Genomic DNA, 144,179 nt, shown 5'->3' on the forward strand with positions numbered 1-144,179 from the left:
TCCCGCGCTTTTATATTGTGCATTTGAATATTATGGAAATGTCGACGCTCTCGTGGACGCGCGGAATCGTATTGCCGTGCCTCTGCCATCCGAACGGTAGTCCCGCGAGAAGCTGCGGGGGGAAAAGGGGCCGCCGAGAGGAACCGTCCGAGCGCGGGAGCTCGAACTGCGAAGGAAGATAGCCTTCTCTCTCCCTCCCTTCCTCTTCCAAGCATCCTCTCCGACGAATATATATTGTAGGAGGCATGCGGCTACTATCTGCCGCCGCATCTATCATATCCCCTAATGAGGTCGCGCACCGGCATCCGGGGAAGAGCGTATTCAGAAGCGCGTTATTATACGCCACTCAGTCGGGGCCCGTGCCATTTTCGGGTCGTCGAGACTGCCGTTGCCGCCGCGTCGACGCGCTGCTCTTTCCAGGGATCCGCTACCTGCCCTATTCGTGCAACAGGTGAAACGCATCCCGGTCTTTTTAGCCGGCGGACGGCACCGGAAAGACGTCGCGACCAACATCTAAATGAATTGCGGCCGGATACTTTTTTTTCTTTTTCCTAAAAATTAATATTTTTTATCTTTGTTCCTAACATCTAGATACCCGATAAGAGGAATTTGAGAATTCCGTTCGCAAATATATTTCCTCTGATCTTTTCATTAATTTTGGATAATTCCGATGCATCTGATAAAAAATGAATATCCGTTAAATTCAAGAATTCTTATATTTACCATAGTCTGACAATTTAAGAGAACTTGTTTCGAAAATGCAATTGCACGATCAATTCAGCGATATCGAATCACGCGTTTTTATCCTCTAAGGAGATAGGAAAATTTAAATAATTAATCAATTTATCTCCCTCTCTAGGAGAATTAAATTATTTTTCACAACTAGTTGCGTTTCTCGAAGCATACAATAATGCCTCGATTTGAGATATCGATTTCGAGAGCTCGACCATCGAATTTCGAATTTTGTATACGTATACTGCCTGAGCAAAACATGATCGAGGGAATCAACTCGCGCCAATCCATCGCGAACGGTCCATCGCCCTTGGGCGAACGGAATAACAGGCCGCTCTCGAAAAACCGCGACGAATCGAATAATACGCGAAAGAGGAAGAGAGGGAAAGAGAGCAAGCGAGATGAGACGCGCTCAGAGTTCGGTGTTGAATTCACGTAGAGCGGCCCCGGCGCTACGAAAACGCGAGGGAGGACGGTTACACGATCGTTCGGTCTGTTGGTATGGGCCTTTGGTTACCGATCGGTCGGTTGTTTTCACTCTGTTATGCAGCAATAGAAGCACCGTCGCACGCCGGAGTATGTAGTCGGTTTATACACTAGACATCTCCTCTCCTCCTCCCCCGCGCCACCGCCGCCGCCGTCGCACTACTACTATCCGCGTTATATGCCCACACGCCAATCGAGGCGATAGGTCCAGCATGCACGGGCATGCTGTTGCACGGCCGTGGCGTGGACCGGGTTGGACCCGGCCGGGCCAGCGCGGATTCGACGCGGAGATGATTGTAGTTGCAAATGGGCAGTTTGCATCAAGAAGCGGTCTCTTCCCCCTAGTCGACAGAACATGCACAGGCCAATGCAAACAAAGTTGACCCGAGCGTCCCGCTACCGGCGTGGCCCCGACATCCCCTTCCTCCCCCTCAGCTCCCCCTCATCCCATCCTAACCCATGGTCCCTCCTCCCCTGGGTCCATAGAACTCGACTCACTAGCCACGGCAAGTACACACGGGCCAAAGTATACAAATACCCATCTTTGACGTACCGGAATCAGCGCGCCCCTCGCCCGTACGGCGTTGCCCGTAGTAATTGTCGCTCGGCCATGGACCGCTGGTCCCTCTCCTCCCCTCCCCTCCCACCCCCTTACGCTTCGGAGGAGGTTTAACAAAAATTCGATTAAACGCGCGCTCGAATTAGTCGCGCGGTTCACACTGGTTTATATACATTTCGCTTTTGTTTTTGGCATTTTTATATATATATATATATATCGTAATAGTAATTAAAGAGAGGTATATAATGAAGTAATTGAAAAAAATTGCGACTAGAGATATATTAAATTTCTCGAATCATATAGGGAGCAAAAAACATACCGTATGAATCGCAAGGGGAAATATCTTAATTTGATTTTACGATAAATTTGCAAATATTCAGCTGATTATATCGATTTATATCGAGTGTTAATTGTACAAAGCGATATTTATTTAACAGAAAAACGCGTGGAGAGTTAAAGGCAGAAAGAGAGAGAGAGAACAAGAGCGAAAAGGGGAAAGAGAGAACGCTCTCCGACGAGAACAAAGTCCAACGAGTTCGATATTTATTCGGTAGATCGCGGATAATTCTACTTCGCTTGCCCAATCTGGTTTGGAGAGCATAGGCATTCGCGGTCGAATTGAAGTAATATATATACGATGTATATATAAATAAAACGACCGCGGCGCGGGGTCCGTATACACCGATGCAACTCTCGACGGACGAAAATCTCTCCCCCTCGTCACCTTCCTCTCCTCCTCTCCCCCAACGTCGCGCAGCATCCTTGGCGGCGAGTGCACGCTCTCCGCGCGCTGTCCTAAGAGAGGTGGGAGAGAGAACAAGGCCGGGGTGCCGATACAGAGCTTTGGTCAGTTAAACATGCGCATATTGCATGAAACTGGTAGTAGGCGACTCTCCCAGAGATCGACCACTGTATTAACACCTTCCGTTACGGAGCGACGGAAAGCCCGTCCTATCCCGGCTCCCTCCTTGTCCTCCGTCCCGCCGTTTCTCCCTTTTACTTTCCCTCTTGGCGCGCGCGATGCGCCTCTCTGTGTGCCCTATCGAATAGTTAAACCATTATTTTCAGTCCGGACAGCCGGACAAAAGGAATCGAGCTGTTTGCGGTTGCTCGTAAACCCCCGTGTATCGCAGCCCGGCGACTCTCATGACTATGTTATTCAACTCGGACGAGGCTTACATTTCGGAAAGACCAAAGCCCAGCGAAAAGAACGTTTATTGGGATTTTTTTTTTTTTTTTTTTTTTTAAAGACCGTAATTATCGAATTGGCGATTTTATTTCTATTTATAAAATCATCAATCATTATAGATATATTTTTAAGCGACACGACGTGCCGCGACGCAAACAAATTTACAACCGTCATTCTTTTTCCCATCGAATTCTTTCCTCGTGCGAACGATATAGATCCTCTCCGTATGTATTCAAGCGCAGCTACTCGGCGAATGTACACGTACATGTACTCATGCATACCCACGCTAGCTCATACCAATCGCGAGGACATGCCGCATCATTACGTCCCGCTAATTAATTGTGATTTATCGATCGTAAAATGTCCGATCACAGGGGTACGTCTAGATAATACAATGCCGAAGCCCTTACCGCGGGGAAGGCTGGTAACGCGTTTCGCGCGTTCTTTCGGCGCATCTTGTATATGAACAATTGAAAATTCCGTTAAATTTCTTTTGCCATTATATCATTGCAACGAATAATATACAATGTAATCGACAAACAATATGCATTGTTTATTCAGCTCGCCAAGCTACTTATTAAAAACAATATATCCATCTACATTCTTTTAATAAACTTTAATTATGTCGTATGCTTATAATGTTATGAACTTATTTGAAGATATTGAGAGGAAAATCTTGTGATTTCGAAAAAAAAAATGAAACGTACAGGTAGTACTTTTTACAGCTACTTAAAATAATTTGTAAGAGATCGTCCTCCCCCCCTCCCTACGCCACTCCTTCCCCAATAACGGAGCGCTATTCAGCGAAGATGATTCAGCGTGGATAGAGGAAAGCGACCGGATTTACTCGCGTTCTTTCAAGTGCAAGCTTTGACAAACGCGACAAATATTATGAGCGAATCATCGATCCGTGAATAAACGGTTTAAAGAACTCCGGGTTTTTAGTGTTCGGGACGGCTCCTTGTGCCCCCTTCGTCTAGTTCGCGGTCCGCGTATTAAGATCCCGCGTGCTAAAGCTTTGTGATGTGTTTTCTGGAGAGAAAGAAAAAAAAATAGACAGAGAAAGAGATAAAGAGAGAGAGAGAGAGAGAGAGAGAGAGAGAGAGTCAGGGGGGGGGGAACTGGCAACTTGTCGCACGACAAAAATTCATGCCTGACAAAGTTCGGCGAATGACGAGCACGAAGATGTCCCGCATAATTGTCGTAGCCGCTGTCGCAACGGATCATCCGCAGCTGCCACAGGGATAATAAGGACGCTTCTGTGATATTCCGCAAAATAATCCCTGAAACGAGACTCGGGGTGGCCCCTTCGATATTCGTCGTTTCACGCTTCGTCGTTTCACCTTCGATGATGAATCCGAAAATTCATCTTCGAAGAGAGAAAGAGAATACCTCGCTCGAAACGCACAGTTTTCTATACGCTCAATTTAATGTCATTTTTTATGAATAAATATACAAATATATATGAACTTGAACCCCTAAACTTTTGTTCATTTAAAGTCTCCGTCGAGAGGCGTTTCATTCTCCTAAAGATTTGCTAAAGAGTTTGTAAGGAATATCTTTGAATTCTTGTCGAGTTTTTTTTTTTTCCAGCATCTGCCTCTCTGCGGATGCTGGTGCAAATATATACTTCGTCTAAATGAAGAAATTTTTCCTTAATATATACAAGTTCCTTATACGCATATTCTATTCTATGAGATAATCGAGAAATTCAGAATACATGTATATGTGAAATTCTATTTATATTTATCACGATAAATGATCGCGTCTCTTTTACGCTGAAGACATTACTCTAACTCTGTGCCTTCGGATAAATAGTGTATCCCTCCGACTTTTCTTTATCCCGTTACAATTATCAGAGAATTGCAGTCAATTCCCATTTTCTGGCGAATCGATATCCCCGATATGGCGCGCCCTATTTCTTAACGGAATCATTGTTATTGGCACTAATGGCCTGACTGGAGACTTAATGCGCACACGCCTACGACGACGTATTATTCGAGATAGTAATTTCTATCGAAGACGAAGACAACGCACTAAAGTAGACCCTGCTATATCCTCTAAATGTATGTGTGCGTGTGTATGTATATTTTTTAAAATACAATATATTAGATAAATTTTTTTTTCTAAAAGATCTTGACTGTCTCAAACAATATCTTCTCTATTAAATTCTTGCTTTAATTTGACAATTTATCTCTGATGTCGTGTCAAAATTTAAGCACATTTCGTTCGTTGTTGTAAGACTACGTCGATGAATGAGACGCGATGAATTCGCTTGTGAAGAGCGCGTCACCTAAATTCGGGATAGACGGAAAATACGCTTCATCGTTCCCTGCTATATAATCCGGGATAGACGTGTACGTATGTTCGATCGCGATATGTGTGTTGTTTGAGCGGAATCAACATAGTCGCGGCCATCGAATGGACTTGGCCGTTCGCCAAGATTCCCTAAACGGCGTTTGGATTTCTTCTGAAAAATCGACGCGAAGATTGAACCCGCGAACGGTCGTCGAATGGAGAGCTCCCGCGAAAGATCGAAAGAAAGAAAGATAGACAGAGAGAAAGGAAAGAGAAAAGAGAGAGAGAGAGAGAGAGAGAGAGAAAGAGATGGGAGGCAGAGTATAAGCTCGCGCTTCGCTTTTTGCGCTGCCTCACCTCGCCTCACCTTGTTCATTCGGCATATATAACGTTATAGCAAAGGATGAGAGATGGAAAAAGGATATAAAAGACGCCGAGAAAGAAAGACGAGAGAGAGAGAGAGAGAGAAAATCGTGCAAAAGGGGGCGAGAAACTCTATGAGTTGCCGTAAACTAAGCCGATCCAGCAGACCCCATAGAGAGAAGAGCGTTCTCCGTCAGTTTCTTTCCTGCTGTTTCCATCGAAAAGATTTTTCTACATTCTGTCTAGGGAAGAAACGGATATTCCTGATCGGCGACACGTGCGCGCGGTCGACGTTCGTGGAAAAATACATTGCACCCGCGACGAGAGTATTCTTTGAAGATCACGATCGATCTCAATTAGGAAACAAGTAACGCCAACATTCTCGTATTTCCTCTTAATTCATTTATATTACCTTTTTATTTTATTTTATTAACAAATATTGCATTTTTTCGGGCAAAAAAATTACGTTTAACGGGAATGTATATTCAATTTTAATTGGCATATTAAAACAGTAAAAATAGGAGCTCTTAGACGTTGCAAAGTCAAACAAAAGATTGACAAGAATCAAAGCTCAATGACGGAATTGACGACGCGTAATAATTATACGTTTTTCAAAAATCAATGCTGAATTTCTCGCGTGTGTCGCACATATTTACGAGGTAATAAAAAGATTTCGACGTTTCTAGCGGAGAATGTGAACTTAAGAGATATGTGCACGGTACGCGTATAAGAAATTCCAAATTGATTTGCTGGCGAAGAACGTTCAATTATTAAGCCGTGTCAGCGCCGTGCGCCTTGGCTCTTACGAATTCAAGTATATTTAACATGTGAGAAGGCTAGAAACCGGGAAATTTTATCGCGGACGTAGAGAATCAATCTCGCGAGATCGTCGGCGACGTGTCCGGCGTCCGAGATCGACCGACGCCCGGCGTCGAAGCCAAATTTGCGCGCGTTCGCACAATAGGCGATTGTACGAGCGAGGAAGCGACCCGTTCGCAAGCAGAAGCCCCCGCCAACGTTCTCTCCGACAATTCCAAATATTATGACGTGCAAAACGCGCCAGACATGTGCGGTGATGGTACATCATACGCTTTCGCGACGTATATATATAAATATATATACAATATATGAATGTACGTGTCTTGTAATCGCTGGGTCACTGCTTGCACGTGCCACGAAAACGAGCATCTTCCGAGCACGCATATTTGTCGATCGTTTGTCTGTTCAAACAACGTCTATACGGACACACAGCGATCCTTTTTACGTCTTTACTGTCTTTCAGGAAAGAAGTGAAACGCGAAATCGTATTAATTTATTTTTAATTATAATTAAAATTCGTAATTAAATGAATTATGAATTCACAATTTTATGGCTTCCAATAAGATCGATTGGTCGCGTGTATAACGTCGCGCCGAATATTTGATTGGTTGATGATGAAAAACAGATATTCTAGAAATCGATACAAAGGCATAAATTCCAAGAAACGAGGACAAGTTGAATAAAATCGTACGTGACGCGCGAAGATATTTTATGCCTCGATGCATCAATGTGTTAGATATCGGATTGCAGTTTTCCAGATATGCGCGAACACAGATCGCCTCCATCGTGTTTAAACAGTCTACGCGCTCGATGCACTCGCGCAAATGCTCTCTGTTTATTATCTTTCGCCGGAAGGAATCTCCCAGTGACGACAGACGATGGTTTACCGCCGAACTTAATGAATAATCTGCGGTTTCACGGTCTTGCCTCGAATTAGCATCCAACTTTAATCTCTAAATGTTATCTTGGCAAGTTCGTAATATGATTTTGCATTATCGCGACAAACATTTACGTTTTGATAATCTTATCTATCGATGTTGTGCGTATATAATATATTGTTTATGCGTGTAAGAGAGAGATTCTTTTTGGATAAATTTTAAATAAAATAAATATATTTATCGTACGCGAGACACAATTGTGAGAAATCGTCCTGTTGCACGCGATGATTTTCGAATTGGATAAATCCGAAATATTCGCGCAATGCATAGAGATGATAAATCGCAAGAAAGATCACACAATGAAAATGCGATGTTTATCAACTGTTCGCGGAGAAACTTTTGAACTTTCATACAAACTGGTTCACCAGTCCAACGCCTATAAAAGCCCAGGAACAACACAGCAGGGTCGAGGTCCATGACACCCTTTATGCTCTCGAATCTTTATCTTTATCGTTATACGTCGTTGTTTCAAGCTCTTTATGCCTGACACGGGGTTCCCATTAACATTTGATTTACAACTTTCTACAAATCTATAAATGTGCCTTCACTCTCTCTCTCTCTCTCTCTCTCTCTCACTCTCTCTGTCGAGGTATAGATTTCCTTCGAACAGATACGACGCGACGCACACACACACGTGTGCGCGCATCTAACATCAGTATCTTTGCATTTGTAATACATTTGTACATTCGACCGTGTAAGAGTTTGGATGCTGCACACGCGGAGTCGACGTTCCCGTCATCGTCTTATAAGAGACTCCGTCTGGATGGGACAATATCTGGCTCGGCTTTGGCGCGGCCAGATCGGCAGGCACGATAAAATTATACACACTAGGCCCATAAACGGCCCCGAAACTCGGCTGTTAAAATTAAAATCTGCCGCGAGACGTCGTCCGCCGATGAATTACAGTCGGGGCGGCCGCCGATGCACCTTACGCGACCAAAGATCCCGCTGGCGATCGGGAGACCACCTCCGGGGATTTCTTACTTCGTCGCTTTATGTACCACTCTGTGGTGGAAAGAGAAAGAGAAAAGTTACACGCGCGGTTTAATATTAGCCATTTCGTATGCATCTCCTGGCACATCACGGTGATTTTCCCGTCGTTCGCGGTTACAATGTAAAGATGCGGCGAGAGAATCAACCGAATCCCGCCATCATATCGTCATATGTGTGTGTGTGTGTGCATCTTCCTCTTGCCGCATATCTATTTTTGTCATTAAATATTCTCCTTATGTCAAACAGAATGAGCTTATCCTGAACATATACGCTTCCGTACGCATAATTACCGTAATTTATTTACAGCTCGCTCTTTATTTATCTAATTCACTATTATTATATGATATCCTGTCTAACTCTAATTTATGCTCAGATATCTGATTAATATTCATGAGAGGTAATAAGCATTGGAAATGTAGTAACAGAAGTTGTGAACTCTTTTAATTTGCATACGATTCCATTTTGCAACCTTGTAATCGTTTGGTTGCTCACAATGTTGTTGTTTTTTCTACAATATGGTAAATAAATATGCATATTGTATAATGTATATACTAAATTTTCTTATATTTGAAATTATAATGTAAGTTTATCAATTGCAAATTAAATAATTCGACGAAACTAACCACGATACAGCACATTTGATTTAAATTAAAGTACGTGACGTCCCTAGATATTGCGTAATAAGAAACATCTATATGTAACAGAAATTGTGAAGTCTTTCAATTTACATACTTTCATTTCTCATGATGGTTTCGATGGCCCACAATATCGTATACTACTTTGTTAAATTGCGATACGTGCCACATTCGGATCGGTTTTATACTTTGACAAACTTATGTATCTTCTTTTCTTTTCTTTTTCAATCGAATATCTGTGTGCGTGCGTGGCATCGCTCATTCAATTTTCAGCGATAAATAATTCACTTTCTGACAGAGATTTTTTGAGAGAGGGACCCCAAAGTGTTGCGGTACAAAGTAGCGGCGAGTATAACAGGCAACTTTATCATGAAATACCGCCGAAGAAGCGCCGCATACCATAAATGATAAACTCGACTCTATCTTATTTTTAACTCGCTGTATTCTTTATCGGTCATAAAGCCGTAGAAAATGTCGAGCGGAGGGACGACGTTACGAATAAAGGCTTCATGTCTCAAGCTCATAAAATCAGCGCCGATGTATTGTAGCCTCTCGCTTGCATATAATATGGCAGCGTGTAATAAACTCCCTGCGGCGTGTCCGCGAGACGATTGGGTATTACTTTTCGTTTTATTATCACTTTATTATTACCGCGATGTCGTGCCTTTATGGCCATATTAAGACGGCCAGGCCTCCTGTACGTGTGCGCGCACAGAGTGTGATTCACCCTAACATCGCGCGCGCGCGATTCTTCCATTTTACCACTCTATCAATTATAAGCCGAGGAGACGGACCCCCTTCCCCCTCCTCTGAACGCTTTCTCGAAGAATGAGAGTAATGGACGGTAACGTATCCATACATTATAAAGTCGGTTGTCTCGTGGCGCAGCAAGTATATACCGTGGATGCTGTGTAATATAAAGATCCGCGATGCCCGGTGAAAATTTTACGATCCGAGATATTAAGCTTAATCCGGCTCTTGAAATAGTTAGTTGCGCTAAACTCAATAACACGCGGTCTCTCTCTTTAGAATATATACATTAGACCGCTGCCTTAGCGACGTTTACAGCGCACGCGAACTGTTTAATACCGACGTTACTTCCTAGTCATGAACATCGTTTAGCTATAAATCCGTATATGCGCGAGTAAAATTATCATTCGTATCGACGAGATTATTCTCATTTGAAGTTTATAAATATCATCGCGAACTATCTAGCCTATTTTCGTTCCTCTCATTGTCTTATATTCATTAATGCGCAGCGTGTTAAAATAATAAATAATTAAAATATTTTATATTCTTGTAAAGAAATTTTGAGAAAAAAGTTATAAGAGGACACGTACACAGGAATAGGAACACGATATGCAAAACTACCTATATGACAGTATCGAACAAAGACGTGATCGCAACAACGACGGAGACGTGGGACTAACAGAACAACAGAAGAAGAACGAAGGACTGGCAGAGTGGCGGAGGGCAGGCGAAAGAAAAGAAGAGAAAGAACAAGAGGGTCAAAGGTGAAAGCCAGCCTCTCGCCCTCGCTGGGCGGAGAGATCCAATCGGAATCCTCGCTGGTACTCGGACTCCTTCATCTGCCAACTCGACTCGCATCATGCTCTCATTATACTCGTATCATGAGATGCGATTAGAGGTGCAAATTTGTTGGAGTCCTTGTTACGATCCGAGAGTTCAACTGCGTGAAAAAAAATCTCGCGTACCTTCTTATTTCCCAATATTCTTCCCGTAGAGCGTGTTTTTAGAATTATTATAATCCGTTAATGTGAGATCTCTCGAGCAAGATAAAAATGCAACATAAAACCACGTAAAACAAACCAAATCCAGTAAATTTTAATAATATAAAATTCAATATTTCGATCTTATAGACATAGAAAAATATATTAAATACATTTAGGTGTAATCATAAAAATTACTACAAAATATATTTTGAAGGGAGTAATCCACACCTGAGATAAAAAAGAATTGTGACTATTAAATATGATTATTTATCGTTACATTTAATACGTGAGAATATCCAGGAAAAGGAAACGTATATGCTGATGAAAATGTAAAAGGGACCGAAAATATCTCTACGACATTCTTCCAGAAAACTTTCGAAAATTACCTAGGAGCGGGTTGCTTATCGTCGTCAAACTTTCGGGGTTTCGGGAAAAATAACCGATCGGATAAAGATCTTTATGTGAAATGGGGAGCTGAAATATTACACCCGTTAGAATCCGAATTTGGCTCTTTTAACACGCCCTGCAAGCTGTAGGGTATTTACAATTTCAACTTGGTTTTGACGTACCGAATATTACACGGCGAGGCTGTTCCCATCGCGCGAAACGCGCATTTATAAATATGATATTTTATTCCACCGACAGCACAGATACGATTTTATGACGATATACGCAACGAATTTTTACAGATTTTAAAAGACGATAATTTGATCGGCGTGATAACGTATTTTATTACACGGCGTACCGATCTTGATGATGCGCACCTCTAATATGTTTTATGCCACCATATATATTCAATCAGAGATTTTTATATCATACGTACATTTTTTTAAGAAAGATAAAAATCATACAATCTATACTGTAATCGCGGAAAATAATCTTTCGAAAAAGAGCCGTTACTGTACTTTGTCATATAGCGGTGAATTTTATTTTACTTTGCTTCTTATTGTGATTTCTTTTAGGCTTGGTATATATATTGTATACAGATAATTTCATGCTAGTTAAAAACTATAAGCATGACTTTTTAAATAAAACTGTACCTAGAGAGTGTCACGCACAAAATCTATGTCTTTTATCAATTTTATATATTACTATACTATATACTTTTATAATTGACATATACGATAGAAAATAAAAAAGTATAATACATGTTTAAATTATAACAAATTATTTAAATATAATCGCTTGTGACAAAAATTGAAAAAAATTAATATACAACACGTACACGAGCCAATTTGAAACGAGAAAGCGCTGATCTAGAACGTAACGTTCGAAGTGATTGTTCCGAGCCTTATCGATCGGTTGGTATTAACGATCGATATCCATCGTCAAAGTCGAACGATGCTTCCTAGACCGAAAGCGATCGCGGGCAATGCCACCAGGACCACCAGCATCGACGGCGTCCACGAAACAAATGCATACGTTAAAGGGACGAGGGAAGGGCTGTTGTTGTTTTTAATTATGTTTATAATCAACGCGTGGCATGTCTATGGTAATCGGTACCCGCCTATTCGGTCGGCCAGGCGAGATTTACAGCCCAGTTAGTCTCGCGCTCGCAATGACTCTCAAATCACACCCAACGGATCGACATTAAGCGCGAGCACACGATATCGATCGAAGAACTATGCTTACAAAAACATCAATCAACGATGTATATCCACATTAATTATATAAAAATATCGAAAATTATTTGTAAAATAACCGTACGTAAAGCTACAAAAGGAATTGGAAATTTTTAATATAAAATTTATATATTTTAAATAGCGATAAATATATAAAATTATGTACCAAAAATATATTAATTTATTTTTATCACAAGATCATCGAGTCATCTGATTATCATTTCTTCGTCGCTTTATTTTAATTGTTGATTTTATTCTAACGAGCCATCAACGTTAATAATCGAGCAGGGACACAGAGCGGATATAAATTGAACGTCAGTCGCACGCAGCGAGAGAGTCCTCGGAAAAAAGGGAAAAAAAAAAATGAATTGTGCCCCGGGGTGATCTGGCACCTAAAGTGAGATTCGCTAAAGAGTCTCGGTCATGCGAGGTTACGTACACGCTTGTATATACCAGACAACACAACTGCGCCTGCTAATGACGCGGGCAGAGATATCGCCGATATCTCTAATTAATTCCTTCTATCTTCTCGATATACAAATGCCCAACTGTAATACCGCGACCATCGTCTATAGCGCGAGCGGCATTCTTTCAGCGCCATTGAAAAAGATTTATTGAGCGTTCCGCACGACAGCGGAGAGTAGTTAGTAAAACCGTAAAGAAAGGAAGTACACTATTGTCCGTAAAAGATCAATTACAATGCTAAAACGATAGCTTGCCGAGGACACGGCTCGGCGGTACAAATAAAACTTATTGCAGCGTTGAAGAGTCCCCGATACCGAAGGAAGGATCAGCATCCAGCGTACTCGCGACAGATTTCTTTTTACAAATAGTGAGAAATTTATAAATTGTGTGTGTGTGTGTGTGTAATAATAATCTGCAAAAATAAATGGAGGAATGACAAAATCGATGTATAATTCATCTACCGATGAATACTACAAGTGAATTCCTTTCTTAAAAAACGACGAAAAGCTGCAGCGCGAGTCGCAAATTTATATCGAATATGTCGAAGAAAATACAATCATTATATAACGCGAGTATTATATAGCCCATTATCGCGCGTAACATGGAGCTAACATAGCTGGTTTGGTTGGCCGGAGGCATACCGAATGTGACAACCGCGTGGTCCAGCGAGGTCCGAGAGCTCGTCCGGACACGACAACGTTTGCGGACATTAAAGCATAAAGTATCGCGGGACGGCCGTGTAAACGAGACATCGCTTTGATGCCCGTGACGAGAGGAGAGACGGAGAGAGAGAGAGAGAAGGACGACGGGCGACGAAGGGAGAAGGTTGGATGTGCGACAACCTACGAGCAGCGATCCTCAACCGGTGGCTACCGGGCACGGGGATCGGTCACGCGCGCTTTTGTCGGCGGACAATTTAATCACGACGTTATTGTAGGGTGGGCGTGAACCGTTTGTTTGGCCGTCTATTAGGCAATAATAACCGGGGTGCGCCTCCTCGTCGAGTGCCCACGAGATAATTTATTCCCAACGGAGGCGCCCTGCGGCCTTGCCACGCCCAGATACACCACCGGGCGCGCATCTCGCTTTAGACGGCGGCGTATATGCTCGTCGGGGCTCGTGCCGTTCGCGCAGCTTCTTTATAATGTAACATCCGCAAACAAGCACGTCATAAACACACCCCCGACGACAAATACGCGATCCGTTTATTTTACGCGTCTCTCGCTCCGCGAATCGTGTTTTCGTCGATGCCCGGCTATCACCAGATCCGGATCCAGCCGCTGGCAACGCGCGGGGACGATCGGTTGGATAATTTTCGGGATAACGAAGTAATCGCCGCGTCGTGGTATAATCGCAAGGGATTGCCGTCGCGATAGGTATGCGACGTTAATAACGAGATAAAAATCATCGTTAACAAAATAGAATGACATTTCACAGGCGAACGAAATACTTAATAATTAGAGATTCGATCACGCGGAATTAATTTCAACGACAGATTATAACGTAACAACGGACAAAAAGTATACAGAAGAATGTTGAAATATATTTATCCGACTGACATTGTTTACGAGAGATGCGCACCGGGATATGTTTCGCGCCTTGGTATTAATACTCGGAGGATGACGGATACGACAGTTTGAAACGGGAGCGAGAAGAATCTGGCTCGTATCCGGTGCGGAGGGAGGAGGGGGGGGGGGGAGTCGTCTCTCGAGGGTAGATTTAAAACAAGGAGAGACTCTCTCGTAGAGGAGGACAGGCGCCTCCGGGAGAACTGACTCGGGTGCTTTGATTCGGCTTCGCCTGTGCGATGCATCCAAGGCCGCCACGAATCTGGACGCATAAACATGCCAGGATCGTGGGACGTCACTCCCCACATAATAACAATAAGAATCCGTCGGCTCGCCTCCGTCTCGCGGCGCGTCACATCATGTCCTCTCGCTCCCTCGGCAGAGACAGCGCCGGAGATCCCACGTGATTACAGCCGCGGGAGCGTCTTCACAAATCACTCGGTCGCTGCGGACTCCTCCGGAGAAGAGTTGCGCGCTCCTTCCGCTCCTCTCCCCCCACGTCGCGACGTCCATCGACCTTCCCTCCCTCTCCCATCCCTCGCCGTCTGCCCGATCTCCCTCCCCTCTCTCCGTCCCACTCCCCCGCATTCGTCGCGTACCCCAACGTTGCCCCCTTCCCAGGGGCGCGCGTACACGCCGAGAGAGACTCGCCAGATATTCCGTTCGCGGTAGAGGCTCCGATAGCCTTCCCGCATATGTCTTCAACTTGCTAATAAGTTAAATCCGGTAGTCTCCTTTCGCCTTTATATCGAAACGCGCGCTCACGAATGTCGAAAAACCGTGGGACCCCATTTTATCCGTTCTCGCGAATTGGCACGACCGATATTCCGAGCATTCGTTCGGATCTACAGTCGAGTATTTTACCTCGACGAATATTTCGCGCGCGCACTCGAGTCGTTATACTCTTGTCAATTGTTAATTATCGACGATATCTCGTTGCAACAATTGTCAATATATAATGTCAACGTATAATTATAATTTTCAAAGTACAATATATAAACACGAAAGTCTACAACCGATATAGAATTCAAATTTCCGGCTGATTAGCAACTGAATATTCAATGTAAAGTTAAACGACTCGTTGCGTAACACTGACATTTTAAAATACCGATAAGCAAATTTATGTATAACAGTTCGCAATAATTCTATATACGTACAACGAGCCTAACAAAGAAGATTATGTATCGTATAATCGCCGGATGTTACGTTAAATCGCACAGTTACGCGAATTTTATCGTCCAAGATATCGAGACTTGTTTTTCAATATAAGCCATAATCGTTGAAATCCGTTAAATCCGCCCCTACCCCCCCTCTTCCTATCTCCTTTCCCTTTAACCGTCTTCGATCTTTAGCTCCATCCAGGCTCTTATACTCTCGTTCAAGGTACTCTCGTGGCAAGGTATAAATCTATATCATAGTCCGTACATTAGCTACTATAATCATAGTAGCTGATGCAGAGACATTCACCGTAATATACAACTCGATCAACACATCGGGTCTATATAACATGTGCGAAACTAGTAACGTCTACTGCTCGTAAGATGTCGAAGGAAGTGTAGAATAAAATAAACGTAAAGAACGGTAGAAATCTATTGTGTGTTTAGCGAAAACTAGTAGTATAAATAGTAGATAAATTTTATCGCTACTCGACAGATCGATATTTTTAATGTTTAATCCTTCTATCTTCCTCTCATATTATATCGTAATATTATAATTTTATAAATATCTAAATAGATTATATAAAATTATATATAAAATTAGATTATATAAAATTAAATTGTATTTTATATCTAATTTCGTATATTTAAATATAATAAGTATGAACATACATAATTAATTTTATACGCGTAATTAATTTTTGATTATGTTCAAATCCTGGTAGAAGCTTCCGATTCTGAAGGTTCGGATAATATAACGCGAATCTTCTCTTTCTATAATATTCGAATAGCTTGTCAGCAGGAATCTTTTTTAGTCGATCGAAATATTTCAATAAAGAATGTATGTGGGTGTTGGTACATAATAACGAATCCTTCACTCGTTCGCCTTGTCCTTCTCGAGAATGTTGACCGGGTGGAAAGGAGGAGGGAAGGACTTTCTTTCCGCGTACCACCAAGATCGCTCCCGCGTAACACGACGTTCGTCGGCGAGCAGCCAATTAAATAAATATTCGTTGACATCGCGGCCGCGTCACCTCTACAAACTGCTCTCTTGATATTCGACCGAACGGAGGTAATCATCCCTCCTTATATTTTCTTCTTGACCTCTTGGTGAGACTGACTACCGGTTAGATCGGAGAGTGCGCGATGTTCGAAATTTGCCACTATTCTCCGCAAGTGAATCGTGCACGTGAAGATGCGTATCTCATGTGCGTTTACATTATTCTATTCATGTATTTATGTCGTGCTGAATTTGAACACGATCGATCAATATCGAAGAAAATACGATGCACTCAATGTAAACGTTGTTATAATAATGATATAAAAAATTTATATTTAAATAATTTCTTGGATTATAAATTTCTTTACGAAGAAATACAAATGTTTCCGACAATTTTTCAAAAATTAATCGAACAACTATAGGAATAATATATAATAGAATGACATACGATCAATCAATATCGAAGAAAATACGCGATCCATTTAATGAAAATGTTATTACAATAATGAGATAGAAAAATTATATTACATAATTTCTCTTTCATTAAACTTGCAAAAAATATTTACGATTGTTGCCGAAGATCTTCCAGAAATTAACTAAACAATTAATATAGAACAATTAGTAGGAATGTCAACACAACTAATAGAAATAATAAAGCAATATAACGATCCATAATTAATTATAAATGTACTGCATCGTAATATATCATAATTAAATTAGCAACGCTTTGCTCGTGTCTTTAATATTGAGAGACATTCAAAAGCTATAAAATATCAGAGGTGGCGAAAGAAAAAGAGAAGAGAAAGTAAGGCGCGAGTATGCGGCAAAAACGTGGGCGTGCATTCGCATGTACGCGTCTTCTCATCCGCAGATCTCTATGACGCGTTATCCCCGAGGTGTCGAGGAGGTTCCCTCCGTCGCGGTGTTAGGGACCGAAAGGCAATCCAGCGGAAACAACCGAGATATATCGTTCCGCTGGCTGTTAATAAGACGAGACAATGCTCGCAGAGAAAGAGAGAGAGAGAGAGAGAGAGAGAGAGAGAGAGAGAGAGAGAGAGAGAGACTCCGTCTACGGCCGGAAACTTCGGCGTGTGCGCGCGTGTGCGGACTCGACGATGTGTGCGTCGCGATCTCACGGCCGTGTGCGTTCGGGAGAAGGCACGGGCGTTCATATGTTTATTAGCCGGACCCGGCATAAATAACGCAGCTATAAGGTATAAGAACGAGAAGAAAGGGCGGTAGGAACCGCGGCGCGGGGTACGAAGAGAGCCCGAAGACTGGGCCGATCGAGGGGCTGGTGGGACAGCGTTCGAAAGAGGAACGGGATGGAAAGGAGGAGGGAAGGGGGAGGGGTGGGGGGAAGAGAGAGAAGTCAGCGGGCGAGGACAGGGCGGACGAGAGTCTCGGTCCCCGAAGATCGCCCGAGTAAATTGTCACACGCTCTCTCTGTTCTGAGGAAACGGAGAATTGGGGTGGCGGTGTGTCCGGGTGGATAGTAGCGGCGGGGGAGAGGATGAGAGAGAGAGAGGGGCTGAAGACGACGATCGGTCCGTAAGAAAGAGGTGAAAGAGGTGACAGAGGAGAATCGCGGGTGGAAAGAGATCCTATCCTAAGGTGTAGAGTGTAGACCGTATAGAGGGCAGGAAGGAGTGTGCGCGCGAACACAAGAAAGAGAGATAGAGAGAGAGAGAGAGAGAGAGAGAGAGAGAGAGAGAGAGAGAGAGAGAGAGAGAGAGAGAGAGAGAGAGAGAGAGAGAGAGAGAGCGGATGGCACACTGGCTCTTTTTTTCACCCGCAAAATCGAGATGAGAAGATCGAGAGAGCGGGGGCGGCGGCGCGGGATAGCGCCCGGGGAGTAAGGTGGACGGAGGGAAAGATGGACCGAGAGAGCTGGACCTACCTAATTTACCTCCCAGATAATGCGGCATAATTAAAGCAAAATGTAACGTCGCTGGCAATTAAAACAAATTTATGCGGCCGAGATCCGCGATCGGCCGACCCGAGTCCCTTTCTGCCAACCTTGAGCGCGTTCTTACCTTGTCTCCTCCACGAGATGCATTATTATTGTTATTACGGCTGCCGAATGTCTCCTCTTGGCTCGATTTTATCGAAGACTTTGCTATAGAGAACTTCAATTCTCAAAGTCTCTGAGATCTATTATTTTAGAAAATTGCCATATATCGCATCTATGAAAGGGAGAATAAGTCAGAATCGCGATATTGTATTCAATAAAACATTAACTAATTATCTTTTTATTACTAATAAAGTTTCATGCATTAATTGTGTAAAAACGCGAGATTATGTTGTAAAAAGTTAATCAAGCTGACACAGGGAAACCTAAAAAATACAACAGATATACAATATTTATATACTCGTATTATTAATCTTATTTTTTTGCATAATTATTAGCAAAATATTATATTATATTTTGACATGAATGTAAACGATTAATAATAATTGTTAATAATTAATCTAACGATACTTTACAACTATACACGAATATTTTATTATACCGTATTAAAAAAAGAAAAATTATTTTGCAGTTGACATTGGCTTATTCATTACCTTATCAGTGATCCGGCTTTAAAAGTTATATGCTCTTTTAAAAATTGATATTACAGCAGAAGAGCATTAATGAAGGAAAGAAGATAGAGAACATGATCAGAGAAAAAAAAAAAAAAAATTAATGAAGAATTATTTGCCCGAATTACATATCGACGATACATTTACACAACTAAATAATACAACTCGAGACATGAATCCTCGTTAGTCGACGCAGATGTTCCTTGGCCTTACTGCCTAAGGTCGTCTCTACGAGATACTTTCTTTTCTTCTTGCATAGTACATGTAACGATAACGATAATACTTTAAACGGATAATGATAATATATAAAAAAATCCACAACTTGCATAATATTATGTGCGGGAAGAGAAAGAGCCAAGATATTTATTACAAAAGACATATAAACATGAGAAATTAACACGAGTTTCAAATTGCAAATATTATATATATGCGAGCACATTTACATGAGCTCTGAATTAAATTTCTCGGCAATAAATTTCCATTGTAATTAGCATATAAAATACGGTATATATCGCGATGTAATATATTTCTATATATATATATATATATATATTTTTTTTTTTCTAGAAGTAATAAAAGAGAAAACATAACATCCCACAGAGATAAAAAAAAAGCACATCAATTGCCGAGGCACTAACAACAAGAAGCGTTTGTCACGTAAAAAGAAAAAGGGAGATTCTCTAGCATCCTTTGGGATGCCAAAGATTCAAGTCTGCTGGGTAACTATCGAAAAAGTTCAGAGAAAAGGAAGACGAATAAATCAAAGACGGGTGAGAAACCGTTCGGAATTGCTCGTATCAGCACTTCGCTCGTTATGCCGTTATGACGCGCTCACTCCCCCCGCCCCTGCCCCTGGCCCTGCCCCTCCTCCACCCTCACTGACTTGTTCATCTTTCTCTTATCTACGACTACTCACTCACAATCGTCTTGTCAATCACGTTTGTTGCATATGAAGACTCGGTTGAGGAGAGACGAGGAAGAAAAGGGAAAAGAGGGACACCAGTCTCTCCATATATGTTATAGAGACGGTAACTTCCATATATACGAATATAGGTGTAAAGCTATACATTGTGTGTGTGTGTGTGTGTGTCAACTTGCCGAGAAAAGCGGCTATAGGGAATCCAGAGTTCACTTCCTCTCGTAGCGCACATTTTCACGAGATTAAAAGCCAGATTGCGGATAGAATTGCACCCTTTATTTCTATGTTAATCACAAAGTCAATTAAAGAATTTATTTTTTTTAAATGAGAATCCTAGAATGAGAGAGAGAAAGAGAGAGAGAGAATAATAGCGCTATTAAAAAAAGAGGCAAATATAATTTTAGAATTTTTCTTATTTTCTGTATCGTTCATTCTGTTTCTTGTACCTGCTAAAGATATGGTATCGCACGCACGAATTTGTTATCAACCGCTCTCATCTCGCTCATCCATGTAATTTAAATGAATACCGGCTTTTCCGCCGAGAGAAGCGTTGCGAGGTATCCCTTTTTGTTTCTCATCGATCGGTTCGCGATACCGATCGGGAGAGAAAAGGAGCCGCTCGATATAAATACGGTCCTTAATATTATTTCCAACGCGGACCCTCAGTAACAATATCCGTTACTCCCACCGTCGTCTTATTAGCCGGGACGGGTGGAAGAGAAAAAGGTGATCGGTAGTTTATAAACGAAATTCATGCGCAACGTGCCTTGTGACGGTGAACGCGGATGTCGTGAAAAAAAAGAGGAGAGAAGGGCCCGCGTTCTGGCGATGCCGCCGCGCTGACTGGATATGTCCGTAGATAAATTGACGTCAAATCGGATTTTATTGCGACAGAGGAGGAAGAGGGGGGGGGGGGGAGGGGTGAGGGCGAAGAGGGCGGCGGCAAGGAGGGAAGAAACGGGAATATCCTGGACGCGAAGAGAGGCGAGGAAAGGTGATAGAAAACAGGTCCGGTCTCGCCTCGAGCGAGACGCAACTATTTCGTGTTTTTCTTCGGAGAGATCCGACGCGCCGCTATCGCTATGCCATCTGCCTGACAAACCCGCGCCATCCTCATGAATACGTCATATCTATTCTTTTGCCACCGGAGCCATAAACCTGGATCACATCCCCAGCTCTCCCCCGTATGGGTTCTTCCATCTCTTCCGTTTACCTTCTACCAACGGACCGGACACCGACACCGTCGGGATCTCGAGTATTCCGAGGGACTCGATTCCGCTTCCAGATTCAAGTATAAGCCGCTCCGAATTTTCATGAGAAATTTCAAATCGTCAGTTAGGGTTCTGTTTCAGAGAAAATTAAATTTTTTATATCCACATATACCTTAATTTTGACTCTAAGAATTCAAAATGACCACTACTTTGTCCCTCCCCTTCCCGTTATATTTAAAAAATAATCTTGACTTTTTTTAAACATAACTGACTTTTATTAAAGAAAATTTCTCTCACGAGCTATTCACGCTAGAAGAGACAAAAATATTCGAGAAAAATGATATAAACTGTTCATTCACGATGATAAGATTAAAAAGATTGGGGGGAGGGGGAGGGGGGAAGGGGAGGGGAGAAGGTAGAAGTGGAAAAAGCTACGTGAAAACACTGAACGTATAATGCATATCTAAACAGAGGTGAAAATGTTAATGCAGCGATGCTAGTATAAGAAGCGTATGGTACACCGCGCAGATTAAAACGATCCGGTGATTTTGTTACCGCGCGCGAGATCGGCGAAATCGCTTCATTTCCATCGAAATTAAGAGACGGAAGGAGACCTCGCGCTCGCGCCGCTGCTCCTTTGGAAACGGTCCACCGGCGTACGGCACGTCGCCGGAGAATGAACAAATCTACATGAAACGCGCCGAATGATAAAAGAACATCCGCGAAAGTATACGCGCGTTTTTATTCGGCCGCGCCTCTCCGCAGCCTTAATTGAATGTAGCGCAATCTAAACGGCGTCAATTTGCTGATCCTCCTTCCCATCCTTCCGCCACGAATGACTTTTATGCCCCACGTACGAGCAAAGAGAGAGAGAGAGAGAGAGAGAGAGAGAGAGAGAGAGAGAGAGAGAGAGAGAGAGAGAGAGAGAGAGAGAGAGAGAGAGAGAGAGAGAGAGAGAGAGAGAGAGAGAGAGAGAGAGAGAGAGAGAGAGAGAGAGAGAAGGATTGCCACCTGCTGCGGCGGATTTTCTGCGGTCTTTTAATACTGCGATCTCGTCAGGATTCAGTTTGGTCCACAGTGTTTGACGCAAATCTATCGATGTAGAATGAGATGCAAATGTCGGAAAGCGTACTTATGACGGGTACACGATTGCTCGCGAGAAAGTCGGTACACGTGGTCAAGCGTCATAGTATCGTAACAAAATACCTTTTCCAATTCCTTTCATGTACATATATAATTCCATTCATTAAAGCGGGGAGCGCACACTTTTGCATAAATGCATAATCATAAGCATAAGAAAATTGATTGGTCGGTTTCCTTATGCGCAAGAAAATTGACCAATCAAATTTCTTATGCTTATGATTACGCGCTTATGCAAAAGTGTGTGTTCCCCGCTTAACTGTTTAATGAAAATTGAAAACATTTTATATGTTACACGGATGAAAAATAAAAAGTTCGAGAAAGATCACTTAATTTCTATTTGATGAAATAATAAAAAAAGCTAGAGTTAAAAATACGCATACTTCTCTCTCGTCGATTCAACAGAAATCGTATATTCTTCTGGAAGCATAATTATATTCGTATGCATATCGCTTAGGCTGGCGCGACTAATGGAATGATTTATACGAGCTACTCGGAAGTTTATCTAGCTGTGACGCGGAGGAAGTATCAAGCGTATCCTCTTCTTAGCATAATTAACAAACCTTTATTATATAATCCATTGTGCGCGGCATTGTGTCGAGCAGCGAATTTTGAACAGGCGCGGATGTTTATAAGAACGCACACGGATGCCGGGTGTTCGTGAAAGACGCGCAAAAGAGGAAGAGCAGGTATCTTCGCTAATCCTAGGAGGAAAGATGCGCCACTGCAGGTGTCAGTCCTGGCGCCGGCGCTTGTTCACAACCGACCACCCTTTTCTCGAGCCCTACCCGCACACACATTATAGCCCCCAAAGATCTTTACGCAAAAATTATGAGTCGGGGAGAACAATAAACCTGTTCGAAACACAGGGAGAAAAATGCGTTTTTTAGTTTAACAGGCCCTCGAGAGGGAAACCGCGGTTGTATACAATTTTTCGAAGCGGTGGCATTTTGCGTGCGGATAAAATATAATAACGTACGATGATAATGTAACGCGATTTTACGTTCAAGAATGATCTTTAAGAATGACAATTAAAAAGATGTGGATATATAAAAAAAACGCGAGTATTTATTTATTTTATACACGATATTTATATTACACATATGTGCAATGTTGTTTAATTCATAACAATTTTTACATTTTTCTTTTATCGAGAGAAAGAGAGCAAGAGAGAGATTATTATTTTCATTAAAATATCTCCTTTTACAAAGCGCTTCATTATATTTTCACAATATTTTTCAATTTAACATATCGGAATATAACATATCGCAAAAACTAGAGGGTCACCGTAATGTTTGTTCGATTAAGTAATGATAAAATCACAAAGTAGATTCACAAACACTTGTGTGAACCGTGAATGAAATTCCGCTCATAGAACGGACTGACATTGCATTTGGTTGAGAGACGCGCGCGTTAAGTTTGCAGTAAATGGAATTGGCTTCGGTATACTTTTTATCAAACGTGAAATGCGTCGATGCTTCATAAATACTGCATAAATATAAAGAAACAACAATAATGTAAAACCATTGAAAAATATAAGATTAGCATATGAGAATCCTGAATTGGTAATTAATTAGTACGCTCTTATCGTCCTTTTTTTTTGCAATAAATTACGGCGCTACATTTCTTAATTCCTTAAACGTTATCGTCTTTCAATTATTATAAAAAAAAAAAAAAAAAAAAAATTGCACGACTCAGAATTCTCTCTTACTTTAACGTATCAAAATTATCGTAAAAATATATATTTCAAGCAGTGTCTATATATCTCAATTATTTATTATTCAACGCAGACATTCAAAGCACGATAACTGACGACGCGACAAGAATGGAGAGTCTCGTCGAGGAAAATTGGATGAAATTAACAATAATTAAAATTCCCCATTCGAGAGAGATCCCACGCTCCGCTGCCAGCTTATGGCTGTGTATCCGAGCACAATGGAGGAGCTCGGTGCCAGAAACACCTGAACTATAATCGGCGCTTTATTCATACGCGAGATTCCGTGAGGTATCCAACCGTTGCCGTGCTCCATACACCCCATCCACGGTCTTGATCTTCTCGCCTTACCCCTTATCTTCTCCCTCCTCCCCCTCCCCCACACCTCGTTCGCTTTTCCAGTTGCCGCTTTACCGCAGCCTTCGCTGGTTGTCCACCCCCTTCGTTTTCCCCCCTTCTTTCAATCATCCTGTCGATCCACCTGTTCTCTCGCGTTTCTACCGCCACGCGATATGACAAGATATTATTAAGTGTATCGAAGAAACGTAAAACGATACGCGTTTCGCGCGATTATATTCGACGATGTATTTATAAAGTAATATATATGCTTCTTGTGTTTTTTTTTTAAGTGTGTCTTATTTGCATTATACAGGGTGTCCCCGATTTAAATGGCAAAACTTCAGGAGCGTGTAGGGGACCGAAAAGCTAAGACGGAAAGTCCTTTAGAGGCTTTTGCTCCATTTTGGAGAAAATCACAAAAAAAGAAACAATAAGTTTTCGTTTTTTTTTTATTTATTTATTTACATTTTATTTACGTTATCGTCTGTTTAATGCGGATATTGTTCGAAATGTTGCCCTCTTGCGGCAATGCAAGCATTACATCTAACACTGACCTCATTAATTGCAGCTAAACATTGTTCTAGTGATATTTGGTGCACTGCATCTATGATGCGGTCTCTTAATTGCTCTCTTGAATTGATTGGCATCGTAAAGGATAACATCGAGTGTTTACATGCGTAAGGAATCTTGAAGCAGAAAGTTTATTCGGTGCCAATCGACTCAAGAGAGCAATTGACAATGGGAGATTGAATTTTTGCGATTTTCTCTAAAATGGAGCAAAATCGAGCAAATCTCTAAAGGACTTCTTGTCTTAGTTTTTCGGTCCCCTACACGCTCTTGAAATTTTGCCATTTAAATTCGGGACACTCTGTATAATGCGATTATTGTCGACGATTTTTATATACTGGCGATGAGACAAGTATATAATCTTTATTTCGGTTGATGTCGAAAATATTACCTTATGATAATATCTCGAAACACAAAGGAAAAATTATCTTCGTGTATGTACAAGTTTTTTATATTGTATGATAAAAAAAAATCCAGTTTATATTTTAATTAGATTATAAAATAAGACGTCTCGATACCCGCGATCTGATCGAATGATCAGTCGTCGACTCTTTTTACACGGTTAAACGTGCTACGCGAGCGCGTAACCAATCGAGGACATTTCGCTCGTTGAAATTGAATAGAACGGGCACTTTAAAACCTGCAATCACCAGAGAGCATCACCTAGTTTAAACGTACAACGCGCGTAATCGGTAATTACGTACAATAGTAATCGGTTAAATATACGCGAGTGTAGGAGGTAAATACTTGTTGGCGGGAAAGTGTATTCGGGAAATCTCGATCGCGACGAGAGCGATCTTCGCGGACGACGTCCTCGAAGAAAAATGTCAACGCACCCGTTACGATCTTTTCGATCGTACGTTGTCTCGCATACAATTGCCAGAATCGACGACGGCCAGAGGCCAGATCGAGCGCGACGGTGGAACGAGAAAATAATTGGGCAGCATATAAAACACGATATCGTCGGCGCATCGGACGGGATACGATGCGATGCGGTGCGGTGCGGCGGAATGGGAGGGAGAGGGGAGAGAAAAAGAAAGAGAGAGAGAGAGAGAGAGAGAGAGAGAGAGAGCGGCGTGGAGAAGCGCGCTAGAATATTCACGCTGAAACGCGCGGCATATAAAATCATAGAGACACGAGTGGCTCTCGCTATATAATAATGCATAAGGAGGCGGCCGCTTCTCCGGGACAGGCCACGCCTCGCATTCCCGCGCCGCTAGGTGGCGGGGATATCCAGCATCCGCCGGAAGGGGGAATAAGACAGAGAGAAAGACGGATCGCGCGCGCGGGCAGGTAGGAGAATGAGAGGAGCGCGAGACACGAAGCAAGAGGGGAAACGAACGACCGAGGAGCGACGCGAAAGGATTCCTCTCTCGCGCCCCTTTCGAGGCTCATTCGATCACGCTTCTCGGAACGCGTTTCTTTTCTTTTTTTTTCCCTTTTTTGAATCGGTCTCTTATGACGTTCTCGCGTCATATCGTCGTTGCGATCACGATCGCCGAGAACGACGAGACGAAGATCCTAAAGTGTGTGACGAAGAAAGAGAGAGAGAGAGAGAGAGAGAGAGAGACAGAGAGAGAGAGAGAGAGAAACCATATATCTTACCTTTCTCTAACTTTCTCTACTCATTTAGGTATAAGCCGTCGATAATCGAGGCCCTGGACACGCTCGTAAAAGTAACAGCGGCTGACCGGATGATCGTCCATTTTTCGAAAGAATGCACGCGGAAAAGTGCATGCATGCGACGCGCGCCCGACAATATAACGCGTGGAGATGCTTGACTTGTGCCGTTCGTTTACAAGGGTGGGATCTCTTCGTATCCGCGCGCGGCAGCGACGGTGACGGTGGCGCACGGACGGAGAAGGGAACGCATCGCGAAGGAGGTTGCGCGCGGACAGAGTGGGGGCGCAAGCGCTGCTGGGGGAAGGCTGGGGAGAGCGGCCGCGTTTGGTAGCGGGGAGAGGAGTGGTGGGAAGGGGGAGAGTGGGCAGAGGAGGGGTGGGCAGAGCGCGCGGCGTCGCGTCGATCGCAGTCGGTCGCGGAGCGCGCGATCGGGTGGGGGCGGAAGCGCGCGCAGGGAGGTATCTCTTCTCCTACCACGTCGGACGCGTCTCGCAGACGGTGGAGAGGGGCGTCTGGACGTCAGGCCCAGAGCTGGTCCGTCCGCCGTCCGGCCGACTCGAGGTATCGCAGAGTTGCGGATTTCGCGCGAGATATAGACCCATAAACACGCACGCGTGTACACACGTTCGCGCTCGCGCGCGCGCGCACGCACACACATACATACACATACACACGCACCGTATACGTAACACGCATACACTCACGCGTCCATCGCACATCCCCACACACACATACACACACACACACACACATAACATACACGCACACGGCGCACACGTGTATATTGTATACGGGCAAACAGTGCATGACAGACAGACACCGTCATGCCGTCATATTACGTGTAAATCGCAGTAGACTGAAGTTGTACGCATATACCGGTGTACTTACCAACGTCGCGACGTGAGGGCAGCCGTGAATGCCACCGGTCTGTCTCGCCGCCATACTAACGCGAGTCGTCAAACGAACCGACATTGTCGAGCGGTAATCGAAATAGCGTCGCGAGTACCGGGTGTGCAGTGGTGAACGATCGCGATTTGTGCGCGACAGTTGTGATAAAAAGGACAGCGACACTCGTTTCGTCCGAGCTGTGACAAAGCACAGGCGCGAGACAACAACATTGGTTTCTATCAAACTGTGACAACGACGCTCGTTTCGGAACGTCTACGACTTTTCAAGTGGAAACAGATAAGGAGAAAGAGAGAGAGAGAGAGAGAGAGAAAAAAGAGATACCCGTGGACCACGTGCGAGTCGCATCGAAAGGAAGAAGCGTCGACGAGACTCAAAGTGACGGTAAAAGTTGGTATCTCTTTCCGTTAGTGCGCGGGAAACGACGGCTTCTATCTCGGACTATTTCATAGGTAAAGAGATCGTGCGGGTAGGGAATGGGTTAGGATACCGGAGCGAGTCTCTATGGATTACTGGCCGAGTTGACACGCTCACCGGCCGGCGGGCGAGAGTAACGCATCTTTGTCGACGATCCACGTATGGAACGCTTGGGGAAGCGCGAGAAGCGCTTCGCGCGGGGAGGGTGCGGCTCCTCTAGATAGTTAGCGCCGATAAAGAACGCGGACAGCGGTCGTTGCGTTTTTTCGGTTTCGGACTAAGAGAGAGAGAGAGAGAGAGAGAGAAGGAGGGAAAGAGAGAAAGAGACATGCAGGGCGCCGCGATATTCTCGACATTGCAGCGACGTCGTCAACCGCCGTTTTATCGTCGACGACGTCTGGATTGACCGCGTTTGTCCGCTTTACTTTCTGTCACTTTCCCGAGGGAAAAAGAGGAGAACGTGGATCCACAAGGGCGATCGCTCGCGATCGACGCGATCCCGACCGACGGCGATTGTTTCTTCTTCTTCGTCCAAGTGCGAGGAGAGTGAACTGATTCAATCCGCATCGGAGGGATGTCACGGAGAAAGCAGGCCCGACCGAGTCGTGCCCATCTTGAGGAGGATCTTGTCCAGGGGCCTCTGCTGATCAATGCCGTTAGAACTGTCACGAGCGAAATCCGTAAGTGATTCCTTCATTCTTTCCCGGAGTAAGCACGGATGTAAGGGAGGGATTATCCGTCCCCCTCTCGTTCCGGATGTCACGCGTCGCGGTAGCCTCGTGTTCGCGCGTTCACGCGAACCGGCTCTCGATAATACATCTGTGAGCGAGATGAAGGAAAGATGCGTCTGTAGACTGTTTCGAAAACAATGGAAAAATTCAGATCCCTTTCTACGACAACATTTATCTCGCGAAAAAAAGAATTTTATATTCTGGGAAAATTTTCTACACTCCAATGACTGCGTTTCTCGATCGAGATATTGAGCTGAGAGAGAGAGAGAGAGAGAGAGAGAGAGAGAGAGAGAGAGAGAAACTAAAGTATATTAAATATATATTTATTTTAGCGAAATATATAAATAAACACGAGAATCTTACGCTGCTTCTACAAAAGAAATGTCTTCGGGGGGAAAAAAAAACATGAAATATGATACGATGACATTAGTCAACAGTTTCTTAAATTCTTATAGAATATATAGATCAAGCACGATATACACAATGTGTATAAAATGAAATGAATTTCTAGAGGTCGTAAAGATCACGTTGCGAGTCGAACGTTTACAGCGTACAATGCCGTTTCCACCAAGTTATACCGTCCTCGGACGAGTTTAGAACGAAATGTATCGAGCTCGAGTTACGCGATCTCGGTAGTTGGTGGCGCGATAACGCGATGAGGAAGCGCACTCCGGAGGTGCGGTAACGGTTTACGACATCGTCGGCGCACAAGCGCGAGAAAACTACGTGAGAAGAGCCGGGCGGCCGTGTTGTGACGTTTTATTTATCGGCGGTTTCGCGACCAAATCGACGACGACGACGACAACTACGTGAGATACTCTTGAGATAGACGCGTAGACGCCGGCGATAGCGAGTTGCGTAAATTAACGCCGTCGCGGTAGATGAAATGTGAAATGCGTCGCGAGATTAATCCAGACGGATCCCTCTCTTTCCCCATATCTCTCCCTCCCTCCCTCTCGGGTAATACACTCGATTCGCTAAATGCATTGGAGCCCGATTCACGAGCACTTTCCGTCGGATCGAAGCGCGCCTGCCGTCTCGCGAATCCACTTCGATAAACGGACCGACCTGTCTCGGCGTAACATCAAAGCCAGGCCTAAGAAACGGCCGATAAAACGCTTCCATCTCGCTGCCCGATCCTGACTGTGAGTCTCGTCGCGCTTTCCGTAGGGACGATTAAACAAGTTTCGTACCCGTACGCGAAGTTGGCGTGCGTAATTCGTCTGTAATTCGATTCGGGTAATCTCTCTCCGGATGATTTTTATATACTAGCCAAGAAACGAAATCTTGCGCAGCAATATTTTCGAGCTTCCTTGACACACGTATATATGCTCGTTACAGTGTGTTGAATATTGCAGAGCAAGATATATATATATATATATATATATATATATATATATATATATATATATGTATAATTAGAATCTTTGTCCAACATAATTTTTATGCAACCGTCATATTTTAATATCGATATGTGAGAAAGGGAATTTTTAATTTTTACATAACACTTTAAAAAACAAATGAAAATTACTAATATCCGAAAATATATCTTCTCGAGATTTCCCTCTATGTATCGCGCACGCGCGATCGCCAAATGTGGAGGATTTAAGACGATGATTTCCATCTATAGAAGCATATACTTTATCGGATACATTTACGTCCCCCATCCTCCTCCTCCCTCCTCTGCCATTAAACATAACCAGAACTTGTTCGACCGCGGGCAGATAAGAACTCGTTACTATAAACTACTCGGTTTTACTGAATCCACGTACCTGACATTCGTCTGTGAGTGTGTGTGTTTCACACATTTTTCGCGTACGTGTACCATTCGCGAGAGATCACGTCTAACATTTAATGCCGGACACGCTTAGGCCTCGCCGATATAAAAATGGATATTTCGTGGAGGAGTGGAACATTCGGCGGAAAATATTTTTCAGATACGCGCGGCACACGTGTTATTTTTTTCGCCGTATAGAGATGTATCGATGATCGCGCGAAGGAATGAAATTTCGACGAGGCCTTATTTTCGCGACGATCGGAGAGCAGGCGCCCCGATAAAGGGGATGCTCTTAATTCGCTCAACTTTTTCAATCGCAAGTTCCCGCAGCTCCCGCCCGTTGTGCGAGTTGTATTCTCTCTCCGCGAATAGTTGGAGCATCTCGAAAACAACATAAAGCGCGTCTCATGCCTGAGAGCGCGTATACGTGACGGGCACGGTTTCTCGCTGACTCAGAAGCAAAATCGAAAATGTCTGCGGTTACCGCGGTAACGATTAGTTTAAACTCGCGGACCAAAGTTAAATACAATGCTATGATCATTATTATTACTTCTATCTTTCTGATATCCTTCGTGACTCGTCGAAATACCTCATCAGATGTCGTAGTCTCTTTATTCTATCGCGTCAGTATGTTTTTATACATACCCATTTATGACATTCTAGATCGTATAATGATAAATTGATCTGTTAACACAAACGTGTATATGACATGTGAACATCAAACGAAAATAAGCTATAAAACTATTTATTATCTGTCGACTTCGCCGATCGTTTATATTTTTCTACTTTATGTAATATATGAGATATATAAATGAAAAGTTTTCACACAAATAGATATAGAAATCTATTTCACAATTTACAAAAACATTCGCGATCTGTCTCCCTCTCCGATTTCGATGAAACTCAATTAAAAGATTCTTTAATTCTTTATTCTTTACGTTGAAAACTGTATATTATTTATACTCTTTTTGTATTATTATTATTATAAATAGAATATCTCTCAGAATTATTCTTTTTATTATAAGTAAAGCAATGCAAAGTTAATCGGATTTATTCTTTGTTATATTTTTCTGCAAAAAAAAAAATATATATAGATAGATAGATATTATTAAAATTACGATTAGTCAATGTTTGACGTTTGGCAATTGATAGCTAGCAATACTTATTGTGTAATCTGGCATAAGAAATTTTCTGATCAAGGAAATTAGCTCTTCTTATAATCGGTCTTTCCACTCAAAGAGAGATATAACGAACATATCCATGAATTATAAGTATGAAACGCAGTATTCACAAATCAATTTGCATTTCTCTCTTTCGCTGTTATCTTAATGTTATACATACCACGAAAATATGAGCGACGAGTCGCGGTATCAAGAGACCGTTGTATTATAGATGGAGATAAAGCGATTAATATATTGAAATAAAATTATAACGAGTGTGTGAAAATATTGGTAAAGATTAATTTCGCTGGAAACTTGTTTTTAATTCCTTTTATCGATAACAGAACAAACATGTTGCACGTAATTCTGGAAATTTCTAGGGAATAAGAATAAAAATTTAACACACAAAACACTAGGTATAAATACTCGCCACTCAAAAAATGAAAATAAAAATTCAACATTCGGCAGAAATAGATTTGTAATATATAGGTTTTATCTCAATAAAATGGTATAAAGAATGTCAAAAAAAACCGTCCAATTTTTATTTAAAAATATTCCCAAGGTACCGTTCAAAATTGAACTTTATTAATTATCGTTGCGATAAAGTATGACAGTGTCTTTTTGTGTAAGTAAAAAAAAAAAAAAAAAAAAAAAAAAAAATGGAATTATATTAGGAATAATATTTTATAGCAGAATAACGTATCGTGTAGAAAAGGGGATATTTTTGATCGTAACTTACAATCGTTTGAGAATTGGACGAGGCTTGAGGATACTGCTAGGATTATACATCATTCGCGAATGTATCGAAATCGCAAGTACATATTGTCACTTCCGTTGGAAGATTTTTGTAGATACGTCGTATAATAGTTCGTTCGTCAAGAGCGAGTGTATAGAGAATTTTCAAGGCCCTTTCCTCCCTTAAGTGATCGGTGAACAGTGTAGGAATATGCTGACGTGAAGGAGATCGTTGACAACCGAATAGAGAGAAGTCCCGTCGTGTGTGTCCGTCGTCGGGGACGGGAAGTTGTCTGCCGCGTCGGACGGCGGCTAATATGTGACAAGTAACTAAGAACCGTCCGAGACTTGCATCGACTGCATATTAATAGATCCTAATATGCGGCCGCGCGCGCATTGCTCTTGAGGCCGGCATCATTATGTCAGAGAGAGTCTGTCTCTTCCCCCTTCCCCATTTGTTTCTCCGAAGCTTCAAACTCGCGAAACTCGCGCGACGCGTCGATTTAAGCATCTTTCGAGACGCGAACTCATCTCGACGACGATTTGACGCACGCGGGTCATTCCTCTAAATCTAAAACGTTCAATGAGATACTAATGGAACGATTCACTCTTCTCCCGCCGCGCTCGGTTTGCCACGTGGATTTATCGTCTTCGGGGCAGCAGCCACTTGTCACGCGAACGTGAAATGAGATTATTATTCGCGCTGTAAAGTACGCGTCTTCGTCTCGTGATCCGCGTATAGATTTGACAAATTGCGGCGAGAGCGAGTCTCTCTCTTTCTCTTTTAGTGACGTCCGCCGCCGTCGGTTAATTATCTCACATGTTGCGGGAATACTTTGTCGGTTATCATAATTCGCCATTGTATTTTCTCGATTGAGAGGATGAACGGATATGCAAGGATTGAATCATCACTCTCCTTTTTTGACATAAAAAAAAAAAAAAAATATATTCATTGAAATATGGCAGGATTATATATTATTCGACTATTTATTGCCACGCTGTTTAACATGCATATTTTTAACATAGTATGCAGATGTACTTTACAATGAGGAGGTAGTTTACATATCTGTATGCATTATCGTGTGCAAATAAATATAGATATGTTTAAATATTTAAAATCGTGCGCGTTCGGCGAAAACGTTTTTTACATTTTCAGCGATACGGAAACTCGAATTATCGATAATGCATGCGTGAGTATGATTATTTATTACTACATTTCGGATAATTGATTATTATAAATTGAGTATCGTAAAACAATGGAAGAAATTCGAAATTATATGAACTGGAGCGCTGAGAGATAGCGTGATTGTGAAACGAGGAAAAAGTATATATAAATGACATACAAATATTAAAGATACAAGAAGAATATGAAGGAAAAAAATGTTGCGTTATCGCTTGACCGTTTGTCGCGTATGAATATTTAGACGCGAATATCTACTATGTTACACAATGTATCAGTACAAGGAGACGCATGGTTATCATGTTACAGTTTTGCTTATTATTAATCGCTCGCTGCTTTCATTAACTTGTCCTCAAGCCGATAACACACATAAATCAATTATAATATGTATATCAAAGTTTACAAATAAATGTCGCTCATTCAATGTTCGATGTAAAGGGTCTTAGGTCTTGTAGATTCGAGAATGGATCTCGTAAATTGTCGCATACGTGCCAAATATCGCTTGTAAATATTTGTTTATATTTTCACATTACGTAATCTACACATTTATACATACGCATGGTTCAATAAATGATAATTATCTATTTTCGGCTCTAATTTCTCACGCGACAATAAAATTATGGAGAATCGGGGAAAGATATTCGGAAGAGCGACACGTAATGATTTTTACCTTGTCTCTTCGGTTTCCTCTATGATTATTTTCGATCGGCATCCCGTGTATGCGTGGAATTGCGTGGCCTCGGACGCGTTTATTTAAACGCATGATTTAAAAACAATGTTAATGACGGAAGACATACGATGGCGTAGAAGCGCGTGAATTTTTGTCGCACCTACCAAAATTCCGATACTAATCAACGATTTCGACCGCTACATTCCTCATTACTTTAAAAATATCATTCGAAGGCCGACCGAACACGACAAATATCTCGATTATGTATTTTAAAAAAAAATTAGACGTATAACGTGAAAAGTGTTGGAATATATTGCGTACGGAAATTAAATATAAATACTGACGTGTAATTTGAAAGAAAATTTTCTTTTCTTAATATTTTTTCATATTAACGAATATATTTTACGTATTTGCCGTGCACAACGAAACTCAAGGTTTCTTTCGGAAAATAACAAAGTAATTGGAGCAGTAAGAAGGAGAAGATGGAGAGACGTATGACAAAATAATATGGCTACAGAGAAACACATACCCCATTCTAATAAAATTATCTTCACTGTCGTCGAGTTGAATCACTGTCGTTCTCTTCTTCATTGCTATTATTTACGTATATCGGTATGATTAAGTAGTTTTGGCACACAACTCTAAGTAGCTCGCATCATATCGCTTAAACGTCAGATATGAATTGAAACTCGAACATCTTGCAACATAGTAGCGACTTTCATTTTAAAACGAGGAACAAAAGAAAAAAACGAAAAAAAAGTAGAGAAGAATAGAGGACCTCTGGATAAAAACTAAACGGTTCGGTTTTTTTTCCCTCCTGGTATTTTTTTCAATATAGCAAATTCACGTACTCTTGACTGCTGCGACGACGCGCGCATATCGATAAATTCGAAAGTGAGACAGAATCCGGAAAAAAAAAAGAAAAGCCGTTGAAAGAAGCAAGGAGGTGAAAGAGGGAAGAATCTGGAAAAAAGTATAGTTGCTGACTTACCGGTTTCTTGCCCTTTGTCGTGCGTGAATATTTTTGGTCGACATCGCGTGGATGCGGGGAAACGCGTGGGTGTCTGCGACTGTCCCGTCTGCCAACCCCAATCTATTAGACATCTTAGTGTACGTGTGCGCGTGTTTCTCACGCACGCACGATCCCACATGCACGCGCGTGCATTCGGGGCCGGGCTCCTCTTTTTTGCTCTCCTCGCCTTCTTCTGTCGCCGACGATCGGTAGAAAGGGGAAAAAAAAAAAGAGAGAGAGAAGAAGAGGAGCGTCCACGAGAGAGACAATGCCGATGCTCGTTCTCTCCGCAGAATCTCGAGAAGCGAATGACCGGAGTGTACCTGAAAAATTGATCGCGAGTTAGCCCGACACTGGACATTCGAAATGTCATCTTATTCGCGGACGCGGAGGAAACGATGAAAAAGGTGAGGAAAAAACGTAAGAAAAAAAGTATTACTTAATATGCAGATTGTATCCTTATTATCATGGCGCGATATGATCTCATTGTCTTATATTCCGAAGGAATATCATATGTTATCAAAATATATACGTGACATTAATCTATAATATACGCATTAATAAGATATAACAATAAAATATAAGTTAAAAAAGAAATCCAATCCGCGGCAAAGAATATATTAATAAACAATGCGGAATATTAATGGTCGATAAAATTTTTCTTTTTCAGGCGAAATTTTTTATCTCACGGTCCTGTGGAACGTACAATACTTTGTGGATGATGAAACGCGCGAGCCGAATTCCATGCGGCAGTAAAAGGCGGCATCTTGCATGTTACCCTCGCCTCGCGCTGAACAATTATCCGCGATATTATTTATATCGATGTCCCGTATCGCGTTCCGTCATTCCGTTTCTTCCGTCGCGTTATGTCACGGCCGTGGTACGGGCCGCCGTTCTCGTTTTCCGGCGAGGCCGGTGTCTCTCGGCACGGCGCGACGCGATCCGATCCGATCCGATCCGGTCCGGTCCGCTCCGCTCGGCGAGGCTTCTTCTGCGCGTCCTTCGCGCAAAACCTGGGTGAGCATTCCTTCGCGGAAGAGGCGAAGGTCGAGGCCAATTATCGAGTGGCGAGCCGCGAAGGCGGCTATTTGCGCGCGATCCCCTATGACGGGTCATATTCGGTCTCCCTTCCCCCTTTTTGCTCCTGCCGTTGACGATGTCGGGCGACGATTACACGTTGGCGTCAAAGAGTACCGACCGTTGCGTAAATTCTACCACCGATACGTTCGTCTCTCTCTCTCTCTCTCTCTCTCTCTCTCTCTCTCTCTCTCTCTCTCTCTCCCTCCCTCCCTCCGTCTCCTCGTTTCCATCCAGTGTCCGCGCGCGCCTTCGTCCTCTAGCTCTTCTCTATCTCTTTTCTATCGGATTCTCTTCGGCTCTCTTCTTCTTTTCATCGGGTCATCGTCGTTCTTCTCTCACGGTTCGGTACAGTACGGCACCTCGTGAGATCAGGGAGGTGACCAGCGCGTCCCGTAATTCCTCAAAAAGATTCCGATGCTCGCCTTCCTTCCTCGCGGTTTATTCCTCTCCCGAGTACCTTTCTTTTTCTCTCGCTTTCTTGCTCTTTCCCGGCCTTTCCTTTCGCGTCCTCCTAGCGTTGATACGAACCGTCAGTCTGTGTTCAAGAACTTTAGATGGACAGGTAGATTTTAGCTAACAAATTGATCGGGATGAGACCGGGACGGTATCTGGAGTTTCTCGCCATTCGACGAGCGTCCTCGACGAGGACGCGGACTTTCGAAAAATTCTTACTTTCTTGAACACTCGCGCGCGCAACGATCGAGATCGAATTAGCGATCTCGTAACTGTCAAGCTAATGGATATCTCACATAATGTTGGACCATGTACGACAAATATTTGTCATAAATTTTAAACTTTCGTAAATTTATTGCCCACACAGATAGTAGCGTTAAATTGAAAGACGGAGCCATTTGTTACTACATTATTATATATGAATAAAATTATTATTAGTAAAAACGAATGTCATTTGTATGACATATGATAGGGCGTCCTTAAGTGTATCCTTAAGAAATGGGCGATTTAAGCGAGATTTAGCATATAATATTACAACGTAGCCAGGTTTATGGCTCAAAACAACTCGGATGATTCGAGAACGGGCGCTATAAATCGCGATGTATAATTATTTCGTCGTCATCTCTGTTGAACTGTTGCACAGTGTGACTGAATCGATTGGACGGACGCGCGTATATCGATCGCCACGTCGATTCGCGTCAGAAAATCTCCAAGGACAACGAACGACGGCTGGTTATTAAGAATTATACGCCTGGGTGACGTGAATTATTCATAAAATACGACGAATTCGACGGGTACGGACGAAATTTTAAACGACGCAGGTGAGACATTTCGCCTTGAACTTATGGACAGAAGGAATAATTTCGACGTGACGTTACACAATAACTCGCGCAAATCGAATTAATGCAAATCCGTAATCGTCGCGTAAGTACTTGTTCTTACGTGAAAAGATCTGTGTGCAAAGTATATCCGCTCATTGGCATGATAAAGAGATGGCGGGTAATGTATGATAACAAGGCGTGAATTATTGATATCCAAAACTGATTATCCTTGTAAAAAGTCATGTGTGATCGGGCAAATTTCAATTCTGCTGAATTTATAAAAGTTTAATCCGCTTCAAATATATAATTCGCGGTTTCTAATTAAAAATTATGCGAAGAAATTAAAGGCATCGCGAATTCGATTGTAAAGAAACGTATCGAAGGAGCTCGGAGACAACCGATCGTGAAAAAATTCACGCACGATTTCCTTCTGATTGTATTAATTTTCTTAATTAATTAAAATATTATATTTTTCGTATCCATTAAAATTAAAAAGAACAACGTGTGTTACAACAAGATGCGATCGTATATTTAATTCTTCTTATTTTCCACGAGAATCAAACTATATTTCTCCCTTTACAACGAATTATTCGAATGTATTAAAATTTACGAGTGAGAAATGAAAAATTTTTATCCGATGCGCATGAATAGAAACGTATATTCTCGATTGCATTCGGGTCGATTCTCCGAACGAGCAAAAAGGAACTCTATCCTCGGGGTGAAATATATCGAGATTAGATGATCGGGGCTTGCGGGGAAGTGCCCAAGAATTCGACCAATATTTTAGACGAATTACTCATATACGCCGGTATTCGCGGCCAATCGCGTTTTTGCGTCCCGACGCTCGACGTCGTCGCGTCAATTTCGGCGCGGATTTTCATCACACCCGCTTGTTAATATCGTTACCTCGCTAGTTTAGCCGATAGATTACACCGATTGCTTTAGTCTTTGCCTGGCTCGTTTCGGCCAATTAACCGAGAATCGTCTCGATTGTATTAGAACTGAGAACCACTTATCACGAGCTGGATATTTTTCCTTTTTCTTAAAATGATTCTGTATCTTTTCTTTCTCTCGATATATTATTATTTATTTTTTCGCGAACACGCATAAATTACCAGAAAATACATTTCTCTTTCGGAGGAAATATAAACGTAATCCGTTTCATGTAAGACACAACGTGATGGATAAGACGACGTTATTGAAAAAAATAGTTTACTCGAATAAAAGTTGCGATCACACAGATTTGTAAAGTAAACAGTAATCTCATGTTTTTATACGTAAACGATATTATTCAATAAATTGTTTCTTTCATCAGCGCGTTAATATTACGATATCACTCTAGCATGCGTATTTAATTTAATATAACTATTATATTACGGTAATGAGAGAGAAATGGATAAATATTGTAGATATGAATAAACATGCGCAGAATATGCATAATGTTGCCATAAATTATGGAATCTGCTGCTCCCTCGTCTACAGCCTTAACATTACCTAACCTACCTCAAGACGTAGTATCTTTACGTCTGTGTGGTCGTGCGCGCATCACATTACGGATAAATTACGTCATGCAAAATATTCTTGTATTTAATTGCCATATATCACATAACATCTCGAATCCTTCCGAAGCGGTGTGTTGCCGTAATAAAATATACTTCACGAACAGGACAAGAATTATCGCGCACAATGTTGCAAATTCCAAAACTCTGCGCGCGTACGTAACGAGAAAGCATTCTCGGATCGAAGCTTGAATAGCCCGTGGAACAACTATTCTCGTAAATATCGTAAGTTAAATTAACGACTATAATTTGACGATGCTTTTTACAATGTATATATATATATATATATAAGGCTTTTTTCTATCGGAGAATAGTTCAAATGATCTTCGCAACAACTTAATTTTACAGCGTTTCATCTCGTTAAAATAAAGAGAATATAAATTTGTAGGAATATATCTCTCTCCATTTAATATAGTATTTATTGCGGTGAATTAACATTATTTTATTTGTCAATTAACTTGTTCTTAAATTTTTTTATTATAAACTGAACCGACTGTGCAATGCGTTACATATGTCTAATCTTTTTAGTAATAATAAAATAAACGCAATCGAGAACGTACATACTTTTAAAAAAATAATAATAATAATAATTTAAAAAAAAAATCCTGAGATTGAATTTATTCATACGATTTATATCCTTACAAAATGCGTTATTATCTCGGTTAAATCTACCTACTATGGCATTACTATAATGTCGCGTGTAAGTTGATATGCCTGGGACTATAAAAGAGCTAAGAATTCGCGGTTCTAGTTCACCATTCATTTTTCGTTAAACGCAATGCCCCTCCTTTTCCTCTTGCTCCAATAAGATTCGTAACTATTATTTAAAAATTGTTCAGTAGTAAAAAGAATTTGATATTTATATTTCTAATTGAATGACATTTAATTACTTGTAATTTTTAATATGCTTTTTTTTACCAATATTTCATATATTACACAATATTGCGCGTTAAACTATTCAAACGGACAGAGGAACCAATTTGGTACATCGTTCACTGGCATATGCTGCAAGGGCAAGACGTTCAATTGAATCACTGCCAAATTAAGTTCTGAATGTACAGAAAATAGAACTTTCAATGTTTGAATAGTAAAAAAAAAAAGCCTAGCTGTATTAGTTATTATATTAATTTATATTTATGAAACTTTGACACTCTTTCTCAAATTATTTCATATCGATTTCTCTCTCTCTCTCTCTCTCTCTCTCTCTCTCTCTCTCTTTTTGAGACTTTTACTACATATATATTTTTAGAAAATAAAAGATAAATAAAAAGTAATAAAAGATTGTATGTGACAAAACTAGGATATTAGTCAATTATTTATGAATATATTACAAAAATATACGTATATCGTTAATTATAATCATATTATATATTTTTTGTTGACTCTTGTAATATATCCAGGATATGATAAAAACTTGTTACACAGCGCAATTTTCTAAATACTTAAAATATATACAGGGTGTATCTGAAATGATGCACTAAACTTTAGGATCGTATTCTAGAGGTCAAAATAAGACTTTTTTTTCTTATGAACATGGATCCGCAAATGAACCCCCCTCCAAACTTGGCAAATTAATACTTTCGTAATATACGTTTTTATTTTTTCATTTTAGTGGCTTACTTTATTTCATAATTTACTGGGCTATACCAAATTTCAACCTTTCGCCATTTTTTTTCTTTCTAAAATACAGCCAATTTCTAATTTTTTCCCCAAGCTTTAGGGGTCTCTAGCTCGGAGAAGGGTTCATTTGTGGACCCATGTTCATAGGGAAAAAAAAAATCTTATTTTGATCTCTAGAATATGCTCCTAAAGTTTAGTCATTTCAGGTACATCTTGTATATATATATATGTATATAGCATAATTTTTGAGTGAAGAAACGATCAAGGACACAGTTGATAGGATTTCATCAGGGTATCATGAAAGGCACGAAATGGCGTGAAAAGGAGGGATGATGATTATGACGTCCGCCAGTTGGATTAATTCGGGTCCCGGGAAGGTTGAGTGAGCATCTCCGGGGATAGGAGCAGCGTGAGGGAAAGAGAAAGAGAGAGGGTGGCGTACAATGACACGCACCCGGAGTGTGTGGATGGAGTGGAGCGAAGGCCTGAAATTGGCTGTGTAGACTGTCGTACCATTCGTAAAATGTGCGTCGAAGCGACGACACATCAAAAGCCGTCGTTTAAGAGGGTCATATTATTTGGCGCGCGCGGGAGCGAAAGGGTTATCAGCCGTCATCGCTATCGTCGGCGGGTGACGCCAACCCAGAAATGCGCGCGAAAGAGGATACCACCCTATTTACTTAACAACCAGCACCAGAACCGAAACCTATGCGGCCCCGCGGGCTTATTGCCAACCGACGCCTCCTCTCGTCACTTCTTCCATGTACACACCATGTGCCCATTATGTACAACCGCTATATGTATCTCCTTGGGTGCTCGTGAGAACTTAATCGCCACCGGTGGCACGCGCCGCGCTCTCGCGTCGACGATATCAACGAGAGAAATCCCAGCCCTGTCCCTCCCTTCCTCCGCCGCTATGATAACAATAATAACTTTATTGAAGGTGCGACGAGAAATTACGCATGTCAACGCACACAACGGTATCTAAAAAAAAAATTTATATAGCCACAGCACAAAAGGCGAGACGATATTGCAGCCGAGATGTATTCAGGAATCAAGAGTCCGCGAATAGTCACGCAAAAATATCAAATTAAAGAAGATTAATGAAGAAGTAATAAGTTAATTAAAGTAGTTTCGCCAAATCGAATATTTTTATACGCGAAATATTATTTTTAGCTCCCAAAGGAGCTTAATATCTAAATGTTTTTTTTTTTCCATGAGAAAGTAAAATATTGTCGAATTTTCGCAAAATGGCAAAAAAATTGTTTTATTATTATATTTTCTTATAAATATATTTATACGATTCGGTAAAAAATATGGTTTGTTGTATATATTTTATTGAATATATATAAAATTATACAAGTGGAAAAGCGCAAATTTACAATTCAGTAATATAATAACTGGGAAGTATATAGGAGAAATCTGATATGAATAGTTTGCTCCATTTTCTCTATTATCAGAAAAAAATATCGCAACTGTAGTTTTTTTTTTTTTTCTTTTAAGCTGTATTTTGTACAAAAATCAGTAGTCTCGATTCTAGGAGAACAATGAAAATGTTTCATTTTCCGCTCGAGGTCCATAATCACCCATCACCGGAAGGCGCGGTACGCCCGAGAACTGTGGGAATGATTCCATCGATCGTAACGCTGCCCAACCCGTAATACGCGCATTAAAAAAAAAAAAAAAAAAAGAGAGAGAGAGAGACACGAATCGAGATGGAGGACGCGAGAGACACGAACAGAGGAGATAGAGAGAAAGAGAGAGGAGAGAACAGAACGTATATTGACACAATGCTCGTATTCCAATATGTCCAAATGTTTCCGCTCGGTCGCACCGCGAACGCTATGCGGGGAGTTCGGGAAGCGGATATCGCAAAATAATGACAATCGGCGTCACACACACACACACACACACACACACACACAAAATGACGTAGAGAGACGTGTTGGAGCCGCCGCCGCCACCGCCGCCGCAACAGCGACAACGCCTGGAGGCTGATGAGCGGCTAATGGGGGACTTCCCCTCACCGGTGCTCCACCGATGTGCGATGTGCATCGGTGTTTTGTCATCGGCAATGCCGTTACGTTATGATCGGCTCTGCCGGATCACGCCGCGCTCGTACGTGTGCAGAAGTGAACACGTATATATATATATATATATACACTCGTAGCGCGTAGCATACGCTCACCGTGTGAGGCAGGGGGTTGCAAGATGAGAGGGGGGAAAGAAAGAGAGACGGGACACCATTCCTTGTACGGAGATCAGGGCGGGTGTCCCGTTTTCCGGGTGACTTGACTAAACGGGATCGCATTAGCACATAGTTGCCCCCATCGGCGCGATGGGAGATTAGCATCTCGATTTTTTCCCCCTCTCTTCGGCCCGCGGGATCTCGCTCGTGTTTCGCTTGCGAAAACAGTCTTTCTTTTCTCTCCCTCTCTCTCTCTCTCTCTCTCTCTCTCTCTCACTCATTCTCTCTTTCTTTTTCGGTCGTAGCGGCAAACGGAGCGCGACTCGTTGCACAGCTCAAATGTGCGAGATAAACGAAAAAAAAAAAACCAGATGGCTCTTTCATTTCGACTATTCGTTGATTCGAATGTTAACATGTTTCGCAGACAATTTTCGAAATTTCGCTGCAATATTGTATGATTTAAAGATTTGTTCCAAGGGGGGTAAGTGCAGTTTTGAGTATGTTACTTCAATAAGATATAAACACTGAGGCGCTATTGATTTTAGTGATCTTTCCGAAATTAAATTTGTGGATTGCGCTTATTTTTTGTTATATTAGGTCGATTTTATATTTTTATATTTATATATATTTATATACCTATATTTTTATATAATCGCTTTTATATAATATTAAATTTTAAAACGATAATTCATACATATCTATAATCTTTACAAACGAAATATCTTAAATACATATGCAATCATAATATATCGTTCAAATATTCTTCGATCAATTTTATTTAAATATTTCCTTAATAACAATAATACAGTTTTATTAGCTTTTAATAGTTATATAAAAAAAAAAGAAAAGTATCTCTTTTTTTCTAAAAGAGAGTTTCAATCAATAAAGTTTCAGAATTATAAACAATAATATTTTGCTCATTTTATTTTAAATAAATTGTGTATTTTTTTAATTCTACGATAGGAGCAGCAAACAATTTCTGATTCGTTAAAATATTTTCGGTAATATTCTACGATTATTTTGATACTCGGTATATTCGTATATAAGTTCTATCGCTGAATTATACATTAGATATTTACATAAACCATGTACAGAGCCTTTTTTTTTTTATCCATACCGTACAAAAACTGAAAATTTGTCAGATGGTTCACGCCGGGCTTTTTCTATGCTACGCAAAACGAACGTGACGCATCGCTTTGTGTCACCATGATTCTCTCTGAATTTTTTTCGAACACCAGCAGAGCGTACGTCAGTTTACGTCGGCGTTTTATCGCTCTGGCTCTCGTTGAACAAGCCCCTCTATCCGTTGATCTTCTTTAACGAATCAAAAGTTTTTGTCGGAGCGTTAAGTCGACGGAGGCCAATTATCGATATGATCGAGTACCGTTGCCCTATGAATTGGAAGCCGTCGAAACTATTTCACGAAAATCTATAAAAACGCCGATTTCATCTCGAAAATTAAGTTTCTAATTTCTCAGTCATTGCGGATACTCGTGCGCGGGGCGCGTTGCTCTTTAAACGCTTGTTATCAAGTAAAGGGGAAAGTTTTAGGAGGCTCGTCTGTGCGAATTAGTAAATCCGTTTGAAAGATTTGTCGAAAATTGTGAAAAAATGGTCGAGAAATTTCTGACATAATGCAATATCGATTCTGAGCGACGTTATACCCAGAAAAAATAAATTCGCTTGTTAAAAAATTATTAAAATTTCTACCATCCATGTCATTTGTGATAGATATGAAAAGCTTTCAATTGTCTATTATTCTACTGTTTATATATTAAAAAAGTTTTATTTAATATTTTACAACGGGTTGATGAAAAGATCTTTAATATATGATGAGTTCAAATCAACAAATGCCCATTAAAAATTAAAAGACACGACGAATATATTAAATTATAATGCGCATAGTAAAAGAGTCCAATCACTTTTAAAATATCTTGAAAAATCATGATCTCGAGTATCGTAAAGCATTAATGTCGAATGTAATAGACGCGCGTAATGACAATGAGAGACGTACTATGGGAGACCATAGAAATAGAACGTCGAGTACCGAAACCCAACACTTTCGAAAACCCAGGGATCGTTGGCGAACAAAAAGAGAAAGAGAGAGAGAGAGAGAGAGAAACACACGGATGACGCTGACGAGCCTAGGAGAAATCATTCGCGATAGGGCTTCCACGGGCATTAATGCATCAAGGGATTGGATTTTCGGATACCTATAGGCGCCGGTGACGCGAACGGTCAGCTCCTCTCTCTCCCCCCGTATGACAAGGAGCAGCCAGGCAGCAACCCCTACGCAGGGGTGTCTCCGTCCCTCGATGCGCGCACCGCTGATGTGCTCGTTAGCATATCATATGTGCGGCATACCGTGCCCGTGGTGGGGTTAGAGGGTTAAATCCTCGACCAATAACAATCCATCCCAAGCCTGTAGCCCGGGTCGCGCCCTCGCCGCGCGAACCCTCTCTCGCAGCAAGGCGAGGATCCGGTATTATAATTCGAGGGACCTATCTCTCTCTCTCTCTCTCTCTCTCTCTCTCTTTCTCTTTCTCTTTCCCTTTCCCTTTCCCTCTCCTTTTCCCTCTCTGATGCTAACCACTTAGACCATTTATTTGTCTATCCTGCGATCAGACAGCTCAAAGCGACCATCCACAGTCCTTGCCGCGACTCCATTTTTTCTTCTCGATCCTTTCGCCATATTGGCCGGTTCTCCAATATTGCTTCTCCGATTACAGAAATCCAGCTGTCGATCTTGGACGTGAGATTGCGTGCGAGTGTGATTGCGCCGGTGTCGCAATGATGATTACGAAAATTTTCTTAGGCGTCCTATCGAGCGAGATTCATTGTCTTGCGTTTTTTATCGCGATCTCGACGTTCTTATAATAGGGCAGATATCGATTTTGTTCACACGTGAAGCCGTATAATTGATTCCGTGAGCGGGTGTACGCTATTTATTTCTTTACTGAACACAGTCGATTATTAAAGAATAGATAGAATTTTTAGTTGAAACAAAATTTATTTAAAAAAATTTGTTTAAAATAAAATTTATTTAAAATAAAAATTGCGTTTACGTTTGCGCGTGTCTTAATGATATTGACATTACACAGATAATTTGTCATATATATATTATATATATTTTTCTCTCATTTCGTGTAGAGATTGACGTGTAGTTGACGTCGCCGTAAATTTTAACGAAACCCGGCATCTTTAAATTAGGCACAAGGAGCTGGCATATATCCAAGGTCGGATAAACACGGATATTTCCAGCGTTTGTATTATTGTTAATTACGCTTGTAAATCGTGCTAAGCAATTAGCTTCCGCGCGTCTCTTGCTCCTACCCGCTGGAATAATCATATAATCATTCTAGAGAACACATCGTACACATCGACACGCGCTCACCGAACGCGTAAAATCTTTATCGGCTCCCGTGAAACCATCCTCAAATTTAATGCCCGAACGCTCTCGGCGATTTGGCGGTTTCACGAGCGTAACTTTATACCGGTAACTTATCCGACGCCGTGCTCGCTGCTCGCCCGTGTGTGGATGCCGTTCGGATATACGTATTTCTCGCGAACCAAGATCGACTCGTCTCCTTTTGCGCTTTTTCAGCACGCGCTTAAGTGGAACCGAATTTTGATAGCTGTCATAGTCGCGATGTCTAACACGCATCGTATCGCTATGTTAGGGAAAACTTGGTGCTTTTCTCGACGCGCTCGAATTAACTTTCTATTGCTCTACGTTTTATCTCAACGCGTTCCATTTGAGATAAGCGACATTGTATATTTCTCGAAGAAATGTTATTGCTTAATAAATGCCTCTATTTATTAAATAGAAAAAATATGTTTGAAATGTCAAACTAACAATTTTGACGCGATTTATACAATCTATATAATCGCCTACGGTAGAATTCTCATTTTTTTTTTCTCCCCAAAAACGACCGACGTATTAAAATGCCAATTAAACGATTATTTAATCTTAACGCATTCAAGCGTATCGCGTATCGTATACGCTTCTATAATTATTCCGCTATTTCCGTAATGCGCTTCGGAGCCGAACATACGACTTATCAATCGCGCTATAAATAATCCATGCACAATAAGATACGCGCGGATGACATTTTTCTCAACATGTAGTAATCAAGCACCTCGACCTACTTGAACATAGGTACTCGGTCATCGCGCCGGTGTACTTTAGCGAGCGTGAGCTCGCAACGAAACGACAAGAGGAGAGAGAGAGGGAGAGAGAGAAGCCGTCATTTAAACGAACTTGGAATCCAAACTTCGAATTCCCCGATGAGATTCGTCCGATACTTTCAGATACCGATCGACTGAGGTCGGGATCGACCTCGGCGAGGATTGCACACCGAATCTTTCGGGCGTAACGAGACGTGGCAAGAGGAAGGACATTAACTACTTACCGCGATCAGATAAGAACGCCGTCGATCTCCTTGCCGGTAGTCGCAACTGACAACCGGATGACTCGAGATTGACAGTATGTCGTCGGCGCGGTACCTTGACGCATTCGAGGACAACGGGAACGGGGACCGACCTCCGTGTTTACACGGTGATTTTCGGTAGAGTGCATCGAGTGCCCCCGTGTACATACACACGCGTCCCCGGGACTCGATATTGGATGCGTTCGCAGAGAGAGAGAGAGAGAGAGAGAGAGGAAAAGAATATAACGTGTATATACCCTATATTATCCCATAGATCGGCCCCATTATTAGGCCCGGTCTCCTTTTTGTCATTTTAAAATGTAATACGTTTTTGCCCTGGGGCCAGGACGCCCGCCACGACCGCCGTTTTCCATTCGAGGCTTCTGTGGCGGAAAATTTGTCCCAATGTCACCGCGTTGTTCCATGCTTCGCGTCGTGCGGAGAGGGGGAGGGGGATCCTACGAGGGTAAAAGATGACACAGAGATCGGCAGGACCAGGTCGGCGAGAGAGCTTTTGGTCTCGTTCCGCAGCGCCGCAGGTTTGCGTCTTCTTTCTTTTTCTCCCTCTCTCTCTTCTCGGTACTCCGGTACAGGATTACCTTGGCAAACAACGGACAGGACAATGAAGTCCCGCGTTCTGAATGGACCCGATGCTATAGAGGCGGTACGGGTGGGGTAGGTTTGGTTGAGGTACCCCAAACGAGAAAATTGTCATCCGCAGGATTTGTCGTTTCTCTCTGTCATACACCGCGGGTATCGAATTTTATACATCCTGTCGCGCGGTTCTCATTGGCGAGCGGAAACCGGCTCCGACCTCGGCTTCGCCGTTCGTCCGTCCGCTCGGCACGTCGATAAACGCGGATCTTGGCATGTGCGAAGTTACATATCGCTATATTCTCGGGGACGCGGAGAAGGCCAAAGAGTTAAGGAAAGCAACGTCCTGCGACTCGCTAATTATCGATATTATGATCAGGAATCTCTCTGTACGCAACAGTAAATAAAAATTTTTTCCCAAACTTCATATTTACATTTCGGCTAGATATAAACGGTGGTCAATAGGATCTTTCATATAACATTTATTTACTTATTCATTATTCGTCATTTATTTATTCAGATGCAGTGGATAAATGAAAATATTTGCATAAATTGGTAGATTGTCAGAAAAATTTTAATCTCTCAATTTTCTATCGTATTCTTTTTTCATTAGATTTATTTATCGCGAGTATAACTACCGATATAACTCGGAGCAATCCAAGTAAATCTAAATCCACGTCGCTGTTTAATCTTTTCGACACCGAACGGTTTTCAACTTTCGTAAAGAAAATACAAGATTTTCCTTATTCGAACGCAAAATTATTCCTCCACTGATGCAATATAACCCCCTCCTCCCGCCCCGTTAGTTATATTTCGTCACGAGCTACTCTTTTCTTTCCGCTCTCCTCAGCAAACGCGAGAATGGAGAACGTTTCACCCTCATCAGAATACGCTTTTGCGTAGAATTGCATGCGAGGCAGTCGTAATGCATGTAGATCAAGCTGCTCGTTATTTGCGATACAACATCACAATATTCACCTCTTTCGTTCTTCGTTTCGGCAATTTATTCACTTCGCATAATGATACCTTGAATTTCGACATATCCTTTATTGGTAACCGCTTCCGCGTAACTGCTTATGCAAATTGATTCTGTATATTGCGATTCGCAAGCGGAAATATCTGCAGCGTGAAATTTTACGTACACGGTATCCTTAACAGAAATACGGGACGAAAGTTTGCCGCGATTCGAGTCATCGCCACGAATCACAGGCGTACGTTTCGCCCTACGTGTTCGCTTACCTTTATTCTAATTGCATTGGCAAGCGATTTTTTTAGAATTAGAAGTCGTGAGGAATGAAGCACGGATTTAAACTCCTTTATTAAATAAAATTAAAATATGTGAATAATACGTGGAACGTATACAATACATGCGCCGATGTCTCAATAATGATAACTCTCATGTAATTTCAAAATTAAAGTTATCTTAATCGGGGATAGCTTCGCATCGTGTGCATGCGAAGACTTGATAAAACGTAACGAGCTAAAAATTAACGCAACAATGGTATAGCGTAATGAATTCTCATTAAAGAAAATCTAAACACATGCAATTCAATGAGTGAATGATGTAGCACACAATGCTATAGAACATGTATTTTAAGCGTCAGTAATGCCTTCTGCTTTCGCGCATTTTTATATTGAACGCGTCTAAATATATGTTTGTCGTAATTGATATTTAAAAATTCAAACCTATATATATTTTATCGTATAACTAGTTATTTCTGAAGTTTATACTTGATTTATTTCTTAACTTTATGTTTCATATTTTTTTACACATCTGTCAAACATTGAAAGATGTCAAATTATGAGAAGAATAATTATCAATCACATGTTGTGTCAAAATAAAAATGCTCAATTTTAATGACATCTAATTATATATATTAATTATAAATTTCATCAATGCTTTAGCATTTCCAGTATTCAAAATCATTGTTGTTTTTTTTTTTTTTATGAGGAACATCGAGATATTCGTGTATCGTATCACTGCTGATTAAATATAAATAAAAAAAAAAAACTACATTTTTATCGATTGATTTAATATTGATGTATGAGTATTTTATCCTTCAATCTTATGTTTAATTATGAAATATTACGTTCAATTTTTTGCGCGTGTCTCAGTTTAAATCATCAATCTAAAACGTCTGACTGAAAATGTCTGGTGATCCCAGATGTCGGAAGTGCACTAATAAATACAAGTGTATATGTAAACTCTTTGATAGGGTTGAGTTTTTGCTCGCTCATATGTTTGTAATTCGACCACTTAACGCTTGCATCGATATGCTACATGTAAACTTATGCCGTTCCCGTATTTCAAGTAGCATTCACCGCAACCGCGTCGCGTCGTTTCTCAATCGGAACATTTATATATCTCGTAATAGCAAAGAAATCTCGCGCGGTGCTTCGTCGAAGCGACTCGCCGCTCACCGTTTGTTAGCGCGAGCACAGGATACCATTCCTTTTGAATTTATAATCTCTTATACCCGCGCAACGATTATTTATCTTCGCGTATGTCATTTAATTGAGCTGGCGTGCCTGTTGGACCAACGGGAAAACCGTCTCCGTCGATAGCTATAATTTACGTGTCTCCCATCGATTGACACACGCCAAGCCCCATAATTTATAATTGATTAACACGATTGATCGATGCTGACGTTTGATATTTTACTGGATTTCGACGTAGACGGCCGCTGTTACCTACAGCTAACACTGCGTAATTTTTATCATTATAATTAGGGTTGTAAATATAACGTTATGACACATTTGTTTTTAAAATTGAAATATATCTTGTATCGAAAGACAAATATTGAATTTCGAGTATCGTCAACGTATTTACTTCTTTTTCTAGACTCCCTTATTTACAATACACAATTGATTAAAAATCATATCGTCAAACTGTAGAGTTTATCATCTCTTTTCGTCCGAGATTAATTAATACTTGCTGTTTTTGCTAAATCATAAAATTTTTCAAACTATAATACAAATTATATTACTTACATAATGAATTATACTTCTAAATAATTTATATATTTATATATTTTATTTAGAGTATTATGTATTTATATGTGTAGGATAGGATTGCGGAAAATATTTCCGAGCCACTTTAGTTTATTTGAGATTTGATCGATTAGGTGAAAAATTATTTTATATTGGATTTCTCTCGCGATATACGTAACTTCAATCATACGATTGGTATATAATATCAAGTATTTTATTTTCGTATCAGACTCCCGATATTACTAAATCTGGTGATTCTTGTGCCGCATGAATCGCTTCGTGATATCCGTCGTCATCTAATCCATTCAACCTCGCTAAAGTGAGATATGCGGGGATTGGATGTCTCGAAAAGCTTTCCGATATACGGAAGTTCTCCCGCAGATAAGATTCGAATATCGAAACTAATCTCAATATATTTCGACATAATAATAAGAAAGAGTACGTATACTTTGGTATATAAGAATATATATATATATATAAAATACATTGAATATATATTTAAAAATTGGTCATACATAAGACAAAAAGCATTAAATCTTTATATATTTTTTTACGTCGAGATAATATCATTTTGCCGCAAAATATTTGTTTTTCTCGCACGAGATATAAAGAGCTGTAACAATAAAAATAAAGAATCGTCTTGACGTTGCGCGTATAATGTAGAGATGTCATTTCGCCACGCTGCCAGATTCGTCCTACTGTTATTCGTGTCAAGGGAATTAGATTTACACGCGCGCGCGTAAAGATCGAGCCAACATACTTTCCGTGCACGCACGTGTTTATTATATGTCGCGAGAACGACAGATGGTTCGCTCGCTCGCTCGCTTGCGTGCCGCTGCTTACTCGCTGCGCGATACGACCCCGAAAGTACGTCATTAAAGAAAAAAGAAAAAAGAAACCATGCAACGGCAGTGTTTTGAATATTTGTACAAAATTTAGCGTACGAGGATTAATCGCGTGTAACGAGCCGTGAATGCGTCACTTTTCGTCACGGATTGATATCGGTCAGCGTTACAAATTGTTTGCGGTTATCGGGAATTTAAGTAATTTCCAACTTTACAGAAAATATCTTCACTGCAGCGCTTACATATGCTATATATGATATACATGAATCTGATACATCGCCTTCTTACTTTTTCAACTTTTTATTTTACTAGATAGTCGCATAAAGTGAAAAAATGCGGGTGTTTTAATAGATACTTTCCGTGTGATATATCTTTCCCTCGAGGAAAGGAACCAAACGATGGGGCTGCATCGCTTCTATGGTGTCAGTGAAATTAGCCACGCGCTTGCAAGGTTTACAGTTTTCAACTATCCATCGATATCCTATTTTTAGAAATTATTTATGAATTCGAGAAATCGATTGTCCCCATTAAATCACGAATAATTAAAGATCGTCCAATTATTATTAGTCAGCTATAAAATTCAGATGAACATTTCTTATGAAGTTTATACAATATTTATATTATTTACCAAAGAGAAAACAATTTATTCTCCCGCTCGCATTTGTCGGATGCCAAGTGTATTTTTGGTTATAGAAAATACCCGAACAATTCTGTGAAAGAGCAGGGTCAGAGGTCGGATGTAACGTAAACGACAAACAAATTCTTCGACGCGCGCACTCTGATGAAAATACGCAAATGATTGTGTGGCGCCCGTGTGGTTTGCTCGCACGCACGTGCGTACACGCATCGTGTACGGCGCGTGTTAGAGCGATTCGTACGAGTTTGCTCGGAGAGAAAGAGATACGTCACGATGCTCACATGACAGAGAAAGAGAGAGAGAGAGAGAGAGAGAGAGAGGGGCGGGGGGAGAGGGAAGATTCCGTCCAGAAAGCGAAAGCGAAACGAAGCTTTTTGTTATGCATGGCAATTAGCCACGGCTCGTCGTCTCGTGCTTTGGGCTTTAGCCTGCGACTGTCACGTCGGAGTGATCGACGGTCGGTCCTCCCGGCACGGCGTCGCTTATGCTTGGCGAACGTGTCATCGAAACGAAGAGAAAAGAAAAAAAAAGGAAACAAAGAGCAACGCCCAACGTGTACTAGAAGCTCGTTCCTGTCGATATGAGCGCATTAATGCACTCATTCGAAACCCCCGGGGTTGATGGGACCTTATATACGGTACGCTCGAGTGAAAAATTGATTCGCTTTGACATTGAACGACAACGAATATGAACGTCTTAATGATATTTTCAAGAGGATATCTTTCACACATTTTTAACACGCGAAGCACCGGTTCCGTTATGTGTCCCAAGATTGTGCGATTATAGAGGTAATTTATTCGATCGATATGAATTATTGCCCTTTTCCTCTTTCGCTTGAAACAATAATTGAAGCGATCTTTTTATTGCAACACTGATCAGCCTTAATTTATCTGCCAATGTTTTTCAGAGCGATATCTCATTCGCGTAGGATATTTAAGACTTTAAGCGAGTCGCAAATATTTCTTATATATCGTACTTGCTCTAGTTGTGGTAACGCGTTACCATAATATGCATACAATGCATATTTTTAAACATGCGTTTTGAGTATGGAAAATTACGTATTCATACTGATAAAGCACTTGACAATTCGCGATTCTAGTATAATAAATGCGAAAATATTTAATCTTATCGTTAGCTGTATCAACTAACGTTACTTGTGGGGTGCGCGCTATCTTTTATTTTTCCACCGATAAATAGAGAATTTATCTATTGAATATTATTTACTATATCGAAAATTATACGACACGATATATCTTATTGACATTTAACAAGAGCCTCCGTACTGGAAAAAAAAAGAAAAAATTCTGAATTTTTACGAGACTTTTCGCACTAAATATATTAAAAAAAAAAAAAGAAACCTAATATATATCTTTCACGGAAACAAATCTCAAAAAATTTTTCAATTTTAAAGGAGGTTAAAAAAGATAATTACAGTTTTCGGTAAAAGGGAAAAATTATTTCAATTAAATTATAATTTATCTTCGTTGTATTTAACCGAACGTTGTCGCGTGTCAACAGTTTTGCGCATCCTAATCGAAACGAAGACATTTAGTAATTCTTACAGACGATACGTTAAAGATTCTATCTCCGTTTATCCGTCACTGCGTCGATTCCGCCTACGCTTTAGTATACGGCACTCTCTCGATACGACAGTCGACTGACGGCGGCGACGCGTTATGGAGCCTGGCGCTTCCCAGTCATTCCCCATGGGAAGTATAGAGTGCTATGGGAGAGGTTCTAGCCGAATGAGCCTTCGCACTAGAGCACGCGCCAGCGAAAGTAAGAAAAATAGACGAGCTGGAAAAAGAAAAAGAAAAGAGAGAAAAGGAAAGGGATGACGGATAAAGATGAGAAAGAGAGAAGGGAAAATATCTTTTATTTACATTGAAAATGTCGATAGATTGTCAAGATGTTTGCGTCTCCCATATGTTTCAGACGTTCTCCGATTTTCGGTGTACAATTTAATATACTAGACTTTCATTTCGCTTAAGATCATTCGTATAATTGTACGTAATATATTTAACTTTTTGAAGGATTAACTTTTTTATTAGTGACTCGACGATGATTTTTTGGCGTTATGGAAATTTAGAAATAATTGGTGATTAATTTTTGGATGAGAGACACTTTTGCGAGATTCGGAATCTTGGTTAAAGGAGTAATAAATTAAAAACTTGGAAAATTTAATCCTCCACCTCCAAGAGACATACAAGAGAAATTCTCAAGTGTTACACTTGAAGAAGTTATATGTCGGAAACGAAAAAAATCCGAGAGCCTTCTTAGCGACCGATGTCGCGGAACGAGATAATTCTCAGCTGTTCTACTCGTTGGAGGATGCGGCGCCGAAGGTCAGGCGCCAATTAGCGTAGAGCTCGCGGTCGTCGCCGTCATTTGGAAGGGTGCGCTTCGTAGGATTTATTAAAAGTACGAGATGTAAGTACAAGACTTGGATGATGAAGTGGTCACAAAAATGACATCGAAAAAACGAAGAAAATTCACGCAATGGAGGGGAGGGGGAGGAAAAAACTTTTCGCTCGGTTGGCGTGAATGAAACACACACACACACACACACACATATTAGATTATATATACAATATCGCAGGTTGCTTAATCATTTGATCGCTTCATCAATTTAAAATCGGCGAATCTGTAACTTTTAAATCTCAATATGAAATATATCAAGATTTAAATGACATATTAAATTTTTGTGCCAATACAAAAAGATCGATATGAATTTATTTCAATAGCCAGATATTTCCGCTCAATAACGTTATTGAAGAGTTTCACAGTCGCTTATATAACCTGCCCTTTTTAATTTTTAAAATAAAGCTCTCTAAATACGCGCGCGGGCAAACGAAATTTCGCTAGAAGAGGGGGGGGCGGGGAGAGGGAGCGTCGATGGCGACAAAGAATCGTCGCCGTTAAAAGAATAGGCGGATGAGAATTGGGTTCACCCTGTATACATCGCGGCACGGTACTCGCGGCGGTTCGCGGGGCCTCATCTCGTGCTATTTTCGTTTCGGCGGTTTTCGAGACGCGAAATGAAAATAAAAGAGGCGAGTAACGTCCCCGTGATCTACGCTCGTGGAGCCCCTGCAGCTCGCTGATTTATCGGTTCACCCCTCCGCGCACCCCCTCGGTCGCACAACGCGCCGCGCGCTATCGCCACACCGGAATGGACTAGACGCTTTCGCGTCTGCGGAGCCTCTACGCTGATCGCTATTGTATGCTCGACTATTCGTCTGAAATGCACTTTTATAAATAGAATCCACCGTGGATATCTTTCTGGCTGCCGGACTATTTCGCCCTCGATACGTCTCGACCTTCCAGCACGTGAGAAGCTCTCGCGGCGACGCATGCTATGTCGATCTGGACATTCCATTCGCCGATATATTCTTAGTTAAAAAGAGAAAAATATAGCGGAAAAAAAAGGATAATTATTTCAGAGGATAAAATAAAGGATCGATGTTACTGAGAACGATATTTTAAGAAGTGCTTCTTGCGAAAGAATCAGTTAATTTAATTATACTTTGCCCCCCGTTTGTCGTCTATATCGATGGACAATTTGTGAAAAATCGTTAAGTGTTTATTGAGAAAAATAATCGGAGACCTCGTGTTTTGTACTTTAAATCTGTAATATTAGAAATCTCTAAAATATTATACGGATACGCATAATATTCATTCGGAAAAGATGGCGCTAGTAAAACTTTATTCAGGTTTATCTCACGATACGTGTCGCGATGTAACGTAAAATAAATCTCTATCGAGCGCGTCGCGTGCCTTCTCACTGCGACTGTCAGTGGCATCGATCCGTGTCGCTATCGTGCGCGCGACTATATCCCGGAATTGCACTTTTATAAATGGAATTCGTTTGGATTTCCTTCTTGCTTCATAAATCCTTTATCCGGCGGATTCATCCGTAGCTTGCTCTTAATCGCTATCATTTGACTCTGGCACCGTTAAGCGATGAAAAACCATAGAATCATCGTTCGTATCTACGCTTTAATATTCGGGTTTCTGCAGAAACCTAATAATAATAATTTAAAAAAAAAAAAAACTATTTACTATTATTCCAACACGAGAGCAGTGTATCTCCGTTATACGCGCGCGGAGGAAGATGATATTACTTTCGACGCCGCTCGTGTAATATCTTTTTAGCCGGAAGGTGAAAAACATAGTTAAGGAGGAAGATTGAAAGGGAAGGGAGAGCCAAAGTGTTTGCGGAGTAACGCGAAGCCTCAACGACGCCTATCTGTTTGCCGTAGCACCCCTGATTTTTCAAACCCTTATTGATATAATGTAATATTAATGCTTGCAACGCCAGTCCTGGCACGCTTACGGTCGGTAAATATTGAAAGATATCGCGCAACCGGAGAATACCGGGTGACTCTCGAGTGAGTGCCACTCGCCGAAAATCTCGATACACGCGTAACACGCACGTTTCGTGGAACGAAATGTTGCGATTAATAAAATCTTCGGCGTATCGATAATCGATAATCTTCTGTTTTTAAATTTGGGAAAATAATATAGAGAGCCGTTTAAACGACGTTTCGGTATCCGGTGTTCGTAAACATGCCCGAGCGTTGGATTTCACAGAGGCAGAAGGGCAAAAGCGCGACCCATCCCTAGGTCTCCGTTGCCGGTAAGATTGTTTAGTTCCTTATGCAAAAGCAGATCGTGTTCACCCCCTCTGACTTAATGGCCTGGAAAATTATTATGATGAAATCTGCCGCCCCAACCCTCTCGTGTAACCGAACCTAACTTAACTTCCGACCCTACTCCGGGCATCGCGGGGTTGCTTTTGGAGTCTATGAACTCGGTTTCGTCCTTTCTCTCTCTCTCTCTTTCTCTCTTTCTCTTACGCAAATTCTTCCAATAATTTATAAGCGCGTGCAATTACGCAAATGCGTTTTATAGACTGGAAGCAGCGATAATGGAAGGAGCTGTACACGTACTATGTCTATAGATTTGATTATTTCGAAAATAACATAATTAAAGATAAAACGAATTTAATTAGACGAAAATTTCGAAATGATTGCGCAAGATTCTATATAGTTTGTAATAACTGTCACACGTTCGCGAATATTCTTTCGCCAACTGATTACCGAGAGGAAAGTAACGGGGAACTCGATTTTTTTCAATTTTTATCGACAATATTCGATCGGTCTTTTTCTACCAAACTCACGTGAACTCTCGATCGACGTCTTCTTCGTCGTCGTCGTCGTCGTCGTCGTCGATATAGTTATACGTACCAAGTTATACGTACATTTATATATATAGGGTGAGCCCGGGTTGCGCGATGAATTACGACCGTTGGGCCGACCGACCTAGCTACAGCACTAAAATCCGGACTGATATATTATTACGTATTATTGCTCCTGTTCGGTTATTTATACCTATATAACATAATGCCTCGCGAGATTCCGAGAAGTCGGCGATACGTTACCGTGCAGCTCCCCCGGGATCGAGACCTTATTTTCCGTATCGGTCATAACTTAGGACGCGCTCTTGCTACGTCGAATATTATCTATCGCCTCAACTCTTTCACGACCCGTCGAAGTATATCTCTCATGTGTCATACACGGTAAATAGTTTCTCCCCGAATCTGGATGATATATTTTAATTTTAACGACGCATCCCTTAACCCTCCCCCCGCCGCCATCATGAATTTGCAATTGTTTTCTTAAAATATATTCCCCTCTAAATAGATATGATATCTCTGTTCCAACATTTGTTCTTATATACGAGATACACGATATTTTAATAATAGAATAAAAACAACGAATGTAATATCGCCGACCAAGCGTCTTTTCAGCTAAGAATCAACGAGGGAACAATACGTCGCAGAGAGCTACATCTAGAGCTTCTTACAGTGCGAGAATAGACACGCCCGCAATTTGGCGGGGGACGCACACGTTGATCTCGCGGTTTTTATGAGGAGAGGATCTCCGGCATTGCGAGAGTCAAGATCTTCAAATATTTACTCGTAACGCGGACGTCCTTCCGTCGTCGAGTAGCGCGCCGATAAACGGGGAAGGCCCGCTGCCTCCAGACGGTCCTGCACGACTTCTGGGTTTGTTTTGTGACTTCGTTTTAACCGCACGTGCTACGCACGAGAGAATCTCGTCATCCGGTGTCGGAGTGTTAAAGTTCACCGCGACGAGGGAATTAACCGGGCCCACCGGAATTCTGCATATTGTGTTTCGTATCTCGTATCGAGAATACAAACTTAGCGATATCTTTAACGCGAATGAAAATGAAGTAAAGTTGGAATAAATTTACTATCCGGATTTTGATTAAACTACAAAATTCGTACATCGGAATACTAGGCAATATATCTATATCTATATCAAAATTTTTCTTATTTTTGAAATATTTGACAATTTTTTTTTTTTTTTTTTTTTTTTTTTTTTAAGGGGAAGAATTTTATAAATTGCGATTTAAGTAGAATTCACAATTTGCTAATATGTAATAGTTTATGAATGTCTCGGTTATATTTATCGATTATCCGCATCATACGGGAAAAGTATAAATTTACATATTTCGATAAGCTATAAGACATAGCTGTTAGGAGATATTCATCAATTACATGACTTCTTCGTAACAAACTTGCGCTACAACCATAAAAAAATTATACTGACAAATATATCAGTCATGAGTGCAATGTGATAAGTAAATATAGAAGACAAGCCAAAGGTCATTTTATCGGTTATCTACTTCGATTTATCGCGGTTATGATATTTCATAAAGTAAGTCAGAATTAACAACTCTATATACTTATCTTTTTTCAAGAAGTTTCTAGAAAAAACCAATTACTTCATTCAGAATCAGCGGGCGAAGAGATTACGATTAATTATATGAATATTTTGTTTTTCGATACAAATTAGAATTTCAAGGATAATTTAATTCGCGTATCACGATTATATCGTGTAGCTTTAAATCGTGTGTATGGGCAAAAATAAGTTATCTTTCTATATTTTAAATTAACTTATTTGCAGTATATTTGCATTATATATTGCTTATGTAATATAATGGTAAAATTCGGTAAAATTAAATGTATGGGTATAAACATTTCGGATTTGAAATGCAATTTTAAAGTAAAATTTTTAATTAAAGTCATATATATTTCGTTAATAGTCTACTTCAAAAAAAGTATATACTGCTTTTATAATAGATTTCAAATCAATGTTATTTTTAATATTTCTATCTAGATATAAATCGTACTTCTCTGTCAAGCGCGCAATAAGCCTGACAGAATATTTTAACGTAATTTCTTGGTAACCAGGTTCAGATAGAAAGATAATTAAAACAAGTCGATGGGAAGACTCTTCGAGATAAAATTTAACGCCAATCATTGGCGAACGCTTTCCAACACTCGTAAATACAATTGCACGGTTTAAAATAGAATTTAAAAAAAAGAAAAAAATATGGATAATCCATAAATATCGCGAGTTTAGCCATTTCATTTATCTTTATCGTTTTGTTTCACACACCAAATATTCTCCAAATACCATAGTAATTTTATATTTTATCTCTCTTGCATCGGAGAATATTCGTCCGGACGAAACGCGATCGTAAAATACCCCGACGTGCATCGTAACAATAACGAACGCAACGAGGCGTCCATCACAAATCGCGCGTTAAGCCTATTTTTCGATATCGCGTGTAAAACGAGCGCGTCGGTGGCGGGGGGGGGGGGTGTAAAATTTATTTTTCTACGAAAACAAAAATAAGTCAACGTATCCATAAGGACGGCAACGAGCGATTCTTCGCGCTTCGGTAGATATACGTCGCGCAAGATCAAGGGAGAGGGAGAATATCGTGTGCTCTGCATTTACGCAAGCGGAGTCGAAAAAAGAATCGCGGCTCTTCGCTACACTTCGCGATCTTTATCGTTACGTCCCGTCAAAAGTATCGGCGCGAAAGAGAGCTCTCTCGCGATCGTAAACTCCCGCGGCGATTGTCACAACAAAACGGGACGATGGCGCGGGGGCTGATGGCGCTAATCGCAAATCGCGCGATAATAAGCCGTTGTTCAGTCCAAGGAGGAGGAGGAGGAGGATGAGGAGGAGGAGGAGGAGGAAGAGGAGGAGGGGAGACAATTTTCGACAGACGCACATTTGGCCTTTCTTTCCTTTCTCCGTCGCGGAGTATCGCGCATCTGGCGCGATCGTCCGTAACGCGACCAGGGATTCTCGGAGAAGACGTCGCGAAGCGTAATGGAAGGGGGAGGCGACGCGTCTTGACTCTTCGCTTAACGCATTTTTCCACGAGCGTGTCACATCCGACGCGCACCCTCTTATAACCTACGAATGGATATTTACATCGGTATATTTAGTCTGACGCCCACGTTCATAACGGTTTATACGTTCGCTATCGCTACGCTTTTGTCACCGCGAGTCGCGCGGTGTGAACGAGGAGGGGGGGGGGGGAGGGGGGACACGGGAGGACTAAAAAATGCATGCATATGTGTAATCAGTTGAAAGAAGGAGATAGAAGACGCGGTAGACTCACGCATTTGTGAGAATTTCTATCCCGCGAATGTAGTTTCGATACAAGCCTTATTAAATACGTTATCTTGTTACATGAAATAAAACGTGTATCGTGAAGGAAGATCGTTCGAAGAAGATACTGTATAAACGTATAGATGCTATAAAAATTTTTGAGAAAATATTGATAAAGTAATACAAAATATATAATATAATTTAAAAGACACTAATAATTTTGTCTCCCGAGAAATAATGATTAAACTATACACAATTATTGTCTAAGTTAATTCCCCTCCAATGGAAAAATGTACGTAAAATCTTGTTCCCGAAATAAGAGAGTCTTAGTTTTCGAGTGAAACTCGCGCTTTAAGTAAATTCATTGTTCAGTTGGCTGGCATGCTATTATGCGATCGCAGTTGTTATTAATGTTGCTTACCATTTTATTTCGCGAGAAATCCAACGTTACATCCGCGTAGAAAGTTCTCGGCTAGCATCGTGTAATAAAATTGAAAGTATCATTAGACGTCAATAAAACTGTCCATACGTCAAACATGCGAAGTAACAAGATCTACCGTCGAATGTTCTCATTGCACATGAATTATGAATAATAAAAGAGAATATTCGCAGACGCGACAAATATATAAAATTACATTTGTTTAACTTGTTTCAAAAATCTTTCCCTTTTTAATACAATTAAATTGTGCCGATTATCTAAAATTATAAATGTTCGACATGTTCATCGTCGCGGTATATTTAGACTTTAGATATTTACCGGTCGCAGATTTTTACATCTCTCGCGATTGACGAGAAATTTACAACGGCGCATCAATAAGATTAGTGACTTCCGTGAGAACATTTTTATCGGGCATCATCGACAGCACAATTACATCGTGCTAGCGGCACTATATTCGCTATTTTTCCAGGAGCTAATCCAAATAGATCTTTACACCATCTTTCCATTGAATGGAAATCGGGTTGCTCCCGAGAGCGACGTATACGCTAAAGGCGGAATTAGATACACGGTGTGTCGGAGATATAGATGAAAAATTGTCAGATGAGGAACACTCTCGACGAGCATACATGACGATTAAGTAATTCGCGCGCGAGTTTTTCTTTTTGTTTTTATATCACGCTTTTGAGAGCTCCTTAGAAAATTCATCATCGCGTTTATGATAATACACGCGAAACTAACTAGACGCGCCGTGCAATTTAGATAAATAACCGGGATAGACTGGTCTTTATACAGTGCGAAATTTCCGGGGCTTAATGGCTCATTCATACTTGTCGCCATATAACTTAAACGTCACGAGTAAATCAAAGACCAGCTTTCGCATGCACGGCGCTTAGAAAGGGTGGGCTTCCGAGCGATATTGTAACACTTTGTAATCGCGAACTGAGTTGGTATCTGAGATATAAATCTGTCAAAGGTGTCTTATAAAACGTGATCTCGCAAAAATATGATTTTCGATATGAAATATCATGAAAAAATATTTATTTTTAATAACGAATTATTTATCCGTGATATTTATAAAATATATTTATTTTTTTATTTGGATGTAAAGTGTAAATGTACGAACATGATCTGATATATGATATGGCACGATATCACTTTTAATCTATAGTTTGCAATTTACGTAGATATTGTATTATACAGTGCGTATTATTAAATGTGCGATAATAATGATATACATAAAAATTAGGAATGTGAAAAGAGAAAAGACGATAACATTAATAATACACCCTTTAAATTTCTCTCCATATGTAGACGTAGTTCTCGACTAACAATAAGCTCAGAGAGTATTTAGGGATTTTGTCAAACCGGAAAGAGATTTCACAGATCTGGAGAGGCTTCGTAACGAGAAGAACGAGCAAGTTTCCGCGTTTGCTATTGATAGAACCCCATAGACAAGAGACGCGTCTCTGGGAAAGCCGCTTTTTCCTGAAATATGTAAAAGTTCCACGCGCTACCGGCGTCCTAAAAATACGAAACGATCGGGTCGAAACTGTATGTATCGCGTACGTGTGCGGCCAAGAGTTTCTCTCTTTCTTTCTTTCTCTCTCTTACTCCTTCTCTCTTCCCCCTTACAGACGCATATGCGCGCATTAATGTCCGTGTCGGTGAGAGCGTCTGGAGGGCAGCAAGGAATGGAACTGAAAACGGAAGCCCTATTTATTTATGGGTGTTACGCCCCTGAAACTGAAGTAGGGTGTTGGGCACGCGCCACCTTCCTCTCGCCTTCTTTCTTCCACCCTCGGCCCGTCTTCTCTCTCTCTCTCTCTCTCTCTCTCTCTCTCTCTCTCTCTCTCTCGGTGTGTCTATTCTACTTTTACACGACTTTATGGAAATACTATTACACCGTTTGCGGATATCGTACTTAAGTAAGGAGAAACGTTCGCGGACTGGGCTACATCCGCGCCTGATCCACCTTTGCCCACGTAATCCACCTTCTCTCATGCTGGTTCTTTTCAGAATGCATTAATGCGACCTGCATTTCAATCATGAAGACGCCTCGCGTGAGAATTCTCATCACGCTGTCGAAAACGCCGTTCCATTCAACGCGTATACTTGTATCTTTTATTATACTTTTACGCACAAAGATATGCATATAAATGTATGTATATATCTGAGTCACACTGTTAATTTTTATTCTATCTACGATAGTAATTCGTAATTACATCTCGACGATTTAAAATGCACATTAATCGAGAGATTTTATTCGATCCATATTACGCGTATCGCGTCGCAAACACCCTATCATTCTCCACGTCAGACCGTAGCGTGAACATCATAGTTAATGCGATCGAAACTGGCTTCTCGGCCCATTCGTTTTCTCCCCATAATACATTGCCCCTTCTTTGACGACCGACCCTTGCTCGTAGGTGTGATTAATTCTTCGAACGCACGGGCTTTCACGTCTTTCGTTGGAAAGACTTGCCAGATACGAATTTGCTCGATGTTGCTCGCGATCGAGACGCACACGTTGAATTCACGGCTGAAGCCGCGATGACGTAAACACGTTTGTCAAGTATCTGTACAGAGCAGTTCTCTCGATGAAGAGGTATTGCGTTGGGTCAAGAATTAATTGATCTTGCACCGATGCACCTTGGATCTTTGCGTTCGAGCGCTAATTACTCTAACGCGAAGAGAGTTACATTCCTCTATACGTACATATTTATCAGCAAAGAATTACTCGCGCGAGCGACGTAACGCCATTAGATAAAGCAGTAATTAATCCGACGGTTTAAAAACACGGGAATATCCAATTCAATTCAGAGCTAATTCCATTAACGATCATTGCACATTCGTCGTGGCGTTGGAGCACCATTTTGTCCGATCGAATATCGAGGGCAAATACACGTTCCGCGAGGTGAATTTTTCAATGGCATTTTCGCTCCCCAAATACCGAGTAGCAGATGATCGCGTTCAATCAGCGATGATTGCCAATGATGCCCGTGTGTCCGTGTTACGGCGCCTAATAGATGGCTCAAAGCCGGTAGCTCCTTGTCGCTCTCAAGATTCCCGAACGATACGCTCCGTCCTAGAGAGTGATTGATCTCGGCGGCGGAGCGCCGAGAGGGAGAGAGGCAGATAAGCAGCTGCTTTCCCTTGGCACGTGGGCGACATAATCTACCGGTGCGTCTCTCCTCCCCTGAAAGAAATTCACGCACGCGTCGCGGCACCCCGCGTCACGAGACTCTCCTTCGCGCGCGGTGACTTCCTCTTAGACGCACATCACCCACCACGGCTGAAATCCCCCCAGACGTACAAACGTTTTGTTTTCCATCCCTAAGGGTGCCGTCGCCGGCATCATTCCGACGTTTCTCATGTTTCGATCGCGCGAAACGTCACACCCGCATCCGACTGCTATTTATGTTACTTTCTCTCTCTCTCTCTCTCTCTCTCTCTCTCTCTCTCTCTCTCTCTCTTTATGTAAGCTTCTCCATGTATTCAAATTAGAGAATATTTCTAAAGATTTTATATATATTTATAATACATGTCCATATAATATCATGGTCGATCTATAGTAAATATAATAATTGTAATACTAATAGTATATCATAATATATAGTATTATAGTATAAACTATATATTATAATAATAATATCGTTATATATTTTATATAATATATTATAAATAATATAGTATACATAATATATAATTAATATGATATAATTTATATATAATTAATATAAAATGTATTGTATATAATATATATATATACACCTTTCTTTAACATTTTTTCATATTTATATTAATTCATAAAATTCTGATATGCTACCTGTTGAATTATTTTATTGGCTTATAAATAAAATTGGCGCGAATTGATAATGAAAGAATAACGAAAGAACTGTGATCACATATCGCGATCAGAAAAGGTCTACTGCTATGCGACGAAGACATTGAAAGAAACATTTCTTTTACGGTTTCTGACGGATGCGTCATAAAGGTCGGATAAGGCGATGAAATTGAATTTCGCTTGTATCAAATGCGAGGACCTCGGTCGCCGACGCGGAATGGCCGGGCGAATGTCGCGAGAACGACGCGTTGAACGGGCAGATAACCAATGCTCCAGTATTGTGTCGACCACAGAAGCGTGGGCGGCGCGGCGGTCTGCTGGTCAGTTGGCCAAGAAGCGAGAAAGGGACAGGGAAGGAAAGAGAGAGGGAGAGAGAGAGAGAGGAGGCGAACGTGTACAGCTATCGAAAGAGAACGAGAAAGAGAGGAAGCGGGGCCGTCTATGAGTAGGAGAAGGCGACACGCAGCTGCGGGGGTGTCTGCACTTTCCAGGCAGCTGCATGTGCGCGAGAGACCGCTCGTTGACCATCGAGGAAGAGAGAGAAACGCGGATGCAACGGGACGAGTGGCAGCGACGAAGAGAGAAAGAGAAGGAGCGAGAGAGAAACGATCGTCGCTGACCATCGGCTCTCTCCCGGTGCATTGTCCAGCGTCGTCGAGGGTGCCCGTGCCCATTAGAAGGACGCACGGCCGCCAATTCCCATTGATAAAGTCCTTCGGGCTTTTCACCATTATTCCCCATTATTCCAGCGCTCGTCCAGTCATCCCTACGACGATCGTACCTGCGCCCTGCGCCGGGCACGGGGTCGCCACATATGGACTGCGCGAATATTTTATATGACCCTCAGGAAAATGGGATAATGCCTCCCGGACGGTACGCTCGTGCTCTTTCCGCTCCACCCCCTCCTTTTTCCAGCAATAATCAACGCCCACGCGTTCGTGCCTCTATTATACATATAACAAGGTGGAGTATTGTGCCACATGTGCGCGTGCGTGCGCTGCGGATCATTTCCTTTAGCGAATGCTTCTATATGTATGTATGTATGTATGTATGTATGTATGTGTGTGTCTCTGTGTGTGTATATATGTATGTATATACAATATATATATATATATATATATATATAGTCATCAAAGAGATTTATCCCCGGTCTTGGCCAAATTTTAAGCGCTCGTTTGGCGACGCACAATGAGCGACGATTAACGCTTCGGCCGGCTATACGTCAGTTAAGTCTGTTTTTCAGCCGCCCTCATCGCATCACACTTCCCTCTTTCGTAAAAGGTTTAATTCTTTGCTCGCTTATGGAAGCTAAATTATTTTTCGACGCATATGTTTGCCGTACAGATATATAATTTGGATGATGTATTACATCGTAAATTATCGCAGCTGCAAAGTAATCTCGTTGGTGCGATAACTAAAAGCAACTTTGCCAAATTCCAAAATGCGTTAAATGGAATTAAGAAAATCAAAATGTGATCAATCGATAATTTATTACGAAGCTACGCATAATATTCGTAATCTTACATGCTTCAAATATCTTCATCTTTTTAAAGCAAAACAAAAATCTAACATTTAAATAAAGACATGCAAGTTTTGCTTGTAGAATAGAAGGGAATGTTCAACAGAGCGCGTGCTCGATCTCCAATATACGTGCTGTCATATCGTAGAGATTTATTTCCAGCTCTAGCCAACTTTAAATAGTTCATCTGGCTGCGGGTATGTGAAACATTTAACGCGCGGCACAGCTAGCCGCACGTTCTTATTATGAAGCTATTTATTTATTTGTTTACGACGCGCAAAATGCACGCATTAGTAATCCAAAGCATATTTGCTTTAGCTAAAAATACTATGATTTTTATTTCGATATTCATAAAAATTCGAAGGAAGAGAAAAAATCCTTGATATTTATTTGAAATTATATTTTTATTATATTATATTTTTATTCCGTCATTCCACTTTCGCATATATATATATATATATATATATATATATATATATATATATATATATGTAGTACATATTTTTAAATGTATAAAAATAGTACTTTAAATACATCTGCACTAAATAACTTCATTTTCTAATAGCAAAGCATTTCGAGTTTGCTTTATTCGAACATGTTTTATCATACAAAGTTGGATTAGTTAAAAGTGTGCTATTCTATATCGTAAATTTATGATAAATATTTAACAATATTGCTTTGAAGTTCTGAAAGAAATATATGAACAGACATATATAAATTTTATATTTAATAGAGAAAAATATCGTTCCTGTTTTTGAAGAATGCATGAATATGTTATGTGTGCGTGTGTGTTCGTGTATATATATATAATTAGATAGATTTATTTTATCTCTTCTCCTCTCCTATCAAGAGTTCCATTACTCTATTGGCAATGTTTATGAGTGGCGATTCATGTATCTCGGTTAACCCAATTCGGATAATAATTATCGTATGTACTATCGCGTACGTATCTTTTCATTCATTCCGTATATTTACTTTATATCATATATTATATGTATAATAGTACACATGTACGATATACACCAAATGCTTTTATATGTAACGTGTCTCTGAATTTTGAGAATATATTTAAATTAATTTGAAAAAAAAAAAAATGAAGAAAGATTAAAAACAAATTTTTATAAAGACCACAAAGACAGATTTCCAGATTCGTAGGTTCGAAAATAATTTCTTGTCCGAGACGCAAACATTTTTGATTGCTGCAGAATTTTATTTCGATGGAAAATTATCTATTGGAAAGAAACCTCGATATAAAAATATTAAAGAAACGTTTACATATTCCAAAGCATTCTTCGAATCTACAGAAGATGTGCGAGGTATTTGAAAAACAGAAACAATAAAATATCATGTTTTAACTATAAGGATTCATACTTTAATAAAAGATAATCGATTTTCGATGCTTCCGGAAACGAATCGTTTATCTTTCTGAGATGAACAACTTCTGTGAAAATAATGGACGAATCGTTGACCGTTATATATATATATATATATGTGTGTGTGTGTGTGTGTGTGTGTGTGTGTGTGTGTGTGTGTGTGTGTGTGTGTGTGTGTGTGTGTGTGTGTGTGTGTGTGTTTGCCCGCGGAAACACTTTAATTGCCACTTTACTGACCATCATAAACGATACTTGAAGCCATTAGATGAGTTTTATATGCAATACGCATACATGGCATACCGTGAATAATAATGGTTTCCGTCAAAAATAAATCTCGTCAATAATAATAAATTTCGCACGATCTCGGCTATCAGATTCGCTCAGATGTCGCATTTGCGGATTCATTTTACGTCCGGCGATGAAAACGCGACCGGCAATAATTCACGGGTTGATTGTACTCAAATTAAAAAAAAAAAAAAAAAAGGCGCTAGTAATAAAATTATCAAAACGACTTTTGCGATATCGCGGTTCTTATAATTATCATATATCTCAATAAAAAATCGTGTATCGTGAATTTGATTATTTCGAGGAACTGGCGTGAGAAACGAGCAAAGGAACGAACGGACGATCGAGAAACGGAGAAGGAGATAGAGAGAGGATCATTCACACGCGTATACGCGTCTCGCAATCTTATCTATACACCTAAAAAAAAAAAAAAGAAAAAGAAGAAAAAGAAAGAAAAAGAAAATACCGGGCAATACCAATGGTCGATTTTCTCGATGCTCTCACTTAGGTAGTCTATTATATAGGCATGAGGTTGGTAGTGCATTAGTGCTGCCAGATTGACCCCCGGCTGGTTAAGCGTCGTTTAAATTGCATTCAGAACAATGTTCACGTGCGCTGCCACGCAATGGCAGGTATTTCTCGCGCAGCCTCCTCCTCGGAATCTTCAGCAGACCAGACGAAGATTAGGTTAACTAAATGGTTGGGCCGTATCTCCTTCTCTCTACATATATATGTATACCTGTATAACCGGCGTGACGAATCGCCACCACGTCGCGTCGCCAATACACTTAACCGCGTCTGAAGCTCTCGCCATTAGGTCGCAGTTCGGACGCGCTGAGTTTCGCTTCCAATAACGTAAAGTAAAAAATGATAAAATGCGTGTCCGCGACATCGTTCTCTCGCAAAGATACTTTATCGTTAACGGACTGATTGTCGAATTTATTTGACGAGAAATTTGTAAATAGTAAACCGCGGATAAATATATATGCATGCTTTATACTTATCGTAAATTCGGCCGTGTATATTTAATCGGATTTTTGCGTGGTAAATTTAACGTGATGGATTTCTATAACGAATCGATAATCAAAAAGGGTACGCTTTTCAGAATGTATAATAATTAAAACGTAATTACATAATAATAAGATTTTAAGAAATGAGAAAGAGATTTTTATCAATCTCGACTGCATGTATGCATTTAGATTTGAAAATGAATCAAATAAATTACGATGTGCCTATATAAAACTTTAAATATCTATCGTAGTATGAAGATAATTTAAATTCCGATTAATAAATAATTAAAAATTAAAATCGCGATGTTATCAAATTTTATGATGGTTGGTTTCTTAATCTCTTTATTTGACTATTTTCGACAAATAAAAAAAAAAGAAATCAATTTAGTATACATTAATATATATCACGAAACCAAACATAATACAAGATACGCATGAAATTCCTCTGTAACATCTTCCATTGTCATTACTCGAAATTAAATGATTTATATTTAATTATTAATGTATACAACTTTATTCGTCCATTGTGATCGACTCGATTACAGCGTTTAGGACATCGCGAGCCGAACGTTCGAACATCACGAGAGCCCCGTGTCAATCGCGATTTTCACGGATAGCGAGGCGCCCTTAAATTTACAGCCTCACCGGAAGAAGATGAGGGACAGCGAGCGGGTTACGAGACCCGCCCCGAAGCATTTAAATAATAATTCGCCGTACGAAGAGTAGGCCCCGACGTGGCTATAATGCTCGCACGCACGCCCGCACGCAAGCGCATCGTCCGATGCAGTTAACACGCACGCCTTCGGCCTTGTCTCTCTCTCTCTCTCTCCTCTCGCTTCTTCCTCCCCCGTTGTCTCGAGTATTCACCTCGCGCTTCCTCTTATCCTACCCCTCCTTCCCTTCTCACCCTCGTTATCGCCGTGATGATTATTACGATTATTACGGAGCAGTTCGCGGTTGTCGTCATAAAAGCAGCGTCATAAAAAAAAGGATCGAGCCTGCCAGAGGCCCCTCTTAATAAGCGGTACAAGATTTTGCCTCACGACAGAGAGTCGAGAGAGTCGAGCATGCGAATCCCCGGTAACTCCGTACGCATGGGACAATAACGGGAATATCATTTTACACCATTATCCAAATTTGCGTTTGACATTGGTGATAACACGTGACAACTTTATTTAACAATTCGATTCGACGGAAAAGGTAAATAAAATTCATTACGCTGTTTAGCTGAGAATAAATATTGAAAAAGAGAGAGAGAGAGAATATCTATAAATCTCATAAGAAGAATGGTTTATTTTAATGGTTAATGTCAATTTTCGTGTAATCGACATGGTGCAAAGAGTACTTAAAAGTTCGATGATTAAAAAAATCTGAATTGTTGAATCGATAAATATAAGACAAAGTGGTGCGAGAGAGAGAGAGAGAGAGAGAGAGAGAGAGCACGCATCGTGCGGAGTGCTAAGAACGAGTGCTCGAATGTCGGACGCGCCGCGTCCGGACCGGGATTTACAAATAACGATAAATTTGCGTCGGGCGTCGATGCTGGGGATCCGGTAACATTAAAACCCTCTCACACGCGGCGTTGTATCTCGTGAATTGGCGTGCACCCCTGTGTATCGCGTGGCCGCGCGAGAAACGATCATGATTCCGCCCGGAGCAAAGATAAGGCCCTCGCGTATGACATGCCCATGGCTTTCCCTTCCTGACCTCCCCCCCCCCCTCTCTCTCTCTCTCTCTCTCTCTCTCTCTCTGCCTCTACCGTTCGGTTATCCGTCGACGTTTGGTGATCTATCCGCGAACGGGGTGCGAGAAAATACTTTCAGATTGGGATCCATACCGGGATCCTTGTACCGGGAGGGATCAGCTCTCGCGAGCACCGATCGCCCTTCTTTATTCATTCGCAAAGGAATAAATAAGCGCCGCCGCGGGACGGTGTACTGTGCCCCGGTCAGACGATAAGATAAGGCCCTGTAAATCTGCAGGTTACTTAACAGGTCGTTGAACGATCTTCGAGTGTCTTCCCCTCATCCCTCACCCTCTCTCCGTCACTTTCTCGGTCCAGTCATCCGGAGTTCGGGTTCTCCCTCGTTCCTTCGCACCGGCAGTTCTTTATTACTTCATGCTCGTCGAACAATCTTTCCTTTTCTTTTCCTTTATTTTCTAGAAGATGGTCGGTTCGGCCTTAGCAGGCCCCGGACTCTTTCCCGCCCAAAGATAACAAAGCTCGGACACGGTTAACGCGTTACCGATCACCCAACAAATACCCGCTAAGTTTGCAATAATTCTTACTACGCTGTAGATCGAAACTGGTTGGTGCGGTCTTGTGTGATTATAACAGTGATTTAAATTTAGTGGAAAGACGGTTGAATATCTGAATAGTTGAATACTTAGACGGTGTGGAATATTTGATTAAATGCGACAAGATATAAAAAAACGAAGCAATGCAGTTTTGGATTGAAAAGTAATCTAGTAATTAAACTACATGTTTGATGTAACAGATTTTGATAGTTACGTTCATGTTTATCTCAATTGATAGAAGAGACCCCGTGGTGCCTAGGAACATTTAAAAAATGTTTTATTCATATGGAATCTTTTTAAAATTAGTTATCTCGAAAATAATTATCATTTATTTTGTATATTCATACTTATTTCATATTCTATCTTTTTCTCCCCCCTTTTTTTTTCTTATTGTTCATCTATCATGAGGAGAAGTAACTTTAAAATTACATAATACAATATAATATAACACTCATTCATTTCTTTTATATTTAAAACATCTCTTTCACTCATCTCTACACTTATTATCTTCTAAAATATTTTTCATTGTCTTCAAATTAATTTTGTTAATATTTTGTTATCTTATCTTCTCTCTCTCTCTCTTTCTGTCTCTTTTTCCTTTAGGACAGATTATAATAATAAAATAAATGCATGTTGTATCTAAGGATATCTGAAGTATTTTTTCAATACGTTAGATACAACAGTCTTCCCGCTAGCACACATTGCCATGGTTTTATACTACAATCAAACACTATGATTTACATTGATCGTGCTCTATAACTTACATATACTAAAGACACTGTCGATCGACGACCAAGACTAGGGCGCCCGGTGTATACCTCCACCTTTGCAAATATGGCAATCGCAATGGAAGGAGACTTCCATCTTGCGCTTTAGTGTCTATTCGGAGATGGATTAACTGTGTGTAACCGCCGTTATACGCCTGCCTACCACCCTTTCCCTACGTTCCTCTCCCTCACGCACGAGCACAGCGAAAGAAAGAGAGAGAATGAGAGAGCACAAGCGGCCTGTACAAAAGTATAATATATACTATCGTCCGTCCTTATCTCGCACATCCGAGACGAAGAGAGCCTTCCGCCGCAACTCGCCCCCACTTAGTTCCGGCTCCCTACTTCACCAACGACGATTCCAACGAGCTTCTTCGGTGGTGGAGAGAGTGGGAGCGAAGCGGCGGTGGCGATGGTGGTACAGTACCGAGGACGGTGATGGTAGAGACTGGTGGTGATGGCGATGGTGGTAGTGGTGGTTCATTACATGGCTCCGTAACACCTTGCCGCACAGTACCCGGTGCATCTGTGAGCAAGTGTGCGACGTTGCATACACGCGTCTCGATAGGCGTCTCGTTACTCTATACAACGAGCAAGAAAGCATATTATGTACGTAGGCATACCGCGCGCGCGATCGGGGTTGAAGGAAGGCGGTCCGAGGAGACAGGTGCGAGCCAATCGCGAGGCGCCATATGCAATTTCCCTTGGTTCACCCTCACTCGCTCCCCCGCGCTCGGTTCCCCTTTTCACTTTCTCCCTCTCGGTATCTTCGTGCCCTCTCTACTGTCTCCATCCTCTATTCCTCTCTTTCGGTATCTCCTATTCCTCATCTTCTCCTCTCTCTCTCTCTCTCTCTCTCTCTCTCTCTCTCTCTCTCTCTCTCTCTCTCTTTTGTCGGTTTATTTTATCTTTGTTCGCCATTGTCAACTTATTATTTGTTAAACGAGACTGACCCGAATACAAGATTTTCGGGTTTGCCATCGATCCGCCGCGATTTGCAATTGTAACTCGAAATCGAGAGAAGAGCGACGACCCACATTGATTCTTCAGTCATTCCTCTTATCGATCAACCCGCTTCGCGTTCCACAGCCCCCCGACCTTGCACTCCGCGATTGACACGCAAGTAAGAATCCCTTTAATCTGAACGACATACGATCCGCTTCTTTTGTCGCGAGCGAATCCAGAAGGAATAATACTCGCTCCGGCGAAAGAACAGAACTGGTTAACTAGCGTGAATAGCACGACTATCTACTTATTTAATATACGCGCATAAATAATAAAGATAATACAGTATCAAGTAGAAATACAATAGAAATATTATATCATTTTAGCAAAACGATGATAAGAGAAAATATGATTTTCGGCATCAAAGCGCTGTCAAATGTCAGTCAGATTATTCAAATAAGGCTCGTTTGTATAAAGGTCCCGGCACATAAAAAAAAATCTTAAGCAGTAAGACTTAAGAATTTAATCCATACGGAATTTTCAGCGTTGCTTACGTTTTAAAATGGCTGTCTTACTATTCGCGATTGATCAATCCGCTTAAATCTTGAGTCTTACTGCTTAAGTTTTTTTTTTTTTTTTTTTTTTTTTTTTTTTTTTTTTTTTATGTGCCGGGGCCTTGAATCTCAATTTCACAAAGTGAAAAATCGCTCGTTGAACGTGAAAGGGTAAATCTTTACTTTAGTGTTTCTTCCCTTCGTCAATGACTTCGACGTTGTCATTGTTACACTCTCTTGAATAACGAGCGAAAAATTTTTTTTTTAACCGTCGCTCGTTGTTCATACAAAAATTATTAACCAATATATTTATGGATGTCAATATATTAAGATAATTTGGGTAAGAGAGAGAGAGAGAGAGAGAGAATGGACACTATTATAAAACCTAAAATCTAAACTAAGAATCTACAGGCGGAGGTAATACTATTGTAGGTATAACAAGAGAAAAAATATAGAAGCACGAAAAGAATTAGACACAGATTCCTTTACAAGGTTTTACTAGAGATAATTTTACCATAAATTTCTTTTTTAAAAACTTGTTTGAAAAACATTTAAGAAAAACGCACATATCTCGACATTTATAGCTGTAAGTCATAGATTTTTGCCCTATATATTAATGTTTATTTTATTGTCATTTTAATAGTTATTGTATTTTAACAATAGAACTGTTATTCTATTGTTACTATATGAATTATTCATTTTCATTTATTATTCCATTTTCTATTTCCTCTTTTTCACACATTTATAGCAGGACGAAGATTCTTTTCCCGTGTAATTTCCTTTGTTATTTTTTCCTTATGTTATTCTATAGGAGAAAATTGATAAATATTGGAGTTATATATCTTCTACAAGAAAATCCAATAATTTTAAAGAATGTTATAATTTGTGGAAAATATTTTTTATCGACTAATCTTTAATATCTACGAATAATATGTTCCGTAAACGAATTATCCAAGTGTCTAGTTGATCTAATTTTGCTGGTACCACGCACGATTTTAGAAAGATATAATTAAATTATGTATTTTTATTTAAATAAGTAAACTTTTTCTCTTGATATTATTAAGATATAATTTTGACTCTTGCAAAAGTTCACAATGATGGGGACGGGTGCATTCGAGAATGACCAGAACATTAAATTTATTTTTCTTTTCTTTTTTCTTTAATAAGATATATGATCGACGATAAAAAGAATGCCATTAAAACCTTTCACACATTGTTCTTCTAAAATTATATTTCTTTATCTTCGTGCATTTTTTTTTTTTCTTGAAGACTAATTTACTTTTTCGAGATTTTCATCATTTCTTAAAATCTGTTTAGATAAATGGAACTTGCTGACAGAATTAAAAATCTTTGAAATAGAAAGCACTTATTTTAAAGCGTGACTGAACGAGAAGAGAAGGAAACAGATGTAATATTCGAAAATGCACTGAAAAGTTTAAGAACGGGATGCGCACATTTATTTAATGTAAACTCTGCCAATGCAATTAATTCCGAGCATTAGTCTAATTGTCTAATTAATTACAATTAGTCGTAACATTCGAGGATATACCCTGATAGTCTTGTCTGATATAACATAATCGAATTAAATCTAGCTTATAGATATCGCGGATAATCTATTGAGAGACTCTATACTCACATCTGGAAGCTCCAACGACCACACCCAGCGACATGTCTTTTGTTCCGATGCAATTTGTGACAGTAAAATATATGACCGACATAGGCTCGTTAAATCTTTCACACTATTTGGCCGTTAATATAAAAAAACCAAGATATATACAAATTCTCGGAAAAGCCAAATATTTCAGGATTGGTAAAACTTTGATTTTTTTAGATAAATTTTCACCTTTTTTTGTATCTTTGTATTTAATATCGAAATGTTTTCAAAATGATATAATTGAAACTCTCTTTCGTTAAAAATTTCTAAAATGTCAAAATAATACCATTTAATTATTTAAAACTCTCTCTATATATATATATCTTTGCGATATACTGTGTATACAGATAGGCGGATAGAAAATTGAAGAATATCGAGAAAATTATTTTTATCGTACAGGATAACGCGAAGATACACGTAAAGAGAGAGTTTTTTGGAGATCTTATCATGAAACTTTCTTGAAATTAAAATTTTATTTCAAGAATTCTCTGAGAAGAATTCTTTGACCAGATCAGTTGAGAGATTTTAAACTCGAAATTGTTTATTCACATATATTTCATATAAAGAAATAAAAATTATATTTATCATCGAACATATTATGGATCGTTCCTATATCCGCAATTTAGCGCGCGCAAAATGAACTATTGTTTATCGCGGGTGCGCAAATTGACGCCGCGATTCCGCGTTATCCGGCTGACGAACATTTGGAGAACGGGAGATGTGAATATGTAGCGGGTATCGAGACAAAATCAGCTCGACACCATGACGATAGAGAGACCCCGGGGGGTGGGGGGGGAGGGGGGGGGATAATAATTAATAACCCGACGGTGAGTGGCTCGTTCAAGCGCCGCCTCTCCTTTCGGATTTATGGACCGCCTTTCTCATATCATAATTGAGTTGCGAAGGTTGACTTCCGAGGATGGTCGCAAAAATAAATATCTCTTCTAGGGTAGACGACTTCTATGCGTTTTCGTAGTGGTAGACCAATAAGAACAGAGAAATCGTTGTCACGATTGGTCAATCCTGATACAAAGCTTTTTTTTTTTCAGTCGAACGTTTTTAGAAACTTCTATATAATTTATTCTATTTTTTGATAACGCGATGTGGTAGGAAAGCGTCTTAATAAGCTTCTCAACAGTGGAGCGGTAGCTTACAGAGTTCATCCGTTGTTTTAAACAAGTTTTAGCAGTCGTTCCATACAACTATTTGGGATCTTTATTATACGCTACAAATATAGTGATACTGATCAGTGTGAATATTCAGAGTCCGTGTGTGTGTGTATGTGTGTTAGAGATCTCTCTAATTTTTTTTGAAATTTAATATGTTTGATATATTTTCAGCCGTAGAAATTGAATTTCGAAAGAACTGCTCTTGTTTCGCTTTTGTCAAAGTTATTAATTATTGTGAAATTATGATTGAATGTAGTATTTATGCATATATATGCAATATTACTATAAATTCTAAAGCATGATATAATTTCTGTCTTATGAATGATAAAACGGTGTTTTTTTTTTTTTTTTTTTTTTTAAGTATCGATTTTATATAATGTGAAACGAGTGCTCTTCAGTTTTCAAACTTTTGAATCAGATAGTGCTGTGAAATCAACGTATAATGTTTTCGTAAGTGCATCATTAATATAAATTCAACATTGCAATTATATATAAATAAATGAATATACTTTCACATAGAAATTGTGAAAATGTAAAAATTGTTGTGTTTTCTTACATGTGTGGGTATAAAATCATGGTGCTCAAATATAATTATACTAAAATGGAATGATAATTTTTTAAGCGAATTCAATTTTTACGTCTCAGAATATATGTGTGTTTAAAATATTTAGTAGATCAAACGTGTATATAAGTCTAAAACATATCTGTATACAGTATTTATCCGCTAATAAACTATAGGAGGATATTCTACAAGTGGAAATAAGAAAAAAATATTATATAAAAAGTTTGCACGCAAGAAATGCTTTATCACAAAGTTATAAAAAAAGATTTTAAAACATTCAGAATATGATATCATATGGAATATGTGCGAGATAATTGATAAAGATTGGAAGCACCCAAAAACGCATCTGTGCGTTAAAAAAAAAAAAAAAAATATACAGATAAGATAAACACGTTCAACTTTTCATATTTTCCACTAACACATTCGACCTTTCATATTCTGTACAAGGGAAATTTGTGGTTATCTATTTCATGTTCCATTTTAATATTTGCTTATAATTTTATAATAAAACACACCCATATATATATATCTTTCTAGTTAAACTTTGTATAATATTATTTTCTTATTTCCATTTGTAGAATATGCTTCCGCAGTTTGTCGGGTAAACTCTGTATACATAGAAAAAAAAAAAAAAAAAAATCGGAAACTGAATATTTATCTATGTGTTTAATTGATCCTTTGTTTTTCATTTTTCTCATTTAAAATATAGAAGAGAATGTGGAATGTATAGAATGTGTGAAGAGAACGAAAATGATATTCAACATCCTGAAACACCGCGTATAAAATGGAGTATAACATATCCATTACACAAGATCAAATCACGCTTATGTAATAGACCAAAAAATTTAGCTATGTCTCGCATTACTTCAGGATTATCGCATGTATTAATGCTAAATAGAGGTATACGGAATTATGTGTACTTAATTTTTAATTCAAACAAATATCGATAGAAGGGCTTAAAGAGCACGTGCTCCTTAATTGTTTATTATCTTTCTAGTCTTTTTATTATTTTGATTTTAATTCAAATTTAGCATATAAGTAAATTAATTTAATAACGAATTAATGCTGAAATAATAAATATTATGATTTTTTTTAGTACTTTGTTTTTAATATTGAAAATCGCATGGATTTCATACAGTTATCTGATTAAAATCAATTTTTGCAATCAGGTTTAAGTAAAGTCTAAAGTAATTCAGATGTATATTTGACCAATGAAAGTTTAATTCGGACATTCTGTGCGTTCAATAAATATTTAATCTTCGCATTGCAAACGAGCGTCTAAAATACTAGCTCAGTGAAATAGTGTTTGACCGATTCTAAACTATAGAGTTTACGCCAAAACTAACAATCGCATGATTTCTAATTTTCAATGCTCTAACAAGGATGGGGCTTATTTCTTGTTAGTTTCTAATGATGTAAAATTGATCGCAAATTTTATATGCAAAGCATGATAATCAATGTGTCGTCTTCTATATGTGCCGTCTTCTTTATGCGTTGTCTTCTATACGTGCCGTCTTCTATATGTGCTGTCTCTATATATTTTTATCATTCACATTTATATTGGTGTAGTTCTTGGTTGTTGGTATTAAAATTTAACGTCACGCACTTCTCTTCGCATTTCTTAACACTTAATCATTAATTTTACATTTAGGTAAAGAATAGTATGCATTGGATGTATTAGCTTGAAGAAACTTAAAGCATATTTTATTATCAGAAACGTCGATGTGTGTGAAAGCTATTTACGAGAGTCATTTCATAAGTAATGCACAATGTGGTAACACCGCCAACTGCATGATGCTTCCTTAAATCCTTTACTACAACTGTACAAAAATTTTATTGGGCTCGCATCATCCAATCTCACAGCTTTACCATATAATTTAAATAGAACCTTGTATAAAAAATCGGAAATTCGCCGCTCATATCGTCGTCATTAATATTCTGCTTTTGTCACGTATGTTGATTATGAGATATATATATATATATATATATATATATATATATATATAGGATAACAATTTATCTTTCCGGTTAATCTTGACGCTCATGTTAATCATCGGGTGAAATTTTTCAAGTCCAAGTGCTAATGTATCTATATCCTCGTTGTAAGGGTTATTTGATCGTATAACTCTATCAGCGTACACATATTCGCATATAACGTTTCTCACATTATAATACAAATTAATAAATATATTAATTTTGCCTCTTGTTCTCTCATCATTCGTCATTCATAATCTCTCGTTTTATTTGGCAGGTAAAAATGACGATTTTTTATTATTATCGTCATCTATAATCATCATCTGAGAAAGTTGTTCGCTTAATTTTCAACGTATAAAACGAAGCCAATTGATAACAATCAAGCGTCGTCAACCATTTGAAATATTGTCAAAGGTTATTAACATTATTATCTTCTCGACTGTTGAATTACCATCATTCATCATCAGTGCCTTTAATGCCTTATTTACTTTAGAAACGATCCACTTCGAAGAGCAGCGTTTTTTCATTAAATTTACCTTCATCTTTCAGTATTATTCCGAGTATCGTCACGAACACTATCATTATATCCAACTGTAACAATGTGAAAAGAAAAAAAAAAGTGACTTTGTTTATATTTATATATATTTATTTATATTTATATTTATGTTTATATTTATAATTTTTCTTTGTTTTGTTGCAGGTGAAGAAAATGACTTTATATCAGACGGTGAGGAGAGCGGCGGTGGAGCAGGAGGCGAGGAAGCCGTCGATCTTACCGCGGCGAGATCTCATCAGGGCGATGAGGACGACAAGGATGCCGATGATCCTCTGGGCGAGGACGAAGAGGACGGCGGTGACGAACAAGACGAGCAATATGAGGACGAGGAGGGTTCGCGAAAACAGATTCGCCATCGACAGGACGCGGAAAACAATAACAATTTTGTCGGGAGTGGCTCAACCTCCGCTGGAATATTTCCACCTGCTGGAACTAGTCATGTCACTCTCGAGGCCCTTCAAAATACAAAAGTTGCGGTCGCGCAATTCGCTGCCACCGCTCTCGCTGGTGGAGCCGATAGCGACGCGGCATTACAGGATCTGGCCTTTTTACAAAGTACGCTGTATAATCTTCAGCATCAACAGGTACTGCAGTTACAGTTTATCAGCCAGCTTCAGCAACAATTATCGATTACTCAAAAGCAACCGGTAGCGCAACCGTCATCGATAGAGCCAGCTGATAGCAAGGAGGCCTCGTCGTCTCCCATCATCCATACGAAACCATTGTCGAATCTTGCATCACCACCTTCTTCTCGGCCACCGAGTCACCATCATTCATCACCAGCGCCACTTACGCCGAATCTACTTCAAGAACGACCCACCTCGACGAGCAGTGCCTCTCCATTGAATCTACCCCTGTCTTCGTCCGGCACTACATCGACTATCGCTGCTACGACTACCAGCAGTCAAATCTCACTGTCGCATCAAATGCCGCCTCTTTGCTCGATCAGCTCTTCTCTCGCTTCGTCGATCATAACGAACAACGATCCACCGCCTCTTCACGAACCAAATACACTGGAGATGCTGCAAAAGCGTGCTCAGGAGGTTTTGGACAACGCGAGTCAAGGTCTATTGGCCAACAATTTGGCCGATGAGCTCGCATTTAGGGGCAGTAAAGGCTCGCGCCTTTCACCTTACGATTCGAAAACGAGCGGCGGTCGCGGCGAGCCCTTCTTCAAGCATCGATGTCGCTTCTGTGGCAAGGTCTTCGGCAGCGATTCAGCGCTACAGATCCACATACGATCCCATACAGGTGAGCGACCCTTTAAGTGCAACGTCTGCGGCAGCCGATTCACCACCAAGGGCAACCTGAAGGTCCACTTTCAGAGGCATACGGCCAAGTTTCCACACGTAAAGATGAATCCGAATCCCGTTCCAGAACATCTAGACAAATACCATCCGCCCCTCTTGCAACAAATTGCTTCCGGGCAACGGCCAATATCCCCGCCGCCGCCGCCGCCTCACGCCATTCATCATCCCTCGTGTCATCCGGCACGTAGGGAGCATAGTTTCCTACCACCACAGCCGCCTTTACCTCTCAGTCTTACATCGCCCAGTATGATCCTTTGCCGTTTACCAGTTATTAATCACCGGGACGATCAGGATGTGCCGGAAAACCTTAGTAAACCCGTAACCGCTGCTCCGCCAATGTCCCCTACTTCCCCCGCCGCTGTATCGAACTCTCATCATTCCTTTCACGACAATCATCATCAACAACAACAACAACAACAACAAAAACAACAACTCGAGCAGAGAGAGGAGATAAAGCTCGAACAGAGATCACCCGGACAAGACCAATACCAGCAACGACTAATAATGAGCCAGGAAGACGCCGGGCGCATAACCCCGAAGAGAGAACCCGAGGAGACGGAAGAACCTGTAGAAACGGAAGAAGGCGAGGACTTTGAGGAGACAACGAGGCGATCTCTCAACTCACCTTCATCCTTAATAAATCCGTCGTTTCAGCCGCAAGCATACGAGGATTGTAGTATGGACAGCAAGATCAGCGGACGATTAGAGGGCGACGGCGAGATGGAAATAGACGAAGAGACAGAGGAGCAACCGGAGAACCTCTCTGGCAAGGGTACGATCAATCGCTTGCCTCAACAGATGATGGCATATCCGGGAGCGTCTCCAGCTAGTAGTAGCGCGAGTAGCGGTAGTCTTCAGACATCCTTCGCCGGGATTCTATTTCCGAGCGCTCCGGCTCATCATCAAATACCTTCTCATCTTCCGACGGTTTCCACTGCTGGGCAGACGCCGACTGTTTCCGCGAACGAGATGATCGATCCGGCTAAGGATCCAGCGATCTATTCGAGCTTGTTACCGCGACCGGGTAGCAACGATAATTCCTGGGAAAGCTTGATTGAAATAACGAAAACTTCCGAGACGTCTAAATTGCAGCAGCTAGTCGATAATATCGAGCACAAACTGAGCGATCCTAATCAGTGTATCGTTTGTCATAGAGTGCTCTCGTGCAAGAGCGCATTATTAATGCATTATCGCACTCACACGGGCGAGCGTCCATTCAAGTGCAAGATCTGCGGTCGCGCGTTTACCACAAAGGGCAATTTAAAAACTCACATGGGAGTGCATAGGGCTAAGCCGCCGCTAAGAGTGTTGCACCAGTGTCCAGTGTGTCATAAGAAGTTCACGAACGCTCTCGTGCTACAGCAGCACATACGCCTTCATACCGGCGAACCTACCGATCTTAGTCCAGAGCAGATTCAAGCCGCAGAAGTAAATGAGTTTCCGGGTTGTTATCCTCAACCTCAGCTTTCTTTCTTCCCGCAAGGATTTGCGCCGATTCATCCGACCGGTGCTGGCTTTACTTTAGGATTCCCTGGATCTAGGCAACCGACCATCGAGCAACAATCGCATGAAAATGACGTCGATTTGAAGGAGGAGTCTCAGCAACAACGGCAAAGATTTATGGAAGAGCATAGCGAGGAAATGGAAGATCAGGATGACGAGGAACAAGATCGCAGAGAAGACGACGATAGATGCGAGGTGAATCGCGATAGACGTAGTGCTGAAATGATGGAGAAAGAGCAGGAGCACGAGAACGAGGAAATCGAGCACAGAGACATGATACTTCCCATGTTTTCAACTTCGCTGGCGGCCCTCGAGAACCAAGTAAAGACCATCACGACCACGATCGCCACGACCACGATCGCGAATGTAGCTAGATCGCCGCCGTCCTTTCATCGATATAACGGTAGCGAAAAGAGCGACAGTTCGCCAATTTCCGGTGCCCCGCTCGATCTGACACCTCGCGCTTCCTCCACTCCGGCGTCGGTGGCTTCCGCGTCGCCGACACCGCCGCCGCTGCCGCTACCGTCCCAGACTGCACCGTCGCACCATCCGTCGCCGCATCCTTTCAGTATGTTTACTGGTTTGCTGCAAGCAGTCTCGTCCGCACCCGTTACCAGCACGCCAGGCACGTCCAACATAAATAGCGTCACGTCGATGAGCGCAATCAACCCGGGAAGCGCTCCCGGCAGCGGACCCTTAGCCTCGCTAACCACCTCAGCTGTACTAGCCGCGTCATCGACTTACAATCCGCTTGGTCTAGCTGTCGGAGGGCCAGCAGGTAGGCTCCAAGTCATCAGAATCAGCGAGCTGCGGTTCCCGCTACAACCTTTCCCGCGTCCGACAATCACGATTCCATCTTGCCGCGTATCACCGAGTCCAAAATCACATTCTAGTAACATCTCTTTCCGAGTGTGGTGACATATTCGGCTTATCCATGTTTCATACCGATATCCTGTTTGCGATATAGCCAGACCTAGCAGACTCCCGCTCTCCTGTTATATGACTTTTTTTATTTTTCTTATTAATTTTGTTGTAATTATCATTCTTTGATATCTCTTTATCTTTCTTTGTATGTCTGCATCATTATTTATTATTCCGATTTTATTATTATTATTTGCCTCGTTTTGTCTTTCTCTACTTTTTTATACTATCTCTTGCAATAATAGATACACTTAATATACAAACGTAGAATACGCCTCATCGCTTTGTCTTTATCTTTTCCAGTTTTACAGCAGTTTCTGTTTTTCATTTGCAAACAATCTCATATGATGATGCATACGAACACATACACATATGTACAAAGAGATATTTTCATTATACAATAATTAGAGCAAAATTTCAATTTTTTACATCTTATCTTTTTATTTATTTATTTATATTTTTTTATTTTATTTTATTTTATTTATTTATTTATTTATTTATTTATTATTTTTTTTTTTTTTAGAAGATTCTATAAATTTAAATTATAAATGAAGATTCAGCATAACCATTTTACGTGCATCCTGGATGTTGGTGAGATTTATAACCATTCTATTATTTCACTCTTTGGGAAAAATTCAATACAAAAAGTCTACAATAACGGAAAATATTTTTCAATAAATTTTTTCATTCACAAATTGTGAAATATTAAGAAGAAAAACAGAAGAGCAATTCGGGATGCCGTTCGGGACAGTAGAAACAGAAAATTCTTAAAAAACAAGAATTAACAAGTAATGGAATAACGACCATTACGATGTGAGCTATCCAATGGCTATGTCATATGCGAATGCAGTCGTCTTGCACATGAAGCTATCATATCTGCGCATATCATCACGCAATCTGCATATTACGATAAAAAGAACACGACATTAGTATTCATCAAAGTATGTGATAATAAAATTAATGAAGCCAATTTTGGGGAAACTCTATTGTATATGGATTGCATATCTTTAATGTTTAACATTAAATGAAAAATGCTAATTGTCATTTATATATATATATATATACAATATATACATACATATGTATTATATACATATATATTATATATCTCTACACACACGCATACATATATTTTATATTTATATAAATATCATATATATATATATATATATTATATTTATATACAGATATATTATATATGTATGTATACATACATTCTTTTTGTTTCTGACAGAAAAAGAAAGATATAATTCGTAAAATATTTCTATCTTTTTTTGTTACATTGTTATATCGGATTCGCTTATAAGTACTCTATGGTTCCTATGTCTACATATACATATACGTACACACATACATTGTGCATATATACATATATATACATATATACGCATACATACATACATTATACATACATGTATATATATGCATATATACAGCGGGAAAAGCACTTAATTTTATGATATAAATTTGAGAGATTTCGATTTTGGTGACAATATGAGAATATTTTTCAAAAGTATTATGAGCATTGATTTAAGGAAGAAAAAATCAATCTCTGCGACGAAATGTTCATGTTCACTGTTATTGACAATCGCTATTTAAGTACAAATACAACGATATAAAAAAAATAATGGATAAGATTTATAGAGTTTTGACCATGAAAGGTATTGATATTTTTACGAGAATTATTTATTTATTTTTTTTAGTTATACTCTTAAATCATAATTTATATAGTGATATATATATATATATATATATATATATATATATATATATATATATATATATATAAATAGTAACTTGAAAATATTTTTATACAATAATTTTTATTTAATTAACTATGCGTGATTATGTGTACATAATTGCGCGGTAGTTCTCCATTTTTAAGTTATGAATATTACTATTATATATAATATTACTATTTATATATCACAGAAAATAGATAATGTCTCAAAATCTTTTTGAAGGTTTTTTTAATAACAGATTCTTTGGCCAATTTGTAGATTTTACTAAAAATATCGAGGTAGTGCATTTTTTAAATAAGCGTCTAATATTCTATTATACATCTATTATACATCTTTATTATATTGTACATTCTATTATACATTTTTTTAATTAAACTTCTTTCGCGCTTGAGGATACCTTTATAAAAAGCATTTGTGAAATGCTTCGTTATATGTTTTGGGACAAAACCTTTATTCTTTCTCTTTTTCTTTTTAAAGTTTTTAATGTTTTTATAAACTTAATTTTTTTTTTTTTTTTTTTAACATAGATAGCATTATTCTTTCATATATTAGTATAAAAAAATAAAGTTAAGAGGCTCGAATAATATACATGATTTATTTATTGCAACTTTGATAAGATTTATATTGCTCATTATGATATATTATGGCTTTGTTCTAAACTCATTCTTGACCATTAGAATTAAAATTATGAGGCTTACGTTAACATTAATACATATACATATATGTATTATTAATTTATTTTTAGCCATTACTTTTATTAACTCATCTCACACACAGATACACGCACGCATACACATGTATATTAAGAAATAAATCTTTTGTAATATATCATTTGATCTCATTTTGCATTAACTATTCATCCCCATCTCCTCCATCTATTATTATTCCTCTCTATTATTCAATACTTTGGCTTTATTCTTAATTAATTTTTTATAATTATTTATAAATAATAAAATAATGTCATCAGTAAATTAGTATCTTTAAATATTGTATATAACTTTATATTTTATAAACACATATCATGAAAAAATACGCAACACAGGATATCGCTGTCAAACACAAACACCCTAGTGTAAAAATATCCAGCGAGAAATATACACATATACACTGTATGAAGAAGTGACTGAAAAATGTAAAGAGGTACGATTTGTTACAGTACGTGGCAACACCACTTGTAAATTCTGCTACAAGACGTTCGCGTGCCAATCCGCATTGGAGATACATTATCGGAGTCATACGAAGGAACGACCTTTCAAATGCACTATATGCGACCGAGGTTTTTCCACAAAGGTAAATAAATCTGCTTTTTATTTTAAAAGCAACTGTCGCGAGCCAATAATCGCTCGTTCTCTTTCCCGCTTTCTCTTTTTTTCGCTTTTAAGTTGTCTCAATATCCTGCAGTTCATTTTTCATACAGAAAGAAATCGCAGATTGTGACAGGCCTAATCAACTCGATATTGTATCTTATTTAACTCTTAAGCACTAGTATAGGGCGTTGATGCGACGCCCTCATAAGATTTCGACTTGTCGCACAATTTCTTATAAAATGCGTGGAATTATTATACAATAATATAAGAATGTTAAAAGAATCAGATAACATACATGTATATCTATAATATTACTACTGACGACGTGCCAATGCTTAAGGTTTAATTAAGGACTAATTAATGAAATGTTAGAAAAAAATATTGCACAAAAAACTTCTCCTAAGCCTCATACAATATCTATTCATATCACTTCTATACTCTTCTCGTCTGTTCTGCTATACTTTCAGAACGATGATTCCGGTCAGCAAGCATGTTCCTGCGCGGACCAACCCTTCGCCGCGAAGGGTCCGATCCCCCCACAACCCAATCCCCAATACCACTCGTACCCGGCGAGATCGGCCGCCGGAAATCGTGAGAAACCGAAACGCAGGCGGCGGCGGCCTGAGGAACGGAAGAACCGGGGGCGGACAGGAGCAGGAGGGGGGCGAAGGCTGACGTCTGTTTATCCTGCCGTCCGCCTGCCCCCGCTGATGCCACCCGCCCTCGGACTTCTACCCTCGGACCACGTCTTCCTGGTAAGAGCCTCCTAAACAAAGCAAGCGTACACGCACTCGTCTTGCTATCTCGTATGGTCGCGCGATCGCATCTTGGCCAACTTGCAATTATATCTTTTCGCATATAATAATATTCGCGTACTTTCTTCAGCTAAACTATCCGAAGTAACTCTCTCATTCGGCCGAATCATAATTAAAGATGTAATTACTTGCATATCGAAGAGATTAAAGAAGATGTATAACAACTATTAGATGCAATAACTATTAGATTATAATGCAAAAAAAAATTTAAATATTGAATATATATAATGGGAATTCTTTAAGAATTCTCTAAGAAAAGGACTGTCTCGGATTTAATGTATCAAAATTCTCATAAAGTAGGACAGAAATCTCTAACACGAGATAGGTCACATTTATAAAATAAAAGCTTAATAAAGAGCTTAATGGCAATCAACTGAATCACAGCATTCGCGAATCGCTAATATGTTATACATAAATGCTACATGAATACTCTTTTCCTTTCTTTTTAGGGACCGCCGTCAATTACTTAATTAAATACAAAAGAACATATTTTGATGCGTAGGGTAATATGAAGCAGCACATGTTGACTCATAAGATTCGTGATATGCCGCCGCATCTATTCAGCGATGCAAAGCCACAACAGCAGCAGCAGCAGCAACAACAACAGCAGCAGCAGCAGCAGCCACAATGTCAGGATCACGAAACTTCCAAGAGCCCGATGTGCACCGATGATTCGAGCCTACCGCCCCCGCCTCCACCGCCACCACCACCTCCACCGATGCCACCTACGTCAATCGAGTCCGCGATACCAATAAAGAGATCTCCGCCGGAAGGAGATTTACCGGCGCCAAAAAGACCAGCCAGTAAGTACATCGTTCGCTAGCTTTCATAAAGAGTAAGACTCAATGTGCTTTTTTCATCGAGCGTCACACGAATTCAGCTTCGCTTGGCAGATTCGATCTCGTTACTAATTGCGGTCCCCTTTGTTAACCAAAACAATAGTTTGATATGCCCGATGCTATTACTGCTTCGCATACGCTTTTAGTTCTCCTGTTATTTCCTGTCTGTCATTATCTCTATCGATGTTTCTGTATATACGTTGATGAAGAATTACATAGATTTTTTTCGTTTCTTCATTCAATTGAATTTCTTGTATATTATATGGTGGCATTTCGTATTTTCGTGTTCGATACTCCATATCGTATGTGAAAATATTATTGAAATATTAAAAGCAAAGCTTTAAAGAAGTTGCTAATTGTAAGTCTATTTATATTGCGCTTTTATAGTTTTCACAATCTGTAGCCTCAGACTTTTACGAGACACGTAGAACGATCCTTAAACCATCATTATTGCACATTTCCATCACGAAGTCAGGGTCAGTTTAGCGAAACCGTTATATGTATTTGCAGACATGCCGAGCAAGCACTTGTGCCAGATTTGCAATAAGAATTTCTCCTCGTCTTCGGCGCTCCAGATCCATATGAGAACCCACACTGGTGACAAACCGTTCCGATGCACCGTCTGCCAGAAGGCGTTCACCACCAAAGGCAATCTTAAGGTATAATACATTCATTCCTCTATATAATTGCCACCGGAAGTCTGAGTCTTTTTTCTCACTCTCTCGCTTTCTCTCTCTCTCTCTCTCTCTCTCTCTCTTCTATAAACTCCCGATAATCTTCACTAACACCAGCTAGAGCCGCTATCGCTTCTACTAACGCCAAAACGCGTAGTCGCAAGTCGTTCGAGCTCGATGAAAGATCAGCGTCCATCCGATTAAAATATATCGACACGAATATCGCTTCTTATCGTTTCCTTTTGTTTCTTTGCCGCAGGTGCATATGGGCACTCATATGTTCACCAACGGAACATCACGTCGAGGACGACGAATGTCATTGGATCTACCTCCTCTGCCCATCACACCCAAGGACTCGGAGTTTCTGCAACGACGACCGGACCTTTTTTACCCATATCTTCCCGCACCATTCCTTAACGGCGTCCAGCAGAAGGTAAATATGCTTATATTGCTCGAAATGAAAGACTATTCCACCAACATAATACAAAGCGTGATTAGCGTGATAAAAGTTTCATAGATATTTCCCTAGAAATGCTGATGAGTTTATATTGCAACAAGTTACGGGAGCTTTTATCTTATTACAATTTTTCACGCAAAAAGTTTCGTTGTTTAATTTAAGATGTTCAACGATATTGTACAAGAGATGTAACATAAAGTATCGGTGACGGTATTGCATAGCCGCAATTAATGATCGTTGTCTATTTTCGTTTTTATATTATAGATAATGGTCTTCGAATAAACCTAACCAGACGGCGTGCATTATTTACAGCTGAACGAGATCTCGGTGATTCAAAGTAACAACGGATTACCGCCTCATTCCTTGGGCGCGGGCAAATACGCGGCAAGTTTGTTCGGCTCAGTGTATGGGGCCGGCGGGGGCGGTTTTCCCTTGGATAAGCAGCCGATGGTGCCAACCAGTAACGGACCCCTGATGGATGGCAAATCTGTTGTTCCATCGGGCTCCATGCTCTTCCAAACGCCGTCGCCCACGCACTCACCCGGCGCACCGTCGTCCAATGGCGGTAATCAAAACTCAGTTAACGTACCGTCCTGGACTGGTGACGCTCTTCAGCATCATTTCGACCGAGAGACACCGAGCAGAACCGAGAACGACGCCACGCCACCCACCGCCGCACGTCTACCACCGCCACCGACGAGGGGAGAAGGATTAGCCGCGTGAAACTTAACGAATACATATCTTCCCATTTAGCCATACGAAGGAAGACTCGACCATTTATTCACGGTGGCCGAATCTCCGCCGAGTAATAAGAGCGTATAATCCCGATTCGCGAGAGAATTCTTCCAGACTGAATCAATTTAGAGAACAAGGAAGATTCTTCGCGTGGTGAGCTAATGACGTGTAAACTGCGAGCAATCTTGGACCCCCGTCCCTCCGTCCCAATCGGCGAAAGTTTCCCGTCGACCTGTACCGGTTCCATGCAGCATCCACGCGATCCACGAAAAATGAAACGGGCTCGTCCGGAATAGAAGCAGCGGTTTCCGATCTTGCGACAGTGATTCCCGGTGAATCCCGATCAGAGGGGTCATAATGCGACGCGACTATCTTTTCTATATGGTGTTTCCGTGCATTTCAAAACGGAGGACAATCTTTTAAGGACTGATATAATCGATTTACTTGGTATCTCCTCACATACGCGAGTAATGACATATCCCTATGCCCCTCTCTTCTCCATCATCTCACTACTTCTGGTAGTGATTCTAGTATCTACAAACGAAGACACCATGTTCCTATTATCGCGCTAGTCTTAATGCATAAAATAGGGGTCGATAGATAAATTAGATCGATCCGTCGGCTCCCGAGTAAGTTACGATACTGAGAATTTTTCATCTCGATTCGGAATCTTTCGATTCGCGTGACTCAATCGCGTCATCACGTTTATCATTGTTTATTCAAATCGGAATGTCACATCGCCATCGGCCGTTGATGCGGACCGGTGACGGCTTAAATATTGATCCCGCGCGCATATGCGATCGAGCCACGTTAATGTACGTACGTATGTAACATATGTACGATTCTGGACGTCGAATCTTTTCGTACGGGATTCGGGGGAATCCCCGCGCTAGACACGGCGCCTAGACTGAGCTCGGCTCGCGAGAAAGGCGAGCATTAGCGTATTGGAGCCGCAAGACACGTGGCGTCGCGTCTTAACGGGTCTCCCCGACATAATTTGACCGTCCATTCGCGATAGCGATGGTCACCTCTCTCCGGGTCATCTAAGGCTACGTTATAAATATATACATATACATAAAAATTATATATATATATATATATATATTATAAATACAATATATATGTATACATACGCGAAATATTATATTGGTACGACAGGGAGTGTGAATTGAATGTGTGAATTATATACACGCGCGATTGTATATGTGTTGCTTCCGTTTGTTGTGAGTGTATGTGCGTATTTGATAAAAAAGAAAAATTGGAACAGAACAAATGCGAAAACGATAGAATATAAGTGTAATTTAGGAGGCGGGCCCGGCAGCGCCCCTCGCTGTGATATGAGAGGAGCAGCCTGCAATCACTAAACCAATGTACTTATATCTTGTATCATAGTATTATAATAATGATAATATAAATTTATTATACGTTTACACACATACGCGCATGGATGGACATATACAGGAAATACGACATGCAGTGTGTTGCCAGTGTCTGTGAGCGCCTCGAGAGCTAAGTGTGACTAATTAATAATACTTAGTATCATTACTAATTAGATGTCCATCCTTCACTGTACGTCATCGGCGATGTTTGCGTTGTCGTTGTAAATATAATTGTATCGTGCATCGCCCATAATATTTATATAACGCCTATATAACATTATTCATTTTTACGAAGAAAAGAAAGACAAAATTGCAATTGGTCGCAGCGTCAAAAGCAACTTTCAAAAACTCATTTATTTTTTGTTATTCTTTATTTTTTGCGAATATAACTTGAAACAAGTTTATTAATATATATTAATATGAGAGAGACTATCATTGGCTATGTTTTAATATATTTTTTTTTATGTGAATGTAATTATATTATATAAAAAAGTTAATTATGATTTAATATTAATTTATAGAAGAATTTTAATTATTAACCTTTGATCTGTGATTTTTTAGTAGATATGTCATGTAAGTAAAAAAATACTGATACATTATACTACGACATTCGACATACTTAAACGGTATGATGTATGTATATATACGTAACAAAGCATTTTTTTACATTATTGATTACGCATATTCAACTCTTTTATCAGACGTCAACACGCTGAAAATAGCCAGTAGTAACTTGATATACTAGTATAAAATCATTATCATCTATATCGTTATATATTAAATCGATTCTACCGAACGATCGAAGCATCGCCAATGAAACGTATTTACCATACATTTGCAACATGTGTAATAATTTATGATTTATTTATTACTCACTTTTTTCGCGCGCGCGCGCGCGGGGTTTCGATTCTGGTATCTATCGTCTATGTACATCTACCGTATAAAGAATGTAAATCCGCGTAAAGAATGTAATTCTTTACATAAGTAATACCAAATGGGTGTAATAAAACTGCATGTAACACACAAAACAAATATTTTTTCTTAGAAAAGTAGTATATCGTCAAATATAGATATGCAAAAAGATTATACGGCTTTTGTTAATAAACTCACAGAATTTTAAAATTATTTTCTGTATTGGCAGGGACAAAAAAAACGAAGTTTTTTTTGCATACAAGTTTCATTGCTTATAAAATTTTATAAATGAAATATTTGGTGAGATTTGATGTGGAATGATTATACCGCGTAAAAACGATCAACTAAATTTATATATGTATTCGGGAGAAAATACTTGTGTAGTATAATTTTATATATACATTTGTTATAAAAAGAATTATTTATTACCATTTAAAGCGCGCTAACCGATTTTACTTTCGAATAATCTTTCCGTAAAAGCATAGCTATTATCTAGACATTTTATACTCTTCTCTGAAATTCATGGAAAATCTGCGTGTATATCAAACGATACCGTGATCAGTATGACTGATATGGATTAGAGTTTTACGTAATCAATCCTACATGTGTATGTACATATAAATTAATACTCGTGTAACGGCTTCTATGTATGTCATCCTTTTTAAGACGAAAACCACACAATCTACCTGTAGTTTGAAGCGAATATTACATAATGCGTGCAACTGAACACACACTCGTCTACAGTGAATACTTTGTCGCGATAGAATATTTTATCTAATTTTTCTCGTTAATGACAGAGAAGATCCCAGAAGGATCCATCGATCAACTTTTGCATCGATTAAGCGTCTCTCTCTCTCTCATTATTTAGCGTTACGAAAAACAAAATAAAAGTAAAAAAAACTCGAGACGAGATTAACAATCTACCGTTTTTTCTGGAGGTGTGTCGCCTCCGCTAAAAATCAAAATCGCTAATAGCTGTTTATCACTAGTGCGCAATATGTGATCGTTCATCCGCGGAAAATGATATCGAGAAACTTGCGAATTCCGTAATTGTCGAGGTAGCTTGACTCGACCAAGGATAAAGAGCGATTGAATCTAACGCATCGAAGCATATCGACGTTTTGTACTTATCAAAACAGATTATATTTTTACGTTCGAAAGAAGAGGACATACTAGAGAAAAAGGCTAAGGGATATATCGCCGGATAATATTCGTCTTCGATGTGTAAAAGTGATTACTAATAATAGAGACGGTGTAAATTATTCGTATATAGATGAGCAAAGAGAAGTGCAAGTTCGATGTGCGAATTATCAAACATTTCGACGATCGATCTTATTGACCCCTAATTTTTAACTGTAGCCAATCACTCTAATTATTTTACAGTGTCGTACACGATTTTTTATGAATTTGTATATTTCGAAATAATTGAAAAATAATAATATACACACATTTTTTTCCGTCGCAATAATCTAGAATCCGAGGGGGAAGCTGGGGGGGATGGGGGACGAAACAATCTTTCGAGGACGCGAAGATCGTTCGTCACCTTTCGCGACTGTATACGTAAGATATTACAAAGATCCCTGCGAAACAAACTGTAATATCTCTCTTTCCCTATTCTCGAAAAAGTGTCAAGGGCTCGGCCTTTCGCGAGCGTCGTGAATAAAATTGTATTGTAAATAGCGAATGCGTGGCGAATAAATGGTCCATAAATATAGGAAAGTGAGTAGCCGAACAGTCGATGTACATCTTAAGTGTGTATTACCAAAATTTTCGTAATGTAACGATTGACATGCATTTAAGAGGCGCGCGTACGTCACTCTCGTATGCGTACGCCGTATAAATACATTTACACGTACGAATGAAATGTGCGAGAAAAATAATCCCGATTAACCATCGGCCTGGCATTGTCCGAAAGAGAAGATATCGCTTGTACGATCTTGAGTTACTGTAAATATTGTATAATCCATGTATAAACACGACTGTATTAGATAAAAAGACCTATCATTGTAGTTAAACGCGTTACGGATCATTATAACTATATCACTTCAACAATAAACCATTATTATGACGACGAAATGGTGAGAATTTAAATCAGCGATTGTGTCTATAGGCTCTTTCTTATATATGTATATTTACGGAATATATTCAATTATTAAAATGCTACGATCTTTATACAGCTCTTTTAACTTCTTTAATACAACGGATATTTGACTCCTTTAATATAATATTATTTTACGAGTATAAATTTTGATAATGGTTCGTATCATATATCTCGGGACTTTTTTTTTTTTGTTTGAAAAATAATTGGAAGAGATAATATCTCGAAAAGGCGAAAATCGTGGTGTATTTTCTTAAAATTTTAATTATGGATATATACAAAACGGGACGTACTCGCTACTTCTCGTTTTTGGATCTTGTCGATTCTTCTTCATAATGCCTACTTCCACACTATTCTATAAGCATTATCCTTTCTTTCTAACTTTCTAAATGGCCACGTTCCCAAACTGTACGCTCTCCTTGAAAGCGCCTAATTTCAAACGTGACGGTGAAGATGGCAAATAATTTTCAATCTACGTGAGGTAATATTCCTGTCGGTATAACAGAGTTTATACTTATTCTTTTTCATTACATCATTTATCGTATACTAATAATGTGACTTATAATTTTATCGACAACTGATAAAAATAAATATAAAATTTATATTTTTCTTATTCCTTTTGACATAAAATCCCTTTTTCTTTTCTCCGTTATACTCTCGATCATTGTCTGTTTTATTTCCATCCTATTTAAAAATATTAATATAATAAATATAACTACGGTATATCTTACGATTAGTCTGACTCTTCCTTTGATATCATTAACAGCATTAATTAATTCTTTCACGTTTTCAAAATATCATATAAAAAAATCGCAATATCTCTTGCAATATTAGTTTAAGCGTATAAGCGTAAAAATATTATCAGGTTTTTTTTTTTTTTTTTTATTTATATCTTATCGAGCGCTACCGTAGACTTCTATAAATATAATATTGCGATTTCCAAAACACGGCGCAATCTATTCTATATTATAATTATCTTATTTTTCTATAATTTTAATCGTGTTCTTTCGACTTCTATGGAGTTTTAATTATTAATAACGCGAACTAATTTTGCATTTAAAGTGCCCTCATGCATTTTAAAATCTAGATTATTAATTATACTTATTGAATGATTGATAAGTCACGGAGCTTATATTAATTACTCAATTCTGCGATTTCATCATTCTATATAATATAAAAATACTCGCATTGAGCCATATGATCTGTCATTGTGCATTTATACATACATAATTAACATTTTATTTAATAATATATTACATGTTATATCATATTGTACTCTATATTGTATAAATGATAATATACAAATCTTTTTACAACAATTATAAGCATTCTCTTCCCGCCTCCTCCTCCTCCCCCCTCCCCCCTCCCCTATCACTCTCTCTCTCTTTCTCTCATACATATAATTCAAATATATTTAACATTACAGTTTAAAATATGGAATAAAAAATTTGTAGGAGAGTTAATTTCTTATTTGATTTAGAATTTATTTACTTATGCAAATTAAATTTATAAAAACGTGTTAATTTTTTTATTTGCAGCGTAAATTTGTCGTAAGATTATTTCGCGTTACACGTCGTCACAGTCTCAATTTTATATTTTGACATGAAACTGTAGCGTTAGAACTTTTACGCCGCTTACAATTAACATCAACATTATCAAATCGCTTATTGTTTGGCCCATTTATAATTGTCCTCGATTTATCAATCGTAGTTAATGAAACGGCAACTTTTATGGATGCAATGTGCTCGTAGTATATATACAAGGTCGTGATGTATGTACAATATATTTTAAAGCACTCTTGCTTGAATGCTTGAAGCTTTGCATTATTTGGATCTTTCGGGCCTGATGTATCTAAACGGATAAAAAGGAGTAAAACAAGATTTGGCAACACTTTAAAAAAAAAAAAAAAAAAAAAAAGATGAACAAAATTGATTACTCCAGTTTGCGATTTTCGCTCGAATTCTCTTCGATGTTTGAATTATTCGAGCTATCCCCAATCTTTCCAAATTGATCGAGTAATAATTTATTTTATTAAAATTTAAAGTTCAAACTTTCTATATCGAGTTTTATTCAGTTAATAAAATAATATGAAATCACACGTGATGAAAGAGGAACAAAATATGAACAGTGATATTTACAGTGATATTTAAAACAATCATCATCCTTATACTATTAAATTAAAGTGAAAGTGAAAGTGGGAACGCTGTTTTTTTTATTTCTATCTTTTTTTTTCGGAGGGAAAGAATAATATATTTTAAAGCTTGGCAAGTGTTAAGTAAATTTTGCTTAAAATTGCATTAGTTCTAAGAGTTTTTTAAGCTATTTATGAGAAATACAAAACTATACATAAGGGAGGTAAATATATATGTTTGTGTTGTGCGCATAATATCAAACATATTTTCTATTCTAAAAAGACTCAATAAAGACAGTTTTAAATGTTTCTTTCTTAACAATCTTGTAATTACGGTTGGAGAATGGAAAAAAGCGAAATAATGCCTTAATATTGATTTTATGTGCGCCTTATGTGAAATCAGGAAATACGGAGAAAAGTCAGATTGTAGGAAAGTATGAATTAATACATAACATACATACACGTGTAAAAATAACATATGTTAGTATTAATGTATTTTCAATTAATGAATATAATCCGTTAGGCATCGCTTATTTTCTTTTGCACGTCTTATCGGAATTAAATAAAATTGGTGCAATTTAGCTTGTTACTTAATTACCCATCAGATTTATTTTGTTACGTTTTGAAATAAATTAAGGGTTTTGAAATTATTTTTAAAAATCATCAAGAAAACGTGATTTCTCGAAGTTTATTAGCTATAACTTTTTAACGAAGCGTTTCCGGACCTATGTTTATATAGGAACTTTTTTGTTCTAAATTCAATTTCCTATAAGATCCTGAAGTTTCATTAACCTGATGTGCAATATTCTGTATATTGTATATATTCCTCATATCGCAAGTAAAATAATTTTATTCAATTTTGGCTCGTGTAATTCTAGTCCAACGTGCGCGCTGGTCTTCAGACTCGCTCGTAGCCGGAGAAGCGCGCGCGCTTCGCTATCGACCGCTAGGGACCTCCTGGACCTCCTTCTCGTCTCATCGCGTCTCGTCCAGTCTCGGGTGGTCGCGGCGTCCGCACGCACTTTCGGTGGAATCCCTGTTCACCGGGACGCGGCAACGCCTGCCGTATTGGCTCATCTCCGAGGATCGGCCATCGAACGTGTGCGCGAACGCTCCATCCGCATGCTGATGACAGACCGAGAGCATCGGTGCCGAAGATGACGATGGGGGTGAGGTCGACGAAACGGTAGCCGATCAGTGCACTCTCTTTCACCAGTAGGCAAAGGGTCTGCACCCGATTATTTCCTCTTCCGGTGAGAGATGGGATTCTATATGGAATGAACGCGATCAAAGGGTATTAGCTGAAGAGAAAAGATAGATATTTAATACAGACGGACTGCAACAATATTTTGCCGCTGGAACTTGAAATTGCACTATGAGAGGGGATTTTAGAGCTTGTTATCTTGGTGTTGCCTCTGAAAGAGTGATAAATCACTCCGATTTATAAATAATACATCACTCTCTCAGGCATACCGCATGTTCTATCCACAAAACTACAGTGGATAATGTAAAAACAGCTGTTTGAGAGTTTCATTCCTCCAAGTTCACATGTGCCAAGACGGAAGGCTGGACCGAATGTACGTATATTTTATTTCAGATTCCGTCCGACAATCTTAATGTTAATCGCACGAATTAGCAATTGCATTAATTGCATACAAAAGTTGACCTTATTTTAAAATGGAATAAAAAGAAATGAGAATATTAAGTAAATTCTTACGAAAATATTCTTCTCTAGATTCATTTATGTTACAAGATTTGAGTTTATAATTATTGCCAATTTTTAGAATATCTTGTTTAATATGGACAAGTAAATATTACTTATAAAGAAAGATTGAAATTCTAAATAGTATTCCAAATGGAAAAATAAAATAAAAATATGCAAAATTTTCAGAACTAACAATAATAAAGTTATTTATAAATCTTATTGTTTCAATATGGAATCAATTCTTCTTAGCGTGTAAAAATAATGATTTGGATATACCACTATTTTTTCACATTTTTTTCATCTTCTAATAAATAAATATTACTGTAATTAAATAAAATTAGATTGATAATTAAAAAAATTTAAATTCTCTATGTTATGTTGGCCACCTGAAATTAAATATGGAATGAGTTTGATGCAATTTTTGTTAAATAAAGAGATCGATTTTTTAAATGGCTCAAATAGTTTGATCAATTTAAGAATTCGTAGGTAAAATATATATTTATACTATTAAATTAAAAAATTGATATCTATAATTTATAGTTCAATCATCTGCCGTAGAAGGAACATGTGTCCAGAATATAACCGTGCCAATGATTGTTTCAGGAATACAATCGGTGAATACACATCCCCTGAAGATGCGTACGCCATTGGACATAATACACAACCGAACAGATGTAGAAAGAAAATGAATGAAACGCTATATGTAGATACGATAGAAAAAGGAGACAGAAGAGAGCTGATGCCGAGGCTTTATCCGTAGATTATCGTGTGAATAATCCATGTGCGCTGCATTCAGTTAATTGTCATTAGAAAAATTTACAGCGATGAATCCGATATCTGCATGCGAACGGCCATCTTAAGTATCTAATTAATAAATACATATCGATGGAAAAATCAATATCTCTGGAAAAGATAGTTCTGACGATGGAGAAGTAGATGAAGAAGCGAACAAGTTCGATCAGATAGCATTTTGCACAATGATCGATTTGAATAATAAACAAGAATCAGAACTCATCTCAAAGAAGATCAGCCTATTACCGAGACTTATCGTTTGTAACATACGTGGCGAATCGAGGAATAGGAACGAATCGTCGCGATTAAACCGAAACGCCCCTTAAATATTTGCATACGATACGATTATTATATATGCCAACAGAATGGTAGTGATAGTTCACAGTTGACGTTCCGCAAGTCTTCCAGGTCCGTGCTACAACTAAACAGGCGAAAGTCAGCGAGAGAAGCTGGATAGCATTGCGAAACAGATGTATTATCTCATGATCTCGTAATCATCATTAGCAGAAAATTCATGGACCAGGCGAACATATCACGATCTCGTAGAAGAAACGTGAGTTTAATGTGACCGGGAGTTTAAAGAAAAGGGGGAAAGAAAAAGAACAATAAACGTGACCATTTGTTTGCCAAGCTCATATTTACACAGACAATCACTAAGCGAAAGAATACGCTTCGATACTCGAATAAATACGTTTACGCATTTTGCGTTACAATATACGCATCACACGACGGGCTAACTTCCATAAATATTGCTCTACGTTCGATCCGTTTGTTCGATACGCTTTTTAACGCGAATTATGATGGCGAGCTTCGTAATGAATAATTGCGTCTACGGAATGATACAAGAATGGTATAAATAAGGACTGATAAGAAAAAGATCTTGATCTCTTTGCGAAGAATAATGCAAAATCAAAGGACCAAGAGATTCTGCTCAATGTAATTTTATCTCGTAAGCCGCTGCTCTTTGTGAAAAAATTTCGATACAATAATGACGAGCGAAGAATATAACATAAGAGAATATAATTAATAACGCATTCTCTCCTTTTGTATATTAAATGTAAACAAGATAATATGCATATTTTAAGCAATCCGCGAAATTCGATTTAATCTAATCAGCTAGATATATATTCACTTCAAATGTGATGTCGATATCAGCATGGTATCGGTCCTATCTTCTCACAAAAATAAAGGCACTAGACATAATGTATGTACTGATAGTGCACTTCAACATTGCACCTACGAAAGTGTTTGATGTATGCAACCGCTTTGTTATGCGTGAACATCAATCTCTCGAGGAGGTAAATCTTTTTTTTTTTTATTTGCTCCAAAACACGTAAACAATTCTTCTAATATACCCATGCTGCGTGATTGCATAATGTGTTCCTTTCGTTGTGAACACTTAGCAAGAGGATTATGTTTTGTAATAAAAATTAATATATTATTTATAGAATATGCTACTAAATTAATTAAATTTCTTCTTTTCTTTATCAAGCACGATCACATAATATGCCATCGATTAATGTTAAGTTTCACAGACGATTTTACTTTTTATTTACGGAAGACGAGATATCCGGCGATATATTTCTTGTCATAACAATCCGTTTCAGTTTTTATTTTCTCTTTTTATTTTCTCAGAAATGCAATTATTCTTGAATAAAATTGTGAGTAAATTTGCAACATATTTAACAATTTCAATTTTAATTTATAATGCCTGCAAAATTTTAATTCTTTGCAGAAATTTATAATTGTAATCTCTGATCTTATTTAAATTTTGTTAAAACGCATGTGTATATATATATATAGCTTCTAAGTAACTCTGATCGAGCTATTCTCGGTGTTTTCAATATAAATTTTATACGCGCGAAGAAATATCGCGATAAATCATACAGTCTTTTTGTAAGAAAACTTTTCAAAAAGCTAATTATGCGTATCATGATAAACAATTTCAATAATTTTTGATGAGTTTCATTATATTAAGAGATATTTCTTTTTCTTTGGCAGACACTGTTTCGCAGTGGCAGAAAAACTATCGACGATGAATGTGGCTCAACCACAGCATTAATCAAGACCAGGATACAGAAAGGAGGCCTACGGCTACGAAGATGGCTAATCGCGCTATTAGTTTTTCTGTTAATGTCGCTTCTCATTATCAACAGCTACGACACCGGTCCATTTCGGATCATCCGATTTGGAGCAATGGCCAAACCAAATACTCCAGATGTAGTAACGCGTGAGTATTAGATTATACTCGTGCTATCAATTCTCATGTTTCCTGTTTATCATTTCGTACAAAAATGGTTCTCAAATAAAAACAAGTCACAAAAATCATGCATAAAGATTTCATACATAAATATAGTGCCATTTTTTATCGTAACTTCTTTTTTTATAAAATCAGTATAATTAATCTTTCTCAATATTTACGACAACGTATATTTGAAAAGAATTAAATTTGAAAATTAAAGTAAAAAGAATTAAGAAGTTTCTGATTCTTTTTCTTTAACAAAATTGTTGAAGCGCTAATAGTTTTTGCATAATATTCGATATAATAATAATTAATAAAAAATATCGGCAGTCAAAAAAAATTTATGTTGTGTTGTATATATAAATCTTTCTTTAACAAATTGTGACAACAAAAGTCTCGTTTATATTCGAACCACTCTTGTATATATTTATGCGTTCATTTTAATTACTAATTAGCAATTTTTTTTTACAGAGGAATATGTATCGTTATCACCGAGCGTTTATACGTCAATAGGCAGTGGTGGTTATCTAGTTCGCAACAAAGGATGCCGGTTACCCGCCATGGATCCTTTCGATCCTGCAACACGACCTTTTATAACTAAGCCATCGCTCGAGTGCGGAAAATCTTTGCCGCTAATCGAATCGAATAACACTGCGCTGTTCATTAATCCTCTGGCATCAAACGAATTTCACGACATCAGTTGCTGCTGGCGACCATTCTGGCGAACGGAAAGTAATGACAATGCTCTTACGTAAGTACAATATTATCTCAAAAATTGATTCATATACTTTCTTGCTTTTTAGTAGATGACTTTAAATTAAATTAAATTTAAATTCAAATTTTGTGAATGGATTGCTATAAATGGAATTAATCATATGTAAAATCACGCTAATCTATATCTATAGAAGCGTATTGTTAGATAAGATATCACTACTGTATGATAAAAATGCAATTGTAGATGTGATATCATACATTTAAAGGTATTGGAATTAGAAATTATAATATAATTTGCGATAAATTATATTTTTTTCATACTTTTCAACAAAAATGTTAAAAAAAAAATGAAATATTTTAATTTCATTCATGATAATGTATGATTCTCGTGTAATTTTATAACTGAATCAATTGCGATCTTCGATTATCTTTCATATACTAAACCGCTCACGCAAAAATAATCTTTAAAACAATTAGATTATTTTTTTGTTACTCTTTTTTAAATTATAAATTTTATTTACAGCATAGATAGAGAAAGAGGATTAATTTGATTCAGTTAAACTTATATTTCTAAATTTTCAATAATGCTAATTCAATTGTTTCAAATTTCTGAAACAAAAATATGAAAATATGTATCTTCATATTTGCAGATATGATAAGCAGTGTTATCCGTTCCAAAATTCCAGCACCGTAAACGCCGAATTCGTAAAGGTTGAATGTTCTCGCGACAACAAAATGATATATAAAGATTACTACGTTTTTATACCGCGCAAGCCTTTGGTAGAGGAAAGATGCAAGCAGGCGCTGAGGAAGGACAAACTCCTTGACGATCGTCTTAGCGTTCTCATCATCGGCCTCGATTCGGTTTCCAGGATGAACTTTCATAGAATGATGCCGAAGACTGTGAAGCTGCTTCACTCTCTCGGCGCCGTGGAGATGCTGGGTTACACCAAAGTCGCCGATAACACGTACCCGAATCTCGTCCCGGTATTGAGCGGTCTGAATCAGGACGAGTTGCATAAACTGTGTTGGCAGACGTCTAAGAAAACCTTCGACGAATGTCCGCTATTGTGGAAGAATTTCAGCGCCGCTGGTTATCGCACGGTGTTCGGCGAGGACGCATGGCACATGACCACGTTTAATTATTTAAAACCGGGATTTCGGGAGGAACCGACGGATTATTATCTTAGACCGTATATCTTCGGCGCCGAGAGGGACATCGGCCATACCCAGAACATGAACGCCAATCTCTGTATCGGTTCCAGAAAGACGGTCGACTGCTTGCTGGATTACAGTCGTAAAGTGGTGAACGAGTTCTCCTCGGAGCTTTACTTTGCCTTTATCTGGCAGGCCAGTCTCACTCATGACTTTTTCACATATCCACAGTTGGGCGACGACTCGTATCACGACTTCGTCGAGTACGTGTCGCAAAAAGGTGTGTTGGATCGCACTATCTTGATCATGATGAGTGATCACGGGTTGAGATGGGGCGAATTTCGGCAAACTTATCAAGGTAAGATCGAGGATAGCCTGCCCTTCGTCTTCATCGTGTTGCCGAAGTGGTGGCGAGAGAAATTTCCGCTAGCTTGGGGAAACTTGCGCAGAAACAGCCACAGCCTGACGACTCCCTTTGATCTTCACGAAACCTTGGTGGATCTGCTAAGCCCGCATATTCTGCGCGAATCGTATCTCAAGAAACGCATCAAAGATCAGGCTGCGTCGCCTATTTCGCGCGGCATCAGTTGGTTCCTGCCGGTGCCGGACATTCGTACCTGCGAAATGGCGCACATAGCGAATCACTGGTGCATGTGCCATACCAGCAACGCCGTCGCTTGGAACGACACCGGCCTTCAGGATAGCGTGTCGTTCCTCGTCAGGGAATTGAACGATATGCTGAGCAACTATCCGCTGTGCGCGACGTTGAACTTGAAATTGATCAAGGACGCGAAGGTATGGCTGGACAAGACGGATGGCGCGAAGCTGATGGATTACACGGTGACCATACAGACCACGCCAGGTGATGCGATCTTCGAGGGTACGGTGCGTTACAAGGCCGACGACAATAGCCGCAAATTGGTCGGTTCGGTCAGCAGACTTAACGCTTACGGTACTCAGAGTGCTTGCGTCGATGAGTTTAACATGCGCCTGTATTGTTACTGTCTTTAGGCGCAATCGTTAAAGTGACGCGATCATCTTTTTTGTATTTGATAATTTAAATCAAAGTCGGGAGACTCGATCAGAAGCGTTTCGAAGAGACTATTACAGCTGGAGAGTTTCGCGACAAACTATTTAACTATTCGCAAAACACATTCCCGTGCTTCTATCTAATTTCTATGGATGATAGATAATATTGTTATATTGATGAAGATATCGCTCAAAGTCTGTATTCTCGAGAACACCGTAAGTCTCTATCGTATCGCGAACACATTCCAGCGCAGTTTGATATTTATTTACACATATATCCTTCCACAAATTTTGTTCTACCTTTTCCACCAATTGATTGATTAATTTAATCTGATCATATACATACAATAATAGAGATATCTACAAATGTTGATGCAGAATTGTCTAACGAGGCGTTTGCGGACAATCATCTTGCTCCGCATCTCCATCTTCATTGCAATTTCTTATTTGTTGGCTTGCTTGTTCGTGACATTGCAGTTAGACAATTCTACGCTCGATAAGAAAATACATTTCTCAATTGCTATTAATTCGTATCAAAATGATTTGTACTTGTCATGTCGATTGTCTCTCATATATTACACATCAGTTTCTTAAACTTTCAACATCTGTAAACCAATATGTAACGACCTATTACGGCGATCTACAATTCTCAGCGACCAAAAGAATTCACCGTTTCTACATACAAATAAAAGATATTTTACTATTTCTCTTTACGAGTATTTTATCGAAACCATTCTCTTCCCCGCGATCGCGGCAATAAAATTAATTATTATGCAATGATTTCTAACATGCTCCTAACGCCAATTTTATATCGAAAAAATGAGCAATTCCCTCTGCTAATATATTTTATGCAACATTAAAATATATTTTATATTTTACATATTTATTTTTAGCTGTTCGATTTTCTTGGATTCTCTGATTACAGGAGAAGAGTAATATCGATATCTTTTTTTTTAATAATCAAGTATAATTTTACTATATAACTTACATATAAGATATTACGACTCATTACATAGATATATGTGAAATAAAAAATTAGCTACAAATGTATCATGTTTATTACATTTATCATGAGATACTATAATCATTATTTTTGCACGCTTTTATTGATGTTTATGTCCAGAATTTCTTTGTGATCGTCACGTAAGGAAGTCCTCCATGTCGGATGTATACGACATTAACTATGTTTATATTACTATGTAATCGCCTTTTTTCGTGACATTTCGTGACATTTTGTGACATTAAGTATAAAATTTGATCACACACATTTAGATCTTTCATACATTATTCATGTGATTCATAACTAAATACAAAATAACTTAAATTATATATTAAATAAATTGCTTAATTATCGTTGATATTGATTTAAATAATTGACGACAAGAACAGATTTAACCAGTCCTTTGGACTAATCCAGATAAAACATATATATACTGACGAGATGAAATTTATGTGGAATATGTGTACTTAATTTATCTAGTTCAACTGGATTACCAACTCGAGGTGGTATTCTTTAATAAGAAAAAAAGAATATCACCCTCCCCTTTCCCCTTTATACAAACGTACGTATCAAGACATACATTCCAATCAAAGTACTCATATGTTATATATATTCATTTGTACATATATTGCATTAGATATTAATTATTTCTTTGCCATGTATACCATTGTATATTCGGTTCACAGGTCTTTGTTGCAGCAATTCTTTTATATCTGAAACACAAAATACGATTGTAATTTATGTAATAATACAAAATTTCAAGATGCACGTAATATTGCGCGTTTCGGCTCACTTTCTTTTTGTTCTTCTGTAAAAACGATATCAGGGAATGCAACATCAACAGTAATATACAAATTGCCATGAAGGCTGTTATTATCATAATTAGGCATTCCTTCGTTCTTTTTTTGAATACGGGTACCGTGCTTGGTAATTTTATCCCTTTGGACAGTTACAATATGACCGTCTAGATGCTTTATGTCTACTGTAAAACCTAATAAAGCATCTTGCAAAGATATCGTAACATTTGTGTACAAATCATCGCCTTTTCTTTCAAAAATAGGATGAGGTTGAGTTCGTATCCTATAATAAATATAGTTATATATTATAAATATAACTGCATTAAACCTTAATAGGATGCGTCAAAAAGTATGTTATACAACGGAATGGAGTAAATCTATGCTTTAAAATATATTTAAAAAAAAAAAAAAAAAAAAAATTCTATTTTCGAGATAAATGGCTTTGAAGTCTATTAGATATTTGTGCATTTGATTGAAATTCGTCCTTCTTTGATAGAAACTGACAGTTAATATTAAACAAAAATAGAATACAGTATACATACAATAATAAATATAACTTACAGTTAATTCTGATAGTAAACAAACAGTGAAATATTATGTATAGAAAAAAACAGTGATCTATAGCAAAATTTATTAAGCCATAAAAAAAAGTTTATTCGATTTGTTTTGAAATATAAAGTCATCTCCTTCTCGATTATATCACATACTTTGATTCATACATATTTGCGAAATTATAGATATAGAAAAATATCTACTAACTTTAATATTAAATCTCCTGGGTCTGCATCGAGATGTGGTTCTCCTTCAGCAGTAAATTTAATTTCTTGATTATTTACCATTCCTGGTTCAACTTCTGCCTCTAATGTACGTTCCTCATTCACCATCTTTACATTCGGACATTCTGAACATACTGACTGTTGTATCATGTGGATTCTGTCATTTCCTACCTTGCGAGTAACTAATTCTTGCCTACAATTGCATTTTCTTGTGCCTTTTGCTGCCTTCATAACTATCTTATTTCTTGTAATCTAAAATATACCATAGCAATATAAATTTACAAAAAAAAAAGTTATATTATATTTATAAAATTTTACCTCTATGAAATTTCCATTGTATAATTCTTCTAAAGTGACATACAAGTCCATTATAACATTTGCACCTCTAACTTCCTGCTGATGTTGCGCTTCTCCATTAAAATGGAAACTAAAGTCACCAAAGAAACTTGCAAAGGGATCCATATTATTATTCATCATTCCATCCTTTTTTAAGCACTCTTCTCCACATTTATCATACATTTCTCTTTTTTCAGTGTCTGATAATACTTCATAAGCTGCTCCCAGATCTTGAAATTTTTGGGAAGCATTTGGATCATCTTTATTCTTATCAGGATGTAATTCTTTTGCTAATCGTCTATAAGCCTTTTTTATTTCATGCGTGCTTGCACCATGTGATAAACCTAATATTTTATAAAAATCTCTTCTGTAAGACAAAAAAATAATAATATATAAATATTAGTTAATTCTATTGTTTTTTTATTATTATTTATATTAAAAATTAATTTTATCACTAATAATGTACGAGTAATTTTTTATACAAAATATATTAATTTTCAAAGATCAAAATTATAGAAATGAGAGGGGCTCTGTTATAGAATTTTGTGTTTATATCTCATTTAAAAAAAAAACTGTGTAAGTTCAATAATCCAGATACAAATTTAAGTAACAAGTATCGACTAAAGAGATAGGTTAATGATACTATCTATGATTTTAAAAAAATTTAGTGCACATAAATATGCGCTTTCGAGAGAAAATAAAAATATTCTTACTTACCCAGCTATCGATAATACAATACATATTGTTAAATTTATGAATAATATCCAATTTAACTTTAATCCTGCCATCCTAGCAGACGTTACACAAACATCTGAGCATACCACCAAAGCTTGAATCGTGGGAGTTTCTTATTGGTTCCTGCGAAAAAGTTTGATGTAATATCTATAGTGCGACAAATGTGTACTTCAGGCTATCGCACAAATAATATTTTCGCTACATATCGACATCGACATAGCTCTAAAGGCCAAATAGATTTGTATATCATAAGATAAAAAAAAACTTTGTCCCTTTTGTTCTGTATCATCAAAAATGACATCGTTTCTGAAAGCTATTAATGGCCTTCAATTATTTCAGAAATTCTTGAAACCAAGGTATGTTGTTATTTATTGTCGCTCTCTAATTAGCGATTTATGTATTACACATGCCGGTATTATCACTTATGCATGTCCTTTTATCCTGTCTATAATGTGCTCGTTTTTATATATCTTCGAAAAATAATATATGACATTATAATATACATGTTGTCAAATAAATGCGTAAAAATATGATTTAAATGATACATCTTTTAGAATGATTATCTTTCTCGCTTGATTTTAAGTTATAAATATTTAACGAGATTGCTCACATGATGTCGCACAAATTACTTATAAATGTTTACAATTAATGTTTAAGTTACAATGATATGAAAAATAAATATATGTAATATTAAGATTCAGATTCGCAAGGAGATGTATATGATATTTAAAAACAGAAGTGTTCCATATTTATATGTTATATATGTTGAACTAAACAGAAAATGTACAATATTCTCTCTAAAATAGATTTATGTAAATCTTTATTCTTTTTTGCACTTTCAGTATCAATATGATTGCTACTTCAAAGCGAGACAGATATAATACGCCTAGATATCGTCCTCCACAGTGGCTCCCAAAAGTTACACGTGTTGTATGTATAAATTACTTATTTTTATAGTTACTAATATGCAGATTACTTATTTCTATTTTAATCTAGTATTTAAATATAAATGATGTATCACATGAAGTCATTTTAGAGTAATATACATAAAGTAATTATATTTAATGCATTTATTAAAATTCTTCTTTGTAGAAATACGACGAACAACTAACAGAAGATAATAAGGAGTTTCTACAAGAAGTAACTCAAGACAAATATGGTCTTAATATTGGATATGAAACAAATATTTCTCCATTAAAAATAGATCCAATTGAACCAAACACAAAATGGAGGCGAGGTCTGCGACGTACTGGCTTAATTGCTAAGAAAATTGGAGTTTATCCATTATGGTTGAAAAATGGAAAAAAGGTTCACTCGACATTACTTCAGGTAAATAAAACAATATTGATCTTCAATAAACATTGTTAATTATCATTCTTATTTTTCATATCTCTGTATGTTATATCATATATTCTTTATATTCAGGTTGTTGATAATGAAGTAGTAAAATATATCCCACCACAGAAATTTTATCCAATTAGAAGTCGAAAACCTCCATTACAAATAAAAAGGAGACTAGGATGTCTTGTAGTAGGAGCGGAAAATATAGATCCGCAATGGGTATATAATTAGAAGATTGTATAATATATTTCTCTGCATATTAGCATATAAAGAAATTTAACAATAATCTTTCTGTGCAGGTTACAAAAGAATATTATGGTATTTTTAATGCTACTGGAGTTATGCCAAAACGCATACTAAGAAGATTTATGATATCTCCTGAAGCAGCATTAGAACCAGGAACTCCTTTGACCGTTGCACATTTTAAACCAGGAGAAGTCATCGATATTCGTGCAAAGACGTAAATAATTTTGCATTTATTATTAAAAAGCGTAGACTTTAATAATATCGAATATACATTATTTGTAAAAAATTAAAATATGAATTCCATTAGGATAGACCGTGGGTTCCAAGGTGTCATGAAACGATGGGGCTTTAAAGGAATGCCTGCCAGTCATGGCGTAACTAAAACGCATAGAAGACCCGGAAATATTGGATCAGGTGGTACTAAAGCCAGAGTCATGCCTGGCACTAAACTGCCTGGACATATGGGTAATAGGTGGCGCATTCAAAAAGGTGTTCCGGTAAGATACACAATTTCTCTAGTATATCGAAAGACATACGAAAGATATAGTTCACGAAAGATAAGTCATATCCCGAAATTTAGTCTATAATTTATAAGTTCTCTATTGTCCGCCTTATAAATTTTACAAGAGTCAGTATTAATTTTTTAATAATGCAATTGTATAATATTTCGTATAGATTCTACGAATAAATACAAAATATAATGTAATTTGGGTCAAAGGACATAACATACCTGGAGAAGTCAATACTTATTGTCATATCTATGATACAATACTTCCTCTGAGACGACATAAAACAGCGCCACATTTCCCTACATATTTATCAAGTATCACTGAAGAATCACTTCCAGAAGAACTATATGCAGACGAAATACACCCATTTATAGATCCCACGATAGAATTTGAAGAAGAATCTTAATTGTGTATATCTCTGAATGATATTAAATAAAAATATATATAATTTATAATTAAGATCATTTATGAAGTTTATACATGTTTTTTTTTTCTAGATGATAACTTACAAATATATATTTATATATAGAGATTAAGGATCAGCACAGGCACATATTTTAATTCTATATAACGTCATATATTGATGAATAAAAATAAAAATTGACTGTGATAGTTGAAGTTGTGCCGAGAATTTACATGTTGGAGTTTTATTAATTGTTTTGCTTTTTCTTACAGAAATGTGTCCATACTTATTAATTATGCTAGTAAAGAGTAGTCAATTGATTCATTTATTTAGTAATCAATATCATTATAAATTTAACATGCCTAAAATATACACGAATTATTTTATAAAAGTAATATCGCTAACCAAGACTCGTCCTGAGTTAGAGTGGAGAGCAACATGATCAAGCAATAGAATAATCCTTCCTTTTCATTCCCTTATTTCTACATTACAGTGTAGAAACAGATGCAGTGCAGAATAATCCTTTCTTTTCGTTCCCTTATTTTCACTTTGCAGTGCGGAAATAATCGATTTCACTAAGATAATTTATTTGCATGCATTATGTAGCTATCTGCGCTCGCCTAAAGACACTGCTAATAAGTTTATCATTGTATTATAAAAGAAAAAAAGGTAACGTATTATAACAAAGGGGAAAGAAAAAATCAAAATACATGAGTGATCAGTTTTTGGTAATTATCTGGTTCTCTTTCATTCTGTAACCAGCTTTCTTTCTCTACTTCGTTCAAGCTTTCCAAAATACGGAAAAGTCGATAAATCACACTGTATGTTTAGATTAGCAAACGCGATAATTCTCGATCCACAGCAGTGGTAAGTTCATATTGCTACACTTTCATTGAAACAGGAAGGAGATGTAGAAATAGGAAAGAGAAAAGCAAAATGGCTCCGCATCGGAGTTTGTCGGGGGACGGCACGATCGGATAAGAAATAAGTGGAGACTCTCTCAGAATTTAAAACCTTCACTCGGAATACTCGTCGTCTGATCAAACTCGAAAGCTCCTTCGTGTCCTGGTGCCAAAGGTGTCTCATCCGCCTAAAATCAATAATTATATATTACCAGTAAGATCCATATATCAATGTTATTAGATGTAATAAAAGAATGTGCAAAATGCATTAGAAATCTAGCTCTTTTAATTCTAGAATCATCCAATGTGACATTAATTATAGATATTTTGATGTCATTGCATATATAAAAATAATATGTGTGCAGCAAGGTAATCTTTTTATGTTACAATTTAAATGCAAAATAATAATATCGAATGACATAAAATATATATATAAATATATATATATATATATATATATATATATATTAAATCTATTCCATAGGGTATTACCAGATTTTTGTAAATGTATGTGTTAAAGCAAGAAAGTTAGTTTTTTATTCAATTGCTTTTTTTAAATTATTAGTAAATTATGAGTGAACTGTAAACATGAAGAACGGTTTTACCTCTTCTGAAAAATATTGCTCAATGATGTCATATGCTAACTTGTAAATATCTACATTTTCATGATTTTGCAATGCTTCGATCTTGTCCACACCTGTAAATAAAAAAAAAATATTTATAAGTACATGTTCTATGTACATATATATGTCGTTTTCATTTGTCAAGTTTTTTTACATTTTTCTCTAGATATACATATACATGATGAAATATAATATAAATACTAATAATTACTACTATTATTTTAGAATACTATTTTAGAATAACAAAATATTCTCTCACCACCACACTCTTCAATCATATTTGCCAAATGTTCAACTTGGGTTCCAGCAAGCTTCAACATATTATGAATGCCATCTAATACCACTTGCACAACTTGAGTATCTTTACAAGACAGAAGATCACAGAATGGACCAATAACACCTTCTTGTATAAGCCGTGCAACTTGTTCCCTATTACCACTTATTGTAAGATTACTAATTGCCCATGCAGCTTCCTTCTGCGTTTGGAATTCTCCCTATAAAAACGTAAAATACATATGTACCTATGTGTGCAAATGTTAAATGAACAAAATAACAAAATGTAACAATATACATTTTCTGTAAAAAACGATTATATATTCTTATATACCTTCGCTAAATTACGAATAATAAGTGATAAGAGTCCTGCATCTATAACTGCTTGAACTTGTGACTGATTGCCGGCAGTAATGTTTGAAAGGAACCAAACTGCTTCTTTACAAATTTTCTCTTTTGGATGAGTCAACAAATTAGGAAAATGCGAAAGAGCATCACAATTTAAAACAGTTTGTGTTTGTTCATCTGTGCCAGTCACAATATTACCAACTGCTCTAAGAGCAGCAGTTTGCACTTTGACCTCTTTGTGCGAAAGAAGTGGTATTAAACGAGGTACAACACCACTATCTATAACCATTTGAATTTGGTCATTACCACCGTCAGTCAGATAGCTCAAGGCCCATACGGTATCAACAAGAATCTGTGAAAAAGATAATTAGATTAGAGAAAATTTATAACAATTTTCATTAACAGCTAAAAACAATCTTATAAAAATAATATAGTAATACGTGTATTATACCTAAAAATAGATACGATAAAAAATACAGTACTATATATAATTCTATAGAATTAATTAGTTTATTTTCAGGTTTTTTTTTTTTTTTTTTTTTTTTTTTTTTTTTTTTTTTTTTTTTTATGGAAAGGTAAGAATATAAATCTATTAAATTGCCTTACTGTCCAATCAAATATTTAATTAAAAATTAAAAAATTACTATTTATTTATGTATTTATTTTTTTGAATGTATCCTATATTAATTTATATATACAGAATAATTATCGATTTTATTTCTGCCTTTACATAATGTCAATACTTGCATTAATATCATTATGATGAATAAGCACGTTTAGAGCAGGTAAAATCTCCTTTATGGTTTGAACTGGTGGTGGTGGATCTTTATTCCTACATAAGTTTACAATGACCCATGTTACGTTACGTAAAAACGTAATAGGTATATCCGGTTTAATAAACGTTAGCAGTGGCGGTACAACACCAAGATTAATAACATAATCTCTAGGTATTGGACCATCTCCAATTATGTTACCTACAAGCAATAAATACATATGTAACATATTTCATATCATATTATATATATATATATATATATATATATATATATATATATATAAACTTATATATTATAAACGTTTGGTCTCGAAATCAGATAAATATTTTTTTTATATAATTAAAAATTTAATGCTATAGCATTCTTATAGATTAAAATCTTTTTACTCAATTCCATTTATGTGAGATATTTCTTTTAAAATCCTATATATTTCTATTAAATTGACAAAACGATATAATGTATTATAATTTAAACAATTTATAAGTTTATATAATCAAATGTCATACCTAAGGCCCATACAGCTTGTTCACATACATTCTGTTGACTTGAAAGTAACAAGCGCAAAAAGAGTGGTACTGCACCAGCAGTAACAACAGCTTGCGTTTGAGCCGATGTCCCACTTGCAATATTTGTTAGAGCCCAGGCTGCTTCAAATTGTAAAGATGGACTAAAAAGTTATATTGAAAGCAGTTTTATAGATGGGAGAATATAGCTTGATATATAGTATTTTCAAAATTAGCTATAACAGAAAAAAAGCTGCACAAAGATGCAACAAAAGTACAATATATCAAAAACAAAAAATTGATAGTAATAATACTTTGTCCATAAAAGTTTTTTCTTACTTACTTATGATGTTGTTCAAGACAACGAACTAAGATTGGTAAAATGCCACTCTCTATCAATGGATCAATAGGTGGATTACGATCTGAAGATAGTAACTTCCTTGCTGACTGTACAGCTTGTAATTGTACTGCTGGATCTGAGCTACCTGCTTTTGCTACCAATTCTTCTAAGCTGATTTTTGAAAGATGTTTATCAATATCATCTTCATCTGTTTAAAAGAACAGTATATATTATTTGTGTAATATTTACATTAATAAGCACCTAATTAAGATATAAGGTCAATACATAGATATTATATCTAAACTGAATGTATTTTAACTTATACATAAAAAGAAATATTTAAAAAAAAGAATATTTAAATAACATGTAATATTTACTAAATGGAAATTAGTAAACTTGGTGGCTTCTATTTATCATACGTTTGTAATATTAATTTGATTTTATAACAAGTACAAGATATTTTTTTTCATAAAGCATTATATATTTCAGTATCAAAGATCATATTTAAGGTAAAATATTAAAGCTGCCATGCGTGAAAGTAATAAATTGCAATAAAAATTATTTTTAAATATTACCTGTTGAATCTGTAGGTACATTTCGTCTCTTTTGTAAAGTCTCGTCACGCTTATTTTTACGTAATTCTACTGTCACTTCATTACGTCTTCTTCTCATCTCCTGAAAACAATAATATTAATTTTGTGATGTTATGTCTAAATTATAATATATCAGCCTTCACAGAATAAAGTTAATTCAACTCACTTTCATGACATTGAGATATTGAAGTATTATATGAAAAAACAGAATAAATAATTATATTTTATATTTTATAAATGAATAATCAAATTGTCTCGCAATATAAAAATAGTTATAGGAAAGGAATTTCTTTAAAAATTAAATTTTCATTAAATGGAACAAGTAAATATATGTTTGCTTCATCAGTAGTGTCGATATAATATAAATAGTGCCACTAATTATATACTTTACTAATTATATGAAGTATTAGAGATATTTATAGTTACAAAATTTTTGTACGTCATTCTATACAAATATATGTTACCAATAACTTGCTTAATCTTTAAAAAACGGACATGTCGAAATATTCTCCGACGTATAACTTGATAAAATTTTCATGAAAATGATACAGCAACATAAAGTTATTGTTAACATATCAATAGTATAATAAGCGATCTCGATATAAATTACAAAATAAGCAACAAGTAGAATAGAAGAGAGGACAATAAAATAAAAGAAAAAGACAGAGCAAGAGAGAAGGACAGAAAAAATGTAGAGATAAAATTGCAAAGGAAAAAAGTGTAGAAAGCAGAAAAAAGAGAAGAAAGGAAGGAAAGAAGGAAGGAAGGAAGGAAGGAAGGAAGGAAAAAAAGAGGAAATACGGGCAGCAGCGAGAAAAGGAGGAAGAGAAGCGGTTCAACGTATATGCAAGTGCATGCACGAGGAGGAGGGAAAATGGCATCATCGTGCACGGCAACCTGACACGAGGGCGTCCCGAGTGCCGTTCACGGCCAATATAATTTCTGTCACGGCGTAGAATCTACTACGCCGTCCATTTAGGAGAAATTAGTCGCTCACCTCAACATCCTTGCCTTTGTTCTTAAACACCATCATTCGGTTCTTATTTAGCATTGCCTCAGCCGCCATTTTTTCGATAACCAATTTCCGCACTAGCGTAAGATCAATGTGCGCCGGCACCGTCGTATGTCGATTGCAAAATTACGCGTTCCCGAAGAGTAAACTCTCGAACGGTTCCTTCTATATATATATATATATATGTCTCGATATCCGTTACCGATATTTGCCACCGATCTATTCCAATCTATATCGACAACTGCATTCCGTTTCACGATTCACCAAACGCGGTATACGTATGTCAATATGCAGTATCATGCATAACGCTCGATCACGTAACAATTGCCGTCGTTGCTATTCGGCGTTGTAAATATATGTATGTACAGAGTGCGATTCTTCTTCTTCTCGCGTGACCCACGCTATTTCTCTTTTCACAATTGTAAGACCAACTATAACTGGCGAGGCGAGGATGCCGAGCGAGAACGGATCACGAACGTTACTCGTGCGTTCCGAAAAGAACGACGGATGGATGTCGAGGGGGGCAATGTCGCGGAAACGAGGACGATGCGTTCCGAAACGTGACATTTGCTACGCGGATCTGGTGGATTTATACCTAGAGAGAAGATATAATAGAGGACGGGAGCCATAGGTAAAATCGTGTAAGTGGAAACATCAGACGATTAGAAAGAGATAGAATCAAGTGATCTGGCTGTCATTGTCTATTCGCGCATGCGCAGTTTTTGATATTTAGTATTAGCAGTTTTATAGCAATAAATTTGTCGTAATAACAATTTAACTGAAATATATTTTTCGTATTACTTTATTATTTGAATCATATGCAAATCGTTTATTGAATTTAATTATATATATTTTACTTGTACAGTGATATAAAGAAAATTTTTGTGATTTCTTTAAAGATTAAAATATATCGAAATTGATAATTTGATCATTAAGAAACTAATTTATTTTTAAAATAATTTGTGAATGTAAATTAAAATCTACCTTCATTAACACTTAAAAATTATAATTATTACATTTATTTATGGTTTAATTTTTGTCCACTTATATATTGCAAAATACGTTTTTTAATAAATTTTAACTGATTTTCTATCATAACAAAACATTTATTAGATTTTTAAAAATCTGTATTAATTTTTTTTTAAATATAACTTTATAATATTTTTTTACTATGCTAATGTACTCCGGACTCTGTATGCTCTACTCTGCGCATGCGCTAACAGACAAGGACAGCCAGGTCACTTTACTTCGTCTCTTTCTAATTGCCTGATACTCTTTTAGCTGACTCCCGCCCTCTATTATATCTTCTCTCTGTTTATAACCACGTACGAGGTATGACTTTTGATCCAATAGGAGAGTTCGTTTCCTGGGGACAAAAGTGTCGTTGGTTAGAAATCGCATTTCCATAAAATGTAAAATATTCGCTTTCGATTGGTCCGCCATTTTTCGTCAACTCTCGCTTATATTTGAATTCCGTTCAATATTCTTTTGACGCTTGAATTTCACATGAGTATGTAAAGTTTTGACTCTTATATAGGGTTGGGTAGTAATTAGGTGAACAGTTAAAAATTAAGTTAAAAAATTTGAAAAGCTAATATAATTTTTAATTTAACTTAGTTAATTTTAAACATGTTAATTTTTTATTTAAACTAATTTATTAAAATTTATTTTTAAACTTATTTTTAAATGCATCAACTCATTAACTTTTTTTTATACAAGTTAAAATAATTCATCAATATTAAAGTCGTGTAAAAATGATTGATCATCGTAATACGAATATATTATTTTTGTCATACAACAAAAGTTTGTCGGATGTTCGTCGATTCGCTGTTGGATAAAGAGTTAACTTTTAACTTTAATAAGCTAATAATTTTTTAACTTAACATTAATTGAGTTAATTTTTCTTTAAATAAATTTTAACACAAACTTAGTTAATTTTTCAGTCATTAATTTTTAACTTGACTTAATTTAAAAAAATTAACTTTCTCAACTCCACTCTTATGCTTATTTCTAAAATTACATTCCTGAAAAAAAGTTACAATATTTCTTAAATGCGGATACCTTTGTGAACATGACTTATTAATTATATTAAATCTAAATCTATATAAAAAAAAGAAGCACGTGGCGAAATACGATATCGTATTCAGAAGGAGATTATAATAAAACTAATCATTTCCTTAGAGATATTAAATACAGATATTAATCATTAATAATCATTTTCTTACAGATATATTTAATTATATAATTTAAAAACTTTATCGTATAAGAAAAAAATATATAACTTCTACTTTTTTTATATAGTATGTAATATTAAATTCAATCGTTAAGAGAGAATCAAAATCCTTTATATCTTTTGTGTAAATTCCTCGGCCCTGTCATCACGATAGTATCGCACGTGTTCATCCTTCGCAGGGGGGATTCATCGCCTTACTTCTGCTAGATGATCACTCGTAAAAAATCGCTCTCCGCTTCCGATTCCACGGAGTATTGTTCCGAGATACAAAAGTTATCCCAGTTGCTTCTTGTCATTTAAGAATCACCCATCTCGCGTGGAAACGCAAACAAACTCCGGTGTTCGTGCTAGTCGCTTTATTTTTTTAGACCACCCTCTTCTTACGGCAGCCACCATATGTACGCATGCCGACTTTAAGTCGTTCGGCGACATTGGAACGCAAACGACAATCCGCGATGTTCGACGGGTGTAAGCCACCCTGTGCGCATCCTTTCTTCTTTCCGATACAATTTCAGAGGCAATGTCTTCCCTCTTCGCAACGCTATATGAAAATAGTCATCCTCATATTTGTTACAGAATTGTTGCAAAATTCTGATGCATAACATCGTAAAAAGAAGTATTTGCAAATTTGTAGATACATATATGAATAATTGCGTTAATTATTAAAAAAAAAAAAATTGTAAAATTATAAAACTTAAAAAATCTTTTAGAGAAAAGTCTTTTAAAAATTGTATAAAAAAATTTGCTTTCTTTCAATGATAATTTATTATCAAGCCTTCGTATTGGTCGATTTGAAAATCATCATTAATGAGACTATAATATATATCATTGTGTCTCCTTTGATGTTTTAAAAGTGTATTTCATCCACGATAAAACCTCACACCATCGAAATAACTGCATTAATGCATCGGGATAAGAATGCGGAGCGGTCGCTTTTGTCAAACAAAAGTCTGACGTATTGCTCGAGAAAATACTTCGGGGGAGAAGAAGGAAAAAAAAAAGAAGAGGAACCGGCGCTATTCTTGTGTCCAGGTGTGAGCTTGTAACGCCAGTGTAAATATACAACACTTACGCCATTCCGACGAAGGCTCTTCGAAAACTATTAACGTATCTCCCCTCCTGTCCCGCAATCCCCGCCGCACTTTTGTCTCTCGACTCATTTCTCGCCTACTTGGTACGTGTTTTGATCCCGAGAAACTATAAACCACCCGCTTTATTAACGATCAGGATCCCCGACGTCGAAACAGCATTATCCCGGCCCGGGATCGAGAACAGCATCAATCGTAACGCTAATACCGAATGGCAATCCTTCAAAATTATTTCGGTCCGGATCTCATCGCGGCTACTACCCACACAGGGATGGTCTCTCATTTCGTAAACAGTCGGCATGATAATGGAACATTTCTCTAAAAATATTCCCCTCCTCCCCCGTGTGGAATATATTTTTAAAATAATTTAATAAAACACGTTTTGATTAAAAAGATAATATAATGAACGAAAGAAATGCTTACTTTTTTTATTGGTATATGTAAATTGAGCGAATAAAAATCTTATTATTTGTACCGTGTGATGAGAATTTGATACATTATTGTCCGATTTTTTAGCTGCCAAAAGAAATCTCTATGAAATATTGCAATAAACGATGTGTATTATTTTATATATTCTCGATATTACTTTTATGGAATATTCTACGACAATTTCGTGTCAATCGAAATCAAAATCGAGTGATCAAATGATTTCTAATCAACTTTAGCGCGAGCGCGCATCGCGTGCGTAATGGATGATACGTATTTTTTGAGACACAGACACACACATTCAGCAACATGCATATGACTTTTGTACAGAAGCTTCATGTTCATGTGAATCGAGTCGACTTGTTTATCATGATCGAAAGCTGAAAAGTCGAGTTGTTCGCTTAAGAGTAAGTAAATGAGAAAGAAAGAGAGAAAGAGTAGGGGTACCACTTCATTAGGCAATAACGTATCAAGCTCATCATGATAGCGTATTAAATTTTTGATTCGCTCAAGTCGCAAGATAAATGGCACACAGACTGATAAAAAAAAATATGTATTCTTTCATTCGCTACATCCTTTTAATCAGATTGTCTGATTGTAAAAAAAATTATTTTTAACCTATGAATGTGAGAAATATAATAATTGTAACAAAAATAAATAAATTTTTTTAAAGTCATTACATATTCTCCTATCGCGGTGTACCTGATGATTCAACTTGCTGATTTAAGCGAGTATTATCAAATTCCTGTATTACAGGATACTGATCGCGATAATTCTGATCTTGTTGATTACAAGACGATGATTCGGTTTATTTCATTAGTCATGACGCTTATATATGCTTGAAATCTAGAAAAAAAATAGCGAAATAAATATCTGTATGTTTTCTTGAATTAAGAATAAATAATGATAAGCAGTCGTGATAGTGTCAGCGTGTTACGGACAACGCGTACTGATACGATGTATGCGTAACGCGTATTTATTCGCGCAGACAATTTAATTATCATCTCTAGATAAAATAATTCAATATTTTTTGAGGAAAGAGAAAGCCACTGTCTGATACGACAATTGATTTTAATATTAAATAATTTAAAAATACTATTCGTGTTTGACAAAAAATAACAATCGCTCTTGAAACTGTAGAATCTGAAAATTCCAATTACCAAAATAATGTAACTCAGACTTTTAATGCGATACTCGTTACGTACTCGATAATTTTCGTGCTAATGCGTAGGTGGACGTTTTCGTACGGACGCATCAGGTGCGAGCCAAGACGCAACCAAGGTGAAGACGCACCCTCGCTTAAGAAATTCGGAGGCTTACGAGGGACCAACGTGAGTCGTTTTCTTAACGATAGCGTAGGTCGAACCGACAAGACGCGATGATGAACCGAGTTAAAATCTCGCGTAAATCCCTACACGCGTGTACCGTAGTCACACACACTTTTATATATATATATATATGTATATATATATATACACACACACACATAGGCTCTGATGTTTCGTGCGCGTAGCAAAGCGAGGGAGTCTCGAAGAGACGATCTTCAGTTTCGGTTAAGCATTCATCGAAGAGAGAATACATACTCACTCCGTCTCCCGTCTCCACCTACGTCATTCGCCCTAAGTCTTCCCAAGTCACCCCGGGTGTGCACGAGGTTTCGGCTTCCGGCTTAAAGTTTCAACGTCCACCCACATCGTTGCCGATCCTCAGCAGCGTGCTCGAAGGACTTCCGTTCCCCAAACAATATGACCCGTCGTCATTTCGGGAACAATCTCGGTCAGGATCAGCGATGAAAATCTTTCGGGGAAGATCGGCGATGAAAATCCGAGAAATTTGAAATCGATGAACGGATCTAATAAATCGGGCTAAAATAAGAAGAGAACGAAAATGCGAAGATCGTTCGGTTGTCCTATTATGTGTCACGTGATAGTGCGTATGATGTGATGTAATACGAGTGTTTTATCATGACAGTCGTCCATGACAATCACTCGGATTTTCGATAAAACCACATTTGTGAAAATATCAAAGATCCAATGGCGTCCGTATTAGGGGCGGTTGTACCAAGGATCTCTCTCGTCGAAGTAATGCCGATGCAATTAGCGTGTCGATGGTAATTGACACCTCGTAGCAAAGGAGAGAGAGAGAGAGAGAGAGAGAGAGAGAGAGCAGAAAACGAGTGCAGAGAATTATTTTCTCCGACTGGAGAGGGTGATTTTCGTTCATTCATTGTTTACCTGCACGTATAGACGCGCGATGTACGTACGAAAAGTGCCGAGAAAAAGAGGCCTTTCCTCTCCTGAAACAAGAACAGGTAAGATGTCATCTTACATGTAATTTTATCAATTATTTTCATAATTTTATCAATAGCATATTGATTTTTTTTTTTTCAACAAAGATATCGAATCAGCAGTGTAGATTATTGATATTAGGGATGTGTGCGTGTGTAAACTATATACATTATTATATACATATACATAACGGATTATAGTTATTATAATTTTTCTTCAAAAAAAAAAAATATATATTTATAAATATATTATAAATACAGTTCACAGTATTATAAATCTTAATGCAATGAAATTAATGCTTATGAAGATTTGAATGTTTGATTCGATGTGTTTGATGTATTTACTTGCGCCAAGAATTCTGAAAGCTTCTCTTGAGAAATCTGAATACACACGATAGCTTGTTCTTCATCTCATTGGGTTAATAGGTTCGTGGAATAATCAAGAGTCATCTAATTTGTATCGAATTCAATCAAAAGTCTGATACATAAATTACTAAGAATATATTATATTATAAGTAACGATAACGATATAACCATTTCACAAATTATATTTAATGTGAATTGATGAAAGTTATATTGAAGTTTCGTTATTTCAGTTATTTCAGATAAATATTAATTAGACTATTTTTATATATATTGTAATTCGATACTTTATTTTAATTTTTAAAATTTTAAATCATTAAATAATCTTTGAATATTTTAGACGTTTATGTATATTATATTAGATAACGAACAGACATATAATGGACTGACACATTTTTCTTTCCCTCTCTCTCTTTTTCTATGTCTATCTCTAACAATACCCTAGCAATATTCCAGGAAGAAATGAATCACATAATTTAATAATGAATCGTCATGATTATGTTTGTAGCGACCTTTGACTTTCCTTCCCCTTAAAAATCTATTTCGAATTTTATAAATTACTAATCTCAAATACAAATATTATAATTAGATATTTTATAACTCGTTACACATTGTAAACAGCATAAAAATTATATAATTTGGAATTAATCATTTAGCTCAATTAAGAAACTATTTGCAAATATTAAATAAATATGAATAACTTATCAATTTATCAAGAATCAAAAATTAAAAAATTTTATTTATGTTAGCACTAATTTATTTATAATATTAGTGTATTTTTAACGTTATACACTTGACTGATGTGCGCCCGCGTAAATATATATAATTATACATTTATTATATGCATGTATTAAAAAAAAATATGTATAAATTTATTACATTAAAAGTAAAATATTATATATAAAAAATTAATTAACAAGATTAGAAATCAGAATTGACTAAACTTATCTATATACAATATATTTTATTTACCAAACAGATGGTTTTTCTAAAAAGAAATCGGGAATCAACCAAAATGTTTTTATGCCCTCTGTCGTTATCTGTAATATTGGGTACTTTCGACCTTTCGATAAGTCCGGTTCAAGATGATAAGGCGTTCACAATACTACGTTCACACAACACAAAATAGAATATCTTATTCGTTAAAATTTTCGTTAAAATTTACATACTAGAATTGTCATTTTGATAATTAAATCAGATTTATATATCATAAAATAAGTTTTTATATTTGTATAATGTCGCGAGCAAAGTAATAAAAAATACGCTCTATTTTTATAAGCTATTAAATTATCACGAAGATCAGTAGAAAGAGCCTGTAAATCAGGAAGTGTAAATAGATGACAAAACATTACTTTTTATTTTATTTCAAATATGAGTTGTTTTAACGGAATTTTGATTTTAGATTGAATATTATCAAGATATAAGTTTAATAACTTTTAATTTCTCTCAACATATTATTCCATATTGTATAAGAAGCCTTGTTTCTGATTAAAATAAAAAAAAATCTACGCTTTTCGTTTCAGACGGTATAGTTATAAATCGTCCTGTATACAATATTTATTTGTATATATATGTATTGTTTCACGACCACCTCGCGATTCATCGCGATCTCTTTCGGTCCCTTCATGAATCGTACATTTAGGTAGGATGAGGCGTTCGCGCAAATATAATGCCCCGATTGTAGTCTGCAGGCCTAAAGGCTGGATTTGCAAATAAACGCGTCTCGGTACACGTGGTTGCATTGAAGTTTCCAAATTTATCATCAACTAACAATAACAAGTAAAAGATAACGTATCAGATTCAATTAGGATCGAATGTCACTACTGTTTGTTACTTTTTCTATTAAATCAAAAGCTATTATAAGTTTAGTAGAATAATGAATTCTAAAAATATAGCGACTACTGATACCCTCCTTTAAAAGTATTCCTAAGAAAGGGTAGATTTTATATTTGTTAAGAAAATGCCATTACACAATATTAATAACTAAACTGGTTAGAGTCGAGTTCTTATAAATTAGAAAATTATGATGTTGCATTAGGTATATCATAATTACTGGAAATGTGTATAAATGCGAAGCTTAAACTAAAACAATTTTCTGCTAACTATTTACTACGCGATATTCATGCTATCGAGGGTCAGCTGGGGGAGCCAATAGTGGTTTTCTATGTCGCGTATTAAACGGCAAAGAGCAGAGGTCAGTAATAATGTAATAAATGCGTATAAATGCGAAAATCCCGATATCTGGCGGCGATATAATTGATTGCGGCGATAGAAATTAACCCTCAATAAATTGCACGAGCGATCACGTCGCTCGGAATCCCCTTCGAAAGGCACTTTCACCGATGAGGAAGAAGGACCACCGTCCTCCTAGTTGCATCCGCGTGACAAGGGACGAATCGTGTGTCACACGTGTCACAATCCATTATATTTCAGCGTTATATGTGCAACACGTGCCGCTCGAATGCGGCATCGATCTCGAGAAAAACGGGCGATCTCGTAAATATGGGAAATCTCGTAATGGAGATACTTGCAGGCAGGCAAGGAATATACGGGGCGATAATAGGTACACATAGCGAGACTCGTTGTCGGGGAGCGCTGACCGCAGAGATAACGCTTTGACCCGTTACATGCTCGAAGAGTACCAAATGAATGCCTTCACTGTCTCTATCTTTCTGTGCCCAATCCAAATACGTAGCCCTTTTTCTTTCCCCGAGCTGCGCCCTTTACAGTCCGTTCGCGATGGTCCTGCGAATCTCATGGAGGCAATCTCTTTGCCTCCCGGCACGACCGACGCCACGGCGACAAAACTCCGCTGTCAAATTCCAGTATTAACCGTTGGAAATCCACGCTGTATCTTAAATTTTTCATTTTTTGTATGACATCTTATTCAAACGCGACTCCTCTGAAAATGAGAGAAACGTTACAAATATCTGCAATTTTTATTCAAAGACAGAGAAGACATATATTGCAATGTTAGGCTCGCTGTATCTTCTATGAAAAGATTGTATAAATTACCAGAGGAAAATCACTTGTTGCAAGGTCAGGGCTGTAAGATGGGTGGTCCAGGATCTTGGCATTGATTTCTTTCCTATTGGAATCGATGCACTAGTGGACCAAATACCTAGATATGTGGGAAAGTAATATGTTACAGTTATATATGAATACATGTATTCTCACATATCATACATGACAAGTCTAGTTATCTTATTTATTGAAATGCCCTCGTAGAGATCCGTTGCAAGGCATAGAAAATAATACAAAATAAATAATAATTATTGCAGATTTATCTGCGAACGTATCCAATCAACAGCAGTCAGACGTAATAGCGTCGTCGATCTACGGAAGTTCCGAGATCAAGGCATGCAAGCATCATCCGTACATCTGTGGAAAGGAGGCGGCCTGCCGTAGCTTCCCGGACAATACATCGAAATGCGTGTGCACTCACGACTTATCGCTACCCACGCCGGATTTAAGATGTCCAAATCGTGCAACCGGTAAGTAAAGCTCTGCGCGATTATTATTCGCCAAAACTCTGTTGCAAAAAAAAAGTCAATAATTTTGTGTAGTTCCTCTAACGCCTCGTCCGATACACAACATAATCCCACCAAGTAATAACAATGGCACGAATAGTACGAAGCCATCCGGGCTTCCGGAGGCTGAGCAGGTATCTTTATTATTGAGTATAATCTCAAAGTTTTATATGCATATGTTTACATCTACAATAATCTCGTTTGACTATTTATAAATATAAGAACGATTTAAACGCGACAGGTGGAAGGATTAAGATACAAGGTACCTGAAATAGTAGGAGCAGCTATAGCTTTCGTCGCCGTAATAATGCTTTTATTGAGTATTGTGTATGGCGTAAGAAGACGGAGTTACAGCGTCAAATCTCAAAGAAGTCCTTTAGATGTAAGTCGTTTTTTAAAATCTTTCATTAAAATTACGTTTACCCTCAGATGTGACATGCACTTCACGTACCTTTTATTGTTAGATTAAATTTTGTCTTGTAAATAATTCTGTTTTGAAATTATATATTTTATTATTTTGAATTAGATTAATTAAAATCAGTTTCTTAGTAGCCTAATGTTTGCATTTATTATTATATTATACATCTTAAAATAACGCGCATTTAATGATCTTTGATAATAATTATAATAATGTCTCGCTTTTGATGTATCTTATTAGGGGACTCCAATAAATCTGAAAAAAGGATTATTATTAGCGCATAAGTATACGCCTAATCCTCAATATTTCACCTGCACTTCTCCTGAGGTTCTGATCATACAACGGGAGAGCCTCACATTTCTACATGACATCGGCGAAGGATGCTTCGGAAAGGTTTTCAAAGGTACAAAATCGTTTAAATTGAGTAAATAAAAATACATAAAATGGAAAAAAAAGTATTCATGAAAGTATTCAGTAATCCTTTTCTTTTTTTTTCTTTTTTCAACAATTAGAAATTTGTAACTTCACAAAATGGATATTCTCCGAATATTAATAATAGTTTTTAACTTATTTTTATATATATGCTTATATAGCCTCATGAATTATTATAAATAATGTCAGAGATATTTCTTAGAATGAAAATTTCACAGGCGAATGGCATAACGGAGACACGAAAGAGATTGTTGCTATAAAAGTCTTAAAGGATACCGCCACGCCCGAAACCGAACAAGACTTTATGCGAGAAGTAGACATTATGTCCACGTTCAGTCATACGAACATCTTGTCCCTGAAGGGAATGGTGCTTCGAGATTCAGCGAATAATCCGTGGATGGTGTTCGAGTATATGCCATACGGTGATCTCGCCGAGGTACTACGGGCCAATTCCCCGCAATTTAGATTGTCGAAACCTGGCGTGCAATCATTAACAAAGGTATCGTAATCAAAAACAAATAATCAAAATGAAATATTTTTGTAATACGGCAAAACACGTTGAAGTTCCGCATTTGACGCGAATTTAATAACGTGTCGCTACAGCAATTTTTACATTACGATGCAGCATTCACATGCGATTTATCGTTAATCGCATTTTTTTATATCCGAAACGAACCGTGTCCATTATCGCACACATACGCGATATAAAATTTATATTATAAATGCAATTAGCGCGATTTTTTTATCTCAACGGAAATAATTCAAATGATAAAATATCATTGTTTGTAGAATTCGCTGCATTGGATTTCGATACAAATAGCAGCTGGCATGTCTTACTTGTCGGCGCAAAGATTCGTGCACCGCGATCTGGCGTGTCGAAATTGTCTGGTGGGTTCAGATTTAATGGTGAAAATCGCTGATTTCGGCATGTCGCGAGATATCTACACTTGCGACTATTACAAGGTACAAATTCATTCAAGTATTATGTAAAATTATAATGTAAAAAAAATTTCGCTACTTTTTCTTCTTTTACATAGAGAAAAGGAGAACTCTTGATGCATCATTTCTCCTTAATCATATCTATAATCCGAGCGCGTAGTAGCTACGTTATATAATTTTAAATCATTACATTTTTTTAATATACTCAGATTGGAGGATCACGTTTGCTACCAGTTCGTTGGATGTCGCCGGAAAGTGTAATGTACGGAAGGTTTACGTTGGAGACTGATGTCTGGAGTTTCGGTGTTGTCCTTTGGGAAGTATTCTCATTCGGGAAGCAACCTTATTACGGTCACAATAACGAAGAGGTCAGAAATGTGCTTCCAATAGCTCTATTAATCTATTAATTCTATTATAGAGACTCAAATATTTTTTTACAACGCACACACAGGTTGTAAAACTCATATTACAAGGCATCATGCTTCTCCCACCGGATGAATGTCCGCCTGTCGTTTGCCAGATAATGCGCGACTGCTGGAAGATGGAACCGCGGGAACGAATCAAGTTTCCCGACATCCTGGATAGGTTGGAGAAGGCGCAGAGTAAATTGATCCAGCAAGGATCATTGCCCAGACCGCCGCAGGGTCCTGTGACAGTTCGTACCCCGGATGTCTTGGATCCAGATGGTTATTTGCTTCCGGCTCCCGCGACTCCTCGCGAATATCTGCAAGCTCTTCCAGCTCTATCCGACTGATAGCGTATTTATTATATAACAATGGAACAATTGTCTCTGAACCATTTTCCAAATGTGCGCGCGAATGCGAAGCAGTAAAACGATGGAGAAATGCGAAATATGATCTAAATTCCTCAGAGTGAAATAAGGACATTAGTAATATTTCCAGATTATGTGAAGCAATTACAGCAGTTCATTATAATATCATCAGTTGAGAAGTTATCTTATAGCAAATAATATGCCACGCTTATTTGTACAAATATTAATCTGTATAAAAACAAAATTTTTATGCGATAATTCTGCAATAAATCTAATTTTTCACAGCTTTTTTATAAATTTCAAACACTCCATATTTTCTCGTAATTAAATCTCCAATCCAAATTTTATTTTGAAGAAAATTCCACTTCAAATTGATTTAAAAATTACGAATATTTCAGCATTTCCGTTAAAAAACTTAACATACTGAACAAATCGTAAACTATAATGGTACAAATAAATGTTGTACTATTGAGCAAGAATCATTGTAATAATGATTGTTGTTAATGTCAACAAATGTAAATTATGTCTTTTACATCAGGGAAATGTATACGAAAGCTTGTGAATATTAAGGCTTCTGAATGTGTGCGCAATCACGAGATAGTATTAATGTCGTTTATAATATATGTTAAAGCTATTTTATTAATATTTCTGAAGTGTAATGTTGTAATGCCGATAATTTGATAAGTCTGCAAAGTGAGCAAATGATAAATAAGATGTTAATGTGAGATTTATTTAATCAAGCATATTGCGTTTATCGAACGCGCCATGAACAGGTGCAATTAAATATGCAAAATATTTGTTGTTTGATTTTTATACGTCAATTTATTCTTATTAAATCTTCATTTTAATTGCACTTCCGCGTTTAGAGATGCTATCTTGTGAAGTTTGTAAAATAATTATGTAAATCGAACTTTAAAGAAGCATGGATAGAAAGTATTTTCGATAGTTTATACAATCGTTTCAATACAGTAATTATAATGTAGTATTTTAATTATTTTTTATTAAACATTTAAGAAAAAAAATTATTATCACAATAATTATTGTTTTCTTTTTTCGACTCAAATAAAAAAGAATTTGTAATAACAGTGAAAAAATAATGATATAAAACACTCTCTCTTTTAAATACAAAAGTATGGCTAGAATAAAATGGGCGTGAAGGAATGCGGAAAAGAGATACGAAAGCATACCGATGAGTTTTATTTTAAAAAAATGGTGAATTTGAATGTGAAATGGACTGGTTCTGAATCGCGGATTTTCCGCAGATCATCTCGATTATTGTTGCCGTGATACGTGACGGTCTTTTGTTTCGAAGGTAGCTTGGTTTCGAGAAAAGCGAGATTAGACAACACGGGCGAAACGCGACGTTCGAAACATTCTCGATTCGACTCCCCGCATTTCCCATTGCCATCCAACAACTGCGACAAGAATGTTCGAAGAACATTGCGTGCTGCAGTCAATGCGATTCCCGCAGAAGCTCTGGCGAATAGTGAACGAATGCCAGACCGGGGCGATACGATGGGGCGCGAATGGCGATACCGTACTTCTCGATTACAAGAGATTTCAGACAGAGTACTTGGACGCGCGCCGGCCCATCTTCAAGACGAGCAACATTACGAGCTTCATTCGGCAGCTGAATCTTTACGGTTTCCGTAAGGTGACCTCCCACAGTCGCGATCCAATCTGCAATCCCTACAACCCGCACGTGCACGAGTTTCTGCACGACAATTTTCGCGCCGATCGTGTCGACCTGTTGTCCAAGGTATGCCGAAAGACCGGTGGAAAGAACAAATGCTTGCAGCACGAGATTACAAAAAGTGCGACGGAGAGTCCGCGATTACAGGCGAATTGCGTATCCCGCTTAAAACTGTGTCAGGTATATTTGCCGAATACGAGCTGCAACATAAATGCAAAAGAACTAATTTATTTTGATGTCATGTAAAAAAATATTCACATGATTCTTTAAATAAATATAATCGATTAATACATGGTAAAGAATCGGAATAGATAATGTTAATAAATATTAGTTATTTAGAATTAATTAATTATTTGAGTTTTTTCAATTTTAAAAATATGATCTACTTCTTAATAAGAAAAATTAATAAATATTACAGATATTATATAATTATTATAATTCTCTCTCACTATCAATAGTTGGCTTTGACTAAAACTCTAGAGCAAATTATTCAAGAATATCGGCGAGAATATGAAAAAGGGCCAATTGTAATACAGAGAGAGGATGATAGTTTGAAAAAAATAACAAACTCCCAAGACACAGGTATAAATAACTAAAATTTGGCTTAATTATTTATAGATTTATACCATAATTGTATCATTCAAAAAGTTTGTTCTTTCATTAAATTTTTTGATGAAGTTACTATTAATAAAATTTTGTAAAATTATTGTCAACTATAATATATAATTGTTGCATTAATAAAATGCATAAAAATATATCAATTTTTTATGAACAAATTCAGAAGCAGAAATATCTTTTAATGTATACAGAAATCAATCTAAATTAATGATCTTTTTTTTAATATACAAGTTTATGGGAAACTGATCTTAGCTGGTAAAAGAATTTCATTGAAATGGTTCATTCTACTCCATTCTGTCAGACATCATATATATAGTTCGAGATAGATTCTTGACACATTATCTCAAAATTTCAATATATTTAAAATAAACATTAGTAATTATTAATACTAGATTCATTTTTCCCCTCTCTTTTGAAAATAAATTTACTTTAAAAACATTAACAATGATTATATACATATTAAATATTATATGTTTAAATATTAAATATTAATATTATATATAAATATATGTGTGTTTTAGATATTTAATATTCAATATTATATATCTATAACATTTATATAAATATTTTAGATATTAATAACTACATACATTTTACAGTTCCTCTTTTATATGAGGTCGAATTTAACGATGTTCCGAGTCGAAAATCTGTCCTAGAACGGAATAAAAAATATTCTTCGTTTCTTCCTTCAAACATCAATTCGTCCAAAAGCAAAACAATGTCATTACCTTGGCATATCGCTACGACAGATAAATGCAATCTACATTTTAACATTCCAGACATTCATTGAAATTAACTTGAAACTCCTGTTTTTAATGTTTTGTCTCAAGCAATATTCACATTACTTATTATAAAGTTTTCTAATGTGATATGTATTTTCGATCTGTTAAATTAATTTAATATAATGTGACAGTAAAACTAATTACCACATATACACGCATTAATAAAATATGTAAATGTTTATGTTATAATTTTAAAAGGATTGTACGATGTTGACAATGTTGACATGTAAAACAAATAAAAAATAGCAAGATCTGTCTTTATGTAAATACAGTCATCATTATCAACAATGAAAATAGAGAGTTTAAAATTTTATTTATTTTATGGTAAATAAGCTAACCACATAATTCTTTAATCAAAAAAAATTTTATATATATAAATTACATATAACATTAAATGGAATCAACATTATCACTTTTTTTGCTTGTACTAGGTTTAGATTCCTGATTTTTTCGTTTAATTTGTTTCATTTTATGTCTTTCTAAAAAACTTTTAAATGATTCCACTTCTTTCTTTTCTTCATCTTTATCTTCTTTGTTTTCTGTTCCATCTTCATCTTCACTTGATTCATTGCATGCATGTTTCAGGTAGATCTCAGAGGTCTCACGACCACTGTTAACCATTGACATTAATGGTACATCTTCTCCCATTGCTGTTTTATCAATCTTTTCTAACTGTTCCTTTTCTGTCTTTTGTCGTTGAGCATCCCTCTCCAGCTTAACTTTTTCCCATTTTTTTCTGTAATCGCTTTAAAAATAAAACAAGCTATTGTTTATATTGCAAAAAATAAAAGTTATGCAGTATCATTCAATGTAGCATTGAATTGTAACAATATATATCCTGAAAATATATAGCATTTCTTACATTTCATATTCCTGCACAGCAGCTTCGATTAGCTTGAGAAATTCATCAATTCCAGCACCTGTTACTGCAGAAACGCCACAACATTGCAAATGACAATAAAATTCATCCAATGCAAGTGCCATACTACGTGTTAAATTACTGATATAACCACTTTCCATATCAAGTGCTTCTTGAAAGGCTTCAAAATCATGCATCCAGTCGATTGCATAACTATGCTCAACAATATCAATCTAAAATTAATTAATCGTTCATCAATATTTAGCTAATTATATCCAAATTGGGCAAAAATTAATGTATAATAAGAAAAGATATATATCATAAATATATTATAGTTTTACAAACCTTATTCATGACTACAATAAAGGGCAATTTGGTTTTATAAAGTATCGAACAAGCATACAACATATTGGACATAAACGTGACAGGATTAACGCTTCTCACAGTATCTACTACATATATTACAATAGTTGGAAATTGAGATGCTAATGCTTCTGTTATGATTGAACCACTGGCTGACCATGTGAAGACCTCAATTTGTCCTGGTGTGTCAAAAACTACATAATTGTGTTCTTCACTAGCTTTGTTAATAAGTTCGATAACTTGATGGAATTTTGTAGTAAAGAGATTTAAACTTGTAACTATGCCACCATTTGGACCTAATTTATATTGTTTCATTACTTCTTTGTAATTTACAGTGTCTCTTATATCTAGAAAGAAAAAAATAGCTCTCTTTAAATTAAATATTATTAAATGCTGAAAGTACAAAATTTTTGTTAGATCAAAAGCATAATGATAAAAACAATATTGAATGCGATATTAAAAGGAATATATATTGAATACTGTCAAATTATTAACTTGCACAGAATATCAAATGTGTAAATATAACATTAAATAATAATTACCTATATTAGCAGAATATGGAACATCTTTACAAGCAGGATCTAAATTAACGACATATGGTTTTCCTACATCATGCAATCTAGAAACAAGTCTGGAAACAAATGATGTTTTTCCAGCACCAGCCATTCCAAGTACAATAATGCATGGTATCTTTTTATCTGTATTTTGACTATCTGTTGTAGATGCAGTATCCAAAGTAACATTTGTTGCTCTTGCAGTATCCAAGTTATCTTTTGCTTCAGACATTTCAAAATCTAGAAATTTTTAATTTTGTATTATATATTTATTATAAATCTTGAATATTTATTTTAGATTAAAGGTTACTTCAACCAGACTCCAATAACTTACTCAGTGATTAACCTAAAGAGTAATACCTGTATTTTATTAATATAGATAGAATTATTAATTTTTTATTATTTGGTACATCAAAAAATGATTACATTAGAAATGAATTATATGATTAGGAATCTTGTAGGCAATTCTACTAGCTAAATTAATCATTGGAGTTTGATGGAAGAGAATATTTAAATGAAACATTTTTTTCTAGTTATTAGATCGAATTATATTAGTTAATAATAGTATTATTATATAGTTGTAGTTCATAGTTAAATATACATATAAAACGTGTAAAAATTATCTATAAACATGTATAATCAAATAATGAATACTTTTCTTGTTTGTATACAACTTTGCAAAGTTGGTCATTAATTTCTTTATCAAATAAGTCTTAAATAACTTACTTACTTTTTTATAACCTATTTAAAAAAATTTATCAAAGATGATAATAATTATTCTTTTACGCAGTTACTTTTCAATTAAAGTGATTTGAATTCGTAATAGACGATTAAAAAGACCTCTGGATTCGAAACTGTGGAGATCTATGTGTGAATCACTCTATATATTGCAGCAACTTGGCTTACTTATATGATGTGCAACGTAAAGCTGGGTTTCTAATCTATGTTCTTATATATCGACCAATCCGGATAAAGATTTTTTTGTCCTGGTGACTGGTGACAGTGTCGTTTCTCGAATAACTATAATCAACATGCAGTTTAGAAAATAGAAATAAATATGTGTAGGTTTTAGGCAGTGCTAGCAAAACGCGCGAACAGACCGATGCCATCATCCCGAAAGAAATGTAGAACCAATTTGTGATCAATTTATATTTATGCTACAAATTTATATACAAACTTTATGTTTTGATCAGATTCTCTAACATATTATACATCGCTGCAAGTTCTGATAAATAGTCTGAGTGCAATAATATTGTAATAAAAATCTAAATGTCACGCAAAAATTGTCATTTTATTTGCTAAAGCTAAAGTACGAGCGATACAAAGTTTATGAAGAATGAAAGAATTGATGATTAGTACATTAGATATTTATAGCGCGATTTGTACTGCATAGATTTATAATACGATAAGGAAAATATCACATGCAAAATGACGTCTATTATAAAACTTCACGCTGTTTCTGGAGCGATGGACGAATCTCCGCCTTGTTACATATTACAAGTTGACGAATTAAGAATATTATTGGATTGTGGATGGGATGAAAGCTTTGATCAAGATTTCATAAAAGAATTAAAAAGGTATCCCTCTGCAAAAATTTTATGTTACTGTAATATGATATAATAATTATATTTCCAGACATGTCAATCAAATAGATGCGGTATTACTTTCGTATCCAGATCCATTACATCTAGGTGCATTACCATATCTGGTAGGTAAATGTGGTCTGAATTGTCCCATATATGCCACCATACCTGTCTACAAAATGGGTCAAATGTTTATGTATGATATGTATCAGGTATATAATTTTAACATATAAAAATATAAAAATTTTAATATATTTCAAATTAATTATAAGATAATTTAAAAGTATTGTACTCATATTACAGTCCCGTCACAATATGGAAGATTTTGATTTATTTACTCTGGATGATGTTGATGCTGCATTTGATAAAATTGTACAACTGAAATACAATCAAAGCATATCAATGAAAGGTAAGGGCTATGGTGTTACATTGACACCTTTGCCAGCAGGACACATGATTGGTGGAACAATTTGGAAAATTGTGAAAGTTGGAGAAGAGGATATAATATATGCTGTTGATTTCAATCATAAAAAAGAACGTCACTTGAATGGTTGCGAATTGGAAAGATTGCAAAGACCATCATTATTGATAACAGATGCATTCAATGCTACATATCAGCAAGCTAGACGAAGGACAAGAGATGAGAAGTTGATGAGTAAATTTCATATTTTTTATTTAAAATATTAATGAATAAAAGATATTTTAATAATCTATTTATATTTTTGTTTAGCTAATATCTTGCAAACATTGCGAGGTGGTGGTAATGTATTAGTCAGTGTAGATACTGCTGGCCGTGTACTAGAATTGGCACATATGTTGGATCAACTGTGGCGTAACAAGGAATCAGGATTACTTGCTTATTCGTTAGCCCTTCTTAATAATGTGAGCTATAACGTTGTAGAATTTGCAAAATCACAAATTGAATGGATGAGTGATAAATTAATGAGGAGCTTTGAAGGTGCACGCAATAATCCATTCCAATTTAAACATTTGCAACTTTGTCACAGTATGGTTGAACTAAACCAAGTTCCAAGTCCAAAGGCAAGAGAAAAAAAAATTATACAACTCGTGTATATACACATATCCTAAATAATTTATTTCAAAAATAATTTTAAATGCTATATTTAGGTGGTTCTTGCAAGCACTCCAGACATGGAGTGTGGGTTCTCACGAGAACTATTTCTCCAATGGTGCACTAATCCACAAAACAGCATTATACTAACGAGTAGAACATCTCCTGGTACACTTGCTAGAGATTTAGTGGAAAAAGGAGGAAATAGGAATATTACCCTTGAAGTAAAGAGGCGAGTGAAACTTGAAGGTATTGAACTGGAGGAATACCAGAAAAGAGAAAAGCTAAAGCAAGAGCAAATGAAACAGGAACAAATGTTTGTATATATATATCTCATGTTTGTATTTATCTATCTCATTCAGTTATATTTACATCTTACTTGACTTTGTAATGTGTTTTATTAGGGAAACTGCAGACGTGAGTTCCGAATCAGAAGATGAAATAGAAGTTGGCGGTGGAAGAGGAAAACATGATTTATTGGTAAAGCAAGAGAGTAAACCTGGTTTCTTTAAACAAAGTAAAAAGCAATATCCTATGTTTCCATTCGTGGAGGAGAAGATCAAAATAGACGAATATGGAGAAATCATAAAGTAAGAATATTTCTACATGTCACAAAGATATATATTTACTCAACAGCAATATGTAAAATATAGCCAAACTTTCTAAAGCAGTGACACTTAATCTCTCTCTTTCTATCAAAAGTCTCTGCATACATCTCTGTACACAATATTATTAAAATATAAAAAATGCTAGAAGTGAAATTATTTGCATGTATTTATATTTCAACAGTCATTAATAAATTTCAAAAAATTTCTCTCTTAATATAATTTGAATAAATATACTTAGTTATATATGTTTTATGAGAATAATCTTTGTTCTCTACTATATTTATTATTACAGACCAGAAGATTATAAGATAGCAGAGACAGCACCTGAAGTAGAAGATAATAAGGAAAATGTAGAAATGAAGCAAGAAGAAGCCAGTCATCATCCAGAAATAGCCGCCGATATTCCGACAAAATGCGTACAGGTTTCACGTACGATGACTGTTAACGCGGCGGTAACTTACATAGACTTCGAAGGCAGATCAGATGGAGAGTCCCTGCAAAAGATTTTAGCGCAGTTGAGACCGAGGAGAGTAGTGTTGGTCAGGGGTTCGCCTAAAGATACAGAAATTTTAGCACAACAGGCGCAAAGTGCCGGTGCAAGAGTATTTATTCCAGGCAGAGGAGAGACGCTGGACGCCACAACAGAAACACACATTTATCAAGTAATACAATAAGTGTATCGTTTTTAAACATTGATACTAAATAGTGGTAGTGTTATAAATTATTCTTCATTATACTTTTTAAATTTCTCGTTTTATTTTTCATTTCAATTAATCGTAAAAAAGCAGAGTTTGTCATACAAAATACGTTTTTGTTTTTATAGGTACGTTTGACCGATGCCTTAGTCAGTGGACTAAATTTTTCGAAGGGTAAAGGCGATTCCGAAGTGGCGTGGATAGATGCGATGATAACGGCTCGTGATCAAATTTGTCGAGACGCTGTCGCTGATACCGAATCCGAAAACGTAATCAATGAAAGTGACAAAATATTGACTTTGGAACCCTTGCCATTGAACGAAGTGAGATATAGAGACTGCAAATAAAAAGATATATAGATTAGAGAACATTCATTATTTAATTTACATATTTGTGTTTCCACAGGTTCCGGGTCATCAAACAACATTCATAAATGAACTGAAACTATCTGATTTTAAACAAGTTTTAAATAAAAGCAATATTCCATCAGAATTTAGTGGAGGAGTGTTGTGGTGTTGCAATAACACTATCGCCGTTCGAAGGGTTTGTTTCATAGTGTTATTGTAATAATGGTTAATGCGTTTGTTGTACTTTTATTATTAAATGCAGAAAGTATATGTGATACCGACAATTCTCATATATAAAATGTATATAACCACATATAAATAACTTTATATTTATTTTAGCACGAAGCTGGGAAGGTAATATTGGAAGGCTGCATATCTGAAGATTATTATAAAGTACGAGAACTATTGTATGAACAATATGCAATTGTATAGATTCTTATTCAATGTATATATACATACAAGGAAAGACTATGTTTGTAATATATGAATGTTTGTGGGAAAATTTATTCAACATACATTACATTATGCAGAAGCAGTTACTGTATGACGAGTCTTTTATGGATGGAGTTACACGTAAAACAAAGATTATCCTTATTTTTCTTTTTCTAATTCTTAAATAAATAATTTTTTTATTATGTGATAACGATTGCTGAGACAAGTACAAGGACCTACACTGTTATGTTTATACAAATATAAAAAGTGTGACTGAACTGATAGAAGATTGGAATTCAATCAATTTCCTCTTCTATTATTTAATTTCTACTTTTTTTATTTCAAGTCAGCTATTTTTTGTGAACTAGTATTCTCCTCTATTCTCCTCTTACACTACTTTCCCACTTATATTTATCACATCATTATGATTGAATGAATAAAAGTTTATTATTATTGCTTGAGAGAGAGAGAGTCAGTCATATATCCTCTTAGCATGTAGAAAAAGATTAATATGCGTATTATTACAAATAAAACTGAAATTATTACAGCATTAAGTTAATTATTTAAGAGTGTACATAAGAATATGCATGCAGACTCTAAAATATAAGTTTTATAAGAATATTACACATACAAAGTTTATTTTTTATTTAAATTCTCTCTCTCTCTCTCTCTTTGGAGAAAATGAGAGTACGAAGGCTTTTTGTATTTATCTATCAAAGAAAACACGAATGAAAAATAAGTGTGTAACAATTTTTTATTTATGTACATATATATATATAACGATTAAGAATAAGAGCAATAAAAGATAGATTTGGAATGGAGGAAATACTCTCTTTTTGAATTCAAAATGTTTAGAATTAACACGAAATCGAACGTTAAAAAAATAATATGTGTTTCGTTTATACATACATATATATATACATACATATTCGTGTGTTCATATTTCTTTTACGACAATTAAATTGATATGTTTCAATCGTTCACATGACGTGCGCATTGGTGCATGTGCATGGTGCATCTTGCATCATTCAGCATCACTGCACTAGCAGAGTACTCACCTAGTCACTAGTGTATCTGCAATTTGCTATATGTGTATGTATGAAATCGCATTTTTCTATTTTGTAATTGAATTAGAGTAAATTATAAGAATTATATACCAACAGATCATCCGTGAATTTATACGAAATAACGTAATAATTCTCTAATTAGAACTTGTAAGAAATTTAGCGCCGAATAAAATATAAACAATTGATTGTGGTTATGAGAACTATCATTAGTGAAAAACAGTGCATATATCTAGTTAAATGAAAATGTTAAAATTACAAACACAGAATACTTAAACGTTCATAATTATATATGCACATAGCAATGGTTACAAATATGTTATCTAATATCTTTATATTTTCTTTTTCAGAATGTTCTCTAAACATGATTTTATGATAAGAATGATAAAATATAGCATTATATATAAGAAATTTATCTTAGATTCGAGAGATTCCTACAGTATTATATGAGATTAAAATCAACATTGACAGTATGAGGAAATATTATCAGGCTGCTCTAGCTGTAACAGCGGTAATAAGTCTCATATCTCTGCTCATCTACAGACATGAATATAACAGATTAAGGTATGTCTTAGAAGTTTTCAATTATTTTGGTAAACCTGGGCCAGAAAGAGATGCGAATTGCACGGGTTTCAATCCGATATTTACCACTTTCAATGCAAAGTTTGACGAACCGATCCCTTCTTGGCAACGCCTGGAGGACGATCTGTACATATATTCTGCATACAGTATTAACAGTAAAGAGATAGGAGCGATTGGTCTTGGTACTATAAACAGTGTTTCAAACATACAATGTCTTGTCTTCTTCGAGAGTGAGAGTAAACCTATATTGGGAAGTTTTAAATTTATCCCCATTGGTAATGCAATCGTTATGAGTCTAGAAAATTCAAGATATGGAGGGTATCATTTTGTTTGCATGTATACCAGTAATGAGACTCCCACTGGAGTAACATTTGTTACAAAATCTAACAAGTATCTCGATTACGCACCTATCTTTCCAATAAAAGTGCAGCCACGGAGCTTGAGCCACAGTAGAATAGGTGTGTGCGTAATGCAATCATCGATGAAACCGACACAGTCAATAGATATGATAAGTTTCATCAGCTTCTATGCATTAATTGGAATGGATAATTTTATCATATATGATTCTGGAATTTCAAATGAATTTAATAGTAAGCTAAAAGAAATGGCTAATGATTTGACTTCCTTTTGGAAGTTTACATATACCGTGGTACCATGGAATTTTCCTTTCGCGGAGATCGATCAAAATGTCATAAGAGAAATTCTCGAGACAGATTGTTTATATCGCACATACAACAATGTCGCTTATGCTATTACTCTTTCATGGAATGAATATGTAGTTTTAAAGTACCATCACGCAATGATGGATCTGATGGCAGATTTCAAACATACCAAGTTGATAGCTGATCGTTATAAGCTAAAAACTGCAACTTTTTGCGTGCAGCAAACAGACAATAAACAATATGCCAATTCTACATTAATAGTCTTAAAAAAGATGAAATCCAATATGAACATTTTAGAAGATCATTCTATTTATATACACAAGCCACATGTAACATTGCAAAATACCCATATGTATACCAAGGAAATAGGAAAGGATTTGGTTACTGTAAATCAATATAAATATTGCGATAATTACAAAGGCAGTCGAGAAGTAGAAGACTTTACAATTTTAAGATTCGCCCAAGATATGCAAACCTCATCTATTCTTAGGAAATATCTCGGACTTTATAATGTGCTCGATATAGATATAAAGTGATAGAAATTTTGGCACGACTGACATATTAATTTAGCATAATCTTAGATAATGTTTTCCATTTGCATACTATTGAATTCATATATATATATTTCTTAATTATATATAGTCTTTCATATTAGGTGCCTTAATCGTTATATCATAATTATATAATTAGTCATAACATGATCAGCTATTTTAATATTTTGTACATTTCTCAGATTTAAACTACAATAAAATATTCCTTATATTTGTTATTTCCAGTAGTTTCATGTCTTGGTTTTTTCTTATATCATGATAATGGTAAAGTTACAACATTCACAAAAATGGTAATTTTGTTATAGAAATTACGAAATATTTATAAATAAATAATGGTTAAATTAAATTTAAAAAAACTGTTGCATTTATAATTTTCAAACTTTCATAATTCTAAATTTTGAATATAACGTTAAATATAATTGATTTTTAAAGCATCATATAGGAAATAGGTAAAGTATACAATAAAAGAAAAAAATATATAGTGAAAAAAAGGTATTATATTTCTAATAAAAATTCATAGAAATTTATTTTTAAGCAATTTAACATATATTTGGTATATATCTAATTGTGTTATACATCTTTCAATCTAGAAATTTAAAAAAGATTTACTTCAATCGTTGTATTATAGCCGAATTTAGCAAACCAGCCTCTTCAATTGTTTTATCCTCTGCAAGTTCTTTCGTTGGATAAATGGTTAACAAGCCGAAATCCCTTAGAGCAAACTGAGGTCTCATCCTGATATTATATGTTGAGGAAAATTTTTTAATCGAATCTCTCAATTATTTTAGAAATTATTCAAATGGAATTTAGAAAGATTTCAGAAAAATCAAAGGATACGTTATTATATATCGTCTAAGATCGGCGACTGTATGCGACAAATTAAACTCAGCCTTTACATTACTGCCGTCCGCGAGACGAATGTGTAACGTTGTCGTTGGCTTTGAGGTATCTACATTCAATTCTTTTCTCGCTTGTGCTTCATTGGCAGCTTGATCAGCAGGATCTGTTGGAACTGTCATACCTACAGTAGCTGGCGATGGACTGAAAAATATTTGTAATATTGCAAAAGTGAAATCTCCTTAAAAAATATAAAAATCTGAAATCAACTGTAAAATAGAGAGATCAGTAATAATATATGTATAAAGCATAAGATGAATTTACCTTCCTAGCATGTGTCCCTTTCCAGAGAAAGCTTTCACCTTAGATTTTGATGGAACATAGATCTCATGACGATGATCTTCCATATCGAGTCGCACTTCCGCTCCTTGTACCTGTTGGCGAATCTCCGCCGGGATTTCACCTCGTTTAATGGCAGCTAAAAATTCTCTGTTATCAGGTTCATCATATGAACGAATCTCGCTGTCGTTTATTGTAAATCCATCCTTCCATAATTTCAATGTAATAAGACCATTTGAAGATTGTTGATCTGCACTTGCTCCCATTACCACTGTTATTACACATATATATATATATTTATTTAATAAATATTGTTTTATCTGTTTAATATCAATTTCTTTCAAACAATAAAAATTAAAGATACCTTCGCTATCGGAACTAGTTTGACCTAATTTATATCCTGTGCCGCTGAATGTATTTGGCCTTTGTTGACCTCCCATTTTGGGGGGACCCTCAGCAATCGATTGTTCCTGACAGGATTTGAACATGTCGCTAATAATATCTTTCTTCTTCTTTCCTGGTCCTAAAACTTGCTGTCCACTGTGCTCAGAACCTCCAGCATAAAATGCTTGTCCTTCCTCATCCTCGGAACTACTATCCTTGTTCTGAAGATCGTTTAATGTTCCAAATCTAGATTTTGGTTTAGCGCCCTTTGCTTCTGTTGAATCAGATTTTACATTCTTGTTTGACATTGTATCTGTTCTATTTTGTAATTCTCTCTCTTGTTGAATATCATCAATATTATCAGTCACTAATCCAGGTAATTCGTCATTCTCGTAGAAACTAGCAAGGGCAACCTGCAAAAATACTATGTGCCAACGCATGTGACAGAATTGTTGAAAAAAATTGAAATCTTACGATGGAGGTCAAGCTTCAACACAATTGTAATCTTATAATCTCGTCCATAAAGATTATCACGAATCTACGACTTACAAAGATATGAAAACAAATGCATTGTATGATAAAAGAAAAATGTCAAAATGAAACATAAAATATGTATTACCTGGAGAAAGGAGAGTATTAATGGCGTGATAATAGGTTAATAAAAAGCTACCGAGATTATCGGGTGACGAGAAACGCTCGAGTTCCGCGACAAGAAGAGAAAATTGGGAAAAATCTCATTTTATTTTGCGAAGTTTCGTAAAAATGTGCTGTCTCACCTCGAGCTGCCAGGCGGATGACTCGAGGTAAAATAGCGCTCTCTCAGTTTCGACGCCAGTTACATCGGCGAATTGCGAGACCAACTCATCGTGGCTCGCCATTATTTGCGAGATTCAATTCCGGACGTATCCACCGCTCTTTCTTCTACGATCTCTGCGAATTCTTCGCGATAAATCCACTTTTAATTCACTGAAACCGAACGCACACCTTTCTCCGTTCTTACCTTCATCCGTCTGTCATTCCCTTCGCGCGGAATCGAACCGGACCGGATGTGGACGTGGACGATCGAGGAGGTTCAATTCGAACGACCGTTTGAAAACATACTTTTCGTGTTTTGGAAACGTATATTATAAATATGTTTATTTATCTTTTACTTGCCCTTTCTGTACTAAGATCATTACAAATTTTCCGAAAATATAGAATTATTATTTTATTTAACGCACAGCTCGAATGACAAAGCGAATAAAGACATAAAAATGTGAACAAAATGATGCATTCAATATATATATATATATATATATTTTTTTTTTATTACATTTTTATTTAAATATATTTTAAATTATAAAATTTTTATACCGATATTTATGTCGATTTTTATACCATTATATATTTTATACCATTTTTATTTATATAAAAATACGTATATCCTTAAAAATTATTCATCAACTTGGCTGAATAATGCTGTGCCACGTTTTATCCAATGTATGTGTGACTTGTCAGTTTCCAAAGATACATTTGTAATATAATCCCTTATTTTGTTCATATCTATTTGTTTACAGCGAATCGGTGAGATATATACAGGACATTCGTAAATATTATCGACAATTCTTTCCTCCACGCTAAACGAAAGACGTATCGGTGGCATGTTGTACCAGAATATATTTGTCAAGCTTTCGATTAATATTCGTTTCTGCGTATCCCATCGAGCACCAGATAGACGCAAACCATGAATGTAATATGTATCTGCGTCGTCGTCTGTAGAATCATCATTCGTTACTCGAAGATCC

General features: G+C 37.4%; 12 protein-coding genes across 17 annotated transcripts in view; 7 read left to right on the forward strand and 5 right to left on the reverse strand.

Moving 5' to 3' along the window:
* Positions 1 to 27,199: 27,199 nt before the first annotated feature.
* Positions 27,200 to 92,023, forward strand: Salm (spalt major). 3 transcript variants are annotated; one of them, XM_070301129.1, is made up of 8 exons: positions 27,200 to 28,656; positions 80,054 to 83,500; positions 86,542 to 86,675; positions 87,160 to 87,447; positions 88,010 to 88,310; positions 88,857 to 89,005; positions 89,280 to 89,453; positions 89,790 to 92,023. In XM_070301129.1, exons 1-8 carry the CDS (start codon positions 28,551 to 28,553, stop codon positions 90,198 to 90,200), a joined length of 5,010 nt encoding a protein of 1,669 aa, XP_070157230.1. In that variant the 5' UTR covers positions 27,200 to 28,550; the 3' UTR covers positions 90,201 to 92,023. The 3 variants fall into 3 exon arrangements, with proteins under 3 accessions (XP_070157230.1, XP_070157239.1, XP_070157247.1); XM_070301138.1 differs by lacking the exon at positions 87,160 to 87,447; XM_070301146.1 differs by lacking the exon at positions 88,857 to 89,005 and having other exon boundaries at positions 89,790 to 89,874.
* A 5,737-nt stretch (positions 92,024 to 97,760) lies between these two features.
* On the forward strand, positions 97,761 to 105,165 carry LOC138936080 (uncharacterized). Of its 2 annotated transcripts, none has more exons than XM_070301158.1 (5): positions 97,761 to 98,309; positions 99,041 to 100,527; positions 101,231 to 101,459; positions 101,943 to 102,222; positions 102,836 to 105,165. In XM_070301158.1, the coding sequence occupies exons 2-5, from the start codon at positions 100,372 to 100,374 to the stop codon at positions 104,349 to 104,351; spliced, it is 2,181 nt and encodes a 726-aa protein (XP_070157259.1). In that variant the 5' UTR covers positions 97,761 to 98,309; positions 99,041 to 100,371; the 3' UTR covers positions 104,352 to 105,165. The 2 variants fall into 2 exon arrangements, with proteins under 2 accessions (XP_070157259.1, XP_070157268.1); XM_070301167.1 differs by having other exon boundaries at positions 99,041 to 99,782.
* Positions 105,166 to 105,334: 169 nt separating this feature from the next.
* Shv (DnaJ homolog shv) lies at positions 105,335 to 108,099 on the reverse strand. Its single transcript, XM_070301204.1, has 5 exons — positions 107,996 to 108,099; positions 107,261 to 107,645; positions 106,926 to 107,194; positions 106,163 to 106,449; positions 105,335 to 106,082 (listed from the first exon to the last, which is right to left on the reverse strand). Exons 1-5 carry the CDS (start codon positions 108,064 to 108,066, stop codon positions 106,003 to 106,005), a joined length of 1,092 nt encoding a protein of 363 aa, XP_070157305.1. The 5' UTR covers positions 108,067 to 108,099; the 3' UTR covers positions 105,335 to 106,002.
* An 85-nt stretch (positions 108,100 to 108,184) lies between these two features.
* Mrpl3 (mitochondrial ribosomal protein L3) lies at positions 108,185 to 110,533 on the forward strand. The gene is made up of 7 exons (XM_070301192.1): positions 108,185 to 108,369; positions 108,856 to 108,943; positions 109,106 to 109,342; positions 109,439 to 109,573; positions 109,654 to 109,814; positions 109,908 to 110,097; positions 110,276 to 110,533. Exons 1-7 carry the CDS (start codon positions 108,308 to 108,310, stop codon positions 110,513 to 110,515), a joined length of 1,113 nt encoding a protein of 370 aa, XP_070157293.1. The 5' UTR covers positions 108,185 to 108,307; the 3' UTR covers positions 110,516 to 110,533.
* A 288-nt stretch (positions 110,534 to 110,821) lies between these two features.
* On the reverse strand, positions 110,822 to 116,398 carry Kap-alpha3 (karyopherin alpha3). The gene is made up of 9 exons (XM_070301180.1): positions 115,868 to 116,398; positions 114,853 to 114,952; positions 114,281 to 114,485; positions 113,941 to 114,101; positions 113,406 to 113,632; positions 112,645 to 113,010; positions 112,297 to 112,531; positions 112,020 to 112,111; positions 110,822 to 111,602 (listed from the first exon to the last, which is right to left on the reverse strand). The coding sequence occupies exons 1-9, from the start codon at positions 115,934 to 115,936 to the stop codon at positions 111,513 to 111,515; spliced, it is 1,545 nt and encodes a 514-aa protein (XP_070157281.1). The 5' UTR covers positions 115,937 to 116,398; the 3' UTR covers positions 110,822 to 111,512.
* Positions 116,399 to 121,170: 4,772 nt separating this feature from the next.
* LOC138938693 (BDNF/NT-3 growth factors receptor) lies at positions 121,171 to 129,331 on the forward strand. The gene is made up of 9 exons (XM_070305884.1): positions 121,171 to 121,940; positions 125,561 to 125,773; positions 125,846 to 125,943; positions 126,051 to 126,191; positions 126,468 to 126,630; positions 126,878 to 127,158; positions 127,449 to 127,622; positions 127,808 to 127,966; positions 128,050 to 129,331. The coding sequence occupies exons 1-9, from the start codon at positions 121,883 to 121,885 to the stop codon at positions 128,350 to 128,352; spliced, it is 1,590 nt and encodes a 529-aa protein (XP_070161985.1). The 5' UTR covers positions 121,171 to 121,882; the 3' UTR covers positions 128,353 to 129,331.
* A 139-nt stretch (positions 129,332 to 129,470) lies between these two features.
* Positions 129,471 to 131,471, forward strand: LOC138938701 (heat shock factor protein 2). The gene is made up of 3 exons (XM_070305896.1): positions 129,471 to 130,243; positions 130,522 to 130,645; positions 131,281 to 131,471. The coding sequence occupies exons 1-3, from the start codon at positions 129,797 to 129,799 to the stop codon at positions 131,469 to 131,471; spliced, it is 762 nt and encodes a 253-aa protein (XP_070161997.1). The 5' UTR covers positions 129,471 to 129,796.
* A 382-nt stretch (positions 131,472 to 131,853) lies between these two features.
* On the reverse strand, positions 131,854 to 134,079 carry LOC138937637 (GPN-loop GTPase 1). The gene is made up of 5 exons (XM_070304092.1): positions 133,970 to 134,079; positions 133,228 to 133,479; positions 132,668 to 133,032; positions 132,326 to 132,555; positions 131,854 to 132,208 (listed from the first exon to the last, which is right to left on the reverse strand). Exons 2-5 carry the CDS (start codon positions 133,469 to 133,471, stop codon positions 131,854 to 131,856), a joined length of 1,194 nt encoding a protein of 397 aa, XP_070160193.1. The 5' UTR covers positions 133,472 to 133,479; positions 133,970 to 134,079.
* Positions 134,080 to 134,299: 220 nt separating this feature from the next.
* Cpsf2 (cleavage and polyadenylation specificity factor subunit 2) lies at positions 134,300 to 138,801 on the forward strand. Of its 2 annotated transcripts, XM_070301228.1 has the most exons (11): positions 134,300 to 134,548; positions 134,633 to 134,816; positions 134,875 to 135,034; positions 135,126 to 135,477; positions 135,553 to 135,863; positions 135,951 to 136,210; positions 136,299 to 136,484; positions 136,795 to 137,164; positions 137,326 to 137,520; positions 137,603 to 137,740; positions 137,884 to 138,801. In XM_070301228.1, the coding sequence occupies exons 2-11, from the start codon at positions 134,668 to 134,670 to the stop codon at positions 137,974 to 137,976; spliced, it is 2,214 nt and encodes a 737-aa protein (XP_070157329.1). In that variant the 5' UTR covers positions 134,300 to 134,548; positions 134,633 to 134,667; the 3' UTR covers positions 137,977 to 138,801. The 2 variants fall into 2 exon arrangements, with proteins under 2 accessions (XP_070157329.1, XP_070157318.1); XM_070301217.1 differs by having other exon boundaries at positions 134,300 to 134,816.
* Positions 138,802 to 138,962: 161 nt separating this feature from the next.
* On the forward strand, positions 138,963 to 141,043 carry LOC138936122 (uncharacterized). The gene is made up of 2 exons (XM_070301241.1): positions 138,963 to 139,068; positions 139,391 to 141,043. The coding sequence occupies exon 2, from the start codon at positions 139,513 to 139,515 to the stop codon at positions 140,818 to 140,820; it is 1,308 nt and encodes a 435-aa protein (XP_070157342.1). The 5' UTR covers positions 138,963 to 139,068; positions 139,391 to 139,512; the 3' UTR covers positions 140,821 to 141,043.
* Positions 141,044 to 141,365: 322 nt separating this feature from the next.
* Positions 141,366 to 143,416, reverse strand: LOC138936130 (NSFL1 cofactor p47). 2 transcript variants are annotated; one of them, XM_070301253.1, is made up of 5 exons: positions 143,172 to 143,416; positions 142,376 to 142,808; positions 141,997 to 142,282; positions 141,673 to 141,876; positions 141,366 to 141,570 (listed from the first exon to the last, which is right to left on the reverse strand). In XM_070301253.1, exons 1-5 carry the CDS (start codon positions 143,271 to 143,273, stop codon positions 141,441 to 141,443), a joined length of 1,155 nt encoding a protein of 384 aa, XP_070157354.1. In that variant the 5' UTR covers positions 143,274 to 143,416; the 3' UTR covers positions 141,366 to 141,440. The 2 variants fall into 2 exon arrangements, with proteins under 2 accessions (XP_070157354.1, XP_070157363.1); XM_070301262.1 differs by having other exon boundaries at positions 141,367 to 141,570; positions 142,376 to 142,819; positions 143,172 to 143,258.
* A 411-nt stretch (positions 143,417 to 143,827) lies between these two features.
* The window catches only part of LOC138937642 (dynein axonemal heavy chain 7), an 11,673-nt gene continuing 11,321 nt past the window's right edge, over positions 143,828 to 144,179 (reverse strand). Inside the window, exon 1 of the mRNA XM_070304105.1 lies at positions 143,828 to 144,179. This exon is cut by the window's right edge and continues 11,321 nt beyond it. Coding sequence (XP_070160206.1) covers positions 143,828 to 144,179 — 352 coding nt within the window.

The sequence above is a fragment of the Polyergus mexicanus genome, unplaced genomic scaffold, assembly GCF_030449975.1.
Source record: "Polyergus mexicanus isolate NDT 795.1 unplaced genomic scaffold, iyPolMexi1.0 SCAF_1, whole genome shotgun sequence".
In the NCBI taxonomy this organism is placed as follows: domain Eukaryota; kingdom Metazoa; phylum Arthropoda; class Insecta; order Hymenoptera; family Formicidae; genus Polyergus; species Polyergus mexicanus.

What these genes read in the sequence shown, in the direction of transcription:
- LOC138936080 (XM_070301158.1), top strand. Translation starts at nt 100,372, where the DNA reads ATGTCGATATCAGCATGGTATCGGTCCTATCTTCTCACAAAAATAAAG. An exon ending in AACATCAATCTCTCGAGGAG is followed by an intron (nt 100,528 to 101,230) that starts GTAAATCTTTTT and finishes TTTCTTTGGCAG; the next exon opens with ACACTGTTTCGCAGTGGCAG. An exon ending in AGTAATGACAATGCTCTTAC is followed by an intron (nt 102,223 to 102,835) that starts GTAAGTACAATA and finishes TCATATTTGCAG; the next exon opens with ATATGATAAGCAGTGTTATC.
- Salm (XM_070301129.1), top strand. Translation starts at nt 28,551, where the DNA reads ATGTCACGGAGAAAGCAGGCCCGACCGAGTCGTGCCCATCTTGAGGAG. An exon ending in AACTGTCACGAGCGAAATCC is followed by an intron (nt 28,657 to 80,053) that starts GTAAGTGATTCC and finishes GTTTTGTTGCAG; the next exon opens with GTGAAGAAAATGACTTTATA. An exon ending in CCTCGGACCACGTCTTCCTG is followed by an intron (nt 87,448 to 88,009) that starts GTAAGAGCCTCC and finishes TTTGATGCGTAG; the next exon opens with GGTAATATGAAGCAGCACAT.
- LOC138936130 (XM_070301253.1), bottom strand. Translation starts at nt 143,273, where the DNA reads ATGGCGAGCCACGATGAGTTGGTCTCGCAATTCGCCGATGTAACTGGC. An exon ending in CATCCGCCTGGCAGCTCGAG is followed by an intron (nt 142,809 to 143,171) that starts GTGAGACAGCAC and finishes GTATTTTTGCAG; the next exon opens with GTTGCCCTTGCTAGTTTCTA. An exon ending in CTTAGACGATATATAATAAC is followed by an intron (nt 141,571 to 141,672) that starts GTATCCTTTGAT and finishes ATATAATATCAG; the next exon opens with GATGAGACCTCAGTTTGCTC.
- Mrpl3 (XM_070301192.1), top strand. Translation starts at nt 108,308, where the DNA reads ATGACATCGTTTCTGAAAGCTATTAATGGCCTTCAATTATTTCAGAAA. An exon ending in TCCCAAAAGTTACACGTGTT is followed by an intron (nt 108,944 to 109,105) that starts GTATGTATAAAT and finishes TCTTCTTTGTAG; the next exon opens with AAATACGACGAACAACTAAC. An exon ending in ATCGATATTCGTGCAAAGAC is followed by an intron (nt 109,815 to 109,907) that starts GTAAATAATTTT and finishes GAATTCCATTAG; the next exon opens with GATAGACCGTGGGTTCCAAG.
- Kap-alpha3 (XM_070301180.1), bottom strand. Translation starts at nt 115,936, where the DNA reads ATGGCGGCTGAGGCAATGCTAAATAAGAACCGAATGATGGTGTTTAAG. An exon ending in TTATTCGTAATTTAGCGAAG is followed by an intron (nt 112,532 to 112,644) that starts GTATATAAGAAT and finishes ACGTTTTTATAG; the next exon opens with GGAGAATTCCAAACGCAGAA. An exon ending in AGCAATATTTTTCAGAAGAG is followed by an intron (nt 111,603 to 112,019) that starts GTAAAACCGTTC and finishes TATTGATTTTAG; the next exon opens with GCGGATGAGACACCTTTGGC.
- Shv (XM_070301204.1), bottom strand. Translation starts at nt 108,066, where the DNA reads ATGGCAGGATTAAAGTTAAATTGGATATTATTCATAAATTTAACAATA. An exon ending in ATTGTATTATCGATAGCTGG is followed by an intron (nt 107,646 to 107,995) that starts GTAAGTAAGAAT and finishes TTTGTCTTACAG; the next exon opens with AAGAGATTTTTATAAAATAT. An exon ending in CCAGGAGATTTAATATTAAA is followed by an intron (nt 106,450 to 106,925) that starts GTTAGTAGATAT and finishes TATTTATTATAG; the next exon opens with GATACGAACTCAACCTCATC.
- LOC138938693 (XM_070305884.1), top strand. Translation starts at nt 121,883, where the DNA reads ATGTACGTACGAAAAGTGCCGAGAAAAAGAGGCCTTTCCTCTCCTGAA. An exon ending in GCGTGCAATCATTAACAAAG is followed by an intron (nt 127,159 to 127,448) that starts GTATCGTAATCA and finishes CATTGTTTGTAG; the next exon opens with AATTCGCTGCATTGGATTTC. An exon ending in ACACTTGCGACTATTACAAG is followed by an intron (nt 127,623 to 127,807) that starts GTACAAATTCAT and finishes TAATATACTCAG; the next exon opens with ATTGGAGGATCACGTTTGCT.
- LOC138936122 (XM_070301241.1), top strand. Translation starts at nt 139,513, where the DNA reads ATGAGGAAATATTATCAGGCTGCTCTAGCTGTAACAGCGGTAATAAGT.
- Cpsf2 (XM_070301217.1), top strand. Translation starts at nt 134,668, where the DNA reads ATGACGTCTATTATAAAACTTCACGCTGTTTCTGGAGCGATGGACGAA. An exon ending in TTCATAAAAGAATTAAAAAG is followed by an intron (nt 134,817 to 134,874) that starts GTATCCCTCTGC and finishes TTATATTTCCAG; the next exon opens with ACATGTCAATCAAATAGATG. An exon ending in ACCAAGTTCCAAGTCCAAAG is followed by an intron (nt 135,864 to 135,950) that starts GCAAGAGAAAAA and finishes TGCTATATTTAG; the next exon opens with GTGGTTCTTGCAAGCACTCC.
- LOC138938701 (XM_070305896.1), top strand. Translation starts at nt 129,797, where the DNA reads ATGTTCGAAGAACATTGCGTGCTGCAGTCAATGCGATTCCCGCAGAAG. An exon ending in CCCGCTTAAAACTGTGTCAG is followed by an intron (nt 130,244 to 130,521) that starts GTATATTTGCCG and finishes CACTATCAATAG; the next exon opens with TTGGCTTTGACTAAAACTCT. An exon ending in AACAAACTCCCAAGACACAG is followed by an intron (nt 130,646 to 131,280) that starts GTATAAATAACT and finishes TACATTTTACAG; the next exon opens with TTCCTCTTTTATATGAGGTC.
- LOC138937637 (XM_070304092.1), bottom strand. Translation starts at nt 133,471, where the DNA reads ATGTCTGAAGCAAAAGATAACTTGGATACTGCAAGAGCAACAAATGTT. An exon ending in TCCATATTCTGCTAATATAG is followed by an intron (nt 133,033 to 133,227) that starts GTAATTATTATT and finishes TTTTCTTTCTAG; the next exon opens with ATATAAGAGACACTGTAAAT. An exon ending in GCTGTGCAGGAATATGAAAT is followed by an intron (nt 132,209 to 132,325) that starts GTAAGAAATGCT and finishes TTATTTTTAAAG; the next exon opens with CGATTACAGAAAAAAATGGG.